At 59.8% G+C, this 108306-nt stretch overlaps 4 protein-coding genes across 10 annotated transcripts; 2 read left to right on the top strand and 2 right to left on the bottom strand.

Moving 5' to 3' along the window:
* Positions 1 to 3942: 3942 nt before the first annotated feature.
* Positions 3943 to 7761, bottom strand: Atp4b (ATPase H+/K+ transporting subunit beta). The gene is made up of 7 exons (XM_048341051.1): positions 7620 to 7761; positions 6988 to 7116; positions 6117 to 6230; positions 5802 to 6001; positions 5044 to 5100; positions 4534 to 4650; positions 3943 to 4123 (listed from the first exon to the last, which is right to left on the bottom strand). Exons 1-7 carry the CDS (start codon positions 7729 to 7731, stop codon positions 3962 to 3964), a joined length of 891 nt encoding a protein of 296 aa, XP_048197008.1. The 5' UTR covers positions 7732 to 7761; the 3' UTR covers positions 3943 to 3961.
* A 6975-nt stretch (positions 7762 to 14736) lies between these two features.
* Positions 14737 to 26067, top strand: Grk1 (G protein-coupled receptor kinase 1). Its single transcript, XM_048344106.1, has 7 exons — positions 14737 to 15435; positions 16457 to 16584; positions 19096 to 19253; positions 19392 to 19475; positions 23252 to 23376; positions 24624 to 24825; positions 25769 to 26067. Exons 1-7 carry the CDS (start codon positions 14737 to 14739, stop codon positions 26065 to 26067), a joined length of 1695 nt encoding a protein of 564 aa, XP_048200063.1.
* Positions 26068 to 42164: 16097 nt separating this feature from the next.
* Positions 42165 to 68544, top strand: Tmem255b (transmembrane protein 255B). Of its 6 annotated transcripts, none has more exons than XM_048341044.1 (9): positions 42165 to 42259; positions 51197 to 51336; positions 52027 to 52089; positions 56278 to 56367; positions 58991 to 59071; positions 60694 to 60779; positions 62448 to 62607; positions 63567 to 63713; positions 67434 to 68544. In XM_048341044.1, the coding sequence occupies exons 1-9, from the start codon at positions 42181 to 42183 to the stop codon at positions 67599 to 67601; spliced, it is 1014 nt and encodes a 337-aa protein (XP_048197001.1). In that variant the 5' UTR covers positions 42165 to 42180; the 3' UTR covers positions 67602 to 68544. The 6 variants fall into 6 exon arrangements, with proteins under 6 accessions (XP_048197001.1, XP_048197000.1, XP_048196999.1 ...); XM_048341043.1 differs by having other exon boundaries at positions 42175 to 42259; positions 51194 to 51336; XM_048341042.1 differs by lacking the exon at positions 42165 to 42259 and adding an exon at positions 42408 to 42613 and having other exon boundaries at positions 52031 to 52089.
* A 4581-nt stretch (positions 68545 to 73125) lies between these two features.
* Positions 73126 to 105685, bottom strand: Gas6 (growth arrest specific 6). Of its 2 annotated transcripts, none has more exons than XM_048341036.1 (15): positions 105442 to 105685; positions 104882 to 105048; positions 95862 to 95886; positions 94181 to 94243; positions 92215 to 92337; positions 91762 to 91884; positions 86322 to 86444; positions 85379 to 85500; positions 82922 to 83040; positions 82493 to 82682; positions 79450 to 79614; positions 77131 to 77299; positions 75406 to 75578; positions 74524 to 74752; positions 73126 to 73620 (listed from the first exon to the last, which is right to left on the bottom strand). In XM_048341036.1, exons 1-15 carry the CDS (start codon positions 105518 to 105520, stop codon positions 73463 to 73465), a joined length of 2028 nt encoding a protein of 675 aa, XP_048196993.1. In that variant the 5' UTR covers positions 105521 to 105685; the 3' UTR covers positions 73126 to 73462. The 2 variants fall into 2 exon arrangements, with proteins under 2 accessions (XP_048196993.1, XP_048196994.1); XM_048341037.1 differs by having other exon boundaries at positions 73127 to 73617; positions 105442 to 105683.
* Between the last annotated feature and the right edge of the window lie 2621 nt (positions 105686 to 108306).

Here is a 108306-nt window from a genome sequence, read left to right as displayed (position 1 = left end):
ATTAGGTAAGAAAAAGAGATAAAGGACATCTGCTTTCATCAGGAAGAAGTAAAACTATTGTCATCTGTAGTTAGTCCAGTTTCATACACTAAAAAATCCCATGGAATCCACTAAGTACTGACAAGCAATGATGCAGGATATGAAATGGCATGTGATGGTTGCATTTCCATTCAGCAACTGAGAAACCTACAAAGGAAAATAGCCCAGTATAAAAAATAAAATAGCTAAGGAGGTAAAAGTGAAGTGTGCAAAAATGGGAAGCACCCCATGGTAATGGCTGAAGATGGTATTGTGAGGGAGAACTTCCCAAAGCCATCCGCGGACCACATGAAGTTCCTAACGTCTTCCACGTGCATCCTGAACAAAGTTGGAGGAGACACACTTTCTTATTCAAAACGTACTGCAAAAAGACAACACACACATAGAATAGAGGGCCTGGGAAATGACCCTGGCATATATGATCAGGTGTTTGGTTGTTTTGGTTTTTTTTTCATAAGAGTAACAAGACCATTCAATGGAATGGAAGGAAATATTTTCAACAAATGGTTATAAGGAAACTCCATATGTAAATGAAGTTGGGCACTTGAGCAACACTGAATAAAAAGTAGCTAAAAATGAGCCTAAGACCATTTTTTTTTTTTTTTTTTGCCAGTCCTGGGCCTTGGACTCAGGGCCTGAGCACTGTCCCTGGCTTCCTTTTGCTCAAGGCTAGCACTCTGCCACTTGAGCCACAGCGCCACTTCTGGCCGTTTTCTGTATATGTGGTGCTGGGGAATCGAACCCAGGGCCTCATGTATACGAGGCAAGCTCTCTTGCCACTAGGCCATATCCCCAGCCCCACCTAAGACCATTTTTAAGTAACCCAAAATTAACTAAAAAGTCTGACTTTTTCCTTCCTTCCTTCCTCCTCCTCTTCCTCCTCCTCCTTTTCCTTCCTTCCCTTTCCTTCCTTCCTTCCTTCCTTCCTTCCTTTTCCTTTCCCTCCCCCCCCCTCTCTCTTTCTTTTTCTTTCTGTTTTTCCTTTTGGTGCTGGTCCTGGGGCTTGAACTCAGGGCCAAGGCCCTGTCCCTGAGCTTTTTCACTCAAGGCTAGTACTCTACACTTGAGACATAGCTCCACTTCTAGCTTAATTGGAGATAAGAGTATCATGGACGTTCTTGCCCAGGCTGGCTTGGAAACTTGCTCCTCAGATCTCAGCCTCCTGAGTAGAATTGTAAGCATGAGCCACTTGTACCCAGTTAAGACCATTTTTAAATATGACAAAAACTGTAATGTTCTTAGAAGTAAACAGGATGAAGTGTTTATGGTGCTGGAGTTAGCAATGATTTCTTAGATATGACACCAAAGGCACAGATAGCAAATGAAAAAGTAGACTACACAGATACTGAAAATTTAAAAATAGCTTTATGCCTTGAAAGACTATCCACAGAGAAAAGCCCACCAAAGAACAAAATATTTACAAACTTTTGTAGGAAATTAACGTAATAATACATAGAGAACTCGTAAGACTGAACAAAACAAAGTACCTGATAAAAACTAGGTGCTTGTGTAGCCTTTAGCAGCAACCCAATTAATAAATGGGCTCATGATTTAAACAGAGACTTCTCAGAAGTAAATACGACCAATAGACAGGGAAAAATGTTCAACATCTCTGGCCATACAGGAAATGCAAATCAAAATAACACTGTGATTCTACCTCACCCCAGTTAGAAAGGCCATTATCAAGGAAACTAACAATAACCAATTCTGGCATGCACGTAGCCAGAAGGGAACACAACTTCACTGTTGGTGGGAATGTAAACTTGTTCAACTACTCTGGAAAGTTGTATGGAGAGTCCTCAAAAATCAAAACAGAACTACCTTGTGACCCAGCAATTCCACTTCTGTGCATTTTTCTGAGCACAAACAAGGATACATTAGAGCCACCAGGTTTATTGCTGCACTATTTACCATAGCCAAGATATGGAATCAGCCCAGATGCCCCTCAGTGGATGAATGGATCAAGAAAAATGTATATGTACACAATGGAATTCTACTCATCCATCAGAAAGAATGACATTGAAGCCAGGTGCTGGTGGCTCACACCTGTAATCCTAGCTACCCAGGAGGCTGAGATCTGAGCGCCACAGTCTGAAGCCAGCCCAGGCTTGAAAGTCCCTGAGACTCTTATCTTCAATAAGCTACTCAGAAAAACAAACAAACAAACAGAAGTAGCACTGTGGCTCAAGTGGTAGAGCACTAGTCTTCAGCACAGAGGCTCAGGGACAGCACCCAGGCCTTGAATTTAAGCCCCAGGACCTTGAGAAAAAGGAAAAGAAAGAACAAAAGAAAGAGAAAAAAACAAAGAAGAAAGAGAGATCTAGAGAAAGAAAGAAGGAAGGAAGGAAAGAAGGACAGACATTGAACCATTGATAAGGAACTAGAAATACTTGGAGAGAATTATTTTAAGTGAAGTAAGCCAGTCCCAGAGAAGCACAGGTTGCATGGTTTCTCCTAGTAATGGTAAGGAGAACGTGCCTATAAATCTAGATGTAAACACACTGGGTGGCACCCAAGCAGTTATAAATGAATTTACTGAAGTGTAATAGACTCTATGGAGAACATAAATACTATAATTCTTTAGAGAGACCAAGTCAAAGCCCACCAAAATGAGTACCAGGAACTGGGTCCTTGTGAGTGCAAGGAGGTGGGGTTCAAGAGGAGAGGAGTGGAAGAATAAACGACGCGGGGAAATGAGTCAAATGCAGGCATAAGAATGCCTTGTATACGCCACAGAACCGAGAAAAATAAGGGAAGAAGTGGGTGGAAGGGGCGGTAAAGATGCTGAAGGAAAGGCGGATCAAGATGCATTGTATACGCAAATTTCTTTGTTAAATGGCAAAACAAACAATTCAATACGTGACCTGAAAATTAGGAAGATGAGGGAAGGAGTAATGTGGGAGGCGTGGTTGAGAATGTTGGAGGGGTGACACTGATCAAGAGGTACCGCGTTCGTAAGCTGCACGGTTGAAGGGCAGCTCCTTCGTACAAGTACCTAAAGAAAATTAGAATATTTTCTAAATAAAAGAACGCAGCACACATGCGGCACAGATGGGCCTTCAGTGAAATAAACCAACCGGGAAAGACCAGGTCGTTCCACTCATGGGGTATTTAGAAGAGTCAGATTCAGGGAAAGAGAGACTAGGGCTTTCTCTAAAGAGAGAGAATGGGAACGAGAACGTGAAAAGGTGTGCGGCGTCGACGGTCATTGAGGAAGTGGAAGTGGAAGGTACACGGCTAGCACGACTACCGACACGAAACTAGAGAATACGTCTCTGTGTCGGTGACCGTGTCCTCACCCCCCACCTGCCCTCCTCCTAGTACGGTGAGTGTGCTTCTGTAAGTGTCCTGCGTTGCAGCGGAAACTGTAAGTCAAAGCGAGTGTTTGGGCTGAGCGCGGCGGCTCGTGCCTGCCGTCTTAGCTACCTGGGAGAGCTGGGAGGACCAGGTCCAAGGCCAGGCTGGGCCTGAAACTCTGAAAGAAGTAAGTGAAGCAAAAAGTACTGCGCGCTCCCTCCCCACCCACCCCGGAAGTGACCGGGGAAGACACGATGGATGTTTTTCGTGGAATAAGGATAACTTTAATATAGGTTGCTTCTACAACTCGGGGATCGCATTTCTCGAAGCAGAGATTCAAAACGTGCGTCATTCCTGCCGGTGCGTCGATCGTGATCTGCCAACGTGAGAAACAGTTCGTGGCGAGGCACAGAAAATGAATTACAGGAAGAGCGCAGCGTCTGCATGGGCAAGATGGCGTGTGGGGCCTGGTCCGCGGGGGGGTGGCCACGGTCGCGGCCACGGGGAGGATCTGACAGGAAGCGGCTGGTGCCCGGGGTGGGTGGGTGGCGGCCGCGGCGCTTCCTGGGGTCGCTCTGAATGGGGCAGGGCGGGCGGAGGGAGGGGCCGCGGCCAGCTCCCACCCCTACTTCTGAATCGTCAGTTTGAACTCCACTTTCCCTTCGTAGGGGTCGTGGGGGTTGTCGAAGCTCACGTGGTCTGCGAGGATCTTGCACACGATAACGACTTGTTGGTTCTTGGGGACGTTGAGCAGCTTGGCTGCCACCAGAGGGTTGCTGTAGTGGGGCTGAGGCGGGAACGGGCGGGGGGGGGGGGGGGGAGATGAGGACGTGAGACGCCGGCAAGTCTCGGGGTGAAGAAAAACTAAATGAAGCAAGGGAAGCGGCGGAGCAGGCACGGCCAGGGGTTCTTTGCAGCTGCCTCGGGGCCAGGCCCGCCCCGGGTCACGGAGGGACTGGCCCCTGCCGCTCGGAAGCGGGCCACCTGCCCAGTCCCCCGGCCGGGGGCGTGCCGGAGACGTCGGGGAGGGCCTCGCCGGGCCGCGGGGGTGGGTGTGGTGGTTAGGGAGCGTTGGGGGTGTGGGAAACGCGTGGATCGTCGTCTGCTCGGGACGGGCCCACTGTGCCCCTGTGTAACGGGATACGAGAGCGGCCGTCGCTTTCCCCGCAGCGGACAGGGAGGTGGGGCGGCCCCTACCTGCGCTTTCTTCCCGTAGTAGGGGAAGTAGTGGAGACTGAAGGTGCCGTTGGTGGGGTAGTATTCCACCTGCAGGGGGCCGGTGTCCAGCCGGGACCGGGGCTCTCGGGGCTCATCCTGGGGGGGAGAGGCCGTGGCTGAGGGCAGCCGGAGCGCGCGCGTGTGTACCGCGAGCGTGTGTACCGCGTGCGTGTGTACCGCGTGCGTGTGTACCGCGTGCGTGTGTACCGCGTGCGTGTGTACCGCGTGCGTGTGTACCGCGTGCGTGTGTACCGCGAGCGTGTGGGCCAGCGCCCCGTCCTTCGTGCGGCTCCGGGGTGTCACGGGGCAGACGGGGGCTGCTGGGGAAACCACCCGCGGTCCCGAGAGGACAGAGGCATCCGGGGGCTGGTGCTGCCACGGGCCACCTACGTGGCCCAGGACGTGCCCTGCGGGCGCCCCGGACCCCCCGTGGCCCCGCGAGCGCCACGAGGCCACGCATCGGGCACCGTCCACGCGGGCGCCACTCACCTGGAAGGCACAGTCCACGCGGGGCGCGGTGTCATTGCTGGGGAGAAACTTGACAATCTGGAAGAAAGGCGGCGGTGTGCTGTCTCACGTCACACACGCGCCTCCGGGCCGCGGAGGGGGGCTGCTGTGTGGTGGCGGGGCCGGGCACCACGGAGATGGGCGATGGTGGCGGGGCGCCGTGGTCCTCGACAGCGGTGCCATCGTGTCCCCGCCGCCCTGTGCCAGCCGCGTGGCCCCGAGGTGTCCCCGCCCACGGCCCTCCTGCGGGGCGGTTCCGGGGGCCCCCGGCCAGCCGCGGGTGACGGCGCGGGCCGCGGCGCCGGGCTCCCCCGGGCGTTGTAGTACAGGGCACCCACGGCTCACACGGGACCCTGACCGGCTGCGTCTCTGCAGCGGTGGCCCTGCTGCTCTTCACCAAGGCCCTTTCCGCCATCGGGCTTTCTTCTCCTCTGTGTCCTTTTCGCCCTTTGCTCCGGTGGCATAGGAGGGAGCACCGAAGCCCCAGGGCCTCCCTCTGTGCCGATCCTGGGGGCGCAGCCCGTCGTGGGGGCCCCGTCCCTCCCGTCCCACCCAGGGCCTTCCGTGTGGTCCTGGCTTCTGCAAAGCCTGTGGGCACCGAGTGCACAGGGCTCCGGGTGCAGAGGGCACCCCAGTGGATGATCCCAGGCGGTTGTGACGGGTGTGTGCTGGGCAGGGGCAGGAAGAGCAGAGCGCGGGGCCTCTGGGAGTGGGGGGAGGGGTCTCCAGAGCGGACTCACCCTGTTCATCTTAATAATGAAGCACGGCTTTCCTTCTTCAAAGCCGAAGTGGGGATCCCCCAGGCCCGAGCAGTTTTGCAACATGTCGGCGGTAAACTTGCAGGAGAACTTGGTGTGGTTGGGGGCCTGGAAGCTGTTCTGGAAGAAGTACCTCTGGGAGGTGCAGTCGATGCTCTCCCGCTGCGACGCCGGCGTGTAGCCTGCGGGAGGGACGCCCGGCACTGTCCGCTCGGGAAGCGGGGAGCCCGGGCTGCCCGGCGGGCCGCGAGGCCCGAGCGGCTTTAAGAGGCAGAGGGGCGGGGCCCGGCGGCCTACCTGCCAGGAAGCCGTGGAGGGCGTGGGTGAGGCCGGCCCAGGAGCTGTTGTCGGAGACGTTGTAGGAGATCTCCAGACCCCTCTCTCCATACACGTCGGGTCTCAGCGTCACGCCTGGGGAGAGAACGCTCGCTCACACCCGGCCCTCCGCCCGGGGCTCTGGGGTCCCAGTGCGCGAGGTGTGCGCTCTGGGCCGCATTCCCACCCACCCCGCACCCCGAGAGGAGAGCCGCAGGCCCGGCTTCCCGTGGCGAAGGAAGCCGGGGGGCAGCACTGTGAGCAGAGGCCAGGGACCCCAAGCACAGACCCTCGCAGAGCGTGGTGGGCGTGACGCCGGGGCCCGGTCCCCACCGAGGCTGGGGGTGCCCGGGCCCCGGGGGCCCTGGGGAGGGCAGCGCACAGGCGCCGAGCTCCGCCGGGAGAGGCCCGCGGGTCTGCAGCCGGCTCTCCAGTGACACGGAATCCGCGCAGCAAGCGTCTTCACTGCGTGTGTGCGCCCACGCACTCATCCCCTGTGCTCGTGATAAGAGCACCCCAAGACCCCGAGCGTGGGGGAGCGGGAAGCTGGGGCGAAGTGTGTGGCAGCCTCGGGGCTCCCGACGCCCCCCCCCATCCTGTGTCCCTGTGCCGAGCCTCGCGCGTAGGACACGCACCGTCGTTCTAATCACTAAAGCCGGGGGGGGGGGGGGCTGCCGTCCTCCTCCCAGGAGTCTGTGTGGGTCGAGGCGTGGCTCCAGGGGCCCAGGGCCAGCCGGCGAGGGCAGAGCCGGAGGTCCCGAGTTCAAGGCCCGGCGCCACCGAGCGCGCACCCCCGCGCACCCCCGCGCACCCCCGCGCCGCCCCCACTCCCCCCCCCCCCGCCCACCCTCACCCGGCGACTTCAACTGGTCCTGGTAGTCGGGCGTGTAGGGGTCGAGGGTCTGCATCAGCGAGTAGATGCACAGCGCGAACAGCCCGGTCATCACCACGTAGAAGGCCAGGTAGTAGAGGCTGATCCACACTGGGAGGACACGCGCGGTGAGGCCGGGGCCGGACCCGGGAGGTGTCCCCCCACCTCCGGCTGCCACCGCGGGCCCGAGGCCCCCGGGCCTTCCCTTCCCTCCTCCCTGGGGGAAGAACCCAGGCGCCGGCCTCACCTCACATGTAAAGTGAGGGCTGCCTGGACGCCGCCCCCCGCCCCCCGCAGCACCCCAGGACTGAGGACTCATAGCCGGTCTTGCGGCCGATTAAGTAAACCCATCGGCCCAAGGTTAAGAACATTTTGCTGGAGAAGCACCACTGCGAGATGCTCTCTCCACACACGCGAGTGAAAACGTGGGCCGGGCCTCCGCCGTGCGTGCTCCTCCTCGGCCCTTCTGACGCTGGGGCCCAGAGGCCTTCGGGGGGACCCGGCTCCCTGCCAGCCGCTGTGCCGCCCTACGCCTCCCGGCCGGGCCGGAGCCCCGCGGGTCTGCGGCCTCCTGCCCGTCCTCCCCCCGCCCCCCCCATGAGACCCACACCTACACCACCGGGCAGGGGTTCGGCCCAGCATCTGGCCCGTGTCGGGGTTCCAGCAGTAGTGCTGGAATTCTGCCATCCGCTGGCTGCATGACTTCTTTTCCTGCAGGGCCGCCATGCTGGGCTCTGAAGTCTCCTGTCAGCGCCCTCCAAGCCGCCTTGGGGTTTATAGTCCCCTCTGCGGGCCGTCAAGGGCGTGGAGGGTGGTTATCAGCGCTCAGCTATCGCTCTCCAAACACCGTCGGCGGGGGGCCGGGGCTCCGGGCTCTCCTGCTATCTGCCCTCCACCTGTCCCAGGCAGCCCCAGGCCTGGAGTTGCCCTTGGCTGGTGACTGGATCAGTCCTGATAGTGACTGGGGGAGCCGCGCTCCCTGCCGGGCCCCTGGCCTCCTTCAGGAAGTGAGACACAGCTCTCGGGTCAGGTGTCACGGGCCTGGGCTGGCACTGGCCTGCCACGCGTGAGCCCGTGACCTTGGCTGCTTCTGCCAGGGTCTCACCTCCTCAGAATGGCCCGGAGACCTCGGCAGGAGGGCCCAGGGCCCACGCAGGCCTCCAGGCGGGATGGCCTCAGCGGCCCACGGGGGCCTGGCCGCTCTCTGCTAGGCACCGGGAGACCACTGTGGACAGGGGAGGGGGTGGGGCCAAGCCAGGTGGGGCTCTGGAATGCTGAGGACTGAGCAGGACTTGGTGCTATGCGGGGCCTCGTTGTTCACAGAGACCCGAAGACACTCGTGCGACTCAGCCACTGTCTTCCATGAGCACGGAGATGCTCTTAACGTGAACCCAGTGTGTGTTCGCTCTGAGCCTCTTTGCGTTCTGTCTGGAGTTTCCGGAAGCAGACGTGCGGGCTGGGCTGCGCCCACGTTATCAGCGTGCCCTGGGCACGGCCCGCGGGGGCGGGGCGGGGACCTTGGGAGGGACCGTGTCCTCACAGCTTGCTTCCACAGAATGCTCCGGCCACGAGTGCCCTGCGCCGAGGCCCCCCTGGCAGGGGAGGGGCCCCCTTCCCGCTGCCCACCTAGGCGGCATCAGCCTTGGTCTCGTGGATGGTCAGGCCTTTTATCACACCTGGTGGCCACAAGGCTGTCCTGTGGTGTCTGTGAATGGAAGGGATGGGGACCCGTGACCCCTACCTCTGCCCAGGACCCCCGCCACTCGGAAGTGATGGTGGCTCCGCCTGGGATCCCGGGTGGAGACCTGAGACGCCCACCTCTGCACCTGATGCCCAAGGAGAGCCAGAGAAAACCACACGTGCTATTTATTTCATAAATAATATGAAAATGTCTCTGCTTCAAATGATGATTGGTCATCCCACAAAGAACCAGAGAGATTTCAAGATGAATTAAAATGAGACAATCAATAGATGCCAACACCAAAAGGACAGCTATGTTAGATTATCTGGCCAAGGTTTTAAGGCAACTAGGATTAAAATGCTTTCATAAGCAATTGTAAATATGCATAACATGAATGAAAAAAACAGAAAACCTTGGGAAAGAAATAGAACGCTTAAGGAAGGACATAGACGCTATAAAGAACAAATTTTGATTTGAAAGATTTTTGATTTGATGGCTAAAAAATAGCTTAAAGGGAGTATTAATAGCACAATGAAGGGAACAGAGGAAAAATAACTCTCATGCATTATTAAAAAAAATAGAAAATATGCCAGAAAAATCATCCCCAGAGCCTGCAAGCCCCATGCACTGTAAGAGAAGATCTACCACTAGTGTCACCAGAATCCTGCAGGGAGCAGAGAGAGACGAGAGCACTAAAAAAGTATTCGGAGAAACTCCCTAAAATTGCCAAAAGTCAAAAACCTATAGATTCAGGGGCTGGGAATATGGCCTAGTGGTAAAGTGCTCGCCTCATATACGTGAAGCCCTGGGTTTGATTCCTCAGCACCACATATATAGAAAAAAGCAGGGAGTGGTGCTCTGTGGCTCAAGAGATAGAGTGCTAGCCTTGAGCAAAAAGAAGCCAGGGACAGTGCTCAGGCCCTGAGTCCAAGCCCAAGGACTGGCCAAAAAAAAAAAAAAAATTAAAATTGGAATGTTGAATCTAACAACGTATAAAAGCATACCCTGTGACCGAATGGGGCGCAAAGCTGTCTTAGGACTAAAAATCTATCCATCAGCATTGTGTGCATCCATAAAGAAGAAAATCACATGGTCATGTCATTTGAGGAAGAAAAAAAAGCATTTGACCGAATTCCACACCCATATGTAATAAAAAAAAACCTCCCAGAAAACTGAGACCAGAAGGAAGTTTCTCAATTTGATTAAACACGTCGACAAAAACCGTGCCTCCGGCAGCACCGCTCATGCGTCCAGCCCCGACCTGAGAAGAAGGCACAGGCGTCCTCACCCTGTCCTGGCCAACGCAGCGGGCGCGGAAAGGACGCGCACACGGACCACAGGGAGAGAAGGCTGTCCGTATTTCCAGGTAACGTGATTGTAAGAATACAAAACCCCAAGGCACGTATCATTCCTACAAGCCAGTGACCTCTAGCAGGTTTTCAGACATGCGATAAAGGCCCCAAATCTAACTATATTTCTGTGTGCGAGCAATGGCTACGCACATGCTAAAGTTTAAAAGTTCCATTCTACTGTAACTGCTCCAAAGAGAACACGTGTTCTGGCAGAGCGTGTTCATGATTTGAGGGTCCTACAGTGGTGACGAGAGAAACGAGATCTAAATGGACGAAGTGTAGATTCTCTCCAAATCGATACACACGTCTTACATAATCCAAGCAAGATGATTTGGGAGCTTCTAACAAGTTTACTCTAAAATGTGCATGGGAATGCCAAGGCAGTGCAATAGGTGAACATTCTGGAAATTTCAAGTTATGGGTATCCTCATTATGCACACATTATATTTATTTTTTGGTGTTTTTTTTTTTTTTTGGCCAGTCCTGGGGCTTGGACTCAGGGCCTGAGCACTGTCCCTGGCTTCTTCCCGCTCAAGGCTAGCACTCTGCCACTTGAGCCACAGCGCCACTTCTGGCCATTTTCTGTATATGTGGTGCTGGGGAATCGAACCCAGGGCCTCATGTATATGAGGCAGGCACTCTTGCCACTAGGCCATATCCCCAGCCCTATATTTATTTTTTATATACAGACACAACAGCCGGCTCCAGGGGCCAAGGGGCTTGTAAGGGTGCGGGTTGGACGATGCTTTGTAGCTCTGTGTTGACGTCAGGTCTTGCGCCGTGGTTTGGGGAGCTGATGCTAGGGAGGATGCTCACTTGTTTCTTTTTTTTTTCTTTTTTTTTTTTGGCCAGTCCTGGGGCTTGGACTCAGGGCCTGAGCACTGTCCCTGGCTTCTTTTTGCTCAAGGCTAGCACTCTACCACTTGAGCCACAGAGCCACTTCTGGCCGTTTTCTGTATATGTGGTGCTGGGGAATTGAACCCAGGGCCTCATGAATACAAGGCAGGCACTCTTGCCACTAGGCCATATCCCCAGCCCACTCACTTGTTTCTTGAAGTGCATATGAGTCCACCAGGAATGAAGGTGTAGCTCAAGGGGTAGAACGGTTCTCTGGTAAGCACGAACACTAAGTCCAAACATTACTGTAAAAAAAAAATGTTGGGAGGGAGGGGTAGGAAGAGAAAGGAGGGAGGGAGGTATTTTCAAAAGCGTGGCTGGGAAACACTATGTACTGTGCGGTGTGTGTGTGTGTGTGTGTGTGTGTGTGTGTGTGTGTGTGCACTCATGAGCACCAGCACTAGCTAGGTCTTGAAATCAGGGCTTTCCAACTCTCAAGTGAGAGCTTTTCTCACTCAAGGCTGGTGCTCTACCACTTGCACCACAGTTCTACTTCCAGTTTTCTGATGGTTAATTGGAGAAGAGTCTCCTGGACGTCCCTGTCCAGGATGGCTTTGAACTGCAATCCTTAGCCCTCAGCCTCCGGCATTCAGCTCCAGGCTATTCTTAGGGAGCCAAGTCTACTCTAAAATCTCTGGGCAAGTTCTGGGAGAGGCAATGTCTCTAACGTCAGTGCCTAAATGCTTGTCCGTGCGTCTGAGCACGGTGTGACCCCAGACACAGACCTCCTGTTGCCCATCCCCAGGGCCCTGTCAGACGTCCCAGCCCCGCCCAGGCCCGCTGATGTGGGGTCTGGGTTTTGTCTGGCTTGCAGTGCACTGAGAAATGGTGTGGAGAGGGCCTCAGGTCACAGGGTAGGCCCAGAACTGGGGGACCTGCCTTCTCCAATCCCTGCAGGAGGAGGGGTCAGTGTGGCTGGCCCAAGGTCACACTGTGCTAAGCGCAGGGCTGAGATTAGTGCAGGTCTTCTGGGGACAGTGGGATCTTGTTCACCTCAAATATTTATCCACCAGTCCACCTGCTGGAGCCCTAGCCAGGAGGCGGTGCTGGTCCTGGTGGCTGCCTCCGTGGTGTGCCAGAGCCTCCTGTGTCCATCCGTGCAAGCTCACAGCCCGCAGACAGCAGCAGGTGGCCTGGGAAGTCCCCCAGCCGTCCTTGCCAGGGACCTTTGCTCTTCCCCTGTTCCCCCCACCAGGACCTGTGGTCCTTCCCAAACTGTGTCTGCCCCCCTGTTGTGTGCTGGAACAAGACCAACATGGCCGTGCTGCTTAGAGCTGGCCTTCCTACTGATTGCACCAGCCCCGCCGTGCTGAGATGGCTGTCCTCTGTCACGAGCTTATCGCAGACCCACCCCAGGTGTGCCCTACCCGTGTCTCAGGCTCTCATCCGCACTGCAGGTGTGCCCCAGCTATGTCTGTGTGTCCTGAGTGTGCCCCGGACCTGCCCGGGTGTGTCTCTGCTGTGTCCTGAGTGTGCCCCGGACCTGCCCGGGTGTGTCTCTGTGGTGTCCTGAGTGTGCCCCCGATCTGCCTGGGAGTGTCTCTGTGGTGTCCTGAGTGTGCCCCCGATCTGCCTGGGAGTGTCTCTGCAGTGTCCTGAGTGTACCCTGGACCTGCCCAGATGTGTCTCTTCAGTGTCCTGAGTGTGTCTCTGCAGTGTCGTGAGTGTGCCCTGGACCTGCCTGGGTGTGTCTCTGCTGTGTCCTGAGTGTGCCCTGGACCTGCCTGGGTGTGTCTCTGCTGTGTCCTGAGTGTGCCCTGGACCTGCCTGGGTGTGTCTCTGCTGTGTCCTGAGTGTGTCCTGGACCTGCCCAGGTGTGTCTCTGTGGTGTCCTGAGTGTGCCCCCGATCTGCCTGGGTGTGTCTCTGTGGTGTCCTGAGTGTGCCCCCGATCTGCCTGGGTGTGTCTCTGCAGTGTCCTGAGTGTGCCCTGGACCTGCCCAGATGTGTCTCTTCAGTGTCCTGAGTGTGTCTCTGCAGTGTCGTGAGTGTGCCCTGGACCTGCCTGGGTGTGTCTCTGCTGTGTCCTGAGTGTGCCCTGGACCTGCCTGGGTGTGTCTCTGCTGTGTCCTGAGTGTGTCCTGGACCTGCCCGGGTGTGTCTCTTCAGTGTCCTGAGTATGCCCTGGACCTGCCCGGGTGTGTCTCTGTGGTGTCCTGAGTGTGCCCCGGACCTGCCCGGGTGTGTCTCTGTGGTGTCCTGAGTGTGCCCCGGACCTGCCCGGGTGTGTCTCTGTGGTGTCCTGAGTGTGCCCCGGACCTGCCCGGGTGTGTCTCTGTGGTGTCCTGAGTGTGCCCCGGACCTGCCCGGGTGTGTCTCTGTGGTGTCCTGAGTGTGCCCCGGACCTGCCCGGGTGTGTCTCTGTGGTGTCCTGAGTGTGCCCCGGACCTGCCCGGGTGTGTCTCTGTGGTGTCCTGAGTGTGCCCCGGAACTGCCCGGGTGTGTCTCTGTGGTGTCCTGAGTGTGCCCCCGATCTGCCTGGGTGTGTCTCTGCTGTGTCCTGAGTGTGCCCTGGACCTGCCCAGGTGTGTCTCTGATGCATCCTGAGTGTGCCCTGGACCTGCCTAGGTGTGTCTCTGTGGTGTCCTGAGTGTGCCCTGGACCTGCCCAGGTGTGTCTCCGCTGCGTCCTGAGTGTGCCCTGGACCTGCCCAGGTGTGTCTCTGCGGTGTCCTGAGTGTGCCCTGAACCTGCCCGGGTGTGTCTCTGTGGTGTCCTGAGTGTGCCCTGGACCTGCCCGGGTGTGTCTCTGTGGTGTCCTGAGTGTGCCCTGAACCTGCCCAGGTGTGTCTCTGTGGTGTCCCGAGTGTGCCCCGGATCTGCCTGGGTGTGTCTCTTCAGTGTCCTGAGTGTGCCCCGGATCTGCCTGGGTGTGTCTCTGCGGTGTCCTGTCTCAGGTGTGGCTGGGTCTGTCCGGGTGTGTCTGTGCGGTGTCCTGTCTCAGGTGTGGCTGGGTCTGCCCGGGTGTGTCTCTGCGGTGTCCTGTCTCAGGTGTGCCTGGGTCTGTCCGGGTGTGTCTCTGCGGTGTCCTGTCTCAGGTGTGCCTGGGTCTGTCCGGGTGTGTCTCTGCGGTGTCCTGGGTCTGTCTGGGTGTGTCTCTGCGGTGTCCTGTCTCAGGTGGGCCTTGCCCTGGGTGGGCCTTGCCTGAGGGAGCTCTGTGGAGTTCCTGCTCCAGGCCTGTTTCTGACCCAGTTCTTCTGATTCTGCTTTGAGAAGAAGAAAATGGCCTGGACCAGGGCTTTGTTCTCACCTGTGGATGTCAGGAAGTGTTGGCTCTGTGGGGTCTCCTCCCTAAAGTCCTGTTATCAAGAGGTTTGCTTTTCAGCTGCTAGTTTCTTACACATAGAAATGAAATGGAGTAGGGAAAGCCATCCAGCCGTCTGTACTAACGAGGGTTTCTCCAAACCCCAAGCCCCAAGCCCCATGAGAAAACAGACAGGGTCTTTGGCCCCGGGCTTGCCCTTCCTAGGGGAGCGCGGAGCCCTGGAGGGGGGCACACCCGGCGCCCAGTGCCCAGTGTGGCGTCTAATCTGATTTGGAACGGCTTAAGGGATTGTCTTTTTCTGGCACCTGTTGGTCACCCACAGCGTCCGTGACCCAGGGTGGGATTTAACCGGATGCCGCGCCAGCCCCGGCTCTCTGCAGCTCCCCAGTGGGTCGCTGGGCACCCTTGACTTGGCTGGGACGCCTCCCTCACCTTGAGAGGGCAGGAACAGGCCACAGGCCAAGGGCACCGGGCCGGGCCCGCTCTGGCTGCCGCCGATGGCTCTTAGGGACTGACGTGGACGGGAGAGCGCAGCGGGATGGATTTCGGGTCCTTGGAGACCGTGGTGGCCAACTCTGCCTTCATTGCCGCCCGGGGCAGTTTTGACGGGAGCAGCGCCCCATCCTCCCGGGACAAGAAGTACCTGGCCAAGCTCCGGCTGCCCCCGCTGTCCAAGTGTGAGGGGCTTCGCGAGAGCCTCAGCCTGGAGTTCGACAGCCTGTGCTCAGAGCAGCCCATCGGCAAGCGGCTCTTCCAGCAGTTCCTGAAGACCGACGAGAGGCACGTGCCGGCCCTGGAGCTCTGGAAGGACGTCGAGGACTACGACACGGCCGACGACGACCTGCGGCCACAGAAAGCGCAGGCCATCTTGGCCGAGTACCTGGACCCCCAAGCCGCGCTCTTCTGCGGCTTCCTGGACGCGAGCACCGTGGCGCAGGCCAAGGAGGCCCCGGCCGGGAGCCAGGACGGGCGTTTCCAGCCCCTGCTGCGGGCCACGCTGGCGCACCTGAGCCAGGCCCCCTTCCAGGAGTACCTGGACAGCCTCTACTTCCTGAGGTTCCTGCAGTGGAAGTGGCTGGAGGCCCAGCCCGTAGGCGAGGACTGGTTCTTGGACTTCAGGGTCCTGGGGAAAGGGGGGTTTGGGGAGGTGTCAGCCTGTCAGATGAAGGCGACCGGCAAGATGTACGCCTGCAAGAAGCTGAACAAGAAGCGGCTGAAGAAGAGGAAAGGCTACCAGGTAGGCGGCTCCGGGGCTCAGCCAGCGGACGCTGCACCTCAGCCCCAGGCCGGCCCAGAGGCTGGCGGGCCGCAGCGCGCCCGCTAACGCACCCCTGGACCTCCGTCCTTGGCTCCGCACGCCCCCCGCCGTGGGGACTCTCCCAGGATGGTGCCGCCCCCGGCAGGGTGCTCGTCCGTCTGCTCCACGCTTCTGTGGGGCTCTCGAGTCTGCACCCGGCTGTCCGAGAGCCCTTTCCCACGGGAGGAGCCGTGAATCAAGACAGAGCACAGGCATTGTCTCTTGACCACCAGGTCGGGGGGGGGGGGGGGGAGCGGCACAGACGGGCTGCCGCACTTACCAGTTCCCTCCTGGAGGCAGAGTGGCTCAGCCAGGGCTGCGTCCGTAAAAGCCGCTTAGTGCCTGGGCCGCCACTGTGAGAGCTGCCAGTGCCGAGGGCAGATGAGGGCAGCTTTCAGCCCCGTGGGGCCCCCTCCCCTCCCCCGCCAGTCCTTGACCCCTCCACTGAAGGTGGGACTCCAGGCACTAAGGACCAGGGGCCGGGCAGATCCAGGGGGCCTTGAGAGGGCCGCAGGGCAGGAGCTACCATGCCTCGGGGTGACCCAAGTCGGCGTGGCTGAGGTCTGGGGCGGAAGCGTGCGTGCACGGAGTGCAATCTGCTTACAGCAGTCCCGCAACAGCAGGCGATGGGGGACGTCAGCCGATGGGCAGGCCCCGCCCTCTGCACGAGTGTGGGCGTCGCGGGGTTTCACACCGCGCCAGGGTGGTGGGCACAGCGGGTGGGGGCTGGAAGGTAGATCCGGGTAGACAGCCTGGAGATGCGCCAGCAGGCCCCGGCCCCTGCCCGGGCGACTGCGCGTGTCTGGCTTCCTCTGCAAGTGGGCTCACAGCACACGCCGTAGGGTGCTTCAGCTGCCTCTGAAAGCGGGCTGGAAGCAGGCCGCGGGCCCGTCCTGTGCGTTCGTGCACGGGCCGCGAGCCTCTCCGTCCAGCTGCCCACGCTCACCCCGTCTACTTCCAGGGCGCCATGGTGGAGAAGAGGATCCTGGCCAAGGTGCACAGCAGGTTCATTGTCTCTCTGGCCTACGCATTTGAGACCAAGATGGACCTCTGCTTGGTGATGACCATCATGAATGGAGGCGATATAAGGTAGGGCCCTCCGGACATGGTGACTGTCCGGAGCCGGTGACTCCGTCCCGACAGGGCCTGGCTGCACCGGCCATAGCACAGCCCTGGCACCTGAGGTGCTGGTGAGGGGGTGTCGGGGGGCACACAGCCCCGGGTGGGGGGGTGCTGCAGCTGCAAGGTGAGGGTCTTGTGTGGAGAGGGAACAAAGTCCATGCCCCCATTGCGCCCTCCTGCGGGGACCGTGGCCTGGGACCCACCAGCCAGCCCCTCCCCATGGCCGTCCCTTGAGGAAGATGTCAGATGGGCCAGAGACGCCGCCTGGGCTGGTTCCCCGGAACGGGGAGCTGCGGGAAGGGCAGGGGGAAGGGCAGGCCCAGGGCCGCCCCGTGGCAGAGGGTGCACCCACGCCCCGAGTCCCCGTCTCTTTCCGCGGCTCCTGCCCGTGTCCGTCCCGTTTTCCGGAGTCTCTTGCACTTCTTCCTTGCTGGACTCTGCTTCTCTGTGACTCGTGAGGGTTGGTGGGGTGAGGTGGGGTGGGGTGACGCTGGACCGAGTCGGGGTGGGGGAGAATGGAAGGAACAGCTTCCACAGCCATGCTCTGGCAGCTCACGCCTGTCAGCCTAGCTACTGGAGAGACAGCTCTGAGGATCAGGGTTCAAAGCCAGCCTGGGCAAGAAAACCTGCCAGACTCTTTTCTCCAATTAAGAACCAAAAAAGCCAGAAATGGGGCTGTGGCTCAAGGGGTGGAACACTGGCCTTGAGCAGTAAAGCTCAGGGACAGCGGCTAGCCTCTGAGTTCAGGCCCCAGGACTGGTACACACGCGCACACGCACGCACACGCGCGCACGCGCACTGGCACGCACACGCACGCACTCGTACTACTGCAAGCCCATCCAGGGCAAGGGGCACTCCTGCCTCTAGAACGGGGTGGGCTCGCACCGTGACGCTCCCCGCCGCGGTCGCTGCGTGCCCTGAGGCCTGGGGTAGGGTGTTGGAGGACGCGCTCTGACCCTCTAACACGGTGGCTGGGGTGGAAGGCAGCCAGCAGCAGGCCGTCCAGAGGGACACGGAGACCCCGGCGCGAGATGACCGGGGCTGTGCGAGACACCTCATGCCCGAGGCTCATACTCTGCACACTCGGGCACGCGCGCTGCATGCACTCCGCGCACTCTTGCACACGCACGCGCACGCACGCTCCATGCACTCCGCGCACTCTTCACACGCACGTGCACACACGCTCCGTGCACTCCACGCACTCTGGCACACGCGCTCCATGCACTCCGTGCACTCTGGCACACGTGCTCCATGCACTCCGCGCACTCTGGCACACGTGCTCCATGCACTCCACGCATTCTTGCACACGCACGTGCACATGCACTCCACACATTCTTGCACACGCACGCACGCATGACTCCACGCACTCTTGCACACACGCTCCATGCACTTCGTGCACTCAGGCACACGCGCTCCATGCACTCCGCACACTTCACACGCACGTGCTCCATGCACTCCACGCACTCTGGCACACGCGCTGCATGCACTCCACACACCCTTCACACGCACGTGCACATGCCCTCCATGCACTCCACACACCCTTCACACACACGTGCCCCATGCACTACACACAGTCTGGCACATGTGCTCCATGCACTTCACGCACTCAGGCACACATGCTCCATGCACTCCACGCATTCTTGCACATGCACATGACTCCACGCACTCTTGCATACACGCTCCATGCACTCCACGCACTCAGGCACGCACACTCCACACACTCAGGCACACGTGCCCCATGCACTCTGCACACTCAGGCACACGTGCCCCATGCACCCCACACACTCAGGCACACGCGCCCCATGCACCCCGCACTCAGGCACACGCGCCCCATGCACCCCGCACACTCAGGCACACGCGCCCCATGCACCCCGCACGCTCGGGCACACGCGCCCCATGCACCCCGCACACTCGGGCACACGCGCCCCATGCACCCCGCGCCCTCGGGCACACGCGCCCCATGCACCCCGCACACTCGGGCACACGCGCCCCATGCACCCCGCACACTCAGGCACACGCGCCCCATGCACCCCGCACACTCAGGCACACGCGCCCCATGCACCCCGCGCCTTCGGGCACACGCGCCCCATGCACCCCGCACACTCAGGCACACGCGCCCCATGCACCCCGCGCCCTCGGGCACACGCGCCCCATGCACCCCGCACACTCTGGCACATGCGCCCCATGCACCCCGCACACTCGGGCACACGCGCCCCATGCACCCTGCACACTCGGGCACACGCGCCCCATGCACTCCGCACACTCAGGCATACACACTCCATGCACCCCGCACACTCAGGCACACACGCCCCATGCACTCCGCACACTCGGGCACACACACTTTGCACACTCAGGCACACGCGCCCCATGCACCCCCCACACTCGGGCACACGCGCCCCATGCACTCCGCACACTCGGGCACACACACTTTGCACACTCAGGCACACGCGCCCCATGCACCCCGCGCCCTGTCCCCAGGTACCACATCTACAACGTGGACGAGGAGAACCCCGGCTTCTTGGAGCCGCGCGCCGTCTTCTACACGGCCCAGATCATCAGCGGCCTGGAGCACCTGCACCAGCGGCGCATCGTCTACCGGGACCTCAAGCCCGAGAACGTGCTGCTGGACAACGACGGTGAGACCGGAGGGCGCGGCAGCCCCGAGCCCGGACGGACGCCGCCTCGGCCCCTCCGCGTGGGGGGGCCCTGGGCTCGCCGGACACTACCTCCTTTGCAGCTACTGGCGACCCTAGCCTGTGCTTGTTTGCTCTCAGGAAATGTTCGCATTTCTGACCTGGGGCTGGCGGTGGAGCTGCAGGATGGGCAGAACAAGACCAAAGGCTACGCAGGGACCCCAGGTAAGGCCGGACAGCACGGACAGGAGGCGCCGTGTCTTGAGAGGAGTCCTGGACGCCCAGGCCACTCTCTGTCTCTGGGGATCGGAAGTGGCATGTCCCCCTGGCCAGGGCACGGGGTCAAAGGGCGCATCTCCCTAGCTCCTGGGCAAACAGCCACAGTCACAGCACCACTCAAGGGCTGCTTGTTTCCTACAAGGACAACTCCCCACCTTGACAACACCCTCTGGGGTGAAAGCCGCTCCTGCATGGTGCCTTGGATCCCAAGGACTGCTGCAGTCTCTGGGCTTCAGTGGGACGAGTCTGCCTGATAGACGGAGTTGGAGCACCCAGGGGAGCCTCCTGAGGCTCCTCACCAGGCCACAGGGACAGAGATGCACTCCCGACAGGCACATGTAGCTTTAATAAAACCTGCGTGAGCATCAGCTAACAGCAGTGTGTGCATTTGTGTGTGTACACCTGCATTTGCACAGACACATGTGTGTGCATGTCTGTGCGCGCACACCCATGTACACGAATGTGCAAATATGTGCGTGCATACACACCTGCATTTGTGGGTGGTGTACATGTATATATGAGTCTCTGTGTACATAGGGATGTCCTTGTGAGCATCCATATGGATGACTGTGTACATGAACCCATGTCTGTGCATGTAAGCATCTGCACACACCTCTGTATCTGTGTGCATGCATACATATGTCTTTGTGCATCTGTATTTTCCTGTGAGTGTGCATGAATTGGCTTGCATGTTTCTTAGCAATGACTGTGTATATGCATATATTTGTCTCTCTGTGTGCATTTGCATACACAAGTATGTGTATGTTTGTCCAAATGGGACCAGGCATATGTACATGTATGCATGAATGTGAATACAAATCTTTCTTCACACATGTTTGATGCAGGTATATTGCACATGTGTTTCTGTGCACCTGAATGTGTGCACATTGAACATGCATGCATACATCTTTATGCATATGTGCATATCTGCATGTGCTATATGATTGTCTGTGTCTGAACAGGTTTATCTGTGTGCTCATGTGCTCTTGTGTGCACACCTATGCCGGTGTGCATCTCTGTGCATCTGTGTGTACATGCATGTGTGTATTTGTGTTTACATGCATATGTGTGTGTGCATGTACACATGAGCGTGTGTGCAGGCACACGACTTGTGCATTCGTGCATGTGAGTGTGTATCTCTGTGTGCACACCTATGCCGGTGTGCATCTACGTGCATCTGTGTGTACATGCATGTGTGTGTGTGCATGGACCCGTGACTTGTATACACATGCTTGTGAGTGTGTGTCTTTCTGTGGGCATGCTCTTGTGCTCAGGTGCACTCCGTGACTGCTCTGATCCACCTGCCACCTGGATGAGGGGTGTGGGTGGGTCTCCTCTGTTGAGGGACAATGACTTCACATACATCCCCCCATAGTGTGGCTCCTGTCTGGCTCTGGAGCTTAACAGCTGATGGGTACTGAGGACCCCATGCCAGAGCACCGTGCTGGGAGTCAGAGAAGGTTCTAGAAACAGCTTTCCAGAAAAGCCCTGGCTGCACTTGCTTTTCCTGGGGCTGTCTAGGACTCACTGTCTGTCTGCAGACGCGGGGGAGGTGGATCTGAGTCTCCGGTTTCTCACCCAGTCTTGGATCCACCAAAGACGGGATTTGCTTCCCTGGAGGAGTCTTCCTGTGGCCGACGTGAGGTCTGCGGGCCGCCAGGGGGCGCTGCCGTCCCCGGGGCCTGGGGCATCCGTCTGGGAACAGTGGGAGGAAGGTGCTGGGGCCTGCTGGTCCCAGCACAGCTGGAGTCCAGGCACGGGACGGTGAGCTGGAGGGCCTCCCCTCAGCAGCCTCTTGGGCAGGCAGAGGCTGCAGCCCGCCCTGCGCAATGCAACGGCCCCGCAGGCAGGCGGGCGGGCGGTCCCCCCCTTTGCTGACGCTGCCACCAGCGGCGGGCGCGGTTGAGGGACGGCCAGCCGCTCTTCCACCCCTGCTGTCAGCCGAAGACACAGGAGCCCGCATTCCCTGTCCCCGGGAGCCCTGCGGCAGGCTCGCTGCGGGTCGCGGGCACCGAGGCAGGGCGGCCCCCGCGGCTGCACAGTGCCCAGCGCCCACAAGGGGCCCTCCCGGGGCCCTGCCGCCCGCCGAGGCCTTTCTCTCGGATGAGATTCTAGGAAATTCTGGTTTCAGAAGGTCCAGTCTAAAAGCCCTGCACAGTTCTTTCTCAGTCTATGCAGAGAGCTGGGCAATTCGGTTTCTGAGTAGGCCGAGCTTGCTAAGGTCTGTTTGGGGCCACACAGGTCTGTGGACTCGATTCCACGTGGTTCTGTATTCCTCAGAGTGGAGGCGCAGCCTCTCTCGGGAGCAGATGGAGGGGGCAGGGCCCGGAGGGTGGGAGGGCGGGGGTGACAGCAGGCCCTCGGCTCAGCTCTGTGCAGTCGGGGGAGGAGGAGGCGGGAAGAGGTCCCGTTCTCCCCTCGGCCTGACTCCAAAGCAGCTGATGCTGCCCGAGTCTTCCCAGTCAGCCTCGTGCTCAGCCTCCTGATGCCAGGGGTCAGGATGGTGACTGTGAGGCAGACGGCTGGTGCTCTCCTGCACGGAGCTGTCTGTCTGTGCGTGGTGGCTTCTGTGCGTGGTGGCTTCCTGCACGGAGCTGTCTGTCTGTGCGTGGTGGCTTCTGTGCGTGGTGGCTTCCTGCACGCAGCTGTCTGTCTGTGCGTGGTGGCTTCCTGCACGGAGCTGTCTGTCTGTGCGTGGTGGCTTCCTGCACCGAGCTGTCTGTCTGTGCGTGGTGGCTTCCTGCACCCAGCTGTCTGTCTGTGCGTGGTGGCTTCCTGCACAGAGCTGTCTGTCTGTGCGTGGTGGCTTCCTGCACGGAGCTGTCTGTCTGTGCGTGGTGGCTTCCTGCACGGAGCTGTCTGTCTGTGCGTGGTGGCTTCCTGCACGCAGCTGTCTTTGCTTGGTGGCTTCCTGCACGGAGCTGTCGTCTGTGCGTGGTGGCTTCTGTGCGTGGTGGCTTCCTGCACGCAGCTGTCTGTCTGTGCGTGGTGGCTTCCTGCACGGAGCTGTCTGTGCGTGGTGGCTTCCTGCACGGAGCTGTCTGTCTGTGCGTGGTGGCTTCCTGCACGGAGCTGACTCCTCCCCCGGCGGCCGCCCCCCTCTCCCTCCCTGTTGAAGGTCTAATGTGCTCATCATACACCTGCAGTGACATCAGCACGGGGACTCAGCTGTCGCAATGTCTCATGCAGGGGTTGAGGGATGCTTGGTCCTGGAGTCTAGGTCTGGCGAGGGTGCCAGCTTGGTCTTCCTTGTGTCCTGGGCTCAGGCTCTACCCCACACTGGGGCCCGCGGGATTGCCTGGTGCACATCTGCTCTCTTGTCCTCGTGTGGGGGGGGGCGGAAGCCAGCGTTGCCCCAGTCTGCACACGCGCACACACACACACACACACACACACACACCCGCTCTGCTGTGTGCATGCCTCCTGTGCACACCGTGCGTGTCCTGGCACCCACACCACACAGAAACTGTGGTGCTGGTTCGGGGGTGTTTCACACGGCCTCCTAGTTTGGGGTCCTGGAGAGGGAAAGTGTCCCCCTCACTCACCATGTGGGTGGCATGGGGGCTGTGCCCCGGGGGACACTTTTGGGTGTCACTACCGGGCTGCTGGTGGCTTGGTGTCCTTCACTATCAGTCACCACCAGAGCGCCAGCTCCGCCAGCCGGCAGGGCCGGGCGGGAAGGGGCAGCCCCGCCTCTGACGGCAGTGTGCTCGGCCCCGCAGGCTTCATGGCGCCCGAGCTCTTGCGCAGTGAGGAGTACGACTTCTCCGTGGATTACTTTGCCTTGGGGGTCACGCTGTACGAGATGATGGCAGCCAGGGGGCCTTTCCGGGCCCGAGGGGAGAAGGTGGGTGCCGCGGGCTGGGGTCCCCCAGGCACCCTCCCTGGGGGAGGGCGGGCCTGGGGGCTGGGGGTGGTGTGGCGGGCTCTGGGGGCACAGTCTTCCCCCCTGGGGTCTTGCTCCTGGGCGACGGTCCTGGCCCAAGGGAGGCCGTCCAGGCCCTGGGCGGTGGTGGTGGAGCCACAGAGGGATTTTACATGGCGCTGGGCCCCAGCGTGCACCCGGGGCAGGCGTAAGTAAACACACTGGGGCGAGAGCCGCCCCCTCCACGAGGAGTCCCAGAGTCCTTCCAGGGAGGCCAGGAGGGGAGCGGTGGGTGGGTGGGGGGGGACCCGCAGGCAGGGCCTGGGCCTGAGGGGACCAGAGGCCGGGCATGGCGTCCTCGGGGCATCTGCTTCCCCCAGGCCCTCCTGCCTCGGGCTCCGCCGGGGCCGCCGGGGCGGGCAGGGGCCGGGCTCCGCGGCCAGAGCTCCCCGAGTCTGCACAACGGCCGCTGCGTCCACACCGGTTGTCCAGATATGCAGCAGTAGACAGGGAGGCCACGGCGCCCGACCTGCACCAGCCACGGGGCAACACCGGAAGGGGCTTCTGTGGGCCACCTGGCCTCACGGTCACCAGAGAGAAGAGGCTGAGCGGGCCCTTAGACGGGGGAGGGCGAGGCGAGCGAGGGGAGCCAGGCCACTGTGCCCCAGACCCTCAGCCCTCGCTCCTGCTCCTCCTTCCCCCTCCCCTTCCCCCCTCTTTCTTCTTCCTCTTTTTTCTCCTCTCTGTCCTCCTCCTCCTTCTCTTCCTTCTCCTCCTCCTCTCCCTCCTCCTCCTCCATCCTCTCCCTCCTCCTCTCCCTCCTCCTCCCTCCTCCTCCCTCCTCCTCTCTCTCCTCTCTCTCCTCTCCCCCCTCCTCCTCCCTCCTCTCCCTCCTCCTCCCTCCTCCTCCTCTCTGTCCTCTCCCTCCTCCTCCTCTCTGTCCTCTCCCTCCTCCTCCTCCTCCTCTCTCTCCTCTCCCCCCTCCTCCTCCCTCCTCCCCCCTCCTCCTCCCTCCTCTCCCCCCTCCTCCTCCCTCCTCCTCCCTCCTCTCCCCCCTCCTCCTCCCTCCTCCTCTGGTACTGAACGGTGGGGGTGGGGAGCTTCATTCCTCTGTCCCGAGGTCGATCCCTTCCACCCCCACCCCCCGGGGGGCGCACTGTGGGAGGCCCCCCGGCCCCCGGGCTTGGGGGGGTGTTCAGGCGAGGCGCATGCGTCCGTCCACCCTGCAGGTAGAGAACAAGGAGCTGAAGCAGAGGATCCTGTCCGAGCCCGTCAAGTACCCCGACACGTTCAGCGCGGCCAGCAAGGACTTCTGTGGGGCGCTGCTGGAGAAGGACCCCGAGAAGCGCCTGGGCTTCCGCGACGGGTCGTGCGACGGGCTCCGGGCCCACGCCCTGTTCAAGGACATCAGCTGGCGGCAGCTGGAGGCCGGTACGAGGCCCGCGGCCGCCGAGAGGCTGGCAGGGCAGGCGCCCCGGCACCCGCCCCCCCCCGCCGTCCACGGCCCGTCCCCCCGTGCCGGGGCTGGGCGCTGAGGCGGCTGGGGAACAAGTGGTGACCCTTGGACCCCAAGTTCAGGACCCGCGCTGTTTCTCCTCCACAGCCTGCACTCTACAGGGGCCCGGAACCCTAGCACGGCCAGGGCCGGCTGCTTGGGAACCGCCTGCACTCCCACTGCTGTGTGTCATCAAGACAGAAGCACAGGATACGTGTGTGCCTGTGTGTTGGTGGTGTCGGCAGTGTGTTTGCCTAGGTGTGAACGTGTGTGTACCGGTGCATGTGTGTCTGTGGGTCCATGTATTTGCACATGTTTCTCTAGACCCCTGTGTGTTTCTGGGTGACCTACGCGTGCACAGGACAGGGGGTATGTACCCAGGGCACAGGCCGGGGGTGCAGCCGTACAGTGGGGATTCCCCAGGACCCCAGTTCCTGGAGGCCTCGGGCAGCCACGGGCCCGTCAGGAGGGAAGCTGGCACAGGAGGGAAGATGTGGGGTCCAGCTCAACCGTGGGCAACAGCACCGCCCACCTGGGGCCATCGAGAGGAGGGAGCCCCAGGCCGCAGGGAAGGCGGGGAAGCCTGTGCGGGCCAAGACCCCGGCAGGAGAGGCAGGGTCAGCGCTCCGTCCCCCAGCAGGCCTGGGGGGCTTGCAGAAGGCACGGGGGTGAGGGCTGACATGTATCAAGAAGGCTTCCCACCCAGGCCCCAGGGCTCTCCTGCTTCACCCACCCTCACTCGGGGGTGGGAACCTGTGGGAAGGGTGCCGGGAGGGGCGCTGGGAAGGGCAGCTGGGGTCTCTGTGCGTTCGTGGTGCTCATGGGCCCTGGGCCAGGGCCTGCTCTGCCGTCTGAGTCGCTGCTCCGGTCTCTTTGCAGGGATGCTGATCCCACCGTTCATCCCAGACTCCAGGACTGTCTATGCCAAGAACATCCAGGATGTGGGTGCCTTTTCCACAGTCAAAGGTGTGGTCTTTGACAAAACAGACACAGAATTCTTCCAAGAATTTGCCTCTGGCAACTGTCCCATTCCCTGGCAGGAGGAGATGATCGAGACAGGGATCTTTGGGGAACTGAACGTGTGGCGAGCTGATGGGCAGATGCCGGATGACATGAAGGGGGTCACTGCGGACGCCACGGCCCCCGCCTCCAAGTCAGGGATGTGCCAGCTCTGCTAGCCGGGGTCTCCGGGGAGGCCGGGAGGAGAGGAAGCCGCGTGGTGGAGCTCGTGGGGAGCGAGGAGCTCCTGTCGGCCCGCACGCCCGCCACACCCTCTGCGTAGACACGTGTCCACGGACGGAGTCGGAGATGAAGAGTTTGAAGAGTCTGGCTGCTCGCCCGGGGCTTGGGGTGCACACACGTGTTAGTCTCCTTCTGCCTACCCATTTCACTCAAGAGAGACACAGAAGATTCCAGATGGAATAAGCCAATGCTGTATAATGTGCAGCTCAAATGTGCAGCTCTGTGGCCAGCTCCGTGGCTTTGGGTGGTGCAGGCCAGGGTGGGAGCAGCAGCCTGTGCTCACTCAGGGTGCACCTTCTCCCAGGACCGCGACCCGTGCCGCCCCGAGGCTGCCGGATCCCTGCTAGCTCAGAAGCGTCGAATCCCAGCCCACAGGCGTCCTGGCAACAGCTGGACTTGGCACCCGCCCTGAACCCTCCCTGCGTGGCGCTGGCCTCCTAGCCCCCCCCCCCCCCCCGACCTGGCTAATGCTTACACTCTGGGACTCTTCTTCAGGAGGTTGAGCCCTGCAGGGAGCGACAAAGACGGAACTGCCTTAGTCTTAGCTTGGAGCCATTGCTTTCCCCGAGCAGTAGGAGAGACAGCAGCCTCAGATGGCCAAAGCTCTCTCCTTAGTCAGTACCATGGATGATGTGTACTCTGTGCTTAGCACTATGTGTTTTAGGTGCTGTGTCCTCAGCTAGCACTATGTGTGATAGGTACCTTGTACTCAGTCAGTACTATGTGTGGCAGGTACCCTGTCCTTAGTTAGTACTACATATGATAAATATCCTGTTCTCTGTCAGTACCATGTGTGATAGATACCAGGTCTTCACACTGCCCTTAAGCTACTATACCTCCTTACCTGTGAGGGAAAGTGGACTGAGCCAGTGTGTTTGGAAGACTGCTGGTTCGCCCCTGCCGGGCCCAGCTGCTCCACCTGGGTAGCTCCCAGGCAGAGAGCTGTGCTCGGCACAAACACCTGTAGGAGCATGTTGCTAATAAACCCCCGCCCCCCGGTGTTGTGGAAGATTCTGGAGGTTTCTGTAGAGGAGCCTTGCACACAGAGGACTGTTGTAGAGGGATGCTAGATGCTGAAGCAGTCCCCTGGGGACCCTCATCTTTCTGAGCCTCTGACACTGGGGGGTCTCGGGAGGCGTCCGTGCCTCCCCGACCACAGTCCAGAGCCCTGGGCAGCCCTGGGCAGCACGGCAGCCCACGGGACACGCTGCTCATTGTCTCTTCCTTTTCCACGTCGCTTTCTAAAATGCTCCACGTGGAACAAGTGATGGTTACACATTCTACTTCATGATGCTCTGGAGAGATGCAAGAGACCAGCTTGTGGATGTTTCTGGGTGGTTTCCGTGTGCTCTGGCTTAGGGCTCTGGGCAGGAGAGCAGTGTAGCACCAGGCTGTCCCGGGGTCAGAGTCTGGAGAGGGGTTAAGCAGCCAGGGCTGTGTCGGTGGAGGTCCTGCCCTGCTCACATCGGCCACCGTCACCGTCTGGACCGACCCGAGCTCACGGTGTTGAAGGCGAAGCCCCCGTGGGCACATGGGTCCATCCCCGGCTCCCTGCCTCCCCGGTGCTCAGGGAACAGACCGAGGACAGGACACGCAGTGAGTCCTCCGGGTGCGTCCTTTGTACCATTTGGGACATGCGTGGTTTGACTTAAATTCAGGGATGGTTGGGTGCGCTGGGTATTCCTTCTGCTGTAACTCTGGCAAGCGTACTGAGGCTGACCACCCCCGCGTGGAGTAAGTGACTGTCGGTGAGCCACCGGCGCCTGGGACGAAGCCGTGCCGCAACTCGGTCCCGACTGTGCTGTGCGGTCTCCTGAGGCCTGACCAGTGAGGCTTTCACACACTCACACACACGCACTCACTCTCAAACTGGGTGTCACGCAGCAGACACGTCCCCAGGCTTAGTCAGCAAGCACACAGGGACCCAGTGGCCCGGCCCTCGTTCTGGATCAAGAGCAAGCCGGCCGTGTCCCTGGTTCCAGGGCAACCTTGCTCCTGTCTGCCGCCCCATCAAGATCCATGTCTTGGAGCAGTGACCTCTGTGTCCAGCCTGCAAAGTGCTCGCGGCTCCATACAGGCTGGGCTTCAAGGCCTCCTAGCAGCTGGGTGGGGCTGGGGGGAGAAGAGTGGAGAAGGGGGGAGCTGGGGGGAGCTGGGTGGGGCTGGGGGGAGAAGAGTGGAGAAGTGGGGAGCTGGGGGGAGCTGGGGGAGCTGGGTGGGGCTGGGGGGAGAAGAGTGGAGAAGGGGGGAGCTGGGGGGAGCTGGGTGGGGCTGGGGGGAGAAGAGTGGAGAAGCGGGGAGCTGGGGGGAGCTGGGGGAGCTGGGTGGGGCTGGGGGGAGAAGAGTGGAGAAGGGGGAGCTGGGTGGGGCTGGGTGGAGTGGCTGATGGGAGAAACTGGCCTTGAGTGGAAAGGGATGGGTTGTGGTCCTCTACTCTCGTGGATGCCTCCACCAACTCCTCACCCAGGAAGCTTCTCCATGATCTTTGGGGGCCCCCTTGCGAGGTCTCTCCAGTGATCTCTGGGCCCCCTGTGAGGTCTCTCCAGTGATCTTTGGGGGCCCCCTTGTAAAGTCTCTCCAGTGATCTCTGGGGGCCCCCTGCGAGGTCTCTCCAGTGATCTCTGGGCCCCTGTGAGGTCTCTCCAGTGATCTTTGGGGGCCCCCTGCGAGGTCTCTCCAGTGATCTTTGGGGGCCCCCTGCGAGGTCTCTCCAGTGATCTCTGGGGGCCCCCTACGAGGTCTCTCCAGTGATCTCTGGGGGCCCCCTGTGAGGTCTCTCCAGTGATCTTTGGGGGCCCCCTGTGAGGTCTCTCCAGTGATCTCTGGGCCCCCTGCGAGGTCTCTCCAGTGATCTCTGGGCCCCCTGCGAGGTCTCTCAGGAAAAGCTCTCTGAGCTGATCCACAGGCTCCCTCTCTGCCTCTGCTGTCCCTCCTCGGCCCTAGCGCTTGTAGTCTCCTCGGTTCTGTCTGACAGCAGCCCCATGCAGCCTCAGCTTGCCTGCTCTGCTCCTGGCAGCCAGTGGCACCTTTTGGTGCAAAGCCTCCTGGGAGGTGTCCACTGTGGAGGCTCATGCGACTGGACAGCACCCACATGTGGCCTGTGCTAAAGCCAGCAGGGGTCCTCTGCAGAGAAGCCCTCAGTTCCGGTCCTTTATTTCCATATGTGAGGAGCTGGCTACACTGTACACACACTGCACGTATGCATTCATGTTCCTACACATGCACACCCCCCACAATACACCACCTCTATGTATTCGTATACAAACGTGCATGCACTCGTATCCCTGCACACACTAATCCCTTCCTTGTTCCCTCTCCATGACCAGCAGGTTTAAAGCTTCCGCGGGCCTTCCTTGTCCTCAGGTGTGGGCTCGGAGCCTCCTGCACTCGCACTTCTGTTGGTGTGCCGTAGCAGGTCTTGTATCGATTCTCCTGTAGCTCACATTAGCCAGATAGGCCCGTGGTTTGTGGGTGGGATGTGCCTTCCTGACAAACCAGCTCACACTTGTCATAAAGGATTGCTGATGGGGCTCTTCTGCAGAGATCAGAGCTGAAGTGGGAAGGGCAGATGCGTTGGCACTCCGGTCAGCACAATAGCCGACAGGAAACGGGTGTTCCGTTGGTCAGTGCGGGCTTGCAGGAAGTCCTGGAGGCGAAAGCACTTTCATCAGATGCTGTGGAGAAGCACAAAGGGGAAATGGAGGCAGTGGTCAGGCTGGGCATTGTGGTGGGCAAGTAGATGTGGTTCCAAGAACTTGGAGTCCAAGGAGGAGACTCAGTTGAGCCAGGAGTTAGGTTCAGCCTGGGCAGACTGAGACCCCATCTCAAAAGAAAAACAGACACCGCAGCCCTAGTGTTCAACCTGTCACATTTGCCTCTTGGTCCTCAGCTAGACCAGGGCACCACCAGTGAGGGGAGTCCCTGTACCACCCTCACCCCTCCACCCCCACGGCGTCCAGGACTCCCCACACCCCACCTCTGTGGCTCCCGGGTCCAGATGCTTCACAGGTGATAGCTCAGGAGCAGATGGCTCCTCCCAGGTCCAGGCTGGGAAGACCAGTGTGTGCATAGGCAAGATTCAGAATGCTTCCGTTCTTCCCACCGCCCACATTTCTTCGTGTGAGGCCCAACAGCACAGGCCCTTGGAGTAAGCAAGAGTGGAATCTCCAGGAAAGGTGGATGAAGGCGGGGTGAACTGGGGGGCCATTACGTACACTCTTTGCAGTCCCGCGTTCAAACTGTTTTTGTGTTTCATTCCCATCCTCACCAAAGGTAGTGAATGAAATCTCTGATAGGCCTTGTCATGCCTTCCAGCCCTGGCAACACTGCGAGAAGGGAGCTCAGCCTGAGTTCGTATCGTGTTCTGCCTGGCAGGCTAAGGGCTCTGTCTCCAGCTGTGGCTTGGGTGTGGCTTTGGTGTGTCTCCCGAAGGGTCTCGTTTTTGGAGTTTGGTGCCCAGTGTGTGTGGTAATGTGGAGCCTAGCGAGAGGCGGTTGTTGTGGGGTCGGGGAGGAGCTGACTCTGTAAGACTTTAGGTCATTCTGTGGTTCCTAAGGGTGAGTTGTGCATGGAGTGGGCTGACCCCTAGTCTCCGGCTTCCTGTCTCCCCTGTGGCCCTTGCCTCTTGCGTGTGTTCTTCCTTGAAGCCACTATCCTATAACTCTCACCAGAGCCCACACAAGTGGGGCCACTGCTCTCGAACGTCCAGCCTCCAAAACTGGGAAGCAGTAAACCTCTTTTCTTTATGAATTACCAGGTCTCCTTTTTTTTTTTTTGTTATAGCAATGAAAGTGGGTCAGCCATCACCTGTTTTATTTTAAATTCCTGTGAATGTGAAGTAGATGTCTAGGCACAGACAAAATGGTCCATGTGTCCTTCCTGCATTGCCTGCTAAGTACAGATGAGAACATTGGAGAAGGATACAAGATGGAGATGAGAGGGTGGGGATGGGTGGGCAGATGGCCGGGGTCTCGAGCAAGGTAATGAGTGTCCTTGTGTCCCGACCAGCTGCAGGAGAAGCCACCAAGATGCACGGAGGCACAGGTCTCCAGAAGAGCTGAGGACAGGGAAGAGGCCCGGCAGGACAGAAAGATGACCACCAACAATGCTATAGAACAGTGTGCCGCAGCAAGCACAGCAGGAGGGCAGGCATGGGGGCAGAGGGGGCGGCCGCGGGGCACACCGCTGCCCTGTGGGGGCAGGAGAGGCGTGGTGAGGATCAGGCCTGCCCTGTACCATTGCCCCTGGGTGGTCTACAGCTACCTGGAGCTTCACTTTATCCCCACTGTGAACAAATGGGCTCCGCTGACCTGCCCCTCTCTGTGTCTCCGAGGCTGGGTGGGAGCAGGGTCCCTCCCCGGGCAGGGTGGCGTCCCAAAGGCCCCCCCAGGAGGACGAGGAGCCCTTCTCAGGGCCATCCTCTCTGGGGCTTGCATCCGAGCAGGACGGCTCCAATCAATGATTGCAGCAAGCCCTAGAGGCTCACACAGTGCTCAACTTGTCCAGGGTACGGCATGATCCCAAAGCACCCCACACACCAGAAAAGCAGCAGTTCAAATGTGCAGAAAAGGATGAACAGGGCAAACACCAAAATGGCACCTGACCGGGGCTTTGAAGCATTCCTCATAACAACACTTCAGGAAGCCGCTGTGGAATGCTTGACACCAAAGCACAGAAAACCTTGGCAGGAGATGAGAACTTCCACGAAGGAGCAGAGCAGCCCCCATCTCCGGCCACACAAGTGCCCTGGTCTGGGGAAGAGGCTATCCTCCAGGGTACCAGGTGGGAAGTACTGGAGACGAGTCCCATTCTCTTCCCCAGATCTGCACCACTTCTGTTTCTCAGTCCACACGCCCACGGGGCCTCCCTCGAGGTCCACACCGCCCCCGGGGCTCCCGTGAGCCTCGGATCTGTGCACTGCCTGGCGTGGCGGCATGTGTGTGTCTCCCTCTTGGCTCTCCAGGCATGGAAACGGCAGGTGATGAGGAGCCTGACTGAGCAGAACAGGCTGCTCACTGAAGGCAAGGGCGAGCTGGAGGAGGATGGAGGGTGGAGGCATCCAAAGAACTACCGGAGAGGGCTCTGCGCACGGCGCGTGCATGTGCTCCCTGCACACTGTGAGGAAGACGTGCTGAGCACAGCCCCGGGCATGGCCAGCCACGCTCACCCTCAGCCAGCCGCTTCTCAGACGCCCTGCATGGCGCGGCTGATGCTCTTCTGGAGCGGAGAGATGCCTGGCTAGGAAATAAATTCTCCTCTGGCACGTCAAGTGGAGCTGGGTGCTATGGAGAATGGGGAGTAGGAAGGGAGGTTGGCTGGGTCTCCGCTCTGGGGCTGTCGGAGGCTGTCCCGGGACTGCGGGTTGGTGCTGCCCTGGAGCCCCTCCTTGCGCCCCTTTGGCCTGTTTGGCACCAGGAGTTTTGTGAAGCTCTACGGGTGTTTTAACCTGCAGCCTCACCATTTGGGTCAGGGTGGTCTCTGGACTGGGAGCGCGCAGACATCCATGCCACTGTGCACGGCAGGCAGCCGGCGGGCAGGACCGTGGGGCCTTTTCTGCAGAAGCTTCTGCTAGGTGGACAATACTGGAGAGCTGTTGGGGACAGCTGTGCCTTTAAGAGGCCACAGCTGGCCTTAGCCCGTCCCCTCTTCTTCCACCTTTAACAGGAAGAGAAGCCCCAGCCCCTGGGGCGAGCACGTGTCTGATGGCCGGGACCCCAGAAATCCAATCCTTGGGGGGCTGGGCCTCCGCCCACAAGGGAAGTCCCCTGACATCACTTGATGGACAGCCCTCGGGGCCAACCTGTAGTCCCTCTCCTATGCCCGCCCTTCGGGGTATATCTGTGGCTCCTCATTTGAATAAATCAGACATCCTAGAGGCGGTCTCCAGGGACGCACGCATCCGTGTCTTCCTTGGCAGGTTTGGGGCACCCTGCGACCACACGCTACCGCGGGCTACCTGTGGCCATCGCTCCCACGTGAGAGCGCTAAAGGACCACCCAGGAAGGGGTGGACAAGCCCCTCCCCCCCAAGCGGAGGGGAAGTAGAGCGAGCCCAACAGAGAGTGGGAAGCAGGAGCCACGAGGACCTGCAGTACTGCCGTCCTTCAGCCTTGTGGGCCTTTAGGGTGTTGTTTAGCTTTGCCCCAGGGAGGGAATCTTCCCTCTAACCCAGTGCGGGCCACTCTGGGTTGGCCACGGTCAGATCATAGGCGATGCGGGGCTCCGCCTTCTCCATCCGCTCAGCCCCGACCCTGACCAGCCGGCTCGGCGCACCTTACGCGTGAGGCCCCGAGAGCGCGGGAAGTGATGTCTGTCGGTCTATCCAGAGCCCGAGTTCTGTGGTCGGCAGAGCTGGCAGCCTCTACCTGCTGCTGGCAGGGAGCCTGGCCACCCCCAGGACAGGGCCTAGGAACGGGTGGGGCCTCTGGACGGGGTGCAGCCGGCACAAGCCAGAGCCCAGAGTGAGAACCAGGAACGAGGCTGTGGTTGTGTGATCAGGTCTCCACGGAAGCGAGAGTCATGGACACAGGGCCAGCCCCACCTCACAAGCAGCTCGGGAAGAAAAATCTCCATTTGAAAAGGTGAAATGGAGAGCAGGCACGAGACAGATGCCATTCAGAGTCAGCCGACCACCCAAGACGAGAGGGAGACCATTTGAATGGATGCTCTAAAACCAAAGACGAACTTGACTTTGTCTGGACGCCTCTTCCCCTCTGGGATGGACGCTCTCACCGCCCTGACATTCCTGGTGCAGAGACCTCAGGTTTCCAGAAGGGTCCCACGGACAGAACACAGGGTGCACGGGCCTGGACATCTGAAGAAGTGATGCTGAGTCTAGTCTTGACATTGTCTCGGTGGAAAGTCACTTCAGGTTGCTCAGTTCTCATCCTCCTCGTCAGGGTGCGTGGCTCCCCCCGGCCTTGCCCACCTGGAACCGGAAGCCAGAACTACACCAGGAGCCTCTGCCGCGTCAACGACCTCTGACCTCTGCAGTCCCAACCAATAGCCAGCTCCGACTGCAACTTCTGAGGGCAGGGTGAGTGACTAACTTTTTAAGTAACCAAGTCAACTGTCCACGATGTTTCAAGAAATACCACCCACTGTTGAAGAAACAAATGCCTTCTGCGGGAGATAAACCCGACCACACTAACAATCAGGCTCCTGTCATGACAAACATTTCAGGGCAGGGAGCCGGGGAGCCCGGGCCACCTCTCCTAATTTAATCACTGGTCTTGGAGGCCCGCAATGACCACCTGATAGACACTGCGGAGCCTCTCAGCGGCTGCGGGATAGGCAGCTGGGAGCAGCGTGGCCTGCGGCCTGTGCGTCTGCACGATCAGCCCTGGGGTGTCCCCCCAGGGTCAAGTCTCCCGCCGAAACCTGCCCACGGGCTGGTCGTTGCAGCGTGCTGCCTCCCCGGGTCCAGCCAGCTGGGTCTGATTTCAGCGCCGGCCACGCCTCTGCCTCTCTCCTTTCAGCAGCACGCCGGGCTTTCAGCTGAGCACGGTGCTACGTCGTTTTTGGCTAAAACGGGAGCTGTGTGGCAAGCTGGTGGTTGCCAAACTCGAGGCTGTGAATTCTTCCTTGCTCTAGAGTGTGGGGGAGGTGGAGTGGGGGTGGGGGCGCACTTCCCGCGGAGACCCGAGCCACAGGGATGGGGGTGTGTGTGTGGAGCTGAGCCTTTGCCGTTCACCTCAGCTCTGGCTGGCCATCGAGGGTCGTGTCTGCAAAGGCTCCGGCAGAGTGCCGGATGCTGCTGAGTGTAAGCATCCATGGCTGGGAGGTCTTCCCCCACCCAGTCCCTGCACGCGCTCGCCTCCCAGGGACCCACGCGGCGGGGAGGTCCATCCGTCTCCCTCCTGCCCCAGTCTGCATTATTCATCTCCCAGCTTCATTTCCCGGGCGATTGGGTTTCAGGAGAAGTTGAGAAAGTTGGCAGCTGGTGAGACTGCACAGTGCCAGGCCGTTACCACTGCACAGGGCCATTCCCACCGCATCCAGGGCTGCTCCACGACACACCAGGCTGAAATCACCACACACCGGGCCATTCCCACCACACAGGGCCATTCCACCACACACCAGGCTGAAATCACCACACACCGGGCCATTCCACCACACACCAGGCCATTCCTACGACACACAGGGCCATTCCACCACACACCAGGCCATTCCACCACACACCAGGCCATTCCACCACACAGGGCCATTCCACCACACACCAGGCCATTCCTACGACACACAGGGCCATTCCACCACACACCAGGCCATTCCACCACACAGGGCCATTCCACCACACACCAGGCCATTCCCACCACACAGGGCCATTCCACCACACACCAGGCCATTCCCACCACACACCGGGCCATTCCACCACACACCAGGCCATTCCACCATACACAGGGCCATTCCACCACACACCAGGCCATTCCACCACACACCAGGCCATTCCACCACACACAGGGCCATTCTACCACACAGGGCCATTCCCACCACACAAGGTCATTCCCACCACACACCAGGCCATTCCACCACACCAGGCCATTCCTACCACACACCAGGCCATTCCACCACACACAGGGCCATTCCACCACACACCAGGCCATTCCACCACACAGGGCCATTCCACCACACCAGGCCATTCCCACCACACACCAGGCCATTCCACCACACACCAGGCTGAAATCACCACACACCAGGCCATTCCATCACACACCAGGCCATTCCACCACACACCAGGCCATTCCACCACACACCAGGCCATTCCACCACACAAGGCCATTCCTACAACACACAGGGCCATTCCACCACACACAGGGCCATTCCACCACACAGGGCCATTCCCACCACACACCAGGCCATTCCACCACACACCAGGCCATTCCACCACACACCAGGCCATTCCACCACACACCAGGCCATTCCACCATACACCAGGCCATTCCCACCACACAGCAGGCCATTCCACCACACACCAGGCCATTCCCACCACACACCAGGCCATTCCACCACACACCAGGCCATTCCACCACACACCAGGCCATTCCACCACACACCAGGCCATTCCACCACACACCAGGCTGAAATCACCACACACCAGGCCATTCCATCACACACCAGGCCATTCCCACCACACACCAGGCCATTCCCACCACACACCAGGCCATTCCACCACACACCGGGCCATTCCACCACACACCGGGCCATTCCCACCACACACCAGGCCATTCCACCACACACCAGGCCATTCCCACCACACACCAGGCCATTCCACCACACACCAGGCCATTCCACCACACACCAGGCCATTCCACCACACACCAGGCTGAAATCACCACACACCAGGCCGCTCCACCACACACCAGGCCGCTCCACGACACACCAGGCTGAAATCACCACACACCGGGCAATTCCACCACACACCAGGCCATTCCACCACACACCAGGCCATTCCACCACACACCGGGCCATTCCACCACACACCAGGCCATTCCACCACACACCAGGCCATTCCACCACACACCAGGCCATTCCCACCACACACCAGGCCATTCCACCACACACCAGGCCATTCCACCACACACCAGGCTGAAATCACCACACACCAGGCCATTCCACCACACACCAGGCCATTCCACCACACACTGGGCAATTCCACCACACACCAGGCCATTCCACCACACACCAGGCCATTCCACCACACACCAGGCTGAAATCACCACATACCAGGCCATTCCATCACACACCAGGCCATTCCACCACACACCAGGCCATTCCACCACACACAGGGCCATTCCACCACACAGGGCCATTCCACCACACACCAGGCCATTCCACCACACACCAGGCCATTCCCACCACACACCAGGCCATTCCACCACACACCAGGCCATTCCACCACACACCGGGCCATTCCACCACACACCGGGCCATTCCCACCACACACCAGGCCATTCCACCACACACCAGGCCATTCCCACCACACACCAGGCCATTCCACCACACACCAGGCCATTCCACCACACACCAGGCCATTCCACCACACACCAGGCTGAAATCACCACACACCAGGCCATTCCACCACACACCAGGCCGCTCCACGACACACCAGGCTGAAATCACCACACACCGGGCAATTCCACCACACACCAGGCCATTCCACCACACACCAGGCCATTCCACCACACACCAGGCCATTCCACCACACACCGGGCCATTCCACCACACACCAGGCCATTCCACCACACACCAGGCCATTCCACCACACACCAGGCCATTCCCACCACACACCAGGCCATTCCACCACACACCAGGCCATTCCACCACACACCAGGCTGAAATCACCACACACCAGGCCATTCCACCACACACCAGGCCGCTCCACGACACACCAGGCTGAAATCACCACACACCGGGCAATTCCACCACACACCAGGCCATTCCACCACACACCGGGCCATTCCACCACACACCAGGCCATTCCACCACACACCAGGCCATTCCACCACACACCAGGCCATTCCCACCACACACCAGGCCATTCCCACCACACACCAGGCCATTCCACCACACACCAGGCTGAAATCACCACACACCAGGCCATTCCACCACACACTGGGCCATTCCACCACACACCAGGCCATTCCCACCACACCAGACCATTCCACCACACACCAGGCCATTCCCACCACACACCGGGCCATTCCCACCACACACCAGGCCATTCCACCACACACCAGGCCATTCCCACCACACACCGGGCCATTCCACCACACACCAGGCCATTCCACCATACACAGGGCCATTCCACCACACACCGGGCCATTCCACCACACAGGGCCATTCCACCACACACCAGGCCATTCCACCACACACCAGGCCATTCCACCATACACAGGGCCATTCCACCACACACCGGGCCATTCCACCACACACCAGGCCATTCCACCACACACCAGGCCATTCCACCACACACCAGGCCATTCCCACCACACACCAGGCCATTCCACCACACACCGGGCCGTTCCTACGACACACAGGGCCATTCCACCACACACCGGGCCATTCCACCACACACCGGGCCGTTCCTACGACACACAGGGCCATTCCACCACACACCAGGCCATTCCACCACACACCGGGCCATTCCCACCACACACCAGGCCATTCCACCACACACTGGGCCATTCCACCACACACCAGGCCATTCCCACCACACCAGACCATTCCACCACACACCAGGCCATTCCCACCACACACCGGGCCATTCCCACCACACACCAGGCCATTCCACCATACACAGGGCCATTCCACCACACACCAGGCCATTCCACCACACACCAGGCCATTCCACCACACACCAGGCCATTCCACCACACACCAGGCTGAAATCACCACACACCGGGCAATTCCACCACACACCAGGCCATTCCACCACACACAGGGCCATTCCACCACACACCAGGCCATTCCACCACACAGGGCCATTCCCACCACACAAGGCCTGGAAGTCTAAACAACAGGCAGTCGGCAAAGTGACACTGTTGTTTTCTTAGAGCAAGGGGGTCCAGGTCCTTGTTTTAGTCTTGTTCACCCTGGTCTGCTCAAATCAGCCTGTGCTCTCCTCTGTCCGATGCCTGTGAGTCTCAGCCCTTGGCTTCCTGCTCCCCTTGCTCCATGCCTGTCCCTCCACACAGGTGGTTCCTCCCTGGCAGATGCAAGGCTGCACCTCCCATTCCGAGCCTGACCTGCGACTTTACCAGTCAGCCATACCCAGGTGCCGCATGTCTAGCTCCTCTGATTTCCTCCCCTGGTTAACGTGGCACCTGTGGAGCTCAAGGCTAGCCCACGGCCGGGGACAGCAGAAACGTCCAGCAAGTCTGTCCACCCTCGGTTTCTCCGGCGCCTAAGCCTGAGCAGCAACAAGAGGAGGGAAGACTGGCTTCACAGGCAGCAGTGGAGTATTTTGAAAATGAAGATGGCTCCCCTAGGCTGGAGGACAGAAACTAGGAGAGGCTTGACCAGGGCCTGGAGCAAAGGGGCCTGACCTGTTGTCCGGCCTGCCAGGACTGTGTGTGTGGGGGGGTAGGGACACAAGATACTGGGATCACGGTGGGCATCAGGAAGCAATGTGTGGACCCCCAAACAGATCTGTCTAGACCGGAACTCTGAGCCAGTTGTGTGCCCGTGTGGTTGTGAGGGTGAGCATGTGTGTATATGTATGTTTGAGAGCATGTGTACGTGACCACTGAGCCCCACTGAGGTCCTGATTGCCCCAAGGGCTTGTGATACCTGCCGTCTCCCTGTGGGTCTCTACCACCCCGAGATCACTGCTACCGGCTGTTAGAATTGCCCTTCTGCAGGTCTGGGTGACCTAGCATTGCCACTCTCCTGGTATCTTCCATGTAAAGACAATCTAATAAATGCCTGCCGGCCGGCTGAAAAATTAAATTAAATGTCGGCATCCGTGACTTTAGATCAGACCCATCTGGTTTTATATCCTGCTTCTGTCACTGACCAACTCTTGGACTTTGGAAATCCCACTTACGTCTATGTGCCTCAGTTTCTGGCGGATTAAATAAGGAGCTCTGTGAAAAGCGCCGTCACCGTGAAGGCACTCGGGGCCAGGTGGGGTGGCAGGGGCCTGAGGTCTTTTGTGCCATGTCCAGACCGAGCCGTGTACTTGCAGAAGCCCCTGTGTTATGTGCTGTCTCCCAGACCTCAGAGGGGCCGGCTTTGGGGGTGGCTGCCGCACCGAGGCCTCCGGCTTGGTCTTCGTGGTGTGCCCCAGATGCGGCCAGGGTGCTGCTGCCGTTTCTGGACCCCAAGGCTGGCCTTGGTGTAGGTTCCATTTTTTTTCAGAAATGCTGCGTTTCAGCTTCCAGGTCTGCTTTCCTGGCAAGCTGGCTCTGCCAGGATGATGTTGGCTACTTCGAGGGGCATCTCCAGAGACGCCTGGCTTCGTGGAGATGCCCCTGCCCCTGGCACTACTCCTCCGTAGTGTCTGGGTGATTTGATGCTGGCAGCTGGGCCACAGTCTCTGAAGGAAGTTCTCAGATGCACCAAGCGGAGCACTGACACCTCATCAGAGCCTGTGAGCAGAGTTTCTGGGATGAAGAAGGCTGGGTCAGTCCCACGCTCAGGTACAGGGAGCCTACTGACTGCCTTCCAGGAAGCTTCCTTGGGTGTTTCTTCGCTTGTTTTCGGGTCATGGGGCAGAGGGCACTGGGGGGACCCATGTCTGGAAGTTCCGGATCTGACTGGCGTGTCCAAGCGTGTGGGCTCCACACGGGGCTGGTGCTGCACAGATCCAGCAGAGAAGCTAAGAAACACACCTGGTCTGGGGAGGCTTTGCTTTCCTACAAGGCCTGCAGTGTTGCAGGTGTGCCCTTCCGCCCTGTAGACTTGCAGAGGTCCGATTGCTGCGGATTCTGTCAAACGCCCTCCTCCTGGAGCTCCCAGCTCAGGCAGCTGGGCACCTGGTGCCCACAGAAGGCCCGAGTCCCTGCCACCCTCTCTTCCTGCAAAGCCCCCTGCGCCACTCAGAACGGCCCCGGCCTGTTGTCCTTGCTCCTGTGCCCCTGCAGCCTCCCCCCGGAGCCATCTGTCCCCGTGTCTTCTCACGTCCCCTGAGTGATGCCCCTCTGCTCAGGGTCACCCGCGTGCCCAGCAGCACTTCTGCCAGCCGGGGGGAGGCTGCCTCTGCTCCCCCCAGTGTGCCGGCTGCACGCCAGCTCCCGGAGGGCTTCGGTCTCCTGGCCACGGGGCGGGCACGGTTGCTGAGGCCCGCAGTGAAGAGCGTTCTGTGTACCGGCTTCTCCGTGGCAGGGCAAAGTGGTCTGTCTGGTCTCAGGACAGAGGCCACAGTAAATGACCTCTGCAGATGATTCTAGTGGGGGGCAAGGTTCAGATCCACAGCGCCTCTTCTCACGCCCAGGCTACGCGTCTGCTCTGGTGTGTCCTCGAGGCCCTGGCTTGTGGGACTCCTGGCCGCTGGCTGAACAGGGACTTGCAGGAGGCTGCGGCAGGCACCGCCCCCGCCGCGAATACAGATTCCCACATTCTCACCAGCGCTGTCCTCTCTGGACCTTCACACCTGCCATCAGAATGGAGGGGACATGCTCTCCTTTCCCCAGCAGCGGGTGACCGGGGGGTCACCGGAGGCTGCACCTGCTTGTGGGTCAATTGCGTACCTGTTTTTCTGTGTGTGAGATGGCTGTTGCTATCTATCTCTCTCCCCTCCTCCTCCTCCTCCTCTCTCTCTCTTTCTCTTGTGGCGCTAGGAGCCAAACCCACGGCCCAACACCTTGAACTAGGCAAATGCCCTACCACGGAGCTAGACTCCCAACCTCAAACAAGTTTTAAAAATAGATGAATGTAACTTGAGGGCATCCGTGGGGGCGGGAGAGACGGGGAATCACCATGGAAGGGGTGGCATCGATCCAGATGCATTGTGCTCATAAACTGTAACTTGAGGGCATCCGTGGGGGCAGGAGGGACGGGAGATAACCATGACAGGGACACTCATAAGTTGACACGCTGAATCGAGACCTTTTTTGTACAACTACTTAAAGATAATAAAAAAGCAAAAGACTAAAAATAAACGAATGCCCCCAGGCCAGCGTTTACTTTTTCTCTATTGCTAAGCAAGGCCCCTGTCAGGTGAACTGTCTCCTCCCAGAGCAGATTCCAGAAGACCAACTGCAATGCTGTAGACGTGGTACGTGGCAGCGACAGACCCACACCTGGTGGTGCAAAGTGGCCTGGAACGCTTGTGTGCAACACCACTGGGCTTCAGTGCTGTGCACGGCCCTCAGAACCAAAGAGTCCTAGTGCTGTTGGCAGGGGATGAACCCAGCCCAACCAACTCAGCAGCAGCCCAGATGGAGCAGGCACCTGTCTGCAGCCCTGGGGCCTCCTCGCTGCTACCAGAGCAGCGGAGCGGAGCGGCTGCCGCGGGCCGGCTGGGAGGGGTGTGGAGGGTGCGGGTCGGATGACAAGGCCCGCCCCAACTGTGTTCCTCCCTGGGCCTGTCTTCCGCCCCAGAAGAGGCAAATGCTGGACTCCAGTTCCTCTCTCAGCACTCATTTCCAGGAAGCAGGTGGCCAGAGGGCTGGGCAGAGGGAAGAGAAGGGTAAGGAGGGGCAGGGAGGAGGGGAGGAGGGACAAAGGAGGGGAGGCGGGGCAGAGGCTTGGGAACCCGGGAGGCGGGCGGGGAAGGGAGGAAGGCGAGAACGGGGGAGGGAGAGGAGGGCAGAGGTGGGGGGTGAGGAGGAGAGAGGAGCTGGAGGGGGAGCCCGGGTGGTGCTGCTGGCAGCTGCTCCTGGGGCCCCCATGGGGGACTGGATGGTCGTGGTCACATGGTCACAGGTCACACGGCCGAGGGAGGAGGAGACGCTGCGGTGGGCACTGCTCCGTGGCTCTGCCCCAGGGATGCAGCCACTCCCGCCACCCGTGCCGGGGCCCCTGGCTCTGCTGGACACCGCAGGTGAGTAGGGGTTCCAGGCTCCTGTGTCTCCCGCTCTGGCAGGCCGAATGTGGGCTGGAGGCCAGGAGCAGACTCCCAACCCGCCCAGAACGGGGGTACTGGAGACACCGGGAGTCTGGTTCTTCCCACCTCTTTGAACCTGTCATTGTTATTTTGTTCTGGCACAGACTACTCATCTGTCTGTCCATTGTCCATCTCCTATCCATCCATCACTCACCCACCCGCCCGTCTACCCGCCATCCATTCCTCTCCTCCTGTCGTCTGTCTGTCCCTCAATCTCTCTGCCTCCCCTGTTTATTATGAAGAGCAGACGGATGCTCGTCAATGGGCCAGCCCAAACAGCACAACTTGTCCCATCTCCCTAGAGTTCTGGGAAGCGTTTGTCTCAGAGGACCAGGCAGCCCCTTCCTTCTGGAAGGCGAGGGGGTGCTCCCTGCAGTTCCAGGGCGGCTGATTCCAGCACACCCTGTACCCCTCGGCGCTCACCGAACCTCTAATCGTTCAATTTCCCAAATCCGGCCAGGGAGAAAACAGGAAGCCGGAACCTGGCTGCAGGCCCTGCTTCCAGTCGGCTCTGGTGCTCCGGCAGGAGGTGACCAGGTTTTTCCTAAAGGGCAGAGGGCAAGGGGTATTTTACAAAAGAAAAGACGAGGGTGCAGCCCCTCTCCTCTACAGGCGATGCAATTGTACTTCTTACGGACTTTTGAAGTCTCTTTATAAACCAGACTGGCTGTCGTGGTTAAATAATTAAGGAATCTGGCTTCCTTCTAAAAGAAACCATCCTGTGCTCTCCTTCTAAAGGCTCTGGGGTCAAAGTGATACACGAGTGTCTTCATGACCTTATTAGTGTCTAATAATAACCTATGATTTACTAGCTGGTTATTGTTATCATACAAGGAAGGTTGGATGGTGTGAAAATAAGGAACTTGAAGCCCAAAACAAAACAAAACAAGCCCAAAACAAAATGTTAGGAGCGGGGCTTTTATTCAAAGAGAATGGATAAGTGTGCTGGGTGGGGTTGCGCGTATTTTATGCTTGGTGCTCCTTTGCTCAGGACTCTGGGCAGTGACGTGGGTTTTCCCTGCCCTGTCGGTCACTATCTGGGTACCACTCTGCCCCTGCAGCCGGCCTACCCATGTGGTACGCGTTGTGGCAAGGGGAGTCTGGCTCTGACCCTCGGGTCTCAAGCCATCCGTCCTCCCCAGTCACCGGGACGCCCACGGACTCCCCTGCCGCCCCTGGCTGCTGGGTGATGCCCCGCCCCGTGGGGCAGCAAGGCCGGCTGAGGGCACGGAGGATGGGGCGTCCTGCCCCGCCCAGCTGCCTCCGGGTGTGATGCCTTCCTCCCGGCTCTACTAAAGGCAGAAGGTGGTCTGGGGCGGCAGCAGTCTGCTTTCTATCCCCACGGCCAGGTGATACCCCGGGGCTTTCTGGTGTACCTGAGTCCGATTAGAGCCCGGGGCAGATAGCCTAGAGGCGCTGTCACTGCTCGGTGGCAAAACTTCCCAGAGCTCCCGTGGAGAAACCCTGGCTCACGATGGCTGGTTGGTCTTCCCAGAGCTAACGCCAGCCGGGGGAATGCGCACAGGAGCTTGGCTTCAGGACTCTTAGCAGTCTCTGAGGCCATCTTCTTTTCCATTTCCCCACCAGGGGCCTCGAGTCTGTTCACTCACCCACACGGTACCTGCAGGTAGACTTAGCGCCAGTCCGACTCAAACAATGCAAGTGAACCCCAAAGCACAGCTCCTACCATCATTGGTAGCAGAACCCAGGGTGGCAGAAGCAAGGACAGGATTCCTTTCTCTAACATGTCTCCCAGGTGAAAGCCCTTCTCTCTCCAAAACCTAACCTAAGCACACCTCTAACTAGCAGGTCCAAAGATGTCCCGCCTTCTTGCCTGGGGCTGTCTTCCTCTCCTAACTTCTGCACCACGTGCTGTGTTTACCGAAGGTGCTGCAGGCTGGACCCTTCTCTGTTTTCTCAGTCAAGATGTTCGCCTGTGTCCTCAGCCAGCCTCTCACTGAGCGGCTCCTGCCCAGCACCATGGAGTACCGGGGTTCCAGGCCTGTCTGGCCTTGGCACTCAGTACAGACTGTGGGCAGAAGGACAGGATATGCCTCCTGGTTTTGTTATGTAGCAGTTTGGGGGGAAGTCAGACTTGGGAAAGAGGGGGAGAAAGCAAAGCCTTATGGAAATGGCTGCTCAATTACAGTTAATTACGGCTCCTTGGGACCATGGACCCATCTTGAGAAATGATCTGGACTTTCTGTGGCCAGGCTACATCTCACCGGTCCTACTTGGCATCACACTGGCGGGTCAGCAAGGAGCAGCGTAGAGTCCGGGCCTGCCAGGCAGCTCCAACGACCCAAAAGGACAGTCTACCAGGCGGACCTCGATTAGCTACTTTGTGCATAATTGGTGTGCAAAGCACTTAATTGGGAAGATGAGAAAGGCAAATTCTTCTGAGGACAAGAGCGTTTGTCTGATTTTTTTTCTTTCCAAATTCTCAGTCCTGTCAAGTTCAGTTGTAGACGTCTTCTCTCTCTTAACACATCTAACTAGTTGGGAATATGAAAGTAGAACGCTGAGGGAGGGGGCAGCTGAAGAGGGACAAAGGGAGAGAGGAACGGCTGCCCGTCTAGGAGCGCAGCTGGCCTTAGCGGTGTGCATGGATGCTTCCGGGACCTGGGAGCCTGGGGCATGACGGGGGCGGCTGGTGAGGGAGGCCAGGCTGTCTATGAAACTCTCCTGTGCCTCAGGGCCCTGGGCTCTGTGAGGACCTGTGAATGGCTGAAGCCACAGTTCACCAGCCTCCAAAACACAGAAGGCGACCCATCGTAACTTCGCATCCGCCCTTCTCTATGTGCCGCCGAGGGGACTCTGCTGTTGAGGGCTCTCTTGTTCCTGAGACAACTCTGTCTCTTCCTACCACAGAGCCGTGTCTTGGCTTCAAACTGCAAAAGTTACATGAGGGGGAAAAAAAGATGATAATACATGTCTCAACTTATGGGAAAATGCTTTAAAAAGCGCAGTGAGCCTAGATACGCCTATTCATTTAGCAGTGGAATCACCATGCGCGTCATTGGTCCTTTTGTGTTTTTCTGAGCCTTAACATGCTCTACAAAAGCGTCTATTGCTCTTACGAGCAGAATAAACAGAATCGTTCGCCTAGAATGCACGTCTTCCTTTTCTTCATGGCAGCGTTCGTCTTACCTACCTAGTGTTTTCTAGCCCCAGTCAGGGCTGGGTTTTTGTGTGCAAACCTGTGACAGAAGTTGGGGAGAAATTCTGAGGCAACTGAGAGTCGGTTGTGGAAAGGAGGCAGGAGGTGTGGAGGTGGGCGGAATGATGGGCGGGCGGGCGGGCGGGCGTGGGGGCCGGGGGAGGTCTGGAAAGCACCTCCTCAGGGCCGGCAGGTGCGTGGCAGGCGCCTCCGGTGCCCTCCATGCCCGGGGCCGACCACCAGCCGCTGGCCGCCCTCTTCAGATGGGAACAGTCTTGCACCGGCAGGGTGGGCATGCGGGGCTGGCCCTGCGACTCGCCGTGGGCAGGGCCGGGCCGTGGCCTGGGCACGAGGGGCAGGGTCGGCACCTGCGCTGTGACGCCAGCCAAGCAGCCTGGAGAGACGGTGGCCGCGGGGGGGGGGGGGGCTGTCAGGCCCCCGCGTTCTCCCGGATCCCTGTGGTCTGACGTCATCCGCTCACTTCCACTGGCTCCCCCCCTCCTCGTCACGTCACCCCGCCTAGTCCCCCCAGATGCCACTGCGGGCCCAGCCTGGTCCTCAGGGGCTGCTGCCCCTGCAGGTGGCCACCCTGCGGGGTGCCCAGACCGAGGCAGGGCGAGCGCCGGCTGGCTTTGGGGGCCGGGGGGCTCCCCGGGGAAGGACGGCCCCTCGGTGGCTGAGTCCCCGGGGACGCTGCGCCCTGGGCTCCCGGCTGGCTCACCCTCTCCGCCCCGCAGGCCAGGGCCACGTTCCTTCCTCCGCCCTCTGAGCTGGCGCCTCTCGGATTTCCCAGTGAGCTAGGGAAGTGAGGGTTTGTCTGGGTTCAAAGCCCGCCTCTCCTGCCCCCAGGACTGTGCACCCCCTGCCCGAGGGCTGGCGCCCAGCCGCCGTCTCCCAGTCTCCTGGGAAGTCTCCACCTTGCCCTCACGGAGCGTCCTCCTTCCAGGACTCCCCCTGGCCTCTGCCTTCTTAATTTTCCTCCATGGAATAGAGCATTTCCTAGGCCCCACACCGAACACTCGTCTCTGTGTGTTGGCTCCTCTCTCTCAAACAAAAGCTCCGGGGCTGGGGATATGGCCTAGCGGTAGAGCGCTTGCCTTCTATACATGCAGCCCTGGGTTCGATTCCCCAGCACCACATAGACAGAAAACGGCCAGAAGTGGCGCTGGGGCTCAAGTGGCAGAGTGCTAGCCTTGAGCACAAAGAAGCCAGGGACAGTGCTCAGGCCCTGAGTCCAAGGCCCAGGACTGGCAAACAACAACAACAACATCAAACAAAAGCCCCGCAGGGCACCACCCATCTAGCTCAGGGAGCCGCCTGCACGCAGTAGGTGCTCAGTTCAGCCTGAAAGGGAGTGGAAGGGAAAACCTAGGAGAAGCCCTGGGCTGAGTGAGGCCTGTGTGTGCGTGTGCGTGCGTGTGTGAGTGTGCATGTTCATGGTACATGTGTGGTGCGAGTGTGGTGTATGCGTGTGAGATACATGTGTGGTGCGAGTGTGGTACATGCGTGTATATGTGAGTGTGCATGTGCAGGATGCATGTGTGGTACGTGTGTATATGTGAGTGTGCGTGGTACGTGTGTGCTGTGAGTGTGTGGGGTGTGAGTGGGGTTGCATGTGTGTATATATGAGTGTGCGAGGTACGTGTGTGTTGTGAGTGTGGTGCGTGTGTGGGGTGTGAGTGGGGTTGCATGTGTGGGCGTGTGTGTGGTATATGTGTGGAGTGGGGGTGGGGGTGATGAGGGAGGAACTTTGCGTGTACTCGTGTGTGGTGTGTGAGTGACATTTGCGTGTACTCGTCTGTAGTGTGCGAGTGATATTTAAGTGTACTCATGTGTAGTGTGTGAGTGACATTTGCGTGTACGTGTGTGTAGTGTGTGGGTGACATTTGCGTGTACTCGTGTGTAGTGTGTGGGTGACATTTGCGTGTACTCGTGTGTAGTGTGTGAGTGACGTTTGCGTGTACTCGTGTGTAGTGTGTGGGTGACATTTGCGTGTACTCGTGTGTAGTGTGTGGGTGACATTTGCGTGTACTTGTGTGTAGTGTGTGGGTGACATTTGTGTGTACTTGTGTGTAGTGTGTGACATTTGCGTGTACTCGTGTGTAATGTGTGGGTGACATTTGTGTGTACTCGTGTGTAGTGTGAGTGACATTTGCGTGTACTCGTGTGTAGTGTGAGTGACATTTGCGTGTATGCGTGTGTAGTGTGTGGGTGACATTTGCGTGTACTCGTGTGTAGTGTGTGGGTGACATTTGTGTGTACTCGTGTGTAGTGTGTGACATTTGCGTGTACTCGTGTGTAATGTGTGGGTGACATTTGCGTGTACTCGTGTGTAGTGTGAGTGACATTTGCGTGTACTCGTGTGTAGTGTGTGGGTGACATTTGCGTGTACTCGTGTGTAGTGTGTGAGTGACATTTGCGTGTACTCGTGTGTAGTGTGTGGGTGACATTTGCGTGTACTCGTGTGTAGTGTGTGGGTGACATTTGCGTGTACTTGTGTGTAGTGTGTGGGTGACATTTGTGTGTACTCGTGTGTAGTGTGTGACATTTGTGTGTACTCATGTGTAGTGTGTGGGTGACATTTGCGTGTACTCGTGTGTAGTGTGTGGGTGACATTTGTGTGTACTCATGTGTAGTGTGTGACATTTGCGTGTACTCGTGTGTAATGTGTGGGTGACATTTGTGTGTACTCGTGTGTAGTGTGAGTGACATTTGCGTGTACTCGTGTGTAGTGTGAGTGACATTTGCGTGTACTTGTGTGTAGTGTGTGGGTGACATTTGTGTGTACTCGTGTGTAGTGTGTGACATTTGCGTGTACTCATGTGTAGTGTGTGGGTGACATTTGCGTGTACTCGTGTGTAGTGTGTGGGTGACATTTGCGTGTACTCGTGTGTAGTGTGTGGGTGACATTTGTGTGTACTCGTGTGTAGTGTGTGACATTTGTGTGTACTCGTGTGTAATGTGTGGGTGACATTTGCGTGTACTCGTGTGTAGTGTGAGTGACATTTGCGTGTACTCGTGTGTAGTGTGAGTGACATTTGTGTGTACTCGTGTGTAGTGAGTGACATTTGCGTGTACTCGTGTGTAGTGTGTGGGTGACATTTGCGTGTACTTGTGTGTAGTGTGTGGGTGACATTTGCGTGTACGCGTGTGTAGTGTGTGGGTGACATTTGCGTGTACGCGTGTGTAGTGTGAGTGACATTTGCGTGTACGCGTGTGTAGTGTGTGGGTGACATTTGCGTGTACGCGTGTGTAGTGTGTGGGTGACATTTGCGTGTACGCGTGTGTAGTGTGAGTGACGTTTAAGGAAGGTCCCAAGGCCGGGCTGGGCGTGTGCGAGGATCTTGCAGATGTTGCAAACAAACCTGCTCTCCAGGGAAAGGCCAGCTTCACGCTGGAAGTTGGAGCTGGCGGCCACATCAGCTTAGACAGCCTCAAAGACAACGTCAAGGACAGGGCAGCCTGGCCGGGGGCGGGGGGGCCTTCCTGACACCACCCACACACCGGGACCAGGGTCCAGGGGGCCGGGGGCCCATGGAAGCCCTGCTGGAGAGTGGGCCCTGGTGTGCGAAAAGCGGGAGGGACTCGTGGCCCTGAGGACCGGCAGGAGGGCGGTGGCTGTGTGTTGGTGTGGGGGGGTGGGGGGGAGTGGGGGGGTGGGGGGGCTGCCCTGAGGACGGGCAGGAGGGCGGTGGCTGTGTGTTGGTGGGGGGAGGGTCGGGGAGGGGGGTCAGCCCACCCTCCCGCTCCCTGGGGAGTCGCCGTGGCTGGGCTGGCTGGATAAAAAGGCCGTCAGGGTGGCGGAGTGAGGCTGGGAGTGGTGACCCACAGCTCCATGAAATTTGTGTCTGAGTGGTTCCAGTCTCCTTGGCGTGGTAACCTTGACTTGTCCTTGGGCTTTGCGGGTGGGATTACAGAAGTGTGAGTCTTTGCCACGAACCTTCCAGGGCATGGAGAGGTCCCCATGTGCTGACACAGTGAGCATTCCCGTGAGGCGCCTCCCCATCCAGCCTGCGCGCAAACGTAGACACGTACACACATGCACGCGTGCTCACAGAAAAGGGCAGACATGCTCGCACACATGCACGCACACACATGGTCACACACACACACGTTCATCACGCACACTATGTGAACGACCAGCGCCGTGGAGGAGGGAGCCACCCTGCTTCTTCCTACTCTATCTGTTGGGGTCCAGCAGCCCACCTGCAGTCTGCAGCTCCGGCGTGCCGGTGCATTGATCGGGAGCGGCAAGTGGGTTCGGGAGCAAGGGGCCATGGGGAAGAGCCCTGGGCGTCGCCTTTGTCCCCCGCCCACCTGGGAAGATGGGCCGAGGGATGGAGGGACAGGGGCGTCTCTCCGCTCCACCACCCTCGTGTGTGGTTCCCCTGTTCACGTTCCTCATGGCCCGAAATGGCCACTGGGCTCTCAGCATTACAGCCCAGGCAGGAGGCAGGATGAAGGGAGAAAAGCCAGGGAGCCTCTGCCTAAAGACGATCCTGGGAGATGCCACAGGTGTCCTTGGCTGAGCTGAGCCGACACGGAATTCACTCTCCCCTTTCAGCTGGGTTGGTCATGCCCGGCCGCTCCCATACTAGCCTGGGAAGGGACAAGGGTCACCCGGGCGGTCCCCTCGTAGTCACTGCCTCCTCTTGCAGGGCAGCCCATCCAGACAGGACGCTCCTCAGGTGGTTCCCAGGATCTGGGAGGGAAGGAGTGTGGTTCAGGTTGCGTGTGTCCAGCCTGGCCTAGGGCCCAGGCCTTCTCCTCGGGGCGGAGTTGGGCAAGTGTTGAGGTCGCACACTTAAGAAGGACCGGTGCAGTTTCTGTGTTTACAATGTTCTGGCTGGGCCTGGAATGTAGTAACTGTTTGGTAAAACATGGGGCAGGATTCCTGCCCAGTGGGTCACCAGGATGGAGCTGTTGGGAGAATCAGAGGTGAGGAAGGCAAGGAAGACAGGGCACCAGCTCTGCTGACCTTGGTGGCCAGCTGGCCATGCCTCTGCCACACCTCTGCTGTGTACAGCAGGCAGGAAGGACAAATGTCCAGCAGAAGCCACAGGGGCAGAGGGAGGAGGAAGACAGTGGGAGAAGGGGGCCCAGAGCCGAGGAGCAGCCAGGGGCCTCCAGGAGGGAGAGGCCCATTGCTGGACAGTGACTCCAGAGGGCACCAGAGACAGCCACAAGCCCCTGATCTGGGCACAGAGGAGAAGGCAGCATGGGAAGGGGGCTGTCCCAGAGGCTTTGTGGGGGGATGGCGCCTGAGGGTCAGAAGGAGGACACGGGGGCTGAGTGGAGGGGAAGGCCACCCCGTGGGGGACGCCTGTCTGACAGCCCTCCTCTCGTCCTCCTCACAGAAGGCTTTGCCAGGAGGAAGAAGACCTCCCTGTGGTTTGTGGGGTCTCTGCTGCTGGTGTCCACCCTCATTCTGACCATCGGCCTTGCTGCTACCACCAGGACAGAGAATGTGACGGTGGGGGGCTACTACCCTGGGATCATCGTAAGTCCTGGGCAAGGGGGGGCATGCAGGGGCTCTGCGTCTCCACGTGGGGTGACGAGCCCCAGGCCACCCTGCCCTGGGTCACAAACCCCATTGCGATTAGTGGGATAATGTCCCCAGTCGGCTCTACATCCTGATTCCTAGAACCTGAGAATAGGGTCTGCTGTGAGGCAAAGGTGACTGACCCTAAAGCAGGGTACAGGCAGCCCAGTGTCTGCCAGGCTCCTGGAAGTGGAGCAAGGAGAGGGCCGGAGCTGCCATGAGTCACAGAGGTGCTCTCGGGGCACCGAAAGCCCAAGTCACATCAGTAGAGCAGACAGACTGTCCTGTTCCTCCTCCATCCCACCTGCCCCCTTAGCAGGGATGAGGGCCCAGACAAGAAAGCACATCTTCTGAGGGAGCTCCATGGGGATCTCTAGGGGGGACTCTGGGGGGGGCTCTGTGGGGGGCTCTGTGGGGGGCTCTGTGTGTGTGTCTCTGTGTGTGGGCTGTGTGTGTGGGGCTCTGTGGTGGGCTCTTTGTGGGGGGTTTCCGTGTGATTGATCCATGTAGGAGGTTCCAGGTAGTGAGCAGCTCTCCCTGATGTGTGACTGCCTCTGCCCTGGACAAGGTGCTTTATTGGCGTCACCTTGGACAGCTGCCTGCTGGTGAGGGCTGACTGGAGCATTCTTGCTTTTTTTTTTTTCTCAGCTGGGCTTCGGGGCTTTCCTGGGACTCATTGGCATCAACCTAGTGGAGAACAGAAGACAAATGGTGAGAACGCGTGCTTCCCTTCCGGGGGGAGGGGGTGTGGAGTGCTGGCCCTGCACCCCAGGCCCTGTGATGCCCAGCCCTGGACCTAGGTGGCTAGGTGAACATTCCGGCCCATCCAGCCGAGGAAAGAGAAGAGCTAGAAATGCACATTGCTGGGAGCCTCTGGCTCCAACGGCAAACGTCGCAAGGGGAACGGTCTCAGACCCTGGGAGTTCCGAGGTGGCCGCTGCGGACAGAGCAGCCCCCGAGCCACACACTCCAGGGCGGTTTCTCAGGAACTTCACTGCTAACTTGGATATCTTTAGTTTCTTTGCTTGTCAATGATTGTAGTTTTAGAGGGCAGGTTTTGTGCTTTTGTTAAATGCATCCCTCATTGTTTTATTCTTTTTGAGACCATTGTGGAAGGCATTATTTATTTAGTTGGGTATTTTTTGTTTTATTTATTGTGCCAGTCCTGGAGCTTGAACTCAGGGCTTCGGCACTGCCTCTAAGCTGTTTTGCCCAAAACGAGTGCTCTACCACTTGAGTTACAGCTCTCGTTTTGTCTTTTTGGCGGTTAATTGGAGATAGGACTCTCCAGCTTTCCTGCACTGGCTGGCTTGGACTGGCCATCCTCAGATCCCAGCCTCCTGAGCAGTGGGGACTACAGGCCTGAGCCACCGGTTGTGGCTCAGTGGTGAGCTCTGTTCCTGGGATGCTCACTGCCATTGCTGCCTGCCAATTCTGCCTGTGCAGCCACTCTGCCCCTCGCTTCTGGTTGTCTTGAGGGGTTTCCCGTGGGATCTCCCGTGGCTTTCTCAGGACTCTGTCTACGAAGTCATGTCTTCTGCAACCGCAGTTTCGCCCCTTCCTGTCCAGTCAGGAGACATAGCCCCTGTGCCTGCCTTGCAGGAGGAGAGCGTAGGTGCAGAGGTGGTGGCGGTGGCCAGGTGGCAGTCCAGCTTAGGATGAGCACAAGGTGCCCTCTGGGTCCTCGGGTCCCCTGGCAGGCTGTGCGTGGCCCTGATGAGCTCCCGGGGGTCTCCCCAGGATGTGCCTTTCTGGAGAGAGTGGCGAGCAAACATTTCAATCGAGCTGAAACCTGGGCCAGCCACTGTGCCGTGGTCCTGGGTGAAAGATGGTGCTTTGGAGTAAGCAGTGTGCTGGGCAGAGCAGGGCTGGAGGGAGCGGCTGGGTCGCCGGGCCTGAGGTCAGTGTACTGCTGAGAAGCTGGTGTCTCTGAGTGGATCAGGCAGCACGTTCAAGTTGTGCCAGAGGAGCTGAGCAGGTGAGAGGGCAAGAACACCTCAGATGCCTCTGGGTACATATGGACACTCTTTTTTATGTCTTTTTGTTTTAAAATTGCACCAGTGGAATGGACCCCCTGCCCATCACCCAGTGGGGTCTGTGGTCAGTGTGAGAATGCCCATCACCGAGAGGATTCCACGAGTGGGGTCCAGGTCAGCGCAGGGCTGCCTGGCACTGAGCAGGGTCCGCAGGTGGGGCCCATGGTCAGTGCTGGCTGCCCATCACTGAGTAGGGTCCACGAGTGGTGCCCAGGTCAGCACAGGGATGCCTGTCAGCAAGTGGGGTCCATGAGTGGGGTCCACAAGTGGGGTCCAGGTCAGCACAGGGCTGCCTGTTGTCCAGTGGGGTCCAGGTCAGAGTGAGGCTGCTCTTCTCCCATCCCCCACAGCCTCTCCCTTTCAGGAGCTGCTGAAGCAAATCCCAGACGGGGCACCATCTCATTTGTACATGTTTTGCTCTGTCCACTCTGAGGGATGGAATCTAATCATTAGAAATAGCCTCACCATTATCTCTGCCCAATATTATGTTAGTCTCCTAGGGAAGCACTGACATTTCTGTACTGATGAACAAGTTATTGCACTCCTCACCCAAACAGAAACATGAATCTTCCATTTTTACTAATAGCTCACAAATCTAGCTGGTCCCACAAGGCTAGGGATGGAAAAAAATAGACGTTTAAGTGCTGATTTCCCTGCCCACTTGTACAAACTCATGCATACACACAGACACGCGCCCTAGGACTCTGCTGGAATAGGGTTTAAATTTCACTGATGCTGATTGGCAGTGGCTCACGCCTGTAATCCTAGCTACCCAGGGGGTTGAGACCTAATGATTGTGGTTTGAAGCTAGCCTGGGCAGGAAAGTCTGTGAAATTCTAATCTCCTACTAACCACCAAAAAGCTGAAAGTGGAGCTGTGGTCCAAGTGGTAGAGTGCTACCCTTGAGCAAAAAGAAGCTCAGAGACAATGCCTGGACCCTAAGTTCAAGCCCTAGTACTCCCCTTCCCTCCTGCCTCTTCCCCAAAAGTAAAATCCAGCGATGTAGGACCACTGAGGCTGTAGGGAATCACTTACAGATGAGGATCACTTCCCACAAGGGACCAGGGCAGCAGACTTGGGGGCTGGAGACTGCTTTTCCTCTTCCTTTCAATGCTGGGAGCAGAGAGGTCCAGCTTGTCTCTTCTACCCAATGTCTCCACACCAGGTGATTTCCCAACCTTAGGAGCACGTTGGGCCCTCAACCTTCTCCTACAACACAGGTGCCACCCAAGGGCTCTCAGGGTCTGGGCCTGGTGAGGCAGAGCAGTTGTTCAAGCAGGGCAAAAATGGGTCGTCTCCTGGGATCTTAGGGGCTCGGCGCTGGGAGGACCTGCGTGTCACGGGCAAGGACACCAGTCAGTGCCCAGAGCGAGCCATCTAAGAAAAGGCTGGGACCCGAGGGGGCCGCCGGCGGGTCTTCACACTCTGGAGGGGAGGGACGGAAGGTGGTAGCCTTTCCCACTCTGCCCACGCCTCTCTGAAGGCTGCAGCAGGGGTGGGAGCCCCAGGGTGCCTGTGGCTGCCCGAGCATCACCCTCTCATGCCCGCCCCATCTCCCAGCCACTTCTCCAGCGTCTGACCAGCCCCATGTTAGGCCTGGAGAGAAGAAAAGTGCGTGGCGGCTCATCCCAAGAGACTCCAGTTCCCGGGGGAGCCCGTAACATGGGAGCCAGGGCCTCGTGGGAGGCAGGAGAGCGCCCGCGTCCACGTCAGCAGGGACACCAGAGAGACAGGCAGCCGGGCTGCAGCCCAGAGGACCAGGGCAGCCTGGGCATTTGGAAGGCCACAGAGGGCTGGGCTTTGTGCCAGGCCACCCCTTCCCCAGGCTCCCTCCTGGAGGACCCGGCGTGGCTCTCCTTCCTCTGGCAGGGCGGGAGGGCATCTCCCCTTGCTCGCCTGCCACAGAGCCTGCCCCCCCCCCCCCCCCGTGTCACCTGGGTTCTCTGCCCATCCTCCCTGTGTGGTGGTCAGCGTCAAGTTTGTCAGAGGTGACTGGCTCCGTATCTTATTTGTGTGGCTGGTTTGGAAAACAAATCCTCATGGCCACGTGCCTCAAGGAGCTGGTGCAGCCGAGTCCTCCCCATGGATGAGAACCCTCCGTTTCCTCTTCCAGGGTAGACTGTGCCTGGCATCCGTCCTGATGCAGGGGTGTGAGGAGAGGCCCCACCTTCCTTCATCTCTGTTCTCTCTGGAGCTGTAGGGCAGAAACACTTGTCCACCAGAAGGGGATATGGGCTCCTCCTCCCCCGGGATCCCTTCCTCTTTCTCCTTTCTCAGTTTTCCTTGATATCTATAGCTCCCTGTCTGTCTGTCTCTCTACCTCTATCTCTCTCTGTGTTCCTCTTTCATGGTGCTGGGCACCATGAGCTCCACTCTGGGACTGCACCTGCCCCCTGGATTCCTTTGTGCTGCTGTCAGTCCCTTCCAACATTTACCCTATGTGAAAATGAAGTGCCCTAGGAGGCACCTTCTCCAGTGGTGGCTAACTCCAAGCACTGCCACGTGTCTTCTAGGCCTGAGCACCAAACACACTCAGCGTGGGGTGGAGAAAATAGTCACAAAGAAGGAGAGGGTTATGTGTGTGTTTTCAAAGGTGCGAGCATATGGGAGAACCTGTGATGTTTATACAGGAATTCTTTCCCCCCTCCCCTCCTTCTTTTACTCCCTCCCTCTGTCCCTTCCTCCTTCCTGCTAGAGTCTGGAGGGCCAGGCTTGTTCCGGCTGAGTCGCAGGGACAGAGCTGGGGCTGGAACAGTGACCCGTGTGTGTGGAGGCGGGGAGGCAACGTCCTAGCATCGAGCTGGGACTTCGGGAAGGTCTTTGGGTCAGGCAGGGTCCACCCCTCTTTGCGTTCTGCTTCTAGTTGGTGGCAGCCATCGTGTTCATCAGCTTTGGTGTGGTGGCTGCGTTCTGCTGTGCCATAGTGGACGGTGTGTTTGCAGCACGTCACATCGTGAGTACCCAGGGCTCAGCATCGACGTAAAAGATAACACTCCACTCTGCAGAGCCCAACACGAGCCTCTTCAAGCTGTTCTTCCACTTGTGTTTGCCAACGCTGTTCCTCCTCTCACTGTGTCGTTCCTGCACTCCAACACCTCTGCTACCACACACACCAGTCACGAGCACTCCCCACACGTGGCATGACACAAAATGGAATGGGCAGCCAGGCGGGGGTGCTGTGTGTGTGTGTGTGAGAGAGAGAGAGAGAGACAGACAGACAGACAGACAGAGACAGAGAGACAGAGACAGAGAGATGCAGAGAATACACACGTGTGCACTTCTCCTAGACTTGTGGGTGCCAAGATGCCTGCCCTCCCTGGACAGACATACAGACCTTCCTGGTCAGATGATAAACACCCACTCCTTGCTGACAGCCTGCCCTCAAGGGCACATGGCTGTCTGGGCCCTGGGCCCAGTACTCCCAACCCAGGTAGGAAAGCCTTCGCCCTCTGCTGCCCAGGTGGGAGCTGTCTTTGTCATTCCCAAACAGGGTGGAAGTCGTGTGCCTGGGGCAGCAGTGCCCAGCATTGCTCTGGGAGGAGAATGCTGGCCCTGGTCAGCCTGATGCCTGCACGTACGCCCCTGCAGGTCTGTGGCCAGGCCAGAGGTGGCAACAGTAGCAGTTTGTCCTTGTGAGGCGGTGGTGGGTGGCCCTCAGCCTTCCGCAGCAGCAAGGCCTGACCACGTGGTTGGTTGTCAATGCACTTCTCCCTGGAGACTCCCAGGGCGGATCACTGGGTCTTGGTGACCATAACTGCACATCCCAGTGTCTCCGGACAGCGTTCTGGAAATGTTGAAAACGGGCTCTCAAGTCCCTGTGCTGCCGCCGCTGGCCCCAGGCCTCCTCCATCCCTCCACTGCTCTCCAAGTCACACCCTTCCTGCTTGTCCTCGTGCCACTTGTGGCTGAGGGTCTGTCTCCTGGAAAAAACACCACAGGGACAGATACGCCATGGCCTTCCTGCCTGCCTGCTGACCCACCTAGACCAACCACGTACGCCACTGCTGCTGCCAGAGTGAGCCGCAGGCGACTGTTCTCACCACTGCCGGCATCACTGGCGGTTTGGGACTCCCGTTAGGTCAGAAATAACAGTGCTTTGAGAACTCACAGCAATGAAGCTAACACAACTAACAGACACTGGAGCCCCAACTCATTTGCAAATTACACCATTTCATGCCATTTTATAACTTCTATGCCTCTTGTTGTCTTTGCCACAGCAATTGTAAACACCTTGTCAGTTTACTGGCTTGCCTCCTTTGCTTGTCAATTGGAGTTTTGACCTATGGTGGTTGCCTTATGGATGACACTGTTTACTTAGTGAGTGTTGGAGTAAAGTGGATGGATGGGGGAATACCGCCATTGATGCATGTGTGGTCAAATGGTGGGATAGGACTCTGTGGATGGATGGACGGGGGGATGGGAGAGTGAGTGGATGGTATGTGGATGGTGGGTGGATGAGTGGATGGATGGATGGATGGGTGGGAGGGAGGGTGAGTGGGTGGGTGGATGGATGGATGGATGGACAGATGGTGGATGGTGGATGGGTGGATGGGTGGATGAATGGGTGGATGGATGGATGACGGATGGATGGATGGTGGATGGGTGGGGTGGGTAGATGGTTGGTGGATGGGTGGATGGATGGATGGTGGATGGATGAGTAGATGGCTGGCTGGCTAGGTGGATGGATGGATGGTGGATGAATGGATGGAAGGGTGGGTAGATGGATGGTGGATGGGAGGGAGGGTGGGTGGATGGATGGATGGACAGATGGTGGATGGTGGATGGGTGGATGGGTGGATGAATGGGTGGATGGATGACGGATGGATGGATGGTGGATGGTGGATGGGTGGGGTGGGTAGGTGGATGGTGGATGGGTGGATGGATGGATGGTGGATGGATGATGGATGAATGGATGATGAAAGGGTGGGTAGATGGATGGTGGATGGGTGGGAGGGTGGGTGGATGGATGGATGGATGGATGGACAGATGGTGGATGGGTGGATGGATGATGGATGGATGATGGATGGACGGGTGGTGGATGGATGAGTAGATGGCTGGCTGGCTAGGTGGATGGATGGACAGATGGTAGGTGGATGGATGGATGGTGGATGGATGATGGGTAGATGGATGCTTAGATGGTTGGATGGTGGGTGGATGGATGGATGGGTAAGTGGATGGATGGTATGTGGATGGATAGGTGGATGGTGGATGAGTGGATGAATAAGTGGGTGGATAGATGGGTGGTGGGTAGATAGATGGGTGGGTGCATGGATGGTGGATGGTGAATGGGTGGATGGGTGAGTGGATGGGTGGATGGGTGAATGGGTGGATGGATGGGTGGATGGGTGGATGGTGGATGGGTGAATGATGGCTGGATGGATGAGAGTGGATGATGATAGATGGATGGATGGGCCCTCTCTGGTGGCCCCCCTTTGGCTCCTTGTTCTGTATGTGAGAGTCCAGTTACTCTGGCAAGTTCTGCCTCTGCCTGGCTCTAAGTCTATGAAAAGTGTGTCTGAAATAGCCTCTAGTCCCTGCTGATTGAGGACGATCGTTTTGTTTCTTTCTTTCTCTAGGAGCTGAGACCTCTCAGCACAGGAAGGTGTCAGTTCTATTCCAGTGGGACGGGCTACCTGTATGATGTCTATGAGACAGAGGTGAGTCCTCTGACCAGTATGGTTCCCCCCGCCCCCCACCAGGTTTCCGTGTCTGCTCAGTGTGTGTTTCAGTTTTAACAGATCTTCACCACCAGATAGGCTCCCCACGGCCTTCTGCCCTAGCTGTAACATTTCAGTGTACTCCTGTCTTCAGGATCACAGCTGCAGACTTGCTTCTTTGCTACACAATGTCAGAATTCATCTGTCCACTTCTGTGTGGTCTCTCCCATTAGCATTTTTACTGACTTAATTACTGCAGTGGAAAACTGGGATAATACATGTATATTGTCCAGAAGACAATATACATGCACACAAGCTTTCCTCGGCCTGGGACAGCTGAGGCGGGATCTCACCCTCTCACGGGTGAGATCAGGAATAACAAGTGTGCCATGGAAAGGGACGCATGGGGTAGGCCTGGGGGGCTGGGGCTGGGGCCACCCACACTCATATAGTGGGGGTTTGTCCATGCAACTAAACTTGGGCTCTCAAATGGAGTCCTAATGCTGGAGGGCAGGGGTTTGGAGGCACCCTGTTTCTGATTCCCTGACACCTTGCTTTGGGGTCACCAGACCTACAGAGTTGTCAGTACTCTGTACATTCCAGAGAAAAGGCCTCCATGTGTCCTGGGCTCAGGAGCTCTGGGCTCTGACAACCCTAGCCCGCACCCAGTGAGGGACAGCTCCGGCTCCTAGCCCACACGCAGTGAGGGACAGCCCCAGCTCTCCTAGCCCATACCTGGTGAGGGACAGCCCCGGCTCCCCTAGCCCACACCCGGTGAGGGACGGCCCCGGCTCCCCTAGCCCACACCCGGTGAGGGACGGCCCCGGCTCCTAGCCCACACCCGGTGAGGGACAGCCCCGGCTTCTAGCCCACACCCGGTGAAGGATGGCCCCGGTACCCCAGGCCCACACCCGGTGAGGGACAGCCCCAGCTCTCCTAGCCCATACCTGGTGAGGGACAGCTCCGGCTCCTAGCCCACACGCAGTGAGGGACAACCCCAGCTCTCCTAGCCCATACCTGGTGAGGGACAGCCCCAGCTCTCCTAGCCCATACCTGGTGAGGGACAGCCCCGGCTCCTAGCCCATACCTGGTGAGGGACAGCTCCGGCTCCTAGCCCACACGCAGTGAGGGACAGCCCCGGCTTCTAGCCCACACCCGGTGAGGAACTGCTCCGGCTCCTAGCCCACACCCGGTGAGGGACAGCTCCGGCTCCTAGCCCACACCCGGTGAGGGACAGCTCCGGCTCCTAGCCCACACCCGGTGAGGGACAGCTCCGGCTTCTAGCCCACACGCAGTGAGGGACAGCCCCGGCTTCTAGCCCACACCCGGTGAGGAACTGCTCCGGCTCCTAGCCCACACCCGGTGAGGGACAGCTCCGGCTCCCCTAGCCCACACCCGGTGAGGGACAGCCCCGGCTCCCCTAGCCCACACCCGGTGAGGGACAGCCCCGGCTCCCCTAGCCCACACCCGGTGAGGGACAGCCCTGGCTCCTAGCCCACACCCGGTGAGGGACAGCTCCGGCTCCTAGCCCACACCCGGTGAGGGAAAGCCCCAGCTCTCCTAGCCCACTCCTGAAGAATGAGAGACCAGGCCACCACATGCCTGCCTGTATTTTGCCCTAGGTCACCTGCTACTCCTTGAATGGCAGGTGCCAGCTGAAGGTGAGGAGCAACACTTGCTACTGCTGTGACCTCTACGCCTGTGGAAGGTGAGCCAGCCCAGGAGCTGCTCAGGGTGCTCACAGGGGCCTCTCTCTCTCTCTCTCTCTCTCTCTCTCACACACACACACACACACACACACTCAGGCACACCAGGCATCCACAGGGTGAGACCTAAACACAGCACCTGCCCTCCGTGAAGACCCTCCTGAGGCTGCCGCCATCCTGTCCTGCCCGAATCCCTGTAGTCACCACCAGACGTCTACATGAGCACATTCTGCAAGTGAGGAGATCGGAGGCCCAGCCACTGCCCGGGAGCACGTGCTGCTCGTGTTGAGGAAGGAGCTACGCCTGGCCTGGGCCCCGCTGCCACGTGCTTCAGATGGTCACTGGGGTGGCGACTGGCCCATCCTGGCACAGGGAACCCCCAGTTTCTAACCCAGGTCTCCAACCTCTTTCCCATCATAGCATGCAAAGAAACGTGTGCAAAATGTTGACTTGTCTCAGGGGTATAAGAACAGTAGAAGCCATTCAGTTGTCTGCCCTGCCTGGCCCTCGAGGGCCAAGGGGCCACAGTCTGGCTCCCACTTTGTGGGGGACCCCTGGGACCCTCCGGATCAGAGGCCACCACTGGGTAGAGATTTGTTTGCCTGCAACACTAACTTCTTCCCCTTCCTCTCTACTGCCCACATGGTATTGCCCCCTGACCACAGCTCTGGTGTGCAGCCACCGTCCTAATACACCCAGTGGTCTTCTCACCAGGCTCCAATAGGTGTGGCTGATGGGCCAGATATGGGCCCTCACACACAGGAGGTCACCTGACCACGCCCTCACACACAGGAGGTCACCTGACCACGCCCTCACACACAGGAGGTCACCTGACCACGCCCTCACACACAGGAGGTCCCCTGACCACGCCCTCACACACAGGAGGTCACCTGACCACGCCCTCACACACAGGAGGTCACCTGACCACGGCCCCAACACACAGGAGGTCACCTGACCACGGCCTAACACACAGGAGGTCACCTGACCACGGCCCCAACGCACAGGAGGTCACCTGACCACAGCCCCAACACACAGGAGGTCACCTGACCACAGCCCCAACACACAGGAGGTCACCTGACCACGCCCTCACACACAGGAGGTCACCTGACCACGGCCCCAACGCACAGGAGGTCACCTGACCACGCCCCAACACACAGGAGGTCACCTGACCACGCCCTCACACACCGGAGGTCACCTGACCACAGCCCCAACACACAGGAGGTCACCTGACCACGGCCCCAACACACAGGAGGTCATCTGACCACGGCCCCAACACACAGGAGGTCACCTGACCACGGCCCCAACACACAGGAGGTCACCTGACCACAGCCCCAACACACAGGAGGTCACCTGACCACGGCCTAACACACAGGAAGTCACCTGACCACAGCCTAACACACAGGAGGTCACCTGACCACGCCCTCACACACCGGAGGTCACCTGACCACAGCCCCAACACACAGGAGGTCACCTGACCACGGCCCCAACACACAGGAGGTCATCTGACCACAGCCCCAACACACAGGAGGTCATCTGACCACGCCCTCACACACCGGAGGTCACCTGACCACGGCCTAACACACAGGAGGTCCCCTGACCATGGATTGGCTGCTCTGGGGGACCAGCTGGCCCCTACAGCGGTAACGCCATGACTTCCCTCCCTCTTGCAGCACTGAGCACTCACCTGCCTACTATGAGTTTGTGGGCGTGCAGAGCTGCCAGGACGTGGCCCACCTGTACCGGCTGCTCTGGGTCTCCACCGTGCTGAACGTTCTGGGCCTGTGCACGGGAATCATCACGGCTGCCGTCCTGGGGGCGTTCAAGGACATGGTGAGTGGCCTTCTCCAGCGCTCCCAAACTCCTGGCCCCGGGTGAGGCTCGGCGCCTCCCTGGCAGCTCTCCAAACAAAGCAGGGCCCGGCTCTGAGGGCTCCACGCGCGTCCGTGACTGCAGGGGTTGGGAACCACGTGACAGGCTCACGATGACCGCCTCGCCCTCCTCACCCACCCTCGGCACTCGGTTCCCACCTGGGAAGGAAGCCTGGCCGCGCGTCCCTCCGCCTGAGCCCCGTGGAGGACGGGCACCGCGGGCCTGCGCCAGGGGGCGCACGGGGAAAGCCCCACAGTAGAGCAGTCATCAGGAGGCAGGCAAGCCCCGGGCCCCGTGGCTCACACCCGCGAGCCTCGCTCCTCGGGAGGCTGACGGCCAGACCGTGCGTTGACGTCAGCCCCGGCAGAAAAGCTGGTGAGGTTCCATCTCCATTTAACCAGCAAAAAGCCAGGCTGGGGGAACGGCCCAGGGGGCACCCGCGGAGGAAGGGCAAAGCACCGAGTTTAAACCCCAGAGCAGGCAGAAAGAGAAAGTCAGTTTAATGAGAAGCAGAGGCCAAGGCAGACCCCACTCCCTGACTAGCGCACCGCGAGCAAGGCGGGGCCCGGCCTGTGCGGTGCAGGTACCCCAACTCCCTGACCAAGCTCAGCGCACCGCGAGCAAGGCGGGGCCCGGCCTGCGCCGTGCAGCCAGGCCCCCGTCTGCGGTGGCCAAGGACGTTTCTCCGTTGCCAGGCCTGGTGCTCCGGGGGCTGTGGCTGTTGGCTGTCTGCAGCCGCAGGCCTCCTGTTGAGGCCGCCCGCTGCTCTAGGCAGGAGCTCCGTCTAACCTGAGAGAGGACTAGAGCTCTCAGTCAAGGGGGGCTGAACAGGACTCCCCAGAGGGCGGGGCCACAGGCTGGAACGCTGCCCTGGGTGGGCCGGAGGCCTCAGCTCTGACCCATTCTCCCCTGCGCTGCAGGTCCCGCTGTCCCAGCTGGCTTACGGCCCATCGCCCCCTCCTCCTCAGATCCTCTACAACCCTGCCCAGCAGATCCTGGCCTACCCTGGCTTCTGCCCACCACCTTCCACTGTGCCAACCTGCTCCTCCTACCCTCTGCCTCTTCAGGTAGGTGGGACAGAGTGTGGTGAAGGCAGTGGTGACTCACGGTGTCCGCAGCGGGCAGGGGGATGGGGCTCGGGCGGGGAGGGCTACGCACACAGCTGTTCTCTGTCTGAGCCAGGTGGTGAGGGCTTGAGGCCCCAGGGGCGTCCTGCCGTGCTGAGACCTCCCTCTCTGCACGACCCGGAAGTCCATGGCAGTGTTCCTCCCATGACAGGCTGGGGGCACCGAGGGCACTGAGCACAAACTGTGTGGAGCTGTGTGTTTGCCTAATTCACCCAAATTTACTAGCAGAGATGAAGATTTCGTAGGCTTCACAGCGTGGCCAACCCTGGAGACCATCCTGGAGGGAGGTCACAGGGCCTGCGCCCTTGCCATTTCCATGCCTGCCTTTGACACTTCAAGTGCCAGGGAGCTCTGTAGCCTGGGAGTGGGGGGGGGGGAGTGGGCCCTGACTGTCCAGTGGTGCTGTGGTGTGGGGGGGAGTCGGCCCTGACTGTCCAGTGGTGCTGGGGGGGAGGGGGGAGTGGGCCCTGACTGTCCAGTGGTGCTGGGGGGGGGGTAGGCCCTGACTTTCCAGTGGTGCTGGGGGGGGGTAGGCCCTGACTGTCCAGTGGTGCTGTGGGGGGGAGGGGGCCCTGACTGTCCAGTGGTGCTGTGGGGGGAGTCAGCCCTGAGTGTCCAGTGGTGCTGGGGGGGTAGGCCCTGACTGTCCAGTGGTGCTGTGGGGGGGGAGGGGGCCCTGACTGTCCAATGGTGCTGTGGGGGGGGGTAGGCCCTGACTGTCCAGTGGTGCTGTGTGGGGGGGGAGGGGGCCCTGACTGTCCAGTGGTGCTGTGGGGGGAGTCAGCCCTGACTGTCCAGTGGTGCTGTGGGGGGAGTCAGCCCTGAGTGTCCAGTGGTGCTGGGGGGGGGGGAGTGGGCCCTGACTGTCCAGTGGTGCTGGGGGGGGTAGGCCCAGACTGTCCAGTGGCCTGTTGACTGCAGTCCTCAGTACAGTGGGCAGTCGTGGCTGTCTTCTCTGAACGCGTACGTCTGGGCTCTGCTGGGTGTTGAGCTGGCCCCGCTCTCTGCCCATCCCTGCTGGGATCCTCACTTGTGACAAGGAATGCGCACTGAACTCGGCCTCCTTTGGGGGCGGACGGAGAAGCCCGATGGCCGCAGCCTGGGTCTTCCTCCCGGGCGAGGAGGTGCCTGCCTGTGCGGCGTGTCTGACGTCTGCCGGCTCCCCGACAGAGGCGTCGATAGGAGGCGCAGAGCACAGGGTTCTGTCTGTCATGCCGAGCCAGGTGCCCCACCTCCGAATGCATTTCTGCACCTCCATGGGAGGGGCGAGCAGGATGGAGGTCTTGGGTTCAAGGACATCGTTCGTCAGATGTTCAGGGAAACTGGGGGGGCTCCCGTGAGCTATGCCAACAGCAGGGGAGGTCTCACGAAGCTGGGGGAGGAGGGGAGCACCAAGCCCTGGCAGTCGGGGGGGGGTCCTCACTTGTGAGACAGTGCCCGAGAGCTGTATGACCACCGAGGCTCCGTGGATCGGGGGTGAACTGCACAGATACCCGAGAGAGGCGCCGCGTCTTCCTCTTGTGCTGGGAAGAGCTCACTCACCAAGAGCCTGCCCCCACCGGGGTGCCATTCCCACCCGACAGGGGGTGCAGGCCCGGGGGGACCTGGGGACTACCTGGCACACTTCACGGTGCTTGCTCCCACGTTCTCCCTCCTCCCTGCTGCTGGGACTGCGTGTCGGGCCGTGGAAGCGTTCTCCTAAGGAGGAGGCGGGGGGTGCCCGTCGGGGGACTGTCACTCCAGCCCGTGTGGGGTGTAGTTGCATGGATAATGAGATTTGGGGAACCAGGCACATTGGATTAGGCTCCGTGTGGTTGCTCGTAAGAGCGTCGGAAGAGACGTCTGTTTCCGCTGACAGATAGACAGAGGGGAAGTAGTTTAAGGATTTTGTGGAAGCCATCAGCAGCCCTAGAGGACAGCAGGACCTAGGTGGCCGTGGGAAGCTGCTTTGAGCAGTTCGAAGGAAAACCGTGAAGGGCCAGTTGTCCCCAGGAGCCTGCCTGATGTGACGCTGCAGACGCCAGTGAGGGTTGCTCCATTTCCCTGCTGGTGTGTGTTGAGCTGGCCCCGCCCTCTGCCCATCTCTGCTTGCGGGGGGGAGGGGGGAGGCAGGGCCTGCCCCGTGGGGCCTCGTCCACTGGGGTGGTTTTCTGAGTTTACTGTGTGGCCCCAAAGGGCCCACTCTGTGGCTCTTAGGGGCTTACTCCGAGATTCGCAGTGTTTACCCTGATGGTTCATGTGGGTTTCTTCCATGGTGCGTAATGGCTAACTGGCTCGTGGTGGGCTCCTCTGTGATTCTTGGGGGTTTGCTATGCGGTTCATAGTGGTTAGCGCCATGGCTCATGGTCGTTTCTCAGTGGCTTATGGTGTCCACCGGGTGGCTCGTGGTTGTTTTTCTGTGGTTCCTGAAGGTCTGCTCTGAGGTCTTTGGTGGCTTATTCTGTGGTTCGTGGCGACTTAGTCACGAAGGGTTACCTTGTGGCTCATGTGGTGTGCCCCATGGCTCGTGGGCCATTGTTTGTTTCGCAGTGGTTCACTCCGAGGTCATGATCGTTCACGCTGAGGCTGGGTGGTGATCTGCTCGGTGGTTCCCGGGGTCTGGGATCGTCTACTCTGAGGCCGTCTACTCGTTTTCAGAGAAGAACAGAGTGGACTGTGAGGAGAGGACAGGCCTTCCTGGCAAATCTCAGAGAACGTTCTCCAAAGACTCTTGTGTCCACCATAGTCAGAAAGACGCGTGGGTTTCGTGGGGTCGGAGGAGAGACGCAGAGACAGAGAGAAACAGAGAGCGAAGAGGCAGAGCCCAGCTGGGCGCTTGGGTCGCATCGTCCCGAGGAAGGGGGCTGCCCGCTGCTCCGGGGACGCCTTGTGAGGAAGCCGCTTCCGGGAGGGAGGCCCCTGCTTCCTGCCGGGGGGGGGGGGCCTCCGTGAAGGCGGCGAGGACCTGCGGGGTGCCCGGGACCTCACGTCCACACGGCAGTCACATCCCGCAGCCTGCCGGGGAGTTCCGTGGAGGAGCTGGATCCTGTGTTATTTTACAGGCGGCCTTGCTTGCTTGCTTACTTACTTATCACCTACTTATTTTCCTTATTTACTTTAGGTTGATTTTAAATGATTAGCTCTCACGACAGAGGAGGCAGCGTATCTGCCGCAGACCAGGAAAAGGGTGATGTTTTGGCTCAGATCTGAGGTGTCTCCAGGCAGAATTCTCTCCAGCTTGGGGGCCTCAGACTCTCTCAGGGCCTCTGACTGACTGGATCAGGTCCCTTCGTGGAAGAGACGGTAGCCAGATTTAAGAGGGTCAAACACGGGTCTGGTCAGCCCACCCAGAATTCACCATCACACTGACCTGGACATGTTTTTCCTTGAAATTTAAAGTATTGGGCGAGCACAAAAGACCGGGATCCTGGCTGACCTCTGACCTTCCCTGGCAGAAGGTGGGCCGTGCCCAAGGGCGAGGGAGGTGAGTCCCCGGGGGAGCCGTGGGGCCTCTCCTCCCGCGTCCCCCGGGAGGCTCCGGTGGGCGCCGGCAGGCCAGGGCGTTGGCCCGGGCGGAGGGGCCGCCCAGGGCTCCGGCGAGGGCTGGTCCGGGAGGGCCTCGGCCGAGGGGCGCTGGCCTGGGCGCCCCTGCTGACCAAGGACGCCTCTGTTTAATTGCAGCCCTCCGGCACCCTGCCTGCCTCCGCCTCCGCTGACCTCTCTTTGCCGGAGGACCTGCGGCCCCCCTCCCAGGGCGGGTCCAGCCAAGGGCAGCTCCTCAGCGCCCCGCCACTCCGCACGCCAGCCTGCTTCCTCCCTGGGGAGAAGCCGCCCCCCTACACACCCTGATAGCAGAGGGAGAGGGGCGTCACTTGATTTGCCAACATGAATACGTAATGCAAAGAAAGAAAAAGTCACCCCTATAACTCCTGCGTCTGCAGTCAGCCTCCTAGCAAGGCCAGCGAGCGCTCGGAGACAGACCTCCTTCCTTCCTTCCCCCGCAGGCCCGCCAGCCAGCGCGGGCAGAGCCAGCCATCCCGGAGCACAGCCCTAGACTCTGCTCTGCATAGCCAGTAGGAAGGTCACCTTGGTCATGGCCTCCTGGTCCCCGCCCCCCACCAATGAGCAGGTGTTAGGGTTTGAGGGAAATACAGCTCTGCACCTCTCAGCATGACGGCCATCCTTTAAGGAAGCAAGTGGCACATTTACACAAGTATATGTCTCCAAGAAGAGGCGGAGCCTCTGCGCTTAGTGCCGTGTCTTCCTGATATTTAGCTGAACAAAAACAAGCTTTGCTCAATAACCCTAGAGACACATGGGCTCTGTCTAGCGAGGGCTACTCGTGGGGCAGAGACTACCTACCTGGCCAGAGGCCCCGTGCCTGAGCTGTGACATATCTACTGAGTCTGCTCTTCTTCCTGCTGCTCACCTGTGGGCCCTCTGGCCCCTGTGGCCTGACCCTCCCCGACTACAAGGAGGTTTCCCTGGGCATCCAATTCTGCCCTAAGCGGCCCGGGTCACACACGGAGTGCTCCCTAAGTCCCTCCTCTGCTACGCACACCTGGCGAGACAGGTGGGAACAATGGGATCCGAGCCCTGTCGAGGAGCCCACGGGGTTGCAGTGGGGGGGGAGGCCTCCAGGTGTCCTCCAAGTGTTGCTCTTTTGAGATGAAGACCTCAGAATTCATAGTGTATGAGAGGTTTCAACTGCCAAGGACAGACCCCAAAATCTGGGCCAGCGCCCCCAGAGCTCTCCGGCCGGGAGGAGAGGAGGCGAGAAAGGCCACCGGAGCCCACAGTGTCCTTCCCCCTGGTCCCAGGGCGCTCTCCTCCTCCCCTTCCTGTCATCAGGAACTGAACACCAGCTCTGGACCTCACAGCTCACTTCTTGGTGTCTTTATATAATAAATGTGCCCCTGTCCTGACGACCTGCCTGTGGTCCATCTCTTCCTTGGCCCAGCTCGGGCACGCGTGTAGGACTTTCCCGACGGCCGTCCTGGGCCATTGGGGAGCAACGGCACGGCTTCTGCGCCCTCGGCTGCCCTGGGCTGCCCGGTAGTAGACTTCCGCCCGGTACCTCCAGCCTCCCGCTCTGAGCACAGCAGGTTTCTCACCAAGGCCCACAGGGCGCGTCCGCAGAGGAGGATGGCAGTACGTGTGGCATCCCAGGAGCTGCCTCGCGCGGGGGTCCGGGCCGCCTGACTGCTGGCTTTCAGGTTCTGATGCGGTGGCCTGTGTATGGTGGTCTTCTATGCCCTTCTAGGCACTTTGCTCACACTTAATGCCCTAAATATAAATAAAACTCAATATTTATATGACCAGGGTCTTTTCCGAGCAACAAAGCTGAGTTGCAGACCTGGGCGCAAAGCCTCGGCCTCCTGGAGCCGTGGTCCCCAAATCCGAGGGAGCAACGTCCCCCGCCTGGTGCTGATTGGGTCTGAGACACGTGGAGCTGGAGCAGGGGTCCCTGCCCCCCTGAGATGTCCTGTCACCATGCTCTCATCTAACGTTGTCCCCGACATGGTCTTTAGTCCTGCCTAAAGAGTCATGAAGAAATACTAAACTCCAAGGTCAACAAGTTTGTTCACACCCACAAAAATGTCTTTCTCCAGCCACCAAGAATGCAGACAGGTCCTCCCTGAGCCTGGCGGTGGCTCGTGTCCCTGCGCTGGCGTGCGGGGCGGGGGCGGGGGCCAGGGCTGTCTCTTCATGTAGGCAGCTCTGTGAGGCTGACTGGAGTCCCAGTGGTCTATGGGGCTGGATCAATGGTTCTGATGGGGAACCTCTGTGGGTCTCTGGGTGAAGCTGGAACCCCACCTCTCCTTACAGGAACAAACCCCGACTCCAGAACTGTGGGGGTTCTTGGTGACTGCTTGTAGTCAGAGGCCCTGGCAGAGGTTGTGGGTGGCCTCAGGAACAGCTTGTCTAGGCTAGACTGATGATGTGGTAGACTGTCAGATGGAGGCTCTGATTGGGTGGGGGCTCTGGTCAGATGGGGGGTCTGGTCAGATGGAGGCTCTGATTGGGTGGGGGCTCTGGTCAGATGGGGGGATCTGGTCAGATGGGGGATCTGGTGAGATGGGCGATCTGGTCAGATGGGGGGTCTGGTCAGATGGGGGTGTGGTCAGATGGAGGGTGAGGTCAGACAGTGGCTCTGGTTGGCTGTAGTCAGTAGAGGCTGTGCTTAGGTTTTGGCATCTGGTCAGAGGGAGGCTGTTTGGATGGAGGCTCTGGACAAGCATTAGTTCTGTCAGATGACAGCTGGGTAGATTTCAGCTTTGGGCTATGCCTGGCCCAACCTCAGAATTAAATGATCTTCTGTCTAAAATCAGTGGTTTGAAAGAGCTTTGCTCTTAGGCACATCTAGTCCTGGGAAACATTGTTCCCTATCAGTGTGTGTGCTGTTGAGGGGGGCATGTGCCTGTGGGAGAAAAATGAGGCGCTGTTAGAGGTCACGCACAAAGCAAACCTCAAAAAAGACCCACCAAGGACATGCTAAGCACAAAACAAAACCCACAGAAGAAATTCTTCTCTTCCTCAAAAAAGAAAACTTTGCAATCCACTCAAACCTACACATCGACAACGCAATCCATCCCAGCCTCCTTCCTCGTCTTCTCCGTCTCCCCGGCATGCTGGCACGGTCCACCCTGAGGAGACCGTCTGTCCTCAGCCTCTGCGGCCCAGAGTTCCGGGAGAGGCCACGTGATGGTAGCTGGCAGGATAGGCTGCATTGTTTGGCCCGGGCAGGTTTTTGCTTTGCTTGGCAGGAGATAGAATAAGGCCGTGGCACCAACCAAGTCGGAGGAAGGAACCCCAGGAGACACTGGTGGCTGGGCTCTCCCAGACAGAGCGCCGGCACCTCCCCACGGCAGAGGTCCTCGATACTGCCGTCCCGGGGGGCTGTGTGGAGCCTGTGGCCTAGCCCCAACACCGGCATCTGTCTTCCTCTTCTCTTGGCTCCCTGACTTCTTGGAGAAGTAGGACTGGTTGGAGGGCTCGCCTTGAGAACATTCCATGGGAACATTCCAGAGCTACCACCAACCAGGAAGCAAACCACAGAGGGCCACGGGGTTGCTGGGCTGCCAGAGCTGGCGCGGATCTGAAGCCCAGGAGGTTCTACACCCAAGGCTTCGGGAGGCCCAACCGGGGCGGCATGGGGGCTCCCGGGGCCCAGCAGAACCACGCTTCCCACACTAGTTGGAGCCGTGCTCAGCGGTTCTGCGACCCCCAGACCTTCTGGGGGGCTTCCAGGTGTGGGGTCCAAGTCCACCGGGAACACCTAGACACGAGTGCACCGAGGCGCAGGGGCGCAGCACACCCTGCCGTGAAGCAGCCGTTCCTGCTGTCCTCACTCCGCTCGCAGCCTTGGAGCGGAGGAAGTGGATTTTCTCTTTGAACGACATAGGCTAGGCCCAGAAGCAAGGGGTCTGACAGGAAGACGGGCATCCTCTGCAGCCACCAAGCCCACGCACAGGTGTCCTCCACACAGTCACCCCCCCACACACAGGCAGTCACCCCACATGCCACCCCCTTACACAGTCACCCCACATGCCACCCCTTACACAGTCACCCCACAGAGAGGCACCTTGCATATAGTCACATCACACAGTCACTTCACACAGTCACCCCGCAGAGTCCCCACACAGGTACCCTGCACACAGTCATCCTGCATAGTCACCTTGCACAAGTCACCCTGTACACGGTCACCCCCAAAACACCCTGCATGCCACCCCCATCTCACAGTCATCCCCCACACAGGCATCTTGCACACAATCAACTCACGCACAGGCACCTCACATGCCACCCCCCCAGCCACCCCACCGTCACCCCACACAGCCACCCTGTACACCCCATTCGCTCCATTCTCAGAGTGAATACACACAGGCCCTGTGGCTAATGTCAAAGAGCCCTAGCCTCTGTCATCACCCAGGCGATGAGGCTCCTGGGAAGCCAGGGAGTGCCAGCCTGGACGCGAGGAAGTATCAGGGCACGTCTCGCATTGCCTTCGCTGCAGTCCACACGCCCTGGCCCAGTACAATCACCTCCAGCCGCGGTCCACGTGCCCTGACATCCCAAGACCATGTCAATCGGCAGTCCACGTGCCCTGACCTCCCACGACCACCTCCAGCCGCAGTCCACGTGCCCTGACCTCCCATGACCACCTCCAGCCGCAGTCCACGTGCCCTGACCTCCCACAACCACCTCCAGCCACGGTCCACGTGCCCTGACCTCCCACGACCACGTCAATCTGCGGTCCACGTGCCCTGACCTCCCACGACCACGTCAATCTGCGGTCCACATGCCCTGACCTCCCACGACCACGTCAATCTGCGGTCCACGTGCCCTGACCTCCCACGGCCACCTCCAGCCGTGGTCCACGTGCCCTGACCTCCCACGACCACCTCCAGCCGCGGTCCACGTGCCCTGACCTCCCATGACCACCTCCAGCCGCAGTCCACGTGCCCTGACCTCCCACGACCACCTCCAGCCGCGGTCCACATACCCTGATTCCCACGACCACCTCCAGCCGCGGTCCACATGCCCTGACCTCCCACGACCACCTCCAGCCACGGTCCACGTGCCCTGACCTCCCACAACCACGTCAATCTGCAGTCCACGTGCCCTGACCTCCCACGACCACCTCCAGCCACGGTCCACATGCCCTGACCTCCCATGACCACGTCAATCTGCGGTCCACGTGCCCTGACCTCCCACGACCACGTCAATCTGCGGTCCACGTGCCCTGACCTCCCACGACCACGTCAATCTGCGGTCCACGTGCCCTGACCTCCCACGACCACGTCAATCTGCGGTCCACGTGCCCTGACCTCCCATGGCCACCTCCAGCCGTGGTCCACGTGCCCTGACCTCCCACGACCACCTCCAGCCGCGGTCCACGTGCCCTGACCTCCCACGACCACATCAGTCTGCAGTCCACGTGCCCTGACCTCCCATGACCACGTCAATCTGCAGTCCACGTGCCCTGACCTCCCACGACCACATCAGTCTGCAGTCCACGTGCCCTGACCTCCCATGACCACGTCAATCTGCAGTCCACGTGCCCTGACCTCCCACGACCACGTCAATCTGCAGTCCATGTGCCCTGACCTCCTATGACCACGTCAATCTGCAGTCCACGTGCCCTGACCTCCCACAGCCACCTCCAGCCGCGGCCCACATGCCCTGACCTCCCACGGCCACCTCCAGCCGCGGTCCACGTGCCCTGACCTCCCACGACCTCCTCCAGCCACACCATGTGTCCTGGCCCCCCAAGTCCATTTTCTCAAGAGCTGCTAAGGGCTGATCCACCCAAAAGAGCAGACAGTGGTCAACACAGGGTTAAAAAGGCTTCTGTAAATATTTTATTTTTCCATATTTTGGAGTCAGAAAGAAGCGTGTGGTAATAAAAATAAAAGAGAATTATTTTCTTCAAGTGTGCTCTGCTGCCGTGGGGCCTTCCCACAGCGCCCACCGAGTGCTGTTCCGCCAGCTCCCCTCGGGCGGACAGGCAGAGCGCGGGGCCTCCGGCCTCCCACATCAGTCCCGCTATGTACAGATATGTTACAGGCAAAGAAAGGTCTCGAAGGAAAGCAGCTGGCAAGGCGGCGCGGCCCTGCCCACTCCAGTGTTCAGGGGCTGCATCAAAGCTGGCGTCTTGCTGCCAGGAGGGAGGCGCGCGGGCCTCTCGTTCTTGGTCCTGAGGCAGCTGTCTAGGGCGAGGGGTGCTCCACGGGGGGGCAGGAGTGTGAAGTGATGTCGCTGTGCTTGTACGCGGCCTCGTCCAGGTCCAGGGGCTTCTGGTTGACCTCCAGTGTCATGCAGCCTCGGTAGAACGCGATGACGGGTGCAGATGTCACCGGCACCCCTGCTGTGGGAACAAATACCCTGAGCCGGCAGAGCCAGGCTGGCCAGAACCGGTCTGCCACTCTCAGCAGCACCTGGCACCAGCCATAGGCCGGTGGGGCATGGAGTCTACGTCGTTATCCCTGCCTGGATGTGAGCCTGCCCTGCGTGGTAACCACGGGCCCCTCCAGCTCTGGCAGATGCCCCCCCGCCCCCGGGCCCCTCCAGCTCCTGCAGATGCCCCCCCCCGTCCCCCGTGTCAACGGTGGCCCCTCCCCTAGGCCTCCCCAGGGTGTCAGTTAAGGTTCTTCCCTTGCCTGCCTCTTGGAGCCGGGAGTCACCCTGCGGCGGTGGCTCTCCTGCTCTCTCCTCTTCCCTAAGCTTTGGGGATTACATCTGAATAGTCCGTGTCAGTTCATCTGGACACAGTCCTGCTGTTTAGTGTAGACAAAGACCAGTTCACAATGGGAGGACTTGGGTCCTCCACTGTGCCTTGACTTCAGATAATAAGAACATTTCTAGGTGGATGGCACCCTAGTTCTGTCCTGGGTCTGTAAGATCAAGCAGGACCCTGCTGGACACCGGAGGGCCTTTGGCCACTCTGTCGGCCTAACAGTGCTAGTGACTGGCCCGGCACAGAGTCTGCCCAGCCTCCTCCTCAGCCTGGGTCTGACTGGCTCTCAGATGATGCTCCTCAAGGGACCGGGGAGGGCAGGGCTGACTTGGACCAGGGCCGGCCCATGCAGCGTCCTCAGCCCAGATAAGAGCTGTTTACTCAGTGTCAGTGACCACACTGGGCAGCACCCTTTATCACGTCCCCTTTCTCCAACGGAAGCCGCTCGTGCAGTCACCATCGGGGCTGGTGTGGGGAGGAAGGCAGCCCATTGGCCCAGGGCACCACCCCAGGAACAGCACAGGGAGGACCTACCTGGTAGGCCCCCCACAAAGGTGAGCACGGAGCCCTGCAGGCGTGTCTCGAGTGTGGCGAGGCGCTCTTGCAGCTGGGAGGCCGTGACTTCACTCTGGCCCTTGGTGCCGTCCACCTTCAGAGTGGCCTCGCCATCCCTCAGGGAGACAGTGACCACGTGCTCCTGACCATCACACACCTTGATCTCCATCAGAGCCAGGGCCACGTCCTCCACTGCCAAGACCACCAACTGCAGGGGTGGAGACGGGTGCAGAGGTCAGAATGCCAGGGGTTCCACACTTCCCTGGTGGTCACAGGTCACGGGGGGGCCCCGGGCCCACAGGAGTCCTGGGGGCCACACCTGCACTGGGATTTGGCGGGGGAGGGCAGCTGAGAGGTGATGGAGGATCATGTCATCCCCTCCCACCAACTGCACACGGGGCTGCAGGCTGTGAGCGTCACACTTCAGGCTCCCTTGGTACTGGGCTGCAGGCTGTGTGTACTGTGCGGCGGGCTCACTGCGCGCCATGCGGCAGGCTCGGTGTGTACCACGTGGCCGCCTCGGTGCATACCACGACACAGGCTCCGTGTGTACCAAGCTTCAGGCTTAGTGCGTACCGTGCGGCGGGCTCGGTGGGGCATGCCCCCAAGCAACAGCAGCTCTCAGGCGCTGGTTTCAAGGCCTGGTTCTGCCCCCTTGGCCCCCTGGGCCACCGTGGCTTCTATCACGGCTGTGTGTGATCACATGACAACCCCGGTCACAAGCCAGAGGGCACTTGCCAGGCACAGGCCCCGGGTGGAGGCAGAGGCTCTGGGCCGGGAAGGGCCTCCTGGGCACAGGAGGTCAGGTAACTCGCTGCAGAGAGCACGGCCCTGGGGCTGGCGTGGGGGATGGGTGCTTACCTGTTTCTTCAGCTTCTTCGTGGAGTGGTAGTCAACCAGGGCCACAGAAAGGGGTACGGCATGGTCGTCGGCCACTAGCGCGAGCAGCACCCCTGTGTCGGCAGCAGGGCGGATCCGAGCCACGACTTCTATTCCCCAGGTCGTTTCCGTGCCGACATCCGAGGAGGTCCGCGCTGCGATGAAAGCAGCCCATCACCAGGCGATACAAGTGGCGCAAAGGGCAGAGTGAGCGGCGGAGCAGAGAGGGGAGAGGCCACGCGGACGGTCCACACGCCTGCTCTCGGCGGCAGAGGCGCTGCCTGGCGAGGAGGCAGGTGGGGTGCACCACGGCAGCCTGAGTCCGTGGGGCCCCGGGTCTTAGCAGACGGCCCACAGCGGGGACGGGAGGGGAGTGCCGGCACTGCGCTCTGATGACCGGCATGGGGCACAGGGACACGTGAGGACAGCGCCCACTGTCCACACCAGCACCTGGCTTTCAAATGCCCTCCAGCGACTCCCAGGCTGCACAGACCTGACCAAGGGGGCTCGCCTGAGGGCTACAGTCCACCCGACGCCCAGGCCCCCGCCACCCTCCTTAAGAGTTCGTGCATCACACGCCCTTGCCGCGGGCCGCGGGCCGCGGGCCTCTCCATTCCCACCCACTGCCACAGGTACTTCTGCAGGGTGGAAGTTTGCCGAGAGCTTGGGAGGCCGTGTGAATGGGCCTGTGCTGCCCCTTGATCTCCACCGGCCGGCCCGTTTCCCCCTTCATCTCCACCGGCCAGCCTGTGGGGGAAAGCCAGCCTGTCCCCATCATCCTCTTTCACCACCACCTCCTCAAACCAGTCTCCTGTCCTATCCCTAGAGAGCATCTATAGTGGTCAATTCTCAATAGTTCACTGAGATGAGTGCACATGGATTGAAAACATTCAGAAGACTATAAACAGACAATTCATTAGGGAGGAATGGGAATGTAAACAGACCATTCCTTGTGAAGGGTGAGGTGAGGGTACCTTGCCCATCCCCCCGGTGGGCACTGGCCTGCAACTAAGATTCCCACTTGCCAGCATCAGTCAGCACAGATCCCCGCTCACCTGTAACTGGTCAGCATAGATCCCCGCTCACCTGTAACTGGTCAGCACAGAGCCCAGCCCGCCTATAACTAGTCATCACAGAGCCCCGCTCACCTGTAACTGGTCAGCACAGAGCCCCGCTCACCTGTAACTGGTCAGCACAGATCCCCGCTCACCTGTAACTGGTCAGCACAGATCCCCGCTCACCTGTAACTGGTCAGCACAGATCCCCGCCTGCCTATAACTGGTCAGCACAGATCCCCGCCTGCCTATAACTGGTCAGCACAGATCCCCGCCTGCCTATAACTGGTCAGCACAGAGCCCCGCTCACCTGTAACTGGTCAGCACAGATCCCCGCCTGCCTATAACTGGTCAGCACAGATCCCCGCTCACCTGTAACTAGTCAGCACAGATCCCCGCCTGCCTATAACTGGTCAGCACAGATCCCCGCCCGCCTATAACTGGTCAGCATGGATCCCTACCCACCTACAACCAGTCATCACAAATCCTAGCTTGCCTACAATAGGTCAGCTGCCCTGGAAACTGGGTTCTGCCTGAAGTTGCACCCACCCCAAACCTCAGGGCCAGTTTGTCCCTGACAGTCCTAACAGCTCACATTTTAGCATGTACCAGCTGGAGGTCCTCCCGACAGTGGGAGGCCAGGCCCACTTACTGTAGCTGAGGCTGTAGAAAGCAAACCCATTTCCAGGGAAGAACGATCCCTTCTCTGTCACAGAGAAGCACTGCATCTTCGTGTTTGCCTTCACGGTTTCTTGGATCGTATTGTCTTCCCCATTCAGCCAGTTCCAGCTCCTCATGCAGCCATCCAGACGAGGGTTCATCTAGAAAGACAGGTGAGTCACAGACACGTCCCAGGAGCCAGACAGAGGAGGAGAGGCCACCTGCTTGGTGCCACCTGACCCTCTGGGTGGTACCCTCCTGGCTTAGGTATATGGAAATGGGCAGCAACACAGGTATAGTCTATTGTGATTATTCACAGAAGGGCTTTTCCTTTTTGAATAGCTCGGTGTGCCTTCCATGTACCCATGGCAAGGGTAGTGCACTGCGCCAGGGCAGCCCTTCTGCTCCGTCTGCATCCAGGCTTTCCACTTACAGGATGAAGGGCACCGTCACCTGCCTGGACAGGTGTGGGGAGCAGCTCAGTGCCGTGACCCCTCCTCCCTCTCCCCTCCTCCTTCACCTCTGTGAAGCATGGCTGGAAAACGGCTCAGGGTTGGGGGTTGCCAGTTCCAGCTCAGTCAGGGTCTTACCCACCGTGTGGCGGATGACCTATACCTCTATCCTCACAGAAGGGTGATGGTGGTTCTGTGCACTGTGCACAGAACAGCCCCTCAGATTCTCTTGAGAATGACCCTCAGTGCCACTCCATCACAAGCCTAAGTTTCTGTCAGATATGGATGCCCCAAAACCAAGGGGTGTGTCCACTGACCTCAGCTAACGGGGAGTCAGAGACAAGGTGTACAGCTGAGCTGAGCTGAGGAGAGGGCAGAAGAAGGCAGGACCTTGAGAAATGACCAGTACTGTCATTGTCTAGTCAGCTTTCTTCCCTGTGGAAATCCTGACAGCCAATCAAAACACTCTTGGGAACTGTCTAAAATGTTAAAAAATGACTACACCGTCAGACACACCGCTGGCCATGAAAGAAATGCAATCAGAACAACTCTATCTCACCCCAGTTAGAATGGACATCAAGAATATAAACAGTGACAGGGGCTGGGAATATAGCCTAGTGGCAAGAGTGCCTGCCTCGGATACACGAGGCCCTAGGTTCGATTCCCCAGCACCACATATACAGAAAACGGCCAGAAGTCGCGCTGTGGCTCAAGTGGCAGAGTGCTAGCCTTGAGCGGGAAGAATCCAGGGACAGTGCTCAGGCCCTGAGTCCAAGGCCCGGGACTGGCCAAAAAAAAAAAAAAAGAATATAAACAGTAACAGGCGCTGGTGCAAATGTGGGCAGAAAGGAGCTCCAGTATACTGTTGGTGGGAATGTAAAATTGTTTAACCACTCTGGAAAGCCATATGGTGGTTCCTCAAAAATCGAAACATAGGACTACCCTACAATCCAGCAATCCCACTCCTGAGCATCTATCCAAAAGATTACAAACCAGGACACAGTAAAGCCCTCCGCACATCATGTTCACTGCAGCACCACATCACCATCGCCAAGGCATGGAATTAACGCAGAGGACCTCAATGTAGGAATGGATCGGGAAAATGTGGTTTGTATACACAACGGAATTTTGTAACTATGTTAAGTGAAGTAAGTCCGGCCCAGAGAGACAAAAGGTGTGCATGTTCTCTCTCATATGTAGAAGGGAGAATAATTTGTAAAAATGTGAATAAACACTTCAAGGTGGTGTGCAACTGTACGTAAATGTATCAACTGAAATACACTAGATTCAGGGGAAAATAAACACCAGGAAATGGGTACTCAAAAGCTAGCGATGGGGTCAAGGGAAGGAGGATAGATAAATGAAGAGAGGAAGGGTGGGAGAATGCAGTCATAAAATCCAGCAAACACCCTACAAAACTAAGAAAACTGAGGGAGGGGCGGGCAGGGGAGGAGTAGGGGGAAGCAAGGAAGGGGAGACAGCGATCAAGATACACTGTGTTCACAAACTGCTTTGTTGAATGGCAACTCTTTTGTACAGCTAAAGTAACAAAAATATATTTAAAAAAATGACTGTATTGCATTTCATCTCCACGGCCAAACAGACATTTCTCAAATGAAAACCCAAACTAGCTTCAAAAAGCCAGACAGTGAGTTAGCGACAGGGCCGATCCCTGTTCATCAATCAGCCTGGGAACCTGCGTCCTCCCCTGCTCCATCCCGGGGCTGGGTGGAAGAGCACAGGGAGCTCAGCCAACCACCGCCAGAGCCTGGAGCTCGCCTCCCCTCCTTCCCTCCACCGCCAGGGTCTCGAGTTCCCCTCTGCCCCCCCTGCCCCCCGCACACAGACAGGGCACTCACAGGCTGGATGAGGTCCTTCTCCTTGAAGGGCACACCGCCCACCGTGAGGTTCAGGTGATACAGGCCTCTGCCATGCTGGAACAGCTCTCCAGCCACGGCAATCTTCATGACTGCGTCCTTGTTGACCTTGATCACCAGATTCCGCTCCAACTCCTCCACGGAGATCTGAAGGAGACCTGTATGTGAGCACACATGGCAGAGGCACCCTCTCCTCCAACCAGGGGGGCCCGGCCCATGTCACCTGGGCCAGAAAGCACCGACCTAATGAGTGAGATTCGGTGCCGTCACCTTTAGGAGATGCCCCAACCTCACGAGGACACGGCCATCGCCACTCGTGTCTGTGAGGCCCCCACCTCACGAGGACACGGCCATGACCACTCGTGTCTGTGAGACCCCAACCTCACGAGGACACGGCCATCGCCACTCGTGTCCACGAGGCCCCAACCTCACGAGGACACGGCCATCGCCACTCGTGTCCACGAGGCCCCCACCTCACGAGGACACGGCCATCGCCACTCGTGTCTGTGAGGCTCCAACCTCATGAGGACACGGCCATCGCCACTCGTGTCTGTGAGGCCCCCACCTCACGAGGACATGGCCATGACCACTCGTGTCTGTGAGACCCCAACCTCACGAGGACACAGCCATGACCACTCGTGTCTGTGAGACCCCAACCTCACGAGGACACGGCCATGACCACTCGTGTCTGTGAGACCCCAACCTCACGAGGACACGGCCATCGCCACTCGTGTCTGTGAGACCCCAACCTCACAAGGCCACGGCCATGACCACTCGTGTCTGTGAGACCCCAACCTCACGAGGACACGGCCATGACCACTCGTGTCTGTGAGACCCCAACCTCACGAGGACACGGCCATCGCCACTCGTGTCTGTGAGACCCCAACCTCACAAGGCCACGGCCATCGCCACTCGTGTCTGTGAGGCCCCCACCTCACGAGGACACGGCCATCACTACTCGTGTCCGTGAGGCTCCAACCTCACAAGGCCACGGCCATCGCCACTCGTGTTCACGAGGCCCCAACCTCACAAGGCCACGGCCATCGCCACTCGTGTCTGTGAGACCCCAACCTCACGAGGACACGGCCATCGCCACTCGTGTCTGTGAGACCCCAACCTCACAAGGCCACGGCCATCGCCACTCGTGTCCACGAGGCCCCAACCTCACAAGGCCACGGCCATCGCCACTCGTGTCCACGAGGCCCCAACCTCACAAGGCCACGGCCATTGCCACTCGTGTCCACGAGGCCCCAACTTCATGAGACCATGGTCCACTTGGTGTGGGCTGGTGCCTGCATCCCAGTGTTAGGTGCAGGAGGCAGTGCTGGCCACACTGTGGTTCTTCTGAGCTCAGTCAGGGCTGTGGGGATGGAGACATCTCCCTCCAGTTCTCGTGCTGGCCTCCAGGCACATTTGAGGTCATAAACACGTTACAGAAGACATCTGTGGGAAGGTTCCACGGTCACTTCTGCCACGTCTGATGCCCACATGGGCTTTGAGGAGAAACCAAAGTAAAACCACCCACTGGGGCTTGCCTATAAGTAGGCTCCAGCCCAAAGTCTAGCGCTAGCATAGTTCATGTAATCCACTCATCTTCAGTAAAGAACGCATGGACTTGCTCATTTCCCTTCTCCTGAGGAAGCTGTTCTGAGTCTGTGGCTCTGGACACGGTGGTCTGGGAGCACGCTCCTGTGGTGGCTGGTGCAGCTACGGAGGAACTACTCAGACCACGGGGTGGAACAGCACTGAACTCAAAGCTGGAGGTTAGACTGTGCCCTAAAGCAAGCCCTGTGTCTGAGCTCTTCTCACCGTTCGATGCAGCACGAAGGCTGAGATGTTCGTGGGGCACAACACTCCCCAGATCTTTATGAAGCCCGTCATCATACCTTAGTCCCTCGGTGCTCTTCCCCAGGCCCCTGCGCCCCTGCTCTCCTTTGGAGATTTATAACCAAGCTAAAACTCCCTGCACAAACACGCTCGTTTCTCTCCAGTTCTGACCATGCCAAGCATGGCAGTGGTGTGCCCGGCTTTCTGCCCGTGAAGGCCTCGCTCTGCCACTTCCCGCCGGAGCTGCGACACGGCGAGGCTGTGTGGAGCCACACCACACTCTGGGTGAGGGCGTCACCGTCTAGACAGGCTCTGAGGCCACTGGTGTCCCTTTCTTCCACATGTGGACGGAGTGCTGACCTCTCACCACATGCTGAACATGGTGTTCTAAGAAATGTGTAGAGACGTAATCTTAGGTCCAGAATTCTACTCCTCCTCCACAGACTCGTTTTATCTGCTCTGTGGCTACTGAGGGAGCAACACTCGGGGCCACCGCTGTCCAGCTCAGGGCTCTTCTGTGACCCCGTAGTTGGGTCAAGGCTGGGCCAGACCCACAGGAGATGATGAGCCCAGGGCTCCGCTCCCCCTCACCTAAGCAAGCTTGCTGCTCCCCTCACACGAGCGTGCCCAGGGGCACAGCACCAAGCCCTGCCTGCTCCCAGCCCACATGGCCTGACCTGGCGTCCTCCTGCCCCCGGGTCTTGCTGACACTTTCTCTACAGTGCCCAGCATCCTCTCCCCTTCTCTGACTGGACTCTAACCCTCCCTGCCTTTCCATGTCTCTCTCACCACAGACTACCTTGCTTAGGGAGTGGGGAGCAAAGCGTATGTCCAAGACCACTCACCTGCCACCTGCACAGGCTGCGGCTGTGCCCTCCAGGAGCCTGGTGTGGCCTCACCCTGGCCCTCCAGGGGCAGAGGCCAAAGCCCAGGGCAGCACCCCCCGCTATAGTCTGCCGAGCTTCCTTTGGGCGTTCTACAGCCTTGGGGAGCCCTCTGAGCTGATGAGTCACGGCTCCCACATGAGGCCTTCGGGAGGGCGCAAAGCCGCAAGCCGGGGTGCTCACTGACTTCCGGGTAATCAAGACATGGTGTCCTACGGGCGGCCGATATCAAGTCTGGAGGTAAATCCCTTGTCAAACGCCCAAGTCAGCGCGGTACCCGGCAGCACAGGGAGAGCCCCCAACACCACGCTCACCGTCTGCCACACGCCGTGATTGATGACCGGCCCACTGCTGGTGATGCGGCTGACGCCGTTGTACCGCAGCTGCAGCTCCAGCCGCCCAGCCCTCAGACCCAGGACAACCCAGTTGCTCTCCAAATGGCCTCCGGCAAAAAGCAGGATCCCTTCAGGGTCATAGGTCCGGAAGTCAAACTCAGCCACCAGCCTGAGAACAAGACCAAGAAACGAACCAGCACAGGCCACCAGAGCTGAGCACAAGCTTGAGGCATGGGGCTGCCCAGTACTGGACCTCAGCACCCAGGGCTCTTTCCGGAACATGGTGCCCATCCGGGTGCTGGCTCCCTTGGAGACCACTGCAGGCTGTGTCCACGCCCGGGCCACGCCCACGCCATGGCTCTGGCCCACAGAACCCGGCACACATCTAGCTTTCTGGAATCTACTCACCTGGTGGGCTGCAGCCTCTTGAAGCGAAGTCGGATCACAGGAGTTGCGCTGAACATGCGGCCGAGGTACAAGGACTTCATGCTCTTGGCCATGCTGAAGGGCACGCAGGGCAAAATGTCCTGCCAGACAGTAGGGGGGTCACGAGGGGGGCCCCATGGCCACCTCCCACTCAACCTTAAGACCCTGGCCACTTGAGGGAGGTCGTGTGACCAGCTTATATCCTGGGTGGCGTGGCTGCCCACCCTGCCAGAGTCTGGTACAACCAAAGGCATGTGTCGGGTGTTGGGTCTCTGGGCAGAGGACCAAGATTCCCAGGCCATGGTCAGCTTCCATTGCCTCTTCCCACCCATTCCCATTTGTGTTTGTTTTTGAAGTTAGGAAATGCTTCAAACCTAGAGAGGAGTGGGGAGAATCCTGAAAACCAACTGTCCTGAACACTGAGGTCTAAGAACATTCCCTGCTCTGTCCTACAGCTTCTCCTGCTGCCCCGAGGGAGAAGGGACCAAAGCAGGCACAGCTGACCTCCTGGGGCAGCAAGGGGTGGGGGTGGGGTCCTCCTGTACCCACACCAACCCGCTGGGCACCAGAGCAAGGGTTGTTCAGGTGTCCCTCATGCCCTGCAGCCCTGGGGTGGCAACACCTGTCCAACAGGGGCGGAGGCAGAGCAGCCAGGACCCAGTGGGCACAGGGGCACTGTCGCTGCACCCGCCTCTCCCCTCCCAGGGTGCTGCGGCTGCTGACTGTCCACAGCCTCCTACGTGGGGCTCACACCCGGGGCTCCCACGTGGGGCTCACACCCGGGTCTCCCATCCCACATGGGGCTCACACCCGGGTCTCCCACGTGGGGCTCACACCGGATCTCCCATGTGGGGCTCACACCGGATCTCCCATGTGGGGCTCACACCCGGGTCTCCCACATGGGGCTCACACCCGGGTCTCCCACGTGGTGCTCACACCCGGGTCTCCCACATGGGGCTCACACCCGGGTCTCCCACGTGGGGCTCACACCCGGGTCTCCACATGGGGCTCACACCCAGGTCTCCCACGTGGGGCTCACATCCAGATCTCCCACGTGGGGCTCACACCCGGGTCTCCCATGTGGGGCTCACACCTGGGGCTCACATCCAGATCTCCCACGTGGTGGGGCTCACACCCGGGTCTCCACGTGGGGCTCACACCTGGGTCTCCCACGTGGGGCTCACACCTGGGGCTCACACCCGGGTCTCCCATCCCACATGGGGCTCACATCCAGATCTCCCATGTGGTGCTCACACCCAGGTCTCCCACGTGGGGCTCACACCTGGGTCTCCCATGTGGGGCTCACACCCGGGTCTCCCATGTGGGCCTCACACCCGGGTCTCCCACGTGGGGCTCACACCTGGGTCTCCCACGTGGGGCTCACACCCGGGTCTCCCACATGGGGCTCACACCCGGGTCTCCCACGTGGGGCTCACACCTGGGTCTCCCACGTGGGGCTCACACCTGGGTCTCCCATGTGGGGCTCACATCCAGATCTCCCACGTGGGGCTCACACCCGGGTCTCCCACGTGGGGCTCACACCTGGGTCTCCCACGTGGGGCTCACACCCGGGTCTCCCACGTGGGGCTCACACCCGGGTCTCCCATCCCACATGGGGCTCACATCCAGATCTCCCACGTGGTGCTCACACCCAGGTCTCCCACGTGGGGCTCACACCTGGGGCTCACACCCGGGTCTCCCATCCCACATGGGGCTCACATCCAGATCTCCCACGTGGGGCTCACACCCGGGTCTCCCACGTGGGGCTCACACCCGGGTCTCCCACGTGGGGCTCACACCCGGGTCTCCCATCCCACATGGGGCTCACATCCAGATCTCCCACGTGGTGCTCACACCCGGGTCTCCCACGTGGGGCTCACACCCGGGTCTCCCACGTGGAGCTCACACCTGGGGCTCACATCCAGATCTCCCACGTGGTGCTCACACCTGGGTCTCCCATGTGGGGCTCACATCCAGATCTCCCACGTGGTGCTCACACCTGGGTCTCCCACGTGGGGCTCACACCCGGGTCTCCCACGTGGGGCTCACACCCGGGTCTCCCACGTGGGGCTCACACCTGGGTCTCCCACGTGGGGCTCACACCCGGGTCTCCCACGTGGGGCTCACACCCGGGTCTCCCACGTGGGGCTCACACCCGGGTCTCCACATGGGGCTCACACCCGGGTCTCCCACGTGGGGCTCACACCGGGGGCTGCACCAGGGCTAGCTGATGGTTGCTGTGGCGATTTCATGAACACAAACCACAGAAGAGAACCTTGGCTATCTGGCTCTGGGCATCCCGAAGCCTTCAGCCAAAGCCACGTCTCTGGAAGGATTTCTCCCACGAATCCTGCCAGTGGTGAAGGGTCTTACGCAGAGGGCTGAGAAGGTCCCTGTGAGGTGCAGGCAGTCCCCTTAGTGGGGCCTGGGGCCACCCACCTCGCACGTGTCCATGTCTGGGGACAGCTTGAGGCCCCCACGCCCATCGCAGTGGCAGGTGTAGCCGCCCGGGGAATTGACGCAGGTCTGCTCGCAGCGTCCCTGCTGGCACTCGTCTACATCTGCCAGGCAAAGGGGGGCACAGTGGGCGTGGGGAATTCTCCAGACCACGCTGTCCACTGTGGAAACACGTGGCTCTGACGCAGCTCCCAGGCCACAGCTGTGCCCTTAGCTCTGCCCCTCCTCCAGGGCCCCTCCCACTGCAGCTACACTTACTGGGCTGAATGAAAGGCTGGAGAAGGCAAGGGCACGGGATTCAGACTGAGCACTAGGTCAGAGAGGGAACAGAGGGCCTTTCCCTCACCCTGGTCACAGTGTGTAGGGCTAACAGTACAGGGCCAAGACCGCCCCAACTTCCCATCCTGACTCTTCAGCACCCAGGGAGGAAGCCCTGGGGAGCTCAGCCCTTCTCAGGGGTTCTACTGCGACCCCACTGGGGCCGCTTCCAGGAAGGAGTAATGACAGAGGGCCCATGCCTCTCTGTACCCTCAGGACATGGTGGGGTTAAAAGGACCTGCAGACTTGCACTACGCAAGGTAGTTTTACATGCAGGCCCAGGGTTGAGGAGAGGCCAGAACCAACAAAGGAGCATATCCATGATGTATGCTGCAGTGTTTACAAATGCTTGTGTGTGCACACTCAAACAAGAGGGCGTGTGCATGCCTATGTGTGGGAAGGGGTGGATAAACCCATATGGGTTGAGAGGAGGGTGGTGTCAGGGTCCTCTGATCATGCAGAGAGTCTCAGAAACGTGCTGGCTGTTCCTAGCCCTTGTGTCTGTGTGGTGCTTCCTGCCACACCGGCCTGGTGACTGTCCCCGAGACGGCCGGTGTGGAGGCAGCGATGCTGTTGCCTGATGCAGGGTGACCGTGGCCCGGGGTACCTTGGCAGGCTTTCTCCTGGGTGCTGTATGCGTAGCCCTTGTCGCAGAGGCAGGAGTAGGAGCCTGGCAGGTTCTGGCAGCGTGCCTCGCCACAGACATCCATCTCGGCACACTCATCTATATCTGTAAGAGAAGCCAGCTGCTATGCGGACACGCGGGGCGGTACAGACCGGAGTACAGATCCGACCGGGATGACTGCAGCTGACTACCGGGGCTAACAGGGTAAGAACAGCCCAGGCAGAGGAGGGTGGAAGGAGGAAGAGCCAGGGAAGGAGGAGGATTAAGAGGAGCGGAGAGGAGCATGACGCCTTTGCTGTGTCCATCAAGTGTCACGTACGCTCAGCATGGCGCAGCGCTGGACACCGAATGCCATCGCTCAGGGTCAATCCAGCACGGCGCGGTCCTCGCTGTGCTCCTAAAGTGCAGGCCAAGGAAGGTACCCGGCCCGGGCCAAGCACAGAGCCACAGCAGGAGGAAGCTCCACTCCAAGAAAGGCAAGGCTGTGGAGGGAAGGCAGGCCTACACGGCGCTCAGGAACCGGCTCTCGGTCGTCAGGGATGGAAGCCTCGAGGCGGCTTTTCCAGAGGGGTTGTGGGATCCTAGCCCCACGTGATAGGTTCCCCTCCAGTTCCCGGTGCCTCTCCTGCCCTCACGCCTGTCTGTGATATTCACACAAGCTGCTGCACCTGGTGCCCTGGCTGTAGAGCCTCAGAACACCCCTGGGCAGGCCTGTTGCCCCCGCCATACAGTGGGTGCCATTCCTGTGCAGCCCGCAGCAGTGTCAGGGTCTGGGTGGGGGCACGCCTCACCCACAGTGGTGTTGGGGTCTGGGTGGGGGCACACCTCACCCACAGTGGTGTTGGGGTCTGGGTGGGGGCACACCTCACCCACAGTGGTGTTGGGGTCTGGGTGGGGGCACACCTCACCCACAGTGGTGTTGGGGTCTGGGTGGGGGCACACCTCACCCACAGTGGTGTCAGGGTCTGGGTGGGGGCACACCTCACCCACATCAGTGTCAGGGTCTGGGTGGGGGCACACCTCACCCACAGTGGTGGTGTTGGGGTCTGGGTGGGGGCGCGCCTCACCCACAGTGGTGTCAGGGTCTGGGTGGGGGCACACCTCACCCACAGTGGTGGTGTCAGGGTCTGGGTGGGGGCACACCTCACCCACAGTGGTGGTGTCAGGGTCTGGGTGGGGGCACACCTCACCCACAGTGGTGTTGGGGTCTGGGTGGGGGCACACCTCACCCACAGTGGTGTCGGGGTCTGGGTGGGGGCACACCTCACCCACAGTGGTGTTGGGGTCTGGGTGGGGGCACACCTCACCCACAGTGGTGTCGGGGTCTGGGTGGGGGCACACCTCACCCACAGTGGTGTTGGGGTCTGGATGGGGGCACGCCTCACCCACAGTGGTGGTGTCGGGGTCTGGGTGGGGGCACGCCTCACCCACAGTGGTGGTGTCGGGGTCTGGGTGGGGGCACGCCTCACCCACAGTGGTGGTGTTGGGGTCTGGGTGGGGGCACGCCTCACCCACAGTGGTGTCAGGGTCTGGGTGGGGGCATACCTCACCCACAGTGGTGTTGGGGTCTGGGTGGGGGCACACCTCACCCACAGTGGTGTCAGGGTCTGGGTGGGGGCACGCCTCACCCACAGTGGTGTTGGGGTCTGGGTGGGGGCACACCTCACCCACAGTGGTGGTGTCGGGGTCTGGGTGGGGGCACACCTCACCCACAGTGGTGTCGGGGTCTGGGTGGGGGCACACCTCACCCACAGTGGTGTTGGGGTCTGGATGGGGGCACGCCTCACCCACAGTGGTGGTGTCGGGGTCTGGGTGGGGGCACGCCTCACCCACAGTGGTGGTGTCGGGGTCTGGGTGGGGGCACGCCTCACCCACAGTGGTGGTGTTGGGGTCTGGGTGGGGGCACGCCTCACCCACAGTGGTGTCAGGGTCTGGGTGGGGGCATACCTCACCCACAGTGGTGTTGGGGTCTGGGTGGGGGCACACCTCACCCACAGTGGTGTCAGGGTCTGGGTGGGGGCACGCCTCACCCACAGTGGTGTTGGGGTCTGGGTGGGGGCACACCTCACCCACAGTGGTGGTGTCGGGGTCTGGGTGGGGGCACACCTCACCCACAGTGGTGTTGGGGTCTGGTGGGGGCATACCTCACCCACAGTGGTGGTGTTGGGGTCTGGTGGGGGCACGCCTCACCCACAGTGGTGTTGGGGTCTGGTGGGGGCACACCTCACCCACAGTGGTGTTGGGGTCTGGGTGGGGGCACACCTCACCCACAGTGGTGGTGTTGGGGTCTGGTGGGGGCACACCTCACCCACAGTGGTGTCAGGGTCTGGGTGGGGGCACACCTCACTCACAGTGGTGTCAGGGTCTGGGTGGGGGCACACCTCACCCACAGTGGTGTCAGGGTCTGGGTGGGGGCACACCTCACCCACAGTGGTGGTGTCAGGGTCTGGGTGGGGGCACGCCTCACCCACAGTGGTGTCGGGGTCTGGGTGGGGGCACACCTCACCCACAGTGGTGTTGGGGTCTGGGTGGGGGCACACCTCACCCACAGTGGTGTTGGGGTCTGGGTGGGGGCACGCCTCACCCACAGTGGTGGTGTTGGGGTCTGGGTGGGGGCACGCCTCACCCACAGTGGTGTCAGGGTCTGGGTGGGGGCATACCTCACCCACAGTGGTGTTGGGGTCTGGGTGGGGGCACACCTCACCCACAGTGGTGGTGTCGGGGTCTGGGTGGGGGCACGCCTCACCCACAGTGGTGTCAGGGTCTGGGTGGGGGCATACCTCACCCACAGTGGTGTTGGGGTCTGGATGGGGGCACACCTCACCCACAGTGGTGGTGTCGGGGTCTGGGTGGGGGCACACCTCACCCACAGTGGTGTTGGGGTCTGGGTGGGGGCACGCCTCACCCACAGTGGTGGTGTTGGGGTCTGGGTGGGGGCACACCTCACCCACAGTGGTGTCAGGGTCTGGGTGGGGGCACACCTCACCCACAGTGGTGTCGGGGTCTGGGTGGGGGCACACCTCACCCACAGTGGTGGTGTTGGGGTCTGGGTGGGGGCACACCTCACCCACAGTGGTGTCAGGGTCTGGGTGGGGGCACGCCTCACCCACAGTGGTGGTGTTGGGGTCTGGGTGGGGGCACACCTCACCCACAGTGGTGTCAGGGTCTGGGTGGGGGCACGCCTCACCCACAGTGGTGTTGGGGTCTGGGTGGGGGCACACCTCACCCACAGTGGTGGTGTTGGGGTCTGGGTGGGGGCACACCTCACCCACAGTGGTGGTGTCGGGGTCTGGGTGGGGGCACGCCTCACCCACAGTGGTGTCAGGGTCTGGGTGGGGGCACGCCTCACCCACAGTGGTGGTGTTGGGGTCTGGGTGGGGGCACGCCTCACCCACAGTGGTGGTGTCGGGGTCTGGGTGGGGGCACGCCTCACCCACAGTGGTGTTGGGGTCTGGGTGGGGGCACGCCTCACCCACAGTGGTGGTGTTGGGGTCTGGGTGGGGGCACGCCTCACCCACAGTGGTGGTGTTGGGGTCTGGGTGGGGGCACGCCTCACCCACAGTGGTGTTGGGGTCTGGGTGGGGGCACACCTCACCCACAGTGGTGGTGTTGGGGTCTGGGTGGGGGCACACCTCACCCACAGTGGTGTTGGGGTCTGGGTGGGGGCACACCTCACCCACAGTGGTGTTGGGGTCTGGGTGGGGGCACGCCTCACCCACAGTGGTGGTGTTGGGGTCTGGGTGGGGGCACACCTCACCCACAGTGGTGTCAGGGTCTGGGTGGGGGCACACCTCACCCACAGTGGTGTCGGGGTCTGGGTGGGGGCACACCTCACCCACAGTGGTGGTGTTGGGGTCTGGGTGGGGGCACACCTCACCCACAGTGGTGTCAGGGTCTGGGTGGGGGCACGCCTCACCCACAGTGGTGGTGTTGGGGTCTGGGTGGGGGCACACCTCACCCACAGTGGTGTCAGGGTCTGGGTGGGGGCACGCCTCACCCACAGTGGTGTTGGGGTCTGGGTGGGGGCACACCTCACCCACAGTGGTGGTGTTGGGGTCTGGGTGGGGGCACACCTCACCCACAGTGGTGGTGTCGGGGTCTGGGTGGGGGCACGCCTCACCCACAGTGGTGTCAGGGTCTGGGTGGGGGCACGCCTCACCCACAGTGGTGGTGTTGGGGTCTGGGTGGGGGCACGCCTCACCCACAGTGGTGGTGTCGGGGTCTGGGTGGGGGCACGCCTCACCCACAGTGGTGTTGGGGTCTGGGTGGGGGCACGCCTCACCCACAGTGGTGGTGTTGGGGTCTGGGTGGGGGCACGCCTCACCCACAGTGGTGGTGTTGGGGTCTGGGTGGGGGCACGCCTCACCCACAGTGGTGTTGGGGTCTGGGTGGGGGCACACCTCACCCACAGTGGTGGTGTTGGGGTCTGGGTGGGGGCACACCTCACCCACAGTGGTGTTGGGGTCTGGGTGGGGGCACGCCTCACCCACAGTGGTGTTGGGGTCTGGGTGGGGGCACACCTCACCCACAGTGGTGTCAGGGTCTGGGTGGGGGCACGCCTCACCCACAGTGGTGGTGTTGGGGTCTGGGTTGGGGCACGCCTCACCCACAGTGGTGTTGGGGTCTGGGTGGGGGCACACCTCACCCACAGTGGTGGTGTTGGGGTCTGGGTGGGGGCACGCCTCACCCACAGTGGTGGTGTTGGGGTCTGGGTGGGGGCACGCCTCACCCACAGTGGTGGTGTTGGGGTCTGGGTGGGGGCACACCTCACCCACAGTGGTGTTGGGGTCTGGGTGGGGGCACACCTCACCCACAGTGGTGTCGGGGTCTGGGTGGGGGCACACCTCACCCACAGTGGTGTTGGGGTCTGGATGGGGGCACGCCTCACCCACAGTGGTGTTGGGGTCTGGATGGGGGCACACCTCACCCACATCAGTGTCAGGGTCTGGGTGGGGGCACGCCTTGGAGTGGTTTTCTGGGGTTTCCTCAAGGACCCCTGATTTGGCTCTGCGCATCAAGGAGCCCTGACTGAGCAGAAGTGGAGACACCTCTGCATTCTCAGGCGGGTGGAGGGAACCGATCACAAGAGGTGGGGGAGAACCGGCGTGGACACAGGGCTCAGGGTCTGCCTCTCTGATTTCTCTGCATGGCCACTGGAAGAGGTCTGGATCCTCAGGGCCAGGCAGGCTGTTCGCATGCTCAGCAGGCTGCAAGGAAGTGGGCAAAGCCAGTGCATGCCAGCCATCAGCTAGACCCACTGCCCTGGGTGTTGCCCTCAGACCCTGGCACTGTGTCGGGGTACGAGGCGGCGACCTACAGCTGCGTCGTTAGGCTAGGCTGTCTCCAGTGGCTACACCCCTCCCGAGGACAGGGAGGAGAGAAAGACAGCATGGGAAGTGCGGCGGGGCCCGCGGGGCCTTACCTTGGCAGGTCCTGCCGTCGGGGGCCAGTGCGAAGCCACTGTGGCAGGTGCAGTAGAAGCTGCCTGGCTTGTTGTGGCAGGCCTGGCTGCAGCCACCGTTCTGCTGGCCACACTCGTCGATGTCTGCACACAGAGCAGGGGAGAGCTCTGAGAGGTGTCCACGCTCGCCTGGGCGCTCTACCGCAGGCTCCCTCCAAGGCCCACCGGCTGGCCTCACAGCGGACAGGTGGGACAGCAGAGGGCCAGGAAGACCCGAGTCCCCCATGCCAGGGACAGCCGTGAGCTCAGTCCCACGCGGGCGGGGGGGGGGGGGGAGCTAAGAGGGCCCCACCGGCCGGCTCGAGAGCGCACAGTGCTCAGGACCCACAGCGCCCACAGAGAGCCTGGCCAGAGGCCGGGCAGTCGGAGGGATGCAGCGGCCACCGCCCCGTCCCCAGACACCCAGGGCCTCACCTCGGTCGCAGAGCCGGCCCTCCCAGCCCGCTTTGCACTTGCAGAAGAAGTTGCCCATGAGGTCCTGGCAGACTTCTGTTCCCTCCGCATCACAGGGGCTTGGGGTGCACTGGTCAGGCAAGTCTGGGATGGAGGACACAGAGGGACTCAGAGCCGCTCCAAGGTCCGTCAGCCTGGTGGGCTGTGGCAGTGTCTCCTGAGGCTCAGCAGGAGGAAGCTTCAAGGCAGATTTCAAGTGCTCAGGGCACCTTCTCCACACCAGCACGTGCCGTGGGCCCTGCGGGGGGCAGCAGCCAGGCGAGAGTGGGCAGGTAGCCCCGCCCCCACGCGTCCTCTAGGGGCCTCAGGGGCACCAGCCCCACAGGAGCAGATCACTGGCTGCGTGGGAGCCATAAATGCACAAGGTGTCACTCTAGTTTAACCACAAACTCTTCACACACACACACACACACACGGCTAAGTCAAGTGCTAGGAATGACTAAGATCTCACACCTGGCAGGGTGGGGTCTCCAGACAATGGAGTGACATGACAAGGGTATGGACAGCACAGCGAGGAACTGCACAGATTCCCATGCACACCTCTAGGGCTCCACGTGCAAACAGACAGCTCAGAGCGGCTGACCATGGTGATGGGCGGACGGATGCCCGAATGATCAAGGTAGAAATGTGCTTTCTCTTCACAGCCTTCTGGAATGTTTAAACTTTGCAACATGCACGTTTATTGCTCATTGAGAAAAAACAATTTACTTACTTAAAAAGAAAGTTTAGCTAGGTGCCAGTAGCTCATGCCTTTGAAATCTTAGCTACTCAGGAGGCTGAGATCTGAGGATTGTAGTTCAAAGTCAGCCCAGGCAGGAAAGTTCATGGGACTTATCCCCAATAAACTACTCAGAAAAAGGCTGAGTGCTAGCCTTGAGTACAGAGAGGCTCAGGAAGAAAGCCCAGGCCCTGAGTTCAGACCCCAGGACCAGCCAAAAAAGAAAAAAAAGTTCAGTCAGTACGAAGGGAGATGTAGGAGGTCCATCAATTCCTTGAAGTTACAGAAATATTCACGAGATTTTGCCAGTCACACCAAGAGAACAGCTGCCTGCCAGTCACAACCAAGAGAACAGCTGCCCGCCACTCACAACCAAGAGGACAGCTGCCCGCCAGTCACAACCAAGAGGACAGCTGCCCGCCAGTCACACCAAGAGGACAGCTGCATCCCAGTCACAACCAAGAGGACAGCTGCATCCCAGTCACACCAAGAGGACAGCTGCCCGCCAGTCACACCAAGAGGACAGCTGCATCCCAGTCACAACCAAGAGGACAGCTGCCCGCCAGTCACAACCAAGAGGACAGCTGCCCCCAGTCACAACCAAGAGGACAGCTGCCAATCACAACCAAGAGGACAACTGCATCCCAGTCACACCAAGAGGACAGCTGCCCCCAGTCACAACCAAGAGGACAGCCGCCCGCCAGTCACAACCAAGGGGACAGCTGCCCCCAGTCACAACCAAGAGGACAGCTGCATCCCAGTCACACCAAGAGGACAGCTGCCTGCCAGTCACAACCAAGAGGACAGCTGCCCCCAGTCACAACCAAGGGGACAGCTGCCTGCCAGTCACAACCAAGAGGACAGCTGCCTGCCAGTCACAACCAAGAGGACAGCTGCCCGCCAGTCACAACCAAGAGAACAGCTGCATCCCAGTCACACCAAGAGGACAGCTGCCTGCCAGTCACAACCAAGAGGACAGCTGCCTGCCAGTCACAACCAAGAGGACAGCTGCATCCCAGTCACACCAAGAGGACAGCTGCCCGCCAGTCACAACCAAGAGGACAGCTGCCCGCCAGTCACAACCAAGAGAACAGCTGCATCCCAGTCACACCAAGAGGACAGCTGCCCGCCAGTCACAACCAAGAGGACAGCTGCCAATCACAACTGAGAGCCCACAGACTTGGAGGGAGGTAGGAAGGAGATACTCACTCTGAACACATGTGGCAAAGGCAGGGTCTTTGGTGTAAGGAGATCCATATTTACTGATGCACTCTGCAATAAAGAAACGACAGTGTCCGTCACCCTCCCTAAAGGGCCCAGCACCAGAGTCCATGGCAGCAGCCGCTGAGGGGCTCTGGGAGGCTGTCTTCCTCTGGGGGCTGCCATCCTCCTGTGACCATGCTGTCGCCCAGCTGTCACTAGTACAAAACACTCAGTGGTGACGAGGTGGCCTTCCGTCTCCTTACTGCTGTAAGGAGACACTACTCTATTACGATCATCACCTTGCATTATACAGAGGGGATCTCCGTGTTACATTTCCACATGTTTACATGTCCCAATCAAGCTCACCTTTTCTATCATTCTTACTTCTTTCCCTCCCCCTGTCTAAGACAATTTCAATGGTTTTCTTTGTTCCATTTTCACAGTTTTAAAAATCTATCTCAACTGTATTCAGCCTCTTTTAAAATGTATTGCAAAACGCCTTGCTTTGTGCTATCTTCTCCCTTTCCCCCACCCCACAGAAGACACTTCTTAATCCCGAGGCTCTAGGTGCTGTCCGCAGATATCCCCTCATGGGGACTAGGGTTGAACTCAGAGCCTTGCATCTGCCAGGTAGGCGGTCTGCCACTTGAGCCCTGGAGGCTTCAGTTATTTTGGGGACAGGGTTTTGAATTTATGCCCACGCTACCTGGACCGTGGTCCTCTTACACTGGAGATGCGGTGGCGTGTATAGCCCCCACCTCGGCCCTCCATGGGCACCGCTGCTTGTCCTCACACGGGAAGACCATGTGTGCCAGGCAGGATGTGGGGTGAAGTGTCACCCTCTGCCGCAACACTCAAAACACCAGCACTGCAATGCACGAGGTAACTCAGGGCACCTCGGAGATGGCCACGAGCCCGTCTGCTGGCTGCAGAGGCAGGGCAGAGGCCTCGGTGGGGACAGAAGGCCAAGAAACTTACCTACGTGCACTTCGCAAAGTTAAAAAGACCAGGGCCCCATTTCCCTCCTTACAGGCCCTATGCATCCAGAGCACTTTTAAATGGCGCTAACTCGTGAGATGAGCCATTCTGAGGGTAACTCGGGGCCTCTGCTAGGGAGTGTGTGGTAGTGGTCACAACTGTCCTCCAATAAGAGGACCCCATCTCCTCTCCTGAGGGCACAGTGCACCCACACACTTCCCTCCAGGGGCTGAAAGGACGTGTGCTTGTGCAGCCCTGGTCTTCAAACCAAACCAAGAGCTTTCCGTGTTCTGAGTTTTAATGAATAATGTGGCAGATGTCAATAAAGACCACCTATCCCAGCAGAACTCTTGAGGGTTCTCATGACTGCAGAAGCACAGAGCACCGAGACCAGTAAGTCCGGGGAGGCCGAGTCAGCTGAGAAGGCACCGGCACTGAGGTTGACCTAACATGAAATAGGCTACGTCCTGGTGGGCTGGGACGGGAGGCCTGGCTCACACAGCAGAGCACCAGCTGAGCAAGCAAGGCTCCAGTGCACACGTTGGTATGGCAAAGACTCACACGTGGTGCGAAGCATCATGTTCAGTTTTGCCTTCGTGCTTTGGATGCAACAAGCCTGCAACCCTCTACCCAGGAATTCCTCTGCTACAAGACCTGTTCCCCCAAATACGGCTGTGTGACAATGAAGCCCCGTGGTCTGTAAACTTACCTAGGTATCTTGGGTAAAAATAGTCCTGTGGACAGAGAGAGAAGGACAGTCGTTTACTGGCACAGTCTGAGGCTCCTCAAACACCACAGCAGTCCTTACCACATCTGGGACACACCTCTGGGGCAGGTGAGAGAGGTGCGACTCTCCTGCCACCGCTCCTGGACGGAAGGCCACTGCCAGGAGGGAAGACGCTGTGGGGGCAGGAGCCCCGGGAGGCCTCCGCAGAGCTGGCCCCGCGGCGTCCTGACTCGTGACACAAGCAGGTCAGCGTGGCGGGCAGCATTCAGAGTGCTGCTCAGAGCGCCTCTGCAGAGGCCACTCAGGGAGAGGAGGTTCCAGGAGGAGGCCCAGGCACAGTCCCAAAGGCACGGAGTTGCCGGGGGCTGTGGACTCACCACGCCCAACCCCGTAAACGGTGGCCTTCCTTCACCCTACGAAACCTGTGTGCCGGCCAGGCCAGGCCAGAGAGGCCCTGTGCATCCCGAACGCTCACATAAGAAGGCCACACAAGTGGACTGCACATCCCAGAGCCACCAGCCACAGCAGCACCCTGTGAGGAAAGCAGAACCCAGCGCCGTCAGCTACGTCTTTTAATAAAAGAGAAGTAGTACTATTATCGTCCTCAAGCTACCAACTGCCGGCCTGATTTAACACAGAATCCTCACTATTACCTGACACTGACCTCACTTCCCTCTGCTATTTACACCCTGCTTGAGAGTCGAGTCGCAGCAGTGGAGTCTGCGGGAGGACTGGCTGGCTAGCGACGTCTGCTCAGAGCTCGCAGGAGAGGCTCTCGTATGAACAGCCTCCCAGCACTCCACGCCTGCTGCCTGTGTTCTTGAACACGAGGGGCACGTGGGTAGTCCCTGAGAGTATCCAATCCCTCTGCGGAGGGCCTCAAGGGGAGCACTCTGGCTCGGGCCTCTCAGTAACCGCACAGCAGTGGTTAATAAAAACCATGGCCCCGACTGCATCTTCCTCCAGTCCCTACCTGGGGGGCCCAGCGCGCTCCTTGGGGTGCAACTCCATCTCCTAGTCCATCACTGCTGACTATCAATCACCCTCCACTTCGTGGTTCTTTCCCAGCACCCGGGGCAGCACTGAAACCTCAGACGTTCAGCCCAAGGAGAGAGAAACACCTGGAGCCCCCACCACTGGTCACAGTTGCAATGGATGAGCCCACACCACCTCTGCTCTCCAATGCCCCCTTCACACGGAGCGGGAACCCAGCCTGCTCCACACCTCTGCTCTCACTTCTGGCCTCACGACTGAAATCCAGCCAAGGAGGGAAGAACCCTAACTTAGCAGGGCAGGCGGGGTGCGGGGAGGGTCACCCCCACAGTGCGGCTGGAACGCAGGTGTGCAGACGGTACCTCTGCGTCTTTTACCACATGAGAGGCCTGAGGACGCTCAGCACAGGGAAACTGTGTGAGTTCCTGGCTTCTACCAAGCAGCCCACCTGCCAGCTTCTTACCTTCTACAGGAAAAAGAAATAAACTTCAATCTCACCTAAACTACCAGCTTGCTGTTTATCTGAATAGACACTAGCTGAATCTGACAAATTATTCTAAGTAGAATTGTAATCACCTTTAAACCGAAATGATAAACCTAACAAAAAGAGAAATTCCATGACTCAAGGAGAACGTTTGAGGAGACACCGACCACAAAGCCACTGATAAATAAGAGTTTAGGCTCATTAACCGTAAAGGTAGAGAGTTCAACAGGGGCTGATATCTGAGAATCTTGGTTCCAAGACAGAAGGGGCAGCAAAGTTCCTGAAACTCTTATCTCTAATTAACCGCCCCAAAGCTGGAAATGGAGATGTGGTTCAAATGGTAGAGCACCAGCCTTGCGCTTGAGCCTTGCTTGGAAGGCCTGAATCACCACAGTGGGTATGGTAGATTTGGGACCTGGGATCAACTGTGGCTCCCTGAGACAGGCCATGAGAACACAGAGGAACAGAGAAGAACAGAGGGCCTGACTGAAACCTGTTCTCCCTGGCCCCCTGAGAGGTGCCACTGCAACCTGCATGCCTGTGACTGGCTTGAAAAGGAGGCTATGGTATCTCTGGTGGGCAGGGTGCTCCCCCAGCCCTGTGCCTCTAGGGGGCAGGGTGCTCCCCCAGCCCTGTGCCTCTGGGGGGCAGGGTGCTCCCCCAGCCCTGTGCCTCTGGGGGGCAGGGTGCCCCCTGGGTCAAGCTCTGGCTTCTGTGAGGTTGTAATGGCCAATCTCCTTGGAGGGCCAGTGGCAGCACTCAGCACAAGGCCATGCCTGGGAACTGTAGAGCTGTGATTCTAGTGGGCCAGGAACAGGACCCTGGGTGACAGTCTAAGGCACAATCTAGAGAACCGGGCTTGCCCAGCTGGTTTGATGGAGGTGATCCAAGTCCAGGGCTGTTGCAGCAGCCTAATGTCACGCTGTAGGTTGAGGCCCTAGACCAGCGACATCCCAGCTGGTACCTGAGTTCTGCCCAGGCTGAGCATGTCGGCACTAGAAGTCAGGGAGCATGGCGGGGTTGCCAGATCCGCAGTGAAATTGAAACACAGTCCCCTGTGCCAGGTCACATTGCCCACAGGAATCAGCCACGTGGACATAAGTAGAGTCAGGGCTGAGGCTACCTCCATACACAGATTCAACCACCGTCCATGCTGAGACTCTGTGGCGTCCCCACCCCCATTAGATCTCTGTGAAGGCAGCCTAGACACATAAGCTTAGCCCTGCCCAGTCACACCTGTGCCTGTGACTTTAGTCAGATTCTGAGGCTCAGAGTCCTGGTTGGAGCAGGGTGCTGTCCTCAGTGGGTGCTCTGCTGTTATTCTGCAGAGAGAACTAAAAGAGCCTGAAGGGCCTAGGTCTGCAATGAGACATGTTAGGCACCGACAGGGGGCAGAGATCTGGTGAGCGGGTGCTCCCCTCTTAATCCACCTGGGACCTGGGGCAGAGTGGAGTTCAAGGGGCCCAGCCATGTCCAGGCCTCAGGCCTGGGCGGGGCCTGACCTGAATCCTGATAGCAGCCCACAGCCCCAGCCCAGGGGGACAGACCCTTCCTTCCCTACAGGCGGGCCGGGGCTACAGCCCCAGGGAAGCAGCCAGGAGAGAAGGGTCCGGGAGTTTGAGAAAGGACACCCGAGCAGCTGGGGAGAGTGTGCATGCGCGCTTCTCCACATGGGAGTCCACGGGCGTGTCAGCAACCAGCTAGCTGTGTAGACATCCCAGTCTGCGTGTGCGTGCTCTGTGTACAGGTACGTCTCTGTGTGTACAAACGGGTCTGTGTATATATGAGTCATTATGTGCGTGTATATGTGTGTTGAATGAATTTTGTGTATCAATGTGTCTGAGCGCATGTCTAAGTGTGTGTGTGTGTGTGTGTGTGTGTGCCAGGCAGCCATCGGGCAGGGTGTGAGTGCGTGTCTAAGTGTGTGTGTGTGTGTGTGTGCCAGGCAGCCATCGGGCAGGGTGTGAGTGCATGTCTAAGTGTGTGTGTGTGCGTGTGCCAGGCAGCCATCGGGCAGGGTGTGAGTGTGTGTCTAAGTGTGTGCGTGTGCCAGGCAGCCATCAGGCAGGGTGTGAGCGCATGTCTAAGTGTGTGTGTGTGTGCGTGTGCCAGGCAGCCATCGGGCAGGGTGTGAGTGTGTGTCTAAGTGTGTGTTTGCATGTGTGTGCCAGGCAGCCATCGGGCAGGGTGTGAGTGCACGTCTACGTGTGAGTGTGTGTATACGTGTGCCAGGCAGCCATCGGGCAGGGTGTGAGTGCATGTCTACGTGTGAGTGTGTGTATACGTGTGCCAGGCAGCCATCGGGCAGGGTGTGAGTGCGTGTCTAAGTGTGTGTTTGCATGTGTGTGCCAGGCAGCCATCAGGCAGGGTGTGAGTGCACGTCTACGTGTGAGTGTGTGTATACGTGTGCCAGGCAGCTATTAGGCATGGTGGAGTAGGCTTCTCACCTAGACATGCCTCCTTGTCAGGAACCCCTATTCCAGGTCCTCCTCCTGGGCTCCCTTAGACCTCCCCAGCCAAGTGGACCCTGGCCCCTCCCATGGCTGCTCTAGTGGGCAGAGAACGTCCTCCCACCTGGGCAGTGGTCTGTCCCAAGCTGCCCTGAAGAACCCAGACTCAGGGGCTGGGAATACGGCCTAGTGGTCGAGTGCTTTTCTCACACACATGAAGCCCTGGGTTCGATTCCCCAGCACCACATATACAGAAAATGGCCAGAAGTGGCGCTGTGGCTCACGTGGCAGAGTGCTAGCCTTGAGCAAAAGGAAGCCAGGGACAGTGCTCAGGCCCTGAGTCCAAGGCCCAGGACTGGCAAAAACAAACAAACAACAACAACAAAGAACCCAGTCTCAAGGACGTGGTCCTCAGAGGGCATCCATGGCTTGAGCGAGGTCAGCAGGACCTCAGGCTTTATAACTGACTACACCCTGAGTCCTAGGACAATCCACCAGCCAGTGGGGAGGCTGCACCACACCTGGGGGCAGGGAAGGAAGTGGTGATGGGGGAGTCCTTTGACCTAGTGAAGCCCACAGGTTGCCAGTCCTACTTCAAGTAGTAGTACACTTCGTAGCTCAAAGTAAGCAAGGTGGTAATCAGGAACTTGGGATTTTCTGCCTCCGTTGGAGGGGGAGGGAGCAGGAAGGGAGTTCAGGGGCAGTGCAGGTGGCAACAGCTCTGGCTGGGAGAAGCCTCCAGACCAGAATAAGCAAACATCGGTCCAACCTGCCAGGCCCACACTTCAAAGGATTTAGTAAAAATTAGTAACAAAAAAACAAACAAAAAACCCAACTCTAACAGACTCACACAGAGGATGGGGCAGGGCTGGCTAGGCAGCACTGGTGGAGGCCTCTCCTGGGGTCTCTCCCTGAGGTCTCTCTTTCTCCTGAGGGTGTCTCCCTGGGGATTCTCTCTCTCCTGGGGTCTCCCTCTCCTGGCGTCTCTCCCTCCTGGGGTCTCTCTCCTGGGGTCCCCCTCCTGGGGTCTCCCTCCTGGGGTCTCCCTCCTGGGGTCTCCCCCCTCCTGAGGTCTCTCTCCTGGGGTCTCCCTCCTGGGGTCTCCCCCTCCTGGGATCTCTCTCCTGGGGTCTCTCTCCTGGGGTCTCCCTCTTGAGGTCTCTCTCCTGGGGTCTCCCCCTCCTGGGGTCTCCCTCTCCTGGGGTCTCTCCCTCCTGGGGTCTCCCCCTCCTGGGGTCTCTCTCCTGGGGTCTCCCCCTCCTGGGGTCTCTCTCCTGGGGTCTCTCTCCTGGGGTCTCCCCCTCCTGGGGTCTCTCTCCTGGGGTCTCTCTCCTGGGGTGTCCCCCTCCTGGGGTCTCTCCTTCTTGGGGTCTCTCAATTAGCAGATAGGGAACTCCTCCCTCCTCACTGGGAAAGTAACAATAAAAAAAGAAAAGGAGATAAGAGGAGCCTGGGGGAAAGGAGGAGCGATGTGATTAGAAGTGGCCAGGCAAGCTGCCCAGGACATGGAGGTCCAGGAATGTGGGTGGAGGGGCTGCAGGAAACACTGCCGAGGGAGGACAGATGGAAGGTGAACCGGCAGGCAGCTGGCCAGGGCCTAAGGCCTGCAGGCTTTGGACTGGGGGTCAGATACTCTCTCCTAATAGGAAGAACCCCTAACTTGGACCCTCAGGCTGAGCAGGAAGTACCTGGGAGCTGCCAGCAGAGTGAGCAAAAACTGTCCCCTGTGTGGTTTGAGGGGCCCTGGAGCCCAGAGCCCCGGCTGAAGCTGAGCTGCCAGGCCTGCCTAGCTGGAGGGCGGGGACATGGTCCCCACTCCAGCCAAGCCACCCGGAGAGGGGAGGGGAGGGGAGGACAGAGAGAAAGGGGAGAGAGGGGAGGAGGGAAGGGAGAGAGACCCTGACCACCACACAGCCTGCCTCCGCCACCTCTTCCCAGGGACACGGGTGGTGAGCAGTGTGTGCAGGACCCTCCACTCCTAGGTCTCCCCGGGGTGGAGCAGGACGCGACTGGGACAGCCCAGAGCAGTAGACCCCGGGTCTATGGAGTCCTGCCCTGCTTCACCCAGGCTCCAGGCTTCTCCCCCCACACCACCTGGCTTCCAGGAACTCAAAGAAAGCAAGCCAGAGGCCAAATCCAGAAATCCAGGCCAGACCTCTGTAGGAGGCCAGTGACAGGCTTGGAGCCCAGGGCTGGCAATTCCCAGGCTGCAGGGAAGAGGCCCAGGAAAGTGTCCAACCGCAAACTCAACCATAAAAGAAAAATGTAGGGGTTATGACTTGGTTACGGGTACAGCAGAAGGGGAGGGAATCCAGCGGATGACTCTGATGTGAACAGGCGGCTGAAGAACCCTCCCAGGATCGGACTGTGACAAGACAGGAGGGGACCAGCTACCCCCGCGTCCCAGCAACCGGGCCCGCAGTCACAGACAGGAAGTGCAGAGCACGGGTGTTAAAGAGGGTCTTCACGTCACACCTTTGTAAAACCCACTAAAACCAGAGGAGCCGTTTCAGGGAAGGGCAGCCCTGTGTCAGAGCGGCAGGAAGGGCCAGCTCCAGCCTGTCAGTCCTGGCAGGCAGGTCGCAGCGGGCAGAGCTCCCTGGGTTGGGCCGGGGCCATGTTTCTCTCACCGCTTGTCACCACAAGCCCAGTCCCACACTCGGTCCCGCAGAATGCTGGTGAGGAGGGGAATGGGAGTCCCTGTCCTCACCACTCAAGCCCAGATGACAGGCACATGGGGGCCCAGGTCATAGGGCGCAGGAGCACGGGATTCATGTAACAGGGTACACGGGTAGAAAAGCCTACATGATAGGGTAAGGGAGTGTGGGAGCCCTCCTTATGACTTTGAGAGACCTGTCAAGGAAACGACTGGCTGAGCAATCAGGATCCAGCACTTAAGAAACAGAAACAACAAAACTAGAAGATCAGTCATCCTCTCTCTATGGGGAGCAAAGCCTGCTCTCTGCAGAACGCAGGAGGACACCAGAAAGACAGTGTGTGGGGAGACGGGGGTGGGGTGGGGGGGAGAGTGGGGTTCTGCTTGTGGCACCATGCAGTGTGCGCAGTGGCACTCAACAGGCCTAATGGTTGTTTCAGGAGAGCAAGTAAAGGAAGGGGTGTCCAAGCCAGGATCCCACACGGAACACACGGAGGGGCTGTCCAATCCACAGCCAGGATCCCTGTGGGGAACACAGAGGGGCTGTCCAATCACAGCCAGGATCCCTGTGGGGAACACAGAGGGGCTGTCCAACCACAGCCAGGAACCCTGTGGGGAACACAGAGGGGCTGTCCAATCCACAGCCAGGATCCCTGTGGGGAACACAGAGGGGCTGTCCAATCCACAGCCAGGATCCCTACACGGAACACACGGAGGGGCTGTCCAACCACAGCCACCATCCCTACACGGAACACAGAGCGGCTGTCCAATCCACAGCCACCATCCCTACATGGAACACACAGAGGGGCTGTCCAATCCACAGCCAGGATCCCTACACGGAACACACAGAGGGGCTGTCCAGTCCACAGCCAGGATCCCTGTGGGGAACACAGAGGGGCTGTCCAGTCCACAGCCAGGATCCCTACACAGAACATGGAGGGGCTGTCCAATCCACAGCCACCATCCCTACATGGAACACACGGAGGGGCTGTCCAACCACAGCCAGGATCCCTACACGGAACACACAGAGGGGCTGTCCAGTCCACAGCCACCATCCCTACACGGAACACACGGAGGGGCTGTCCAATCCACAACCACCATCCCTACACAGAACACAGAGGGGCTGTCCAGTCCACAGCCAGGATCCCTGTGGGGAACACAGAGGGGCTGTCCAACCACAGCCACCATCCCTACACGGAACACACGGAGGGGCTGTCCAGTGCACAGCCAGGATCCCTGTGGGGAACACACGGAGGGGCTGTCCAGTCCACAGCCAGGATCCCTGTGGGGAACACGGAGGGGCTGTCCAACCACAGCCAGGATCCCTGTGGGGAACACGGAGGGGCTGTCCAGTCCACAGCCAGGATCCCTGTGGGGAGCACTAAGAATTCTTTAAAAGAAAGATGCTATGCCCTTTTTCTTTTGTAATTCTTTCCTGTGGTTTTACCCCTAATATCATTGTAACTGATTTTGGCACCCTGGATGTTGTATATATGTATACTGGAACAAGGGAAGGGAAGGGGAATACCCAAATCGGGAGACAAAGGATAATAAGACAAACCAACGCAACAGCAATACTTACAAAACTGTATGGTGTAGACCAACTGCACATCTCATGGGGGGAAAGGAAATGGGGATGGGAGGGGTGGGGGGGGAGGAATGAGGCAGGAGGTAAGATGGATTTGAAATGTACTCATTGCCTGATGTATGAAGCTGTAGCCCCCATGTACATCACTGTGACAAGAAAGAAGAAAGATTCCAACAGAATCACCAGCTCAGTTGTGACGGGTCCTGGAATGGCAGCCCTGGGTGACAGGACGCGCAGAGCCAGGGCTCTCTGCCTGGGGTGTGCGGGCTCTGCCAGCCCAGGTCACAGCCACAGTACTTCGGGGCAGTGCCCCTGATGCCCACAGGCCTCCCTCGCCCTGCTCCCTCCTCCCGGCTGCCCTCCGGCGCCCCAGGGCCGCGCTCTGCAGCTGGCCCCTGGCCTGGTGCCCTGTTCCCCAAGGACATTATTAATAGAAGTTCGTCCCCCGCCCGCCCGCGGCCTCCTGCGGCGGCTGCCCCCCCCCACCCCCCACTGCTCTTTGCACAATCCCCACCGCAGTATTTTTGGAGTTGCTGCGGCAGGCAGCCCTGGGATCTTTCAATTCCTCTTTGGGGGAACCCTCCATCTCTCTGGAGGAGGCCGGGGGCAGCCGCACCCCCATGTCCAACCCTTAGAAGTGTGGGGTGCTTTTGCCGTTCGAACCCCGGCGTGCTTTATGCTGTGAGGCCGACCGTGTGTCGTCCTCGGGGAAGGGGCGCGAGCTGTTCTGCGCCTCTCCTTCCCCGCGCGGCCCTGCGGAGGCTGCGGGCCCCCGGCTCACGGGGCGGGACGGGTCCCCGGGTCCCCGGGGGCCGGGCCTGGGGGACTCACCGTCTCCAGGTCGTTCTCGAACACCTCCCGCGCCTCCTCCTTGCTGCACAGCTCCTCCACGCACTCGCGCTCCAGGTGGCCCTGCTTGGCCTCCTCGAAGACCTGGTAGGCGCGGCGCTGCCGGGCCCGCAGGAACTGGGCCGCCTCGCGCGCGCGCAGCAGCGCGGCTGCGGGGAGAGGGCGGCGCCGTCAGCGGGGGCCGTGCGGGGAGGGGGCCGTGCGGGGAGGGGGCCGGGGGGGTCGGGGCACGGGGGCCGGGACCCGCGGAGGTCAAGTCCGGGGGGGGAGGGGGGCTAAAACGTGCGTGCGGGGTCCGCCCGCCCCGGGGGCCGGGAGGCGTGGGAACCGGGGCCCGGGGCCGGGACGCGCGGGGGTCGGGCCCGGGGCCGAGGTGTCCGGCGGGGCTGACCCGGGGCCGGGGACCGGGACGCCCGCGCGCCCGTGCGCCCGCGCTGGCGGGGACCCGGGGCCGAGCGTCCGGCCTGGGAGCCGGGAAGCGGAGCCGCGGCGGCGGGGCGGCGGGGACGCGGCGGGGACGCGGCGGGGCCCGCGGGACTCACGGTGCGCGGACTCCGAGGCCAGCAGCAGCAGCAGCAGCGCGGCGCCCCGGGCGGCGGCGGCCGCGGGCGGCGGCGGCATGGCGGGCCGGGCCGGGCCGGGCCGGGCGGAGGGCGGCCGGGCGCGCGGTCAGAGCGCTCGGGGGGCCCTGGCGAGCCGCGGGCGCCGCGGGGCCGGGGCTCCGCGCATCGCGTGCAGCCGGCGCTGAAGGTCACATCCCGGCGGCGGGGCGGCGTGGCTGCTCCGCGGGCGCTCGGGGCCGGTCTGGGCGGCGGCGGCGGCGGCGGGGGCGGCGGCGGGAGGCGGCCGGGGGCGGGGCCGGCGCGGGGCCGCGGCCTCGGAGCGCGCGGCGGGCGGAGCGCCCCGGGGCCCGGGCTCGCGGAGGGCCGAGCGCGCGGGGACAGGGCGCGTCCGCGGCGGGCGGCGCGGGGGGAGGCGGGGGCCCCGGGCCCTTCCCGGCCTCAGCTCCAGAAGCCGCCGATCCGCGGGGCGCCCCCCCCCCCCCGGGACGCTCGCCGGCGGAGCCCCGCACACTCGGGAGCGCCACGCGACCTCGGCCCCGGCTCCCCAGCGGGCGCGCGCCGGGGCGGACCCACGGCCGCCGGGGCGACGGGGAGCCGGCAGGGCCCCCCTGCAGCCGGGCCCACGGCGGGGGCGCCCGACCCCGGGAGCGGGGAGGGGGGGGGGCGGGGGGAAGCGGGGAGCCGGGGAGCCGGGCACGGGAGCGCGCGACCCCGGGAGCGGGGAGCGGGGGGGGGGGAAGCGGGGAGCCGGGGAGCCGGGGGGCGGGGAGGGGGGCACGGGAGCGCGCGACCCCGGGGGCGGGGGGCGGGGAGCCGGGGCCACGCGGGCGGCGCTGCCGTGGGCCCGGGGCTCGAGGGCGCAGCTCACGCGCGGGAGCAGCTCCGGCCCGCCGGGGGGGGGGGGGCGGAATCTTTGCGAGGAATCAAAGTCTGAAGCGAGGGGCGGCCGGCGGGGGGCTGAGCCCGGGCGGGGCGCGGGGCCGGGGGCGCGGGCTTCCCTCGGGCCGGCTCGTCGCCAGCGCTGCCGTGGGTGAGGGGCGCCCGCCTCCCCGGTTTCTGGGTCCCCGCTGCGCGCCCTCCCTCTGTGGTCCTCCCCCCCCCCCCCCGCAGGTCTCCAGGCCTGGCCGGCAGGGATGCCGTCCATCCCCGTGGCGGCCCCCATCGAACCCGGTCTTGTTGGAACGCGTGCCTCGCCTCTTCCCGTGCACAGAGTCAACCTGGGGCTCGTCGGGGAACACCGCCGGGGGGCACGGCCGGAGGGCACCGCTGGGGGGCACGGCCGGGGAGCACCGCTGGGGGGCACGGCCGGGGGGCCGCGGGGTGATGGGGAGTGGGAGGTGGGGTACAGCGGGGTGATGGGGAGTGGGAGGTGGGGTACAGCGGGGTGATGGGGAGTGGGAGGTGGGGTACAGCGGGGTGATGGGGAGTGGGAGGTGGGGTACAGTGGGGTGATGGGGAGTGGGAGGTGGGGGGCCGCGGGGTGATGGGGAGTGGGAGGTGGGGTACAGCGGGGTGATGGGGAGTGGGAGGTGGGGTACAGCGGGGTGATGGGGAGTGGGAGGTGGGGGGCCGCGGGGTGATGGGGAGTGGGAGGTGGGGTACAGCGGGGTGATGGGGAGTGGGAGGTGGGGTACAGCGGGGTGATGGGGAGTGGGAGGTGGGGTACAGTGGGGTGATGGGGAGTGGGAGGTGGGGTACAGTGGGGTGATGGGGAATGGTAGATGGCGGGCGGTGGGGTGATGGGTGTAGTATATTGCAATGCCATGAGGTGCCTCTAAGGGTAGAATTCTTATCTGAAGTGCACCTTATTAATTTTTGTAGTGGATTTTGCTTTTGGTGTCATATTTATCTAACCATAAAAGGAGTCATGTTTTATTCCAGAAGTTCTGTAAATTTGTTTTACAGCTAGGATCCTAATCCATTTTGAATTAGCAATAATTTGCTCACCATTTGGTAGTAAGTAATGTTGACCCATTATTTGTCATTTTGAATAAATGGGGTTGAGGTATGGGCTGTTGTTTATATATGTATGTACTACTAAAAAGCAATTGTTTTACCACCATTTATTGAAAAAGACTACTTTCTTCAGTGTCTTACTTTTTAATCCTTGTCAATAATCAACTGAACTCATATATGTGGGTCTGTTTATAGACTGTTCTGTTCAGTTGCCTCTCCTTAAAGTTAATACCAGTCTGTCTGTATGGTAATACATTTCTAGTAAGAATTGAAGTCAGGTAGTATATATAGCCAAACATCATTATTTTTCCTTAACATCGTTTGATTATTTTACTTGCATATGAATTGCAAAAATCAGTTAATTTCCTTCAAAGATCTGCCATGATTTTTAACTTCTATTGTATTGAATCTGTAGATTAATTTTCACAAAATAAATATTCTGACAATAGTGTATCACCTCATCTGTGACTACAGCATGTATCTTTCACTAATCTAGCCTTCTCTTTTTTATTGTTTTGTTTTCTGTTGGCCCTGGGGCTTGAACTCTGGGCCTGGGCACTATCCCTGAGCTATTTTGCTCAAGGCTACTGCCTTACCATTTTGAGCCATCATGCCATTTCCAGCTTTCTGGTGGTTAATTTTCTGTCTAGGCTGGTTTTGAACCATGATTCTCAGATCTCAGCCTCCTGAGCAGCTAGGATGACAGGTGTTGAGCCACCGCACCCAGCTGACATAGACTTCTTAAATCCTTCCAGCATGCATGGTGCATAGTCTATGTGCAGGCCGCACACGCTTGTTGTAAGATTTATTGATAGATGCTTCATTTTTATCCTGTTGGTATTGTTTTAATTTCAATATCTGATTAAATTTCTTCATTGTAGATATTTA

Source organism: Perognathus longimembris, chromosome 3 (genome assembly GCF_023159225.1).
Source record: "Perognathus longimembris pacificus isolate PPM17 chromosome 3, ASM2315922v1, whole genome shotgun sequence".
Taxonomy (NCBI): domain Eukaryota; kingdom Metazoa; phylum Chordata; class Mammalia; order Rodentia; family Heteromyidae; genus Perognathus; species Perognathus longimembris.
Note: the sequence above shows the minus strand (reverse complement) of the source record. Positions and strands in the feature narration are given on the sequence as shown.

Coding starts and splice junctions, on each gene's coding strand:
- Atp4b (XM_048341051.1), bottom strand. CDS start 7,731: ATGGCGGCCCTGCAGGAAAAGAAGTCATGCAGCCAGCGGATGGCAGAA. Junction 7,117..7,619: donor CCGAACCCCTGCCCGGTGGT/GTAGGTGTGGGT, acceptor GTGTCCTCCCAG/TGTGGATCAGCCTCTACTAC. Junction 4,651..5,043: donor GCGTGGACTGTGCCTTCCAG/GTGAGTGGCGCC, acceptor TCTCCCCCCCAG/GATGAGCCCCGAGAGCCCCG.
- Grk1 (XM_048344106.1), top strand. CDS start 14,737: ATGGATTTCGGGTCCTTGGAGACCGTGGTGGCCAACTCTGCCTTCATT. Junction 15,436..16,456: donor AGAAGAGGAAAGGCTACCAG/GTAGGCGGCTCC, acceptor GTCTACTTCCAG/GGCGCCATGGTGGAGAAGAG. Junction 24,826..25,768: donor CTGGCGGCAGCTGGAGGCCG/GTACGAGGCCCG, acceptor GTCTCTTTGCAG/GGATGCTGATCCCACCGTTC.
- Tmem255b (XM_048341038.1), top strand. CDS start 42,460: ATGGGGGACTGGATGGTCGTGGTCACATGGTCACAGGTCACACGGCCG. Junction 60,780..62,447: donor GACCTCTACGCCTGTGGAAG/GTGAGCCAGCCC, acceptor TCCCTCTTGCAG/CACTGAGCACTCACCTGCCT. Junction 63,714..67,433: donor CCTACCCTCTGCCTCTTCAG/GTAGGTGGGACA, acceptor GTTTAATTGCAG/CCCTCCGGCACCCTGCCTGC.
- Gas6 (XM_048341036.1), bottom strand. CDS start 105,520: ATGCCGCCGCCGCCCGCGGCCGCCGCCGCCCGGGGCGCCGCGCTGCTG. Junction 91,885..92,214: donor GGGCCGGCTCTGCGACCGAG/GTGAGGCCCTGG, acceptor CTCTGTGTGCAG/ACATCGACGAGTGTGGCCAG. Junction 82,683..82,921: donor AAGAGGCTGCAGCCCACCAG/GTGAGTAGATTC, acceptor TCTTGTTCTCAG/GCTGGTGGCTGAGTTTGACT.